At 50.1% G+C, this 133,960-nt stretch overlaps 4 protein-coding genes across 5 annotated transcripts; 2 read left to right on the top strand and 2 right to left on the bottom strand.

The window, feature by feature from the left end:
• Nucleotides 1-12,483: 12,483 nt before the first annotated feature.
• On the top strand, nucleotides 12,484-15,112 carry CCR9 (C-C motif chemokine receptor 9; the record flags this gene model as incomplete). The annotated part of the gene is made up of 2 exons (XM_081106505.1): nucleotides 12,484-12,504; nucleotides 14,024-15,112. The coding sequence occupies 2 exons, from the start codon at nucleotides 12,484-12,486 to the stop codon at nucleotides 15,110-15,112; spliced, it is 1,110 nt and encodes a 369-aa protein (XP_080962631.1).
• Nucleotides 15,113-25,345: 10,233 nt separating this feature from the next.
• On the bottom strand, nucleotides 25,346-76,473 carry FYCO1 (FYVE and coiled-coil domain autophagy adaptor 1; the record flags this gene model as incomplete). Of its 2 annotated transcripts, XM_081106406.1 has the most annotated exons (17): nucleotides 25,346-26,427; nucleotides 27,649-27,758; nucleotides 33,027-33,237; nucleotides 39,609-39,704; nucleotides 53,116-53,260; nucleotides 55,805-56,010; nucleotides 56,732-56,878; nucleotides 58,931-59,098; nucleotides 61,157-61,275; nucleotides 61,982-62,074; nucleotides 63,274-65,655; nucleotides 66,614-66,704; nucleotides 67,884-68,027; nucleotides 69,356-69,462; nucleotides 72,987-73,112; nucleotides 75,052-75,158; nucleotides 76,419-76,473. In XM_081106406.1, the coding sequence occupies 17 exons, from the start codon at nucleotides 76,471-76,473 to the stop codon at nucleotides 26,352-26,354; spliced, it is 4,383 nt and encodes a 1,460-aa protein (XP_080962532.1). In that variant the 3' UTR covers nucleotides 25,346-26,351. The 2 variants fall into 2 exon arrangements, with proteins under 2 accessions (XP_080962532.1, XP_080962531.1); XM_081106405.1 differs by lacking the exons at nucleotides 75,052-75,158; nucleotides 76,419-76,473 and having other exon boundaries at nucleotides 72,987-73,106.
• On the top strand, nucleotides 43,864-48,338 carry CXCR6 (C-X-C motif chemokine receptor 6). Its single transcript, XM_081106407.1, has 2 exons — nucleotides 43,864-43,936; nucleotides 46,433-48,338. The coding sequence occupies exon 2, from the start codon at nucleotides 46,454-46,456 to the stop codon at nucleotides 47,471-47,473; it is 1,020 nt and encodes a 339-aa protein (XP_080962533.1). The 5' UTR covers nucleotides 43,864-43,936; nucleotides 46,433-46,453; the 3' UTR covers nucleotides 47,474-48,338.
• Nucleotides 76,474-91,180: 14,707 nt separating the features above from the next.
• Nucleotides 91,181-92,874, bottom strand: XCR1 (X-C motif chemokine receptor 1). Its single transcript, XM_081106242.1, has one exon. It carries the CDS (start codon nucleotides 92,466-92,468, stop codon nucleotides 91,443-91,445), a length of 1,026 nt encoding a protein of 341 aa, XP_080962368.1. The 5' UTR covers nucleotides 92,469-92,874; the 3' UTR covers nucleotides 91,181-91,442.
• Between the last annotated feature and the right edge of the window lie 41,086 nt (nucleotides 92,875-133,960).

Below are 133,960 nucleotides of genomic sequence, written 5' to 3'. Positions count from 1 at the left end.
TTCTTTTCTTTTCTTTTCTTTTCTTTTCTTTTCTTTTCTTTTCTTTTCTTTTCTTTTCTTTTCTTTTCTCTTCCCCTGGAGAAAGCTGGGAATCCAGTCAAGAGGAAGCCTGCACTGTTCTTCCCCAGGAGCAGGAGCGGAAACCCTGGGAAATCTCCGAGTGGCTTTGGAAGCATTAAGAAAAAAGGTTTTTATGCAGCCGAAGAAAGGAAGCATCTCTCACCCTTTGAGACAGCATGGAGGGACCTGGAGAGTATTATGCTAAGCGAAATAAGCCAGTCAGAGAAAGACAAGTATCATGTGATCTCACTTATATGTGGAATCTAATGAACAAAATAAACTGCAGAACAAAACAGATCCAGAGACATTGAAACATGCAACAGACGGACACATTTCAGAAGGGGAAGAACGGGAAGAGACTAAACAAGGAATTATATGCATCGCCCATGGACAAACATTAGTGGGGGAAGGCCTGGGGAAGGGCTGGGAGTGCGGTAGAAGGGGTCAACGGGGGAAAGGGGACATTTGTAATACTTGGAACAATAAAGTTTTAAAACAATCAAATTATATTAAATTAAAAAGAAAAAAGGTTGTTAGAAAGGGGAATCCAGGGTGCGACCTCGAGGCAAGCCTGCTAATTGGGTTGCATTTAAGTGCTCTTCCTACCCTGGCCATTTATTGAATTTCTCTGTAGTGCCTAGAAATAAAATCTTTTTAAAAAATATATATTTTATTGATTTTTACAGAGAGGGAGGGAGAGGGATAGAGAGCTAGAAACATTGATGAGAGAGAAACATCGATCAGCTGCCTCCTGAACACCCCCCACTGGGGATGTGCCCGCAACCAAGGTACATGCCCTTGACTGGAATCGAACCCAGGACCCTTCAGTCTGCAAGCCGACACTCCATCCACTGAGCCAAACCGGTCAGGGCTAGAAATAAAATCTTTAAATAACAACAGGATCAGTATGGCTGCTCTGGCACCTCCTGAACATCACTGTCTTAGATAGCAACCCCGACAGCACCCTGGGGCGTAATTACTGACGCCCTGCTTTACAGAAGAGGAACGAGGCTCTGGGACAAGGCCATCCTGCAAGCACGTGCAGACTGGGCAGGCCCCAGGTGTAACCATGACAGCGCGATGACACCTTCCAGAGAGAGTACCGCTCACTGGGCCTGTGCTGAGGTCCAGGCCTTGACTCAGCTCTTCCCCACTTTAGCCCTGTTGCCCTCACGGCAACCCTTGGAGGGGCACTGACCCCACAGACAGGAAAGGAAGGCTCTTGCCTAGGGTCCCACAGTACGTGGCAGTCATCCCAGCACTGTTCGCCCGAGTATGGACCTTTCGACTCTCTTCTTTGGCCATTCCCGGGGGTGGGTGGGATGGGGGGAAGTTCAGGAAATCGGGTAGATAGCAGGGGCCTTAAAACAGAAAGAGAAATGAGCTAAGTCTTGGAGGCCAACAGAAAGCAAGGGCGGGTCATTTCTGTGGTGCTGGCAAGAATGGGGAGAGGAAGGGGAACTGTCCCCCACCCTTGCTCAGAGGCTCCCCTCCTCCCCAGCCCCCCAATACCAGACACCGCAGGTGGGAGCCGAGACGGCAGGTGACCCTCCTACATGATCGCGGACGTAGGGGGAGAAGCTTCATCAGGGCTTGTCAGAGCGAGAAACTACCGGCGTCCATCTCCTACAGCTGCAGACATATTGACTCTGTCTGGGCCGTAGGACTGTCTGGGAAGGCTGCTGCATGGCCTTTGTCGGTGTATTTTTTTTTAAACGTGGTTAATATTGAAAAATGAGCAGTCGCTTCTCAGGTGGAGCCCTGTGAGGACTCTGAGGCCTGGGCTGGGGTCTGAATTCGGGTTCCCCGTCCAGCAGGTAGCAGCTCAGGTGTGTGGCGAGAGGAGGAAGCAGAGTCCTGGGCCAGCTGCTGCCGGTCAGGAAGGCTCCTCTGAGCTCCACGTAGAGCCTGACCTTTGATGTGGTGGTTCTGATGTGGCCATTTTGAAACAGGACGTTTTGACACGGCTATATTAATGCCATGGAAAATTTCTGACTTTTAAACAACACCAGCCATTGAACTTTCAGCGTTTGAAAAAAGTTATCAACTATCAGTGTCGCTGGGGGTCAGAGACAGGGCGAGGGTCAAAATCCCGGGCGCAACTGGGGGCGGGATGAGGCTCTGGGATGGGGGTCCATTTGTAATTTGTGTTTCTTCTAGGAAAAGAAGAGTTAAAAATGGAATGGTCTGATTTTTAGGTTCACAAAACTCCCCCTAGTTAAACACCCTTCTGGCAATCAAGACAGTGTGGTGTTGGTGAAAAAAACAGGCAACTAGATCAATGACACAGAATAGAGAGCCCAGAAATAGACCCCCATGAATATAGTCAGCTAATCTCTGACAAAGGAGCAAAGGCAATTCAGTGGAGCACCGACAGTCTCTTCAACAAATGGTGCTGGAACCACTGGCCATCCACATGCGGAGAGTGAATCTCCACACAGGCCTCACACCTCCTCCGAAAATCAACTCAAGTGGATCACAGATCCCAATGTAAAGTGCAAAACTAGGAAACTTTTAGAAGATAGCATGGGGATAAACCTGAGTAGCTCTGGTGTGGTGATGGCTTTTGAGATACAACTCAAAAGGCACAATCCATCAGAAAGAATTGAGAAGCTGGACTTCATTAAAGTGAAAAACATCTGCTCTGTCAGGAGGACGAGAAAATAAGCCACAGGCTGGGCGAAAATATTTGCAGACGATACATCTGATGAAGGACTGTTCTCCAAGATATACAAAGAACTCTTAAAACTCATCAATAAGAAAATAAACAACCTGAATTTAAAATGGGCCAAAGATCTGAACAGACGCCTCACCAGAAAAGATACACAGATGGCACATAAGTATATGAACGTATGCTCCATGTCATATGTCATCAGGGAAATGCAAGTTAAAATAATGAGATGCCACTACGCACCTATTAGAATGGCCAACATCCAGGACACGACAGCATCAAACACCCCCATTCATTGCTGGTGGGGATTCTAAATGGTACGGCCATCGTGGAAGACAGTTGGGTAGTTTCTTACAAAACAAACTTCCTCTTACCCTATGATCCAGCAAGCATGCTCCTTGGAATTCTCCCGAACGTGTTCAAACTGTATGCCCGCACAAAAACCTGCCCATAGATGTTTACAGCAGCTGTAGTCACAATTGCCCAAACTTGGACGCAACCAAGATGTCCTTCAGTAGGTGAATGGATACGTAGGAAGTGGTCCATCCAGACAATGGACTATTACTCAGTGATAAAGAGAAACGAGCTATCAAGTCATGAAAAGACGTGGAGGAACCTTAAGTGCATATTACTAAGTGAAAGGGGCCAAGCTGAAAAGTCTACTACATACTGCATGATTCCAGCTGTAAGACATTCTGGAAAAGGCAAAATGATGGAGGCGGTAAAAAGATCAGTGGTTGCGGGGGGCTGGGGGAGAGGAATGAAGAAGCAGAGGATTTCTAAGGCCGTGGGACTACTCCGTGCGATACTCTCAGGGTGGACACGTCATCAGACCTTTGTCCAAACCCCAAGCACCTACACACCAAGCGTGAGCCCTCGGTTGAACTGTGGACGCTGGGTGGTTATGACGACAGTGGAGGTTCATCAGTGGGAACAGATGAATCACTCTGGTGGGGATGCCTGCGTGTGGGAACGCTCTGTATCTTCTGCTCAAATTTGCTGTGAGCCCAAAACTGCTTTTAAAAAAAACGCAAAACTTATTTTTTAAAAAGCCATCAGCACATCTCATGGTCTGGTTGTCACCAGCGCTGCAAAAGTTACCTGCCGTCAGCGGGGTGCCCTCCCTCCGCCGGGGTGTCAGAGAGGGAGGGACATGGGTGTTCGGACTCACACCCACGCCTCCCTACAGTCAGAGAGGGAGCAGGGACAGTGGCCGGCAGACGCGGGGTCTGGCTCCTGCCGGGTGAGCTCAGGGACACGCCCATCCGCCAGCTGCTCTGGCAGGTGGGCCTCACGCCGAGAGCCTGCGGAGAAACCACGCGAGCTCTTGCTGTTTTCCTTGAAGTCTCCCACGCAGCAGCCCGTGAGCTGTGAGACGTGGAGGTCGGGTCATGTCACTGTCTGTGTAAACCTCTCACGTTTACGTAAACCTCACGCCTGGCATCAGATCAGAACGACGACCCTGGCCTCTAGTCCCCGCACGAGGGGGCCCACCGTTTCTCTGGCTGCCCCCCAGGCCTCTCTGTCCCCAGCATATGGTCTTGACATCCCGGGGCATGGCCAGCTCTTCCTGCCACCGGTCCCCTCTGCTGGGAACGGTCTCCCCAGTCTTCCCCTTTATGGGGACTTCTTCTTCAATGTCACCTCTTTAGCGAGCCCTCCCGAAGCCACACTGTCATCTCTCTGCTCCAGTTCTGTCATTTAGTTTAATATGATCTGTCTCGTTTACTGCTTCACCCCTGTCTCTTAGATCAGAGCAGCACAGAGTAGGAATGTGACATGGAGATGCTGAGTGAAGGACTCAGCTGAGCTCTTCCAGTGAGCAAGTGTGTCCAGGCAGAAGGGCTGAGCTTTATCGCTAAGAGTTGGGGCACATGAGGTAAATCCTGCAACTGGTCTCACGTTTCACCTGCTGCTGCAGGCACAGACCACGGAGGAAGTGGGGAGGACATTCATCTCCCTTATAAATAGTTCAGGTTCTGCAAGAGCTTGGAGGCTGCAAGATGAACTCTTGACCTCCCTCTGAGCTCCAGATACGTCCACTCCAATCCCTGGACCACATCACATCCAATGCTAAGTGCGTCACTGTCGGCTCAAACCAACTTTTCCTCCCACGTCCCCTCTCTGCGAAGGCACCCAAGTCTCTCCGGAGCCTCCAAGCGACCTTGCGCTCCCCTTCCCTGTCGTATGTCAGCTCTGGTGGCCCCCAGCCCTTTCATTCCCGCTGCTGCAGGGTGGGGACCGCCACTCATCCATTCATTCTCTCTCTCTCTCTGCCTCTGACAACTGCCTCCTATCCGGCCTCCTCACTTTCAATGGCCAGTCATGGCCACCGAATCTGGCAAAAGATAAGGGAGGGGCTCCCCTTCAAGCCCCTCTGCCCCTGGCAAGAGGAGAGTGGCCCCCAAGCCCCAGAGGCCCTTGGCTTGTATCACAGACGGAGTCCCAAGGTGCCGGCTTAGGGAGAGATATCAGCTGCTGGAAGGTGGCCCGTCCAGACCTGAACTGTCCACCATGGTGGCCACTAGCCATAGGTAGCTGTTCACATTTAAGTTCAAGCCAATTTCAATTTGTTAAAAATTTAAAAATATTTTTATTGATTTCAGAGGGGAAGGCGGAGAAAGGGAGGGAGAGGGAGAGAGAGAGAGAAAGAGAGACATCAATCGCTGCTGGGCTGCAACCATGGCCAAGCCCCCAGGGTCCCCGGCCTCATGGGGCCAGTGGGCAGAAGGAGAGTCCTTACAGATTTATCCCTCGGACGTTTGCCATTGGGGCCCCTGGCCACTGCCCCCGTCAGACTCTCCCCACCGGGCTCCTGTGAACCCCTTGCAGACACTCTGGACTCCCCAGGTTCAGGTAGGGCCTTAGTCCATGAAGAATAGACACCTCACATCATCACTCTCCCAGGATGTGTGGGAGCCTTGGAAGGAGGACAGACCCCGAGCCTGGCTTAAACGTGGAGGCCCTGGAAACGGAGGGTGGCAGGCAAACCGTGTTAGATGCTCAGAACGTGGGAATGCCGAGCGTGAGCCCCGCACCCGGCCCCGCTACCCAGAGGGGACGCGCCCGGCCCTGCCCTCGGGAACTCCCCTTCGCGGGGTGAGAATGCAGAGTAATGCCCACTGCACAGGGGAACCTGCAACCTCTCAGAACCGCCCAGCTCTGGATTCTACCTGCGAAGAGAGAAACGCAGCCAAGAAAACAAAAGAATGGGGCTTTCCCTCCGGGGAACGAACCTAAACCCACGACAGCTACCACAACCACATGGGTCCCAGGCTCCGAGAAATGAGTGGGTCCTCTCTCCCGCTTCCCGGCAGCCTCGTGCCCCCCCCCCCTCCCCCAACCAGGCTCCTCTCTGCACCCGCCTTCCCGGGGAGGGGACCTGGGAGTTCTAAGGCAGCTCTTCCAGGCCCGGAGGCTACCGGGACCCCAGGGTTCCCTATAGTGCCTTTAATCCTTTTCTCCCCCACTGCCTGCCCCACTTCCCTTCCTCCCACCCTCTCCCCCAGGCAGCAGGTGGGCGAGTAGTGGGATGCCCTTACCTGGGGAAGAAACAGCCTGGGCCCCCAGAAGGTGGAAAGCCCAGCATCTTCCTGCACCACAGGGGCAGGGCGTGCCAGCCCAGCCTCCAGAAAGCCATCCCGCCCCCGTCAGATCCAGGGAGAAGCCGGTTCACGGCTCTCCGCGCAAAGACAGCGGGAGAGGCAGTTAGCAGCGCATTGTCCTCCCTCTGCTGCCCCTTCCTTCTCTGTCACGGTGGCCAGTGAAGAGGGAGGCGCGAGGGGCTGCTTCCCAGCCATGCAGCCTTTCGACAGGACGCTCAGGGAACCCAGGGCTCCGTGGAGGCGGCGGCTGCATCAACCGCTGCTTTCATTCTTACTGCGCCCGTCCGAGGGCTGAGTGTTGGCCCTTCCTACGTAGGTAATCAATCCAACTGCATCTCGCCTTTTGTTTTCTTTTCTGTTCAGGTGGATGGTGACTGAGGGGCCCTGTGTCTGGGAGGCCTGCTCTGCTGGAGGGCACCGCCGGGTCCACAGGGTCGGGGGGCACTGACCAGGGGAGCTGTCTCCACGGGACTGTGGTTGTGATTGTCCTCAGAGCAAGTATGAAGACTCTGTCATCATCACAGCAGAGGACCCTCTTGGGGCTTTCCTCTGAGCCCAGCGGGGGTGCAATTGTGTCGCGATCCAAGGCCCACCATCGAGGAGGCTGGGGAGACTCCCGGTGCGAGCCTCGTTAGAAACATAACATGTTGGCCCGGCTGGCGTGGCTCAGTGGTTGAGCATCAACTTACGAACCAGGAGGTCACAGTTCGATTCCCGGTCAGGGCACATGCCTGGGTTGCAGGCTCCATCCCCAATGTAGGCGGCAGCCGATCAATGATTCTCTCTCATCATGGATGTGTCTATCTCTCTCCCCCTCTCCTTTCCTCTCTGAAATCAATAAAAATATATTTTAAAAAACACATTTTGTAAGTTTAGGCTTTTTCCAAAATTTCATCTAAACACCCATAATGAATAAAATGAAACATATTATCAGTGTTAATGTATCTGATATATAGTGGCCACGTCCAAATAAAATCTTGCTCTATGTGACCCTGAGTTTAAGGTGCTTGCGGTCCCCCAGCATTCCCTGTGTTCCTAGGTCTGTGTCACATGTTGGCTAACGTAGTGCCATTCGATAGGATGCCAGAGAGGACGGGCACGCTGTCCCTGGCTCCGTGCAGCTATCTCACACCTGCCGTGTGGCTCGCGTGACTAAGGAACTAGTTACATTTGAATTAATTTTAAATCAAAGAGGCACATGGGGCTACCAGTCACTGTGTCGGACTGCACGGCTCGATGGGTTTCGGTCAAGGCCAAAGGGTCGCAAGGTGATGGACAGCTCTGGGGCGACGATCCCCCAGGCCTGCTCAGACACCAGCACCTGAAGAGACCTGACAGATGCACCTTCACCAGCTGACGGTCCGGCCCTCACTGGGACTCTCCACTTCCCTTTTCCTGTCAGCAGCCGCACCGTCCAGGAAAAAAAACTCTATTCTTGCATGATCAGCCTGTACATGCATGTTCAGAGATGGTTTTAGCTTAGCCCAGCTTCCCCTGGCTTTTCATTTCTGGTTGCAAACCATCGACGCTGCGAATGGCTGAAAGCTGCAGCTGGTGACACCCCACTCCCCACCCTCTGGGCCCACCCCACCAGTGACAGCACCGACAGGGGTGGCCTGGCTTCCTCTGCGCTGTTTTCAGCGGGTCGCCGCCTGCTCAGAAGGCTTGCCTCTCGCCCCGGGCAGACAGCAAGCCAGCCCCTCCCAGGCACAGCTGGCGGCCCCTTCTCCCCGAGCCTCTCTCGCGTGCTGCCCTTCAAGGTGAGTACCCCGCTACCTCCGCCTCCCCGTCCCTGGGCCACCTGTGCCCTCAGCTGTGTGCAGTCACAATAGCTTCTAAGACCCAGGCTTTTGTGTACGTGTTCAGTGGTCATGAGTACCAGGCTTCCAGGGTGAGCGATCACGTGCCCAGGAGGTGATGGGTCGAATAGATTGTAGCCCATCCAGACAACGAAATACTCAGCGGCCACCCAATCGGATGTTGTGGCTCCATGTTAAATTGGCATTAAAAGTGGCCCATGAGGGACTGTTCACTAGAAAGCAAGATAGAGCATTGTGTGTGCAGTCGGATTTCCTCACCATTAAGAGTGTGTGTGTGTGTGTGTGTGTGTGTGTGTGTGTGTACAGGGAATCATCTAACAGGAGGTGTCTGGGAAAGTTAACAGCGGCTAAACTAGACAAGAGGCGTTTGTGTTTTCATTTCTTTCATGATGCGTGCTTGCGTTGGGGGGATTTTCCTGGTACGGTGTGAAAAGACTCCTTTATAATCAGAAATCAGCCAAGCTGCTTTCTTTTAAATGACTCATCAATGAATACTGTTTTGCCTTTCAAACATACCCCTCTTGAGTTCTTAATCAGCTGCTGCTCCCACCACTGGCAGGGCAGGTGAGCTGTGCTGAGTGCCGGCCTGGGGTGGGGTGAGCCAGCAGTCCCCACGCCCATCTCCTGCAGATGGAACAAACCAGAGCTCATGGAAGCCTCTTTCTTCCATGATTTGCCTGTCTACTCAGGAGCCCCATTCACAGGCTCCCACTGGGAGCCCTTGGGGGCCAGGTCAGTGCCTATGGGGACCTGGGGGGTGGGCCTGACCCTGTAGCAAACTGGACAAAGATCAAAGGAAGGGCCCACATTCCTGACTCACATCATTGTCCAATTTGCTGGGTTACTACTGTGAGCCAAGAAGTCTATGGATGGGGGGCGTTACTGCGCCCACAGCTGCTCCCTGCTCACTTTAATCTTGGTTACGTGAGGACAGTAGAGAACAGAAAGAAAAACTGATTCCAGGCTAACTTGTCTAAGAGGCATGTTCCACTTTTGGAGACTCAGCAGGTCTCTCGCTTTCCTCTGCCTCCAAGGAAGATGCGAGGGGCACACATCTCATGCTTTCTGGCTTTCATGCCTTTGTTGATATGCTTCTTTGCCCTGGAGCACTGTTCTCTTCCTCCATTGTATGTGTCTCTGTGATCTCCAGGCTCCAAGGGCCAGCAAAAATACCACCTCCTCAGTGAAGCCCTCCTGGATTTCTCCCAGCGTTGGAGAATGTGACTTCTTTCTCCTAATTCCCAAAAGCATTTCATAGCATTCACCATTGTTGGTATTTGTGGCCATGAGCTGTGAGGACACAGGTCATGTCTGATACACTGTTTAAGCTAAGCAAGTGGATCAGGCATCAAGGCACACTTGGTAAGTGAGCTGTGGGATGAAGACCGTCCCCTTGTTCTCACAGAGCTCTCTGCATTCTGCAAAAAGCATTCATGCATGGCATTGCTCTTGACCCTCCCAACAAGCCCTCGGAGAAGGTTGGCTATCATCTCCCTTTTTATAAATACATGTTTTTATTGATTTCAGAGAGGAAGGGAGAGGGAGAGATAGAGCGAGAAACATCCATCATGAGAGAGAATCATTGATTGACTGCCTCCTGCATGCCCCCTCCTGGGGATTGAGCCTGTAGCCCGGGCATGTGCCCTGACCAGGAATCGAACCCTGACCTCCTGGTTCATAGGTTGACGCTCAACCACTGAGCCACACTGGCCGGGCTCACCTCTCTTTTACAGACGAGGAAACCCAGGCTCAGTGAGGATCTGTCACCCCTTGCCAGGGTCCACAGGCAGAAAGGGATGCCAGGGCCAGATGGGGTCTTTCACTTCTGGCCCATGGTGCTCCCCCCCACCCCCCGCCTCAGCTCACTGTGCTGCAAAACACAGGCGGACTTTCCAGTTTAGGCGCAGAGCCCGGGACGGGGCGACTCTGAGCAGCAGGGGCAGAGATGTGGGGCATCACTGAGTCAGGCACCAGGGCACTCCCAACAGTCTCTGTACCTTTTGTCACATGTGGGGTTTCCCCGCTCTGCTTTTCCCTCCTTCTCAGGGGCAAGAAGAAAATGACAGCGCGCCCTGAGGCTTCGCAGTTTACGAATAAAATACTCAACAAGTATTCTGACTAAGATAGAGGGGAATGGAGAGCCAGGCCGCCGGGGGTGTCTTTAGGTCTGGGGAGGAAAATGGTTCATTTTTGCTCTTTGGCTCGCTCCAAATTTTCTATGAGCCAGAAACACCCTTGTCACGGAAGAGAGGTAACCCTTATAAAAAGCCAGCGCAGGGTTTCAAAGACGCAGAGCAGCTCGGGGAACTGAATGGGAGACGTGCGCTCGGCGAGCCGCCCCGGCCAGCTGGGCGGCTCGAGTTCCTCCTCTGGACGAGCTTTGCAAACAGGTCCAGGGAGCGGAAGAGCAACGGGGCCTCTTTTTTAAATTTTTTTAAAGTAAAGCTGACAGGTTATTTTATTTTATTTTTTTTTAAGTACAGCTGACAGGTTATTTTTATGCTAGCTCTTCAAACTTCATGCACAAAGTAAAGGAAAAAATGAAAGTCTCACTTTGCCCTGGCCCTCACTGTTCAAGCTCCTGCCAGACAATGTTTCAGTGCGAATCAGCCGTGAGGTGTGTCACCTTTTATGTAGATTTTAAAAGATCGCACAACGCAGCCTTCTACACCAGACATTTTCACCTAATAATCTTGCTGAGCTCTTTGTATGACTGTGAGGTCTACTTTATTCTATTTATTGGCTCCGGGTGGTTTATTGAACAGATGCATTGGAATATGACCAGTTTCTGAATAGTTAGGTTTTTTCTAGTTGTTTTGTTTTGTTTTGTTTTGTTTTTTGTCCTGGGGGGAAATGCTGGCACACGGCCCTGTGCATGGTTCTGTGTTCTTTTGAGATAATACCAGTAGGTGTGTTCCCAGCAGATGAGCTGCTGAGTCAGAGCCGTTGCGCTTTGTAATTTCGACAGATACGGCTTCACCCTCCAAAAAGATCACCTAAACTTACACTCCCCACAGCCACTCGGAGGCCCGTCCCCGAACTCTCACCAACTCCATTCTCAGCGATCCCTGTGTGCACCCCGAATCCAGCGGTAACCAACCATCACCAAGGTCCAACGACAATCAAAGACAGATAGCTATTCACCCAGCCGGTGTACCAGCCATTCCCCTCCACTCTGTAGCAAGGGTTCATATTTTACTCATCCTTCCACTACGCTTGAGGGGCGTCGGGGCTGTTACGAGTAAAGCTGCTACGAACACTGGCACTTTAGTGTTTGTGTGGACAGTCTTGCTTGCGCTTTTCTTAGGCAAACACTCAGGAGTGGGATGGCGAAGCGCACGGAGAGTGTAGGCATGTTTTTAAGAAACGGACAAATGCTTTTCCAAAGCGGTTGTCTCACACGGTATGCACTGAAAACCACTGGCTTTCAGAAAAGCAGGACGAGTCACGGTGCTGTGTTATGAAAAGGAAACCAGCCGCTTAGGGTGGGATCGATGACGATGACGGAGAAGGGTTCCTTCTAGAGCTTGGGTGTGGCGCTGGACACCACAGAGTGAGAGGACCCGCCCGCTCAGGCACAGGCCCTGCCCTGAGGGAGTCCAGCTGTGGGTCCCTCGGTCCTACAGACGTGTGGCTTTCACAGAGATGCAAATACCTGGAAACACCAGCGGAGCCGGCCTGCGGTCAGCCGAGGCCTGTACAGGAGGCCACGACCTCTTCTTTGGTAAACAAACTTAGGATTTGCTTTTCGGGCAGGAGTCAGGATCCAGGGAAAACAGGGCCCGTTACCCTTCTCGGAGCTGGTAAGCCAGCGTGCAGGCAGGTGCTGGGGCGCTGGGCCCTCTGGGAGAGGGACTCCGATGCGGGCAGATGCCACCCACCTTTCATGTTCTTGCCACCTGGTTACCCAGCGGCCCTGCCCCTGCCCCTGCGGAGTCTGGGCCCAAGCATTCCCAAGTCACCCGCGGTCCTGCGGTCGTCAGGCTGATAACATGGGAAAGAGGGGGATTCAGGTAAACAGACTCCGACGGAGAAGCTGAGCCAAGAGAAGCCGGGCTGACGGACAGGACGCTGGAATGGGAAGGCGCCAGGGCCCTCAGAGGAAGGCTTCGCTCACGTCTACGTGAACAACCAAGATGATTCTGGAATGTAGACTATCTGACTGACATCGGCACGGTGTGCACCCCAACCTTGTTTGCGATCTGTTTCATGAGGAAACAGATTTAACATTGAACCTCCACCGGTAGGTGTGTATCACTGCTCCTTGACAAGCCTCTTCTTTATCTGTGCCCTCTCTTTCTAGAAGCGAGCTTGCCTCTGACGCACCATGACACCCCTAGAATTCACAGTGAGTATAGCTCCTGAAATGCACTCCTGTCTTGCCCTTTTTGGGGGTGTGGGAAAGAATCCAGGGTGGGGGAGGGATTTCTCTGGGAGGTTTCCCTGGGTAAGATCCCCGCTGAGCAGCGCCCCATAGAGGCAGTCGATGCACAGTGCAGAGGGCTTTACAAATGTGGAGAACCAGAAGCCCTTTGGGGTATGTTGTGAAGACAGAGGAAAACGCAGTTTTAGATTTTTGCTCCCTCCCACCCTCCATCCCTTCCTCAAGGGCTCATGGCTCAGGGTTCTGATCACCAGCCCAATCTCCACTTCCTCTAGCAGGGGTTCTGGACTGGCTCTGGGCCAGGAACCCACCCAAACTGTAAGGAGGGGTGTTATGTGGGCATGCATGAGTGTACATGTGTCTGAACAGTGTGTGCAATATGTGTATATGTGCATGTGTGCAAGAGGGCAGGCATGTTTGTGCATATGTGAGTGTGCATGTGCAAATCTATGCATGAATTGCATGTGTTTGCATGTGTATGTGTGCTTGTGAGGGCCTGCATCATGGGAGTCTGCCCTGTACACTGCACAGGGCCCTGTACTTAGAGGTGCCACTTGTGTGATTTAATGCTCTACTGTTTTGAAATTTTTTTTTTAAATGTATTTTATTGATTTTTTTACAGAGAGCAAGGGAGAGGAAGAGGGATACAGAGTTAGAAACATCGATGAGAGAGAAACATTGATTCAGCTGCCTCTTGCACGCCCCCCACTGGGGATGTGCCTGCAATCCAGGTACATGCCCTTGACCAGAATCGAACCTGGGACCCTTCAGTCCGCAGGCCGACGCTCTATTCGCTGAGCCAAACTGGTTAGGGCCTGAAATTCTTAACAAATTTTGAATAAGGGACCCTAAAAATGGTACAACCTGTCTTGGGGCTTGTGTATGTGCATGTGTGTCAGAGTGTGTGAATGTGTGTGCATGCACGTGTGTACATGTGTGCTCATATGTGTGGGTACGGTTGGTGCTGCTGGAGCAGAGGACCCATAGCTCTCAGAAGTCTCAGAGGGATCTGGACCCAGAAAAGTTGAAGAGCCTCTGAGGACCTTTTTGGGGAGGACAGAACAGAGAGAAGCGGCAGTCAGCATCATTCGCAGAGTGTGATAACAGTTTGTGCCCATCAGTGGTCCCGAGGGGCATTAACCCATGAGAGACCTGTCACGTGTCCTGCAATTGCTCACCCCTTGTGTGTGCTCTCCATGAGCGGTGAGTTCCAGGAGAGCAGGAACCATGCTGACTTATCCACCTCTGTATCTTCAGCACATACAGAGTATCTGACATACCATAGGTGCTCAACAAACATTTGTTGAATAAATAAATGTTATGATCCAAGCAGATGCTCTCAGAATCCCTGTTTTCTGCATGTATATTTCTTTTGTCTTATCAAAGGCTTTGGGGCTTGGAAGGGTCAAGTGGTCCATGCCTCTGCCATCAGAGCCTCCAAAAGAGTGTCCTTGACCTAATGCCGTCTTGCGTCCTCTTGCAGAGTCCTGTCCCTAATCTGTCTGATGACTTCAGCTATGACTCCACGTCTTCCATGGATGACTATGAGAACTTAAACTGGTTGGACTTCTTCTGTAAGAAAAACAACGTCAGGGAGTTTGCGAGCCACTTCCTCCCACCCTTGTACTGGCTGGTGTTCATCGTGGGCACCGTGGGCAACAGTCTGGTCATCCTCGTCTACTGGTACTGCACCAGGGTGAAGACCATGACGGACATGTTCCTGCTGAATCTGGCCATCGCCGACCTTCTCTTTCTGGCCACTCTTCCCTTCTGGGCCATCGCCGCTGCCGACCAGTGGAAATTCCAGACCTTCATGTGCAAAGCGGTCAACAGCATGTACAAGATGAACTTCTACAGCTGTGGGCTGCTGATCATGTGCATCAGCGTGGACAGGTATATCGCCATTGCCCAGGCCACGCGAGCGCAGACCTGGAGGCAGAAAAGGCTTCTCTACAGCAAAATGGTTTGCATTGTCGTCTGGGTAATGGCGGCTGCTCTCTGCATCCCAGAAATCCTGTACAGCCAACTCAAGAGGGATTCTAACATCACCGTCTGCACCATGGTGTACCCTCGTGATGAGAGTACCAAGTCGAAGTCGGTCGTCTTGACCCTGAAGGTGATCCTGGGGTTCTTCCTTCCCTTTGTGGTCATGGCTTGCTGCTACACCATCATCATTCACACTCTGACCCAAGCCAAGAAGTCTTCCAAGCACAAGGCCCTGAAGGTGACCATCACTGTCCTTACTGTCTTTGTCTTATCTCAGTTCCCCTACAACTGCATCCTGTTGGTGCAGACCATCGACGCCTACGCCCGGTTCATCTCGAGCTGTGCCGTTTCCATCAACCTTGACATCTGCTTCCAGGTCACGCAAACCATTGCCTTCTTCCACAGCTGCCTGAACCCCGTCCTCTACGTGTTTGTGGGCGAGAGGTTCCGCCGGGATCTTGTGAAGACCCTGAAGAACCTGGGCTGCATCAGCCAGGCTCAGTGGGCCTCCTTTGCCAGAAGAGAGGGTAGCTTGAAGATGTCCTCAGTGCTGCTGGAGACAACCTCAGGGGCTCTCTCCTTGTGAGGGACCGTCTCGCAGGGGTGGATGGTCCCTTTGGAAGTGACAATAAATACAGATACATCTTCCCCACTGATGGGACCAGAGGGACACCCCAGAAGAAAGAGGAAGTGAGAGAGAGACAACTCAGAAAGGAATAATTGGAACATTATTAGTTTGAGTCAGAATTCGCCAAGCCAGATTTTTTCCAAACTGCCTAGCCATTCTGGGGCAGCACCCGGGGCTGCTGGCTCCTGGCTGCCATGCTGCGATTTTCAGAGAACTGATGGACAGCATGCAGGCTTCCCTGGTTCCCCCTGGCCCGAGCATTCATGCATCTGACCTCGGGAGGCACCTGAGATTCTCAGAGCACCGCGAGTTGCCGTGGTTTCAGTTCTGCAGTCACCCCTTCCAAAGCAGACACCGAAGCGTTGGCCACTGCACAAGATTTCACGGAAACTTCCATCTTTGAGGAGTTTCTGCCCTGGTTTTGAGGCTGATGCCTATGCCTAGGTCTTAATCTAGAATCTTTCCAGACAACCTCAGATCCAGTCCCCCTGGGTCTCCTTGATCTGCTCTGGGCCAGGGAGGGTCCTTGGGCCTGTTTGGAAACGATCTGCAGGACTGGCCACTGGGCCCCTGGGTGACTGACCATCCCAGCAAGTCATCTGGGTTCGGTTGGCTTCCAACCCATTTCTGTGTCCTGCTGGAGGCCCTGCGATTCCACACCTGCCTCAGGGCTGATGTGGTGAAGAGTCGGCTTGCCCACCGGGGTCATGGAAACGATCTCCTCAGCCTGTGCAGGGAGGACCAGCCCCGGGTCTCCCATGGGCTCGCTCAGCTCAGTGGCTTTTGTGAGGGTCCACTTGGCTCCCTGTAAATGGGCTGGTCCACCGGCCCTCTCGTTGCTGAGGCTGCTGGGAGGGCATCGGCCTCCATGCTTCTCCTTGCTTAGTGTATAGAGCTATCACGTTTAAAGCTTTCAACTTAGACATTCGACTGGAAAAAAAGTAATATCTTTTTTTTTTTTGCGTCTTTCTTGTAGCTGTTTGGCAATTTGATCACATTTGAAAATATTTCATATATTAGAAAAATGCTTTAAAAATTTTTTTAAATTTAGTTTTCAATTACAGTTGATATACAATGTTATGTTAGTTTTAGGTAAACTAGAAATAGTTTTTGATGTACATTTTAAAATATCTATTACTGGTCATTTTCTTCACTCTGTCCCGATATTTTAAATATGTACAATTACAGAGAAAAGAGCCATATGAAGAGTGTGATGAGGAAGAGACTGGGAGAAGGAAAAAGAATCTCCGAAAGACCTGGAAACCATGTTGGCCGACCCGTTTCTCTCTCCTCTGGTCAAACTTACTTCCCAGGTTTGCCCAGTTAGTCCAGGGAACTGCCAAGGACTGTCAGAGCAGCTTTGCCTGACCCGGCAGCTTCGCAGGTGTCTAGAGGAAGCACCTGAGTCTCCGTGTGCCGGGACTTACTGTGGTTTCAAGGCCAGGCCATCCCTCCCAAAGGGGACACAGAAGCCTGGACCCTGCCACATCCTCCTTCACCTCCTGCCGCTTCTAAACGACGGGTCAGTGGGAAAGTGCGCAGAAAACAGGCAGCAACGAGGGAGCACAGGGCGTCCTACAAAGGCCTCGCTAACCCATCCCATGAGGGGCAGTTGATGGAATAACCATTGGCCTCAGACCAGCACATCAACAAGGGCTCCAGTCCCACAAGCTCTGCTCACAGTCAAGGGGAGGGTGACTGCTGCAAGGTCAGTCTATGGGCAGAGCCATCGGCATGGCCACCATTCCCAGGAGACCCAGATGTCGCTGGAAGAACTTGGAAGAATAAGGAACAAGCATGGGCCGAACCTAAATAACAGCGCGCAGGTGGGCGAGAACACCACGCTTCCGTCCTGGGTCCTCTCGATACCGTGGTTCTGGTGTGACGTGTCATGGGCCCTGTGGAGCTGAGGGTGGGGGATGGAGGATGGGAGGAGGGTGAGCCAGGATGGAGGTCACTGAATCGCCTCTCAGTCTAGAGCAGCGGTTCTCAACCTGTGGGTCGTGACCCCTTTGGCTGTCCAACAACCCTTTCACAGGGGTGGCCTAAGACCATCCTGCATATCAGATATTTACATTACGATTCATAACAGTAGCAACATGACAGTTATGAAGTAGCAACGAAAATAATTTTATGGTTGGGTCACAACATGAGAAACTGTATTTAAGGAGCCAGAAGGTTGAGAACCACTGGTCTAGAGTCTATAGTGTGATGGTGACTCGGTAGGAGTCTAGAGGTAAGTAGGACGTTGGCCAGTGTAGGCTGGCTGGCAAAACAGTGCCAGGAGGCCCACCGTCCCCTCTGATTTTGAAGAAAAGAGATGTGGGAACAGCACAAGGACCACGAACTCTGCGTTGCGCCCTAACACACGTCATCACGCCCAGTTCCAAGGGCTTCCTTTGGGATCCCACTGTCCCCATGGACTGTCCGGACCGAACAGCTACACTGCAGGATGAGGACATGCTGTGACTCTTACGCTTTAAGATTCGTTGTTGGCAAATTGCCTTCATTTTTAAGTGATTGCATAAGTAGGACCATTTCGCACTCAAATTAAATGAGGTTTCAAGAACAGACTCATCTTAAGATAAAAAGTTGGAAGAGTCCACACGGGGAAATCCAGGGGGAAGTTGTGATCATCCAACATTTCCAGAAAACACGCTGTGTGAGTGCTTTTTGAAATAAAGGGGGATTATAGTATATCATTACATTTTACTAGAACTCTGTGCATCAGAAAAATGAATAAAGTGAATAAAGTGTGATGTTTCCATTGCCAAACATGGCTTTTCAACCACAAAGTTTAAAAAAAAAACACCTAATTTTAAGCTGATACATCACAACATGTATATTCAAGTGGGAGTCATTGTTTTGAAGTAGTCAGTTTGAAATCTGGTCTTTTGAAATGGTCGTTCAGGCCTACAGAATACTCATGCATTCACTCAACAAGCATTCATCTATGTACCATGAACCTTTCTACTCACTGAGGTTATAGTGGGAATACAAGATCCTTGCATCCCAGCAATAGGGACAGGCCACGTGCCACGTGGACTCTGCTTTGGGAGAATGCTCTGGAAGGCTCTGTCAGGTGAGAGCCCGTGGCTGAGAATCACGAGGCTGGCCTTAGTATGGCTTACCAACTGGTTTGCAGACAGTTCCTGGGACAGGCAACTCACATGGCAGCCTCCTTGGGTGAGCCCTTGGACAAGCAGCTTTGTGTGTGTTTCTGATCGCGTGTATGTGCCTTGTATGTAGTAGACACAATATGTTGAACTAATAAATTGGTTAAAATGTAAAATTAGTCATTTGTCCAATTTGTACTGCAGGTACCGGAAATCAGCTGCCAGGAAACTTTGGAAAAGTAAAGTTGGACACCCTGGAGCAATGGCATATTGTGTCCTTTGGGTAGTAACGCCATCCCCTTCCCTACAGGCAGCGAGAGGAGTGGGGGGGTCCAGGGAGGGTTGGCTAGAGTGGGCTGGAGTGGCTCAGACTGCCGCCGGCCCACTCCTGAGAAGGGTGTGTGTGTATGATCTCTTGCATTGGCCCACAGTGGCTGATACAAACAGTCCTGCGTGAGGAAGCAAGCAGCCCCGTGAGCGCCTGCCACTCTGACCTGGTCACCCTTCCCAGGAGGCCTTTGCCATGGCAGGGTGGTGCTGACACGTGGTCTTCCCATGATGGGCTTACGTACACAGCGATGGTGGCCATGGAGGACGAGACCTTTGGACACTTCCGGTAATTGATTCAATAAATGAAAAGCTGTCACGTGTTGTGTGTCTGCAATCTTTGAGTGGGTGTGCTTGCTTTCCCAAATCTGAGTTGGCCTCAGATGTTGGAGCTTAACATGGGAAGTAGGTCAGAGTCTGGGCAAAGGCATCTTCTGCCCCACCCTGGCCTTGTAATTCCTGGTTTATAGAGGACTTTTAAAAAATCATCTCATAATCTATGCTCCAGTGAAATGAGAACGGTTTAGAGCAGTGGTCGGCAAACTCATTCGTCAACAGAGCCAAATATCAACAGTACAACGATTGAAATTTCTTTTGAGAGCCAAATTTTTTAAACTTAAACTATATAGGTAGGTACATTGTTATTAACTTAATTAGGGTACTCCTAAGCTGGGCTTTGCTAAAAACGTCCTCAATCTGATTGAGGTACGTTCGCTGAGGTCGACCCCTTCCAACTCTCCCATCCACACTCGTCTTGTAGCCAGTCTCACTCAACTCGTGCACGAATCGTGCGCACCTCCCCCGTGCTGTGTATCCTGAGGCCCCCGCCTGCGCTGACCAACACCCCCCACTTCTTCTAACGCCACTTCTTCAAAATAGACTCGCCCAGGCTGAAAACCGACTTCTGCGCATGGGCCACGAAGTTTCAATCACACTGTACATGTGCGCCCGCACGTGGTATTTTGTGGAAGAGCCACACTCAAGGGGCCAAAGAGCCGCATGTGGCTCTCGAGCCGCAGTTTGCCGACCACTGGTTTAGAGAAACCACGCCCACAGCCATCTCAGCATGAGCAGTGGGAATAGCATCTTCTCTAAATAGCTCAGACATTCCCATCAACTCATACCCTTTGGTACCAAACTCACATCTCTTCCTCTGATTCTTAAATTTTGGACATGAAGGGAACTAGTTTGGATTTGGGGAAGGGATTTGTTTCCATTTACAAGCGATCTGCCAGTGAGCAACATGCCCGTTGAATATAAATACAAGCCATAAAAAAAATGTGGGTGTAAAAAGATTTACCTGTAGAATATTTTCATACAAGGGGATTCGTTTAGAAATGCCTTCCTCTCCGAGAATGAACTTTCCATCACTGCATCTGGCTGGGCCACCGCATTGAGGGAGAAGTCCCGGTTCCAAGATTTAAGGGTCGCTGTTGGAGTTAAATTAAGAAATAGATCCATTAGCTCATCTTACCCCCTTTCCTCAAGTCTTAACCAAAGTGGTGACACAGCGGCATCCTCAAGGACCTTCTCGAAGTGGCTCCCAGATCAGCTCCGCCTCCATCACCGGGCAGACTTGTGAATGAGCCAGCTCAGATGGACCAGAGTTGACTGGGTGGTGCCCATGAATCTGCATTTTAACAGGCCACCAGGGAACCCAAAAAAGAAAGTCTTTGATACTTGCTTTACATTTACTGACGCTAAATGAACAGCTTGACTCTGGAGCAAAGCGGAGCCCTGGGTCACCCTTGGGCTTTTTCTGATGTCTGAACCCTTGGCGACCCAGGCGGCTCTGGGCCTGATCCGAGATGGGTCCTGGTTCCCCATCCTCCCTCTTCCACAGCCAGGGCAAGAGAACACCCAACCGTTCGGTGGGCGTCCTTGCCGGTGGCCAGGGCTGTCTTTACAAAGGCTTCTGGTTCCACGCGTGGACCCCGTCTCCTGTGCCAAGGCCTCTTGGGAAGCAGGACGGGGCCTGCACCCCCCAGTGCCTTTCTGTGGATGCACGCAAGGCCTCGAAGGCAGCCGGAGTCAGAGGAACAGGCCGATTGCCTCTTCCCCGCCTGCTGTCACTGCCTTTGGTGTCTGTTTGGTAAACGGTCCAGGTCTCCATTCCACTAACACGCTGCCTCCACTGGACGGGGTAGCTGGCTCTGGCCACACCAACGCTGCCCCTTCCCCACCGCTCTTTTCCTCCGATGAGCAAGGCGACTTCTGCTAACCTGCCTGCAGTCCAGCCCTGCCGGAGGCCTCGGGGAAGGCCCTTCCTGCTTTTCCCTCTCCTCACCCCTTCTGTGCTCGCTCATCCTTAGAGCCTCCCCCCCGCCCCCCAACACACACACACCCTCCAGGGAGAAGACAGTGCGGCCCCACTGACCTGGCAGACAGCTTTAGGCTCCCAGGAAAGGGCTCCTTCTTTCGTGGCTCGGTTGGGCTCCTTGGGAGCAGAAAGCTGGGGAGGGCCTCCTGGACCCACCTTTTCTCGGGTGAGTCCACGGAGCCACGGGCCCAAAGCCAGACGTGGTCAGGACACGCACGCATCTCAGGTCTCGTGAGGCCTGTCTTACGTCGCTCCCTTTTTAGCCAAGAAAACCATTCATTCCAGCCTCCAGTTGGGGCTGCGAGCTCGGAGATAACCTCAGTGCACACGGGCCAGAAGGTGTGAGGAAACCGCACCGGTTTCGGTCCTCCCACGGGCTCGGCGGCGGGGAGGGAGGAGACATGCATCAGAGGCCGAGGTTGGCCATCGCGCTTCTGCCGGCTTTACCGTCTCCCCCCAGGAGCCCGGGGCGTGGGAAAAGCAAAAGGCTGACCTTTCTTTCAACCCTCACCGACTTTGAACGGCTTTCAGAACAGCTGTGCCCTCCCCCTGCCTTTTCATGGCTTCAGCTTCAACTGCTCCCTCAAAAAAAGTCCATTTTCTCCTCTGGGGCCACCGGTTTCACTATCTATTTGGCTTTTCAGATGTGTGTGGGTGGCGAGCTCTTCTCGCCAGATTTTTCCCACGCATCTTCAAACCGAGAGGGCTGACCCTGCTGAGTGTCCTTCTGAGTCACCTGGGGTCGCCACATCCCCCAGCACCAAGGGGCGCACGTGGCCTGAGGAGGCGTGGTCCCTCCACGTGCCACGGAGCTGGTGGCACTGAGCTGGCCAGGAGCCTGGGAGCAAGCATGGGCCTTGGAAAACCTGGGGCAGACTTAGGTCGTCCTGGGCTGCTTGGTGCTTTAGCGGGTGGGGGGGGGGGGTGCGATGGGGATTCTGACATGAAGGCCCTCAGATCCCAGCCCCAGATGCAGCACGTACATCTGTGTCTCGGCTCTCATTCCAGCCCCCACCCCGCAAAGCCACCAAGGCTCTGGAGGGACTGTTCCATCTACAGAGACCCCTCCTCTGTGCTGTTTCGGGTGCTAGGATGAACCAATCTTCCATTACTTCAGGCTGGTCGCTGGACAGAGTGAGGCTTGGATTGAGGACATAACAAGAGGGAGGACAGGGGGAGGAGCCACTGATTGCTCACCTCACCTGCACTCTCTCCAAACCTCTCATAGGCCAAGGGAGTTCCAGGAGCTTCTGTCCCTCACCAAGTTTGCCAATGGCATTGCTGAGGGCTTACAGCTGACCAAGGCATAGGGACTGACCAGTGTCCCTAAGGATTCAGTAACTGGATCACCCTGGCAGTGCTCAATGCTGTGAGAGTGAGGGAAAGGAGGGAGGTGGGGATGAACGGAGCCAGGGAGCACACAGATGCAGAAAGTTCCTCCGAAATAGCTGAATAAAGGGAAGGCCACGGGAGAATGGGGAGGGTTGCAGGGAAGGGGGCTGGGAGGTGTTCTATGAGGCACAGGGAGACCAAGGGAAGGCGCTCTAGCATCCCCAGGTGTGGAGTGTAAGGTGTGGACAGCCCAGCCTGACCTCAATCTGACTGGTCCAGGAGTGACAGGGGCACCGCCCCGGGCCTGACCCACTAGAGCCGTGTAAGCTGGGAGCCCACACTCCTCCCTCTGCCAGCTGCCCGGCCTGTACCACTGGTGGACCAATTGTGGTTTTAAGCCATCCATGACCTCCCCACCCCACTCTTCTGGTAAATCAGACGTTCGCCCTTTGCTCACAGCGCTGTACCCTGGAAGGGCTGGGACATGTGAGCCGAAGGCAGCTTGCCTGGTAGAGGGTGCTGGGCTGGAGTGGGGATTGGCTCAGGCAGGTCTCAACACCCACCCGAGTGGGCTGGGAAGTATCCAGAGATCAGGCCATGCTGGACTTCTCAGAACCAATCTTCCAGCAAGGCAGCTTAACCTGACTCTGGTCTGGGTAACTTCACTGTGTGCCTTACGTCCCAATGGAATTAAAGATGACACCATCCTAAATGTCATAGTGTTTATTTAAATCCTGAGGTTAAAAATACACTTCCAAACGGTGCAGCAGAAGCTGTAAAGAAATGTTTGGGGGTACAAAAGGTTCTCACCCCCACTGTGCAGGTGGGGTGCTGGCATTTGATGTGCTTCTGGATAATTCTTTGGCAGGTAAGAATGAACCGGGTGCCCAGGCCCACTATCCCATAAGGCCACGAGGACGGAGGGTTAGTCGATGAAAGTGCAATTCGCTCAGAAGCCGTGCACCTGAGGCCCGGGTGTTGCTCTGGCCACCAGGCAAGAGCGTCTCTGGATAACCAGGTTCTATGGAAGCCTTTTTATCAAAATGCTTCCCGATATTTAAAGATATGGTTCATTATTTCTAAAGTGATTAAGAGGGAAAGGGCTTTATTCAGTCTTTCCCATTTCCTTGAAAGAATCACAATGAAATGAGAAAAACTTACCCAAAGTTCCACTAAAAAGCGCCTTTTGGGAGTTTTGTAAGATGGACAGCTGACAGCAGCGGCTGTGAAGGGCGATCTTCGGCTCTGAGCACAATGGGCTTCTCTGCTATAATTCTCAACCCCCGCCCAAGGATGGGGCTCTCACAGGGAGTTATCAACACAGACTTAAGAAATGACAGTCCTGAGAGTAGCAGTGGACATCTAATCGGTACCATAAGCCACAGACTGAGGTTTCATCCTCAGCCGGGGGACTTCCTTTCATGAGTGAAATGGCTTCACCGCGTTACGTTGGTGACAACGAACATGTTTGGAGAAACCATCCCCTTCGTTTTTGAGTTACAGTATGAGGCTTCTTTCCACTTCAACCCCATGGGGTTTTCCCGTTCCAGGTTCCTGCTGGAGAATTTGTCTGCTCCTGGTCCGGTGGACCTGAGTGTGGTGATCTCTGTAGAGGCCACACTTTACCCAAACCCGCTTCCCGACAGAGGCCCTGTGCTCAGGGTGCTGGATTAGTGGTGGCTTCTGAGGCCGTAGTGAACAAGCCAACCAGCATCAATGTTAAAAAATACGTGACTTACTCAGAGCTGGGCCAGCTGTTTATCCTTTTTAATTACCTGGGACCCCAAAGTGTTTCCTCCTTGTTGATTTCCAGTGCCATTCTGTCTACTGGCTGGGCTACCACCTTCGCTAGGTCTTCATTGTCATTTGCATTTTAAAAGTACCCCAACCCCAAAGCCTCAGTAAAGCTGTGACCCTGCTTAGAATAATAAAGCTGTTGCCACACCTCAGGGGGCCAAGGTGGTCTCCGGCTGCAGAGTGCAAGCAAACCTGAACTCACACGCAAACGGACAGGAATGCATCCAACACAAAAAATACGCTACAGGGGCCGGCCATGACCAGGGGATTGGACAGTCCTCCCACCACCAAAGGCCCTTTTGCAACTGTAGTCAACGCTCCAGGGGTGCTCACCATTAAGGGTCCCTGCTCCCCAGGAGGAGTGGCTCTGGGTTGACAGGCCAAGTGGTCTTAAAACTGCAGCAGGACCTCCTGAATAGAATGTCCCAGGCCTTTCACAGGAACCCCGTCAGCTACTCACTAGATGCTGGTTCCCGGGATCCTGCGAAAGCTAAGCTCTCACCAGATCCCAGACTGCCCTGCGTTCTCCATTAACTGTTAGTTTCTTTCACGTGAGCAGCTACTTTCTATTATGCTTTCCTGGAAGGGGGGGAGGGGATGGATTCACAGGCAGAACAACGAGCTCTGAAACCTTCAGTCTCGGCTGTGGCGCGCCTGAGGACAAGCACATGCTGTGAGGTCTCCAGCCCTTCCATGTGGTTCTGGTGCAGGGCGCCATCAGGCCCTTGGCCGCAGATGCTAGAGCTCTGGTGGCTCCAAGGAGAGCACAGGACCAGCTTTTCTCCTGAAGGTTGTTCACCATTCCCCACGCCCCACTTAAACGAACCCAAGTGCCCGGTCTCCTGCTTGAACGAGGGGTCTGAGCCCATTGCAGAAGCAATTTCCTCCAACCCCTGCCCCAGGAATGCTCTGCTGGGGCACAGTGGGATCGGTGCTGCTCTTAGTGGGGGGCCCTGACCCAGCCTCAAGCTCTCAGAACCGATCAGGCCAGGCTAATGGATGACAGAGGGCTGCCGGGGCCCAGCGCGCTCTCCCTCAGCCCCGGTCAGCGCGGGCTGCCTCGTCAGATGTTCTGTTCAGCAGGAAGGACCGAGGCCCTGGCTACAGGTGGCTGGCTCCCCTGAACAGGCACAGAGGCCATCAAAGGTGAGCTTCTGTGGTGGGCGAAGCAAAGGGCCAGAGACCAGGAAAAGGAAACATCTGCCCCAGGGGAGGTGGCTCCTGGGCATCAGGTTCCGGCTGAGCAGCAGGAAGTGGGCAAGTGGTGCCAGGGAATCGGGACCAAATGGTGAACAGAGAAGATTCATGAGTCGTGCATGTTTACACGTGAGTTACCTAAGACTTAAGGAGCCCCCGTTTTTGAAAGTGGTTCTCATCCTGATTATGATCATTAGTAAATGTATCTGCATGCGAGGCAGCTCCTATTTGTATAAATGAAGGCCGGCAGCCGAGAAGTGGGACCTGCAGGCCAAGCACGAGCCTGCTTTCTCATCACACATTGGTGTTAATCGGTGTTGGGCTTTCACCGTCTGTATGGGGTGACTTCCGCCGTCTGTATGGGGTGACTTCCGCCGTCTGTATGGGGTGGCTTCCGCAGGCCCCTGTGTGTGTTGGGTTCTGTTCCCTGGATTACTTTCAGTTCTGATTCTTAGGGGAGATCTGAGAGGCCTGGGTGATGAAGGGCTTTGCTCGCGGACAGAATTGCCCAGCAGAAGGCCCAGGAGGAAGGGGCAGCTGGAGGGGCCTCTGGAATTGCTGAGTGTGGGAGCAACGCCAAGCTTACTGGAGCGGAAGGGACAGGAACATGACCGGAGGTGGCTGGTTGAGGTCTCGTGAGGGCCCCTGGCACCCTGACTCTCATGATGACCCTGGGGCCCAAGGCCTCACCGGGTCCGGCAAGGGCATCTGGCTCATGGTCTCTCAGGATGCCGGGCCAGGCTGGCAGAGCAGGGCAACTCTTCCCATGGGCAGAGGTAGGCACCACCTCTGGCCTGTGAAACTCCCCAGGAGGCTTGGAACCAACTGTGCTCAGGAGTGGTGAGCCTTCCGGCAGTGCCCCTTCGGGGGCGAGGCAGCGAGGGAAAGGCTGTGTGAGCCCACGGGAGCTGAGCTGCGGGCTGAGCGCATGCTGCCCGGACCATGCAGCCAGGAGAGCAGCCAGGAGAGCAGCCAGGGTGTTGTCGAATTGCATAGTTGATCAGCTTTGGAGTGGCTGGGCTGTTTTTGTTGTAGTGTTTTATGTGGCAGGTGAGAGAGTAGTGTTTCCTGTGGGTGAAGTGAAACTGCTGAAATCCAGGTGCGGAGGCTACAGGAAATCACTCCCATCGTAGATCACGGGCCGGTCGACCGTCAAGTGGTAAAATACTTTTTTGGAGACAAACCTGAGGAAACAGAGATGGACATGGAGGGTGTTACCCTGAGAGCCGAGAGGCCGAGGCTGCAGAGGCCTGGAGGGTGAGGGTGCCGGTTGGCACAGAGAGCCCTTTGAGGGGACCTCTGCTCAGAGGCCTGGGCTGCACCCAATTTCCTGTCTGGCCAGCTGAGCTCTGTTTCTGCAAAGAATCAGAGGCCCTGGGACATCACCATGGACTTTCAGAGTGCTCTACCCAGTTATTCTGCTGAAAACCCAAGTGGATTGGGAAGGGGGCCCAGGTGGGGGGATGTGGCCACCAGCTTGGGCACCACACAGAAGAGACGTGGCTGTGTGCTGATCAGGCAGGTCTCCTAAGAGGCAGCCCCAATTAAGGGGTTATGCTGGAGCCAGAAGACATCAAAGGGATAAGTGGCCATAACCGTAGCTCCCCTGTCTCATGTCTCCACGAGCCCTGGCTTATGGGCGATGCTCATCCAATGCTGGTCCTCTCCCACGTCCTTCCTTGGCTGCCCTTCAAGCCGTATCTCCCTACATTGCCATCTCACCCCCCAACCCCTCCACTCCTGGACCTGGACCTGCTGCTTTGATACAGGGCTTCCCAGAGGCAGCACACGAAGCCCCTGCTCCCTGACAAGCAGGCCAGGGACTTCGCCTCACAGTTCTATCCTATTTATCCCTAGTTTTAGCCATCATTCTTTTATTCCTCTTTCTTTCAACAATCTGTCACTTCACCCACCCACCCACTGAATCCTTCCACTGTATTTACTGAGCCTTTCTGTGCCTGGACATGGGGAACCTGGACATCGGAGAGGCAGGAGAGCAAGCCGGTTGAGTCCGGAGTCTGGAGCTGGCCAGCTGTATTCAAGTCTGGCTCCATCACTATCTGTGTGACTTGGGAATGTCACTCGTTTACCCCTGGTCCTCAGCCCTTAGCAGTAACATTAAGGAGAGAGATGGTCCCTATTACCTGGGGATGCTGTGGGGCAGAAGTGAGTCCGTAAGTGTGGGGGGGCTGAGAACATACCCGACATGTAGTATGGCTGTAAGTATCAGCTTGTGTGTTTATAAAACTGGCAACACATTGGAACACTGTAGTATAGGGGTCTAAAATCAAAGAACTCTTAATAATAAAAGAATGATAATTAATCTGTTTTCAATGTCCACCTCTGTTCTTGAGACCAGGTGGCAGGTCGGTGGTCCGGATGCTGATGCATGAGGAGGCCCCTACCTGGAGAAGGAGTTGTCGAAGATGAGCATGTAGATGCCTGGTGTGCGGACCTTGAGCTGGCCCTGGATGTTCTCCTTGTGGGAATTGCATCGGGTGATGGGAATGAGGACCTGGGAGAAAAAGCAGGTAAGGAAAACCATCAGAGGCTGAAAGGGCCCCATAGACCCTCTGGGAAGACCCTTTATTTGGGGCAGGAAACTGAGTGCCCTATCTGAGGTCAGAGCTGAGCTGGGCTGGGATCAGCCCCTAGGAGTAGTGGGGTGCCTTCCACACGCCATGGTTTGGTGATAACTTGTCGCAGGGGTAGGTATGAGTTTCATCCAGATCATGAACTGGTCAACACCCCAAAGGAGTAGACCCCAGCCCCCTCTGACCATGGCCAGTGCCGGAACGCCCACCATCTGCAGAAGCAGCCCCTTTCTGGCTTTAGGAAGCTGGGGCTCATTCTAGGTGATATCCGTCTGCCTGGCTGTTTCCTGTTGGCCCCAGTTTCACACAAAGCAGCGGTTTTCAAGAGACTGGACATAGGCAATGAAGGTCAGGGATCTCTGAGAGAACAAGACAAGCCTTAGCTCACTGCTAAGGAAACAACCACCAGACAGGACAAACAGAAAACAAACAGGAAGAGGTATACGCAAACCTAATCTCATCAATAATCACATTAAATGTAAATAGTCTAAACATCCAAATTAAAAGGCAGAGATGATCAGGTTGGATAAAAGCAAGACCCAACCCCATCACACCTATAAGAAATGCTATTTAAATGTAAATATACAAATAAGTTAAAAGTACAAGGATGTAAAAAGATGTACCATGCTACACTAGTCAAAAGAAAGCTGGATTGACTATATTAATATCAAAGTGAATATTATATCAAAGAATAAGACCAGGACATAATCCTACACATTTATGCTCCTGATGACAGAGCTTCAAAACACATGAAGCAAAAAAAAAAAAAAAAGGTATAATTACAAGGAGAAATAAAATAAATTCACAATTATAGTTGGATATTTCAATATCTCTCAATAATGGAGGGGATAAGTAGACAGGAACTCAATAAGAAAATAGGCCCTGGCCAGTGTGGCTCAGTGGGTTGGAGCAACGTCCTGAACACTGAAAGGTTGAGGGTTCGATTCCTGGTCGGGGCCTGTATGGAAGGCAACCGATCAATGTTTCTCTCTCTCAATGATGTCTCTCCTTTCCCCTCTCTCTAAAAATTAATAAAAAATGCAAACTTAAAAAAAAGAAAGGAAATAGAAGACTTGCACAACACTATCAACAATTTGACCTAATTGGTAATTATAGAACACGCCACCCAACAGCAGAATACACATTCTTTCCAAGTGCACTTGGAACATTCACCAGGTATTCTATTAGGCTGTAAAAAACAACTTACATCTAAACAGATTCAAGTTATACAAAGTGTGTTTTCTGACAATGGGATTAAATAAAAAAATGAATAGATCTCTGCAAAATCCCCAAATACTTGGAAACTACATCACACACTTCTAAATAACACGAGTAAAAGAGAAATCAAAAGGGAGACCCCGAAGACATGGGAGAGAGTGCCTGGGTGTGTTCCTGACACCACAGTACATTCGCTCTGGCTGGAGGCTGCTGGTGGTGAGGGAGTAGGATGGGCCCAAGGAAGCCTGGAGGGGACAGAGATACATGAGGACCTACTATGTGTGGGCTCTGAGGCAGCTACTTCTGCACATTATCTCGTTAAGTTTCATTCATGTTCGATAATATTCTAATTCCACTGGGGTCTGAGGTCCCCGGGGAGCTGAGTGGTTGGGGTGGTTAGGTCATGGATGGGGTCCATGACTTAAAACTTCTGAGCCTGGCCTGAGACCTCCTGCAAGCACAGGTAGGAAGGAGCTGCTGGGCAGAAAGCCTGCCCTTTCTACAGGGTCACCTGTGCGCCCTGCATCTCCTACCTACAGTCACAGCCTTGACGACAAAGCAACAACCAAGGGCTCGTTAAGGCAGGTCCTCTAAAGAGGATACATTTAAAATAAGACTCTTCATTACTTTAAATAAATACACCAAGACGTCTAGGGGAGAGTCATAACTGCTCTGGTGTCAGAGCTCATGCAGTTGAGGTGACGGGACGACAATGGCATAAACCGGAGACAGGGCTCCGCGGTGATGTCTGCGGACACCTCCTTGGCCTCCATGCCTGAGTGGCCATGCCCTGACGTAGGTGATGTGTCTGTAAAACAGTCCACGTTGGTTTAACTGATCTTTCTATGGGCTCCGGTGTCATGGGGTCCTGGTTTAAAGCGAGGTTCTATGCTAAATGGAAAAAGCCAGTTAAAAAGGCCACCTCCTGTCTGATTCCATTCACATGAAATGTCCAGCACAGGCAAGTCCATAGTGAGAGTGAGCTGGTGGCTGCTGGGTAGAGGTCAGAGGGGACTGCTAGTGGGTCCATATTTTGGGGGGATGTGATGAAAATGATATCAGAGTAGACAGTGGTGGTAGTTGCAAAACTCGGTGAATAAACTTAAAAACAAAACAAAACCCCAATGACTTGTACATATTAAATGGTGAGTGATATCTCCATAAAGCTATTTGAAAAGTAAGACGTTAGCCTGACTGGCATGGCTCAGTGGTTGAGCATCGACCTATGAACCAGGAGATCACGGTTCGATTCCGTCAGGACACAGGCCCGGATTGCAGGCTCAATCCCCAGTGTGTGTGTGTGTGGTGGTGTAGGAAGCAGGCAATCTATGTTTCTCTCATCATTGATGTTTCTATCTCTCCTTCTCCCTTCCTCTCTGAAATCAATAAAAATATATATATTTTTAAAAAGTAAGAATTTAAAGGTCCTGTTCCCAGTCCCGGTTCCTCCCCTGACTCCCTCTGTGGCCCTAGGTGGCCATCGAGCTTCTCTGGCCAAGCCTGGGTCCTCACAAGGGTAGCCTCGAGTTCCTGGTGTACTGTTTCTTTAACAAGTGCCTTCCCAAATTCAGACTCTAAGCTCGGTGTCCAGGCATGGAGGAAGTCACCCTGGAGAGGGTGTGGCAAGGTGGGGGGGTGTCTCTGACCGGTGCCACCAGAGACAGGGCCGGCCGTCTGCTGTGCTGCTCCTGCCTGGACACTTCTTCTCTAACCCATGGCCCCATATGCTTCCTTGGTTTGGCCCAGGGTCTCCTGCCCCAATCCCTGGCCCCCAGGCTGGGTTAGGTGACCACAGTGCCCACTCCCTCTGATTATGACACTCACCCCGTGAATCATGGCTGTCTTTTCACTAGGGGCTCTGGTTCTATTGTGAGCTCTTCAAGGGCAGTTCCCATGGGCCCCACAAAGCCCAATACAGAGCAGAAGCTCAATAAATGGTTGTGAACAGATTGCAAGCATGAGCATACTTCCTGTGTCTGCACCTCCACAATCACACTGCACCCGTTGTTTCTTGTAAGACCCAGGCTGTCAGGGGGCCACACAGGGGGGCCCCCAGGACAGATGCTGAGGACGTGTGCCGGACCTTCCTCAGGGTGACATCTGTTTGTTTGGGGACCTCAGGCAGAAATAATCACCTCCACCTACAGCTGACTGGGGACAGTGGGCCTGTGAAGGCAGAGGAGCAACAGAGCACCCAGCTCACTCCCCCCGTAGATGGGCTTCTTCTGCCCCCTGGCGTCCACTGTGGGAAAGACAATGGTGGTCATAACCCAGAAAGGCACCTGGAAGCCAGAGAGGAGGCGTGATTCCTGGTACGAACCACACAGGTGTGGCAGGTGAGTGACTGGGAAGGGGAGAGACCCAGGGCTAAGGCACATGTGGGCAGATGGAATGGCAAAGGTCTGGACATCTGATTTAGTCACCTCCTCCCTCCTGGCCACAAACACCCACAGTGTTAATCTGGGTGGTTGCAGTGCTAGGCGCATGGTGGGCCTGGGGACCGGGAGGGTGAACAGCAAAGGTGCTGGTATAAGCTCTTGGCTGTGCAGCAGGGTCAGGGCAGAGCTGGTAAGCGCATTGGTATCACTGCTGCTCAAACAACCACACAGGCAAGTCACTACACACCTCAGCTTGCTTATCTGCAAACCGGACGAAGACCTGCCCCACAGAGCGAGACTCCACCCTCCGGGTGCCCAGTCGGCAGGTGACCCTGGGTTCACTCTCAGACCACAGGCTCCAGGACCTCCGGGCTGGGGCATCACCACCTCTCAGGAAGGAAGTGCCCCAAAGCCAGGTAGGTGGCATGGCTGTCAGCCCCCAAAATGATGAGAGGGCAGAGCAGTGTTCAGATAAGAATGAACGAGGCTGCCTTCAGCTCAGGGGCCTTCCCACCCCTACCCCGAGCCCCCCAGGGCACCCCAAATTGCTCTTCTCTATCCTGTTTCTTGCAATTTTGGAAAATGGAGATTTGGCAACCATATTAAGGCCTGGGATTCACCCACAGCTCCCGTTCAGCGTGGCTGACTGTCCTCACCATTCCCTCCACTCAGTGATTCGAACGGAACTGGGGTTTTTACCCAAACCAGCTCTCATCCATTGTCCCCTGCACCCTGTCCCCACAGAGGTACAGGCATGGATTCTGACCCTCTTCCTCACTCCACATTCAATCACCACCACGGGTCCTGTTCACCTGCTTGTGTTCCAAATTCCACCCCACCCTCTGCACTCTGACTTCCTCCCCTTGATCCAGCCCCGTGGCCCTCAACCTGGCCGCTCACTGCAATCACTAGGGATGTCTGTGCCCCTGCCACACGAGGACCTCACTTCGTGGTCTGGGGAGTGGCATTGGCGGAGGGTTTAAAGACGCTCCCCAGGTGTTTCTAACGTGAGGCCCAGACCACCGTCAATATTGCAAGCTTAGGCTGTCTCAGGAGCGTATGAACTGGTATCTGGCGTGAAGATTTCAAGCCCAACCAACCCAAGTGACAGTGGCTGTTTTTGTGGTGAGATGTTGAACACCCAAAGCTAATGACCAGAAGCAGGGATCTCGGGAGATGGTGATCTCTCACAGTGATACTTCTTGCTCTGCACGACTCTGTTAAAAAATAATCCTTACATTGAGCCCTCCGTCTGCATTCCTCAATGTTTCACCTACTGATCTATCTGAAGGTCAGACTGAAGCTATCTGACAAAGGAGTGACCTTCAGACATTTGAAGACCGCTCTCCTGAGCTTCAGGTCTCTCCTTCCCCAAGCTGGACAAACCCAGGTGCCGTGCCTGCTCTGTGATGCAGCCAGAGGGCTCTCCCACCCTGCTTTCTCTCCGTGTCCCTCTCACAGCTGGGGCCCGGAACATTTCAAGAAAGGCCTGCCCAGCAGAAGGCAGGACGGCCGTGGCCCTGCTGTAGGGAGGGCCTGGCCAGGCGTCCTGATGTGAGCCCGCACCCGCTGACAGGGAGCTGGCCTCCTTACCTTGCACTGATCCAGCGGAGTGTCCTCTGCCTCCCTGAAGACCACGCTGAAGGAGATACTCTTGGGGTCGGAGGAGAAGACCCAGCTGATGGTGAGGCCGGTCTCGGCCACGGTGATGGAGATGAAGCTGTAGGTACTGGACCTCACAAACAGCTCCCTGTTACCCTCCCCAAAGCTGGCAATCTCATCCACTGTGAAGGGCAATTTTACCCTAAAAAAACAAAGGCAGAGAGGGACCTGATCAACATGGGTAAACTGATTTAATGGTAATAAACTCCTTCAGCATTTTCTTGTCTGGGAAGCTATTTATTTTTCCTTCAATGTTAAATGATAACCTTGCTGGGTAACATAGTCTTGGTTGAAGATCCTTGATTTTTATCACTTTGACTATTTCATACCAATTCCTTCTGGCTTGAAATGTTTCTGTTGAGAAATCAACTGACAATCCTGTGGGAGCTCCCTTGTAGGTAACTAACTGCCCTTCTCTTGCAGCTTTTAATATTCTCTCTTTGTCTCTAATCTTTGCCATTTTAATTATGATGTGTCTTGGTGTGGGCCTCTTTGGATTCATCTTGTTTGGGACTCTCTACGCTTCCTGGACTTATGTTTCGTTTACCTTCTCCAGATTAGGGAAGTTTTCACTTATTATTTTTTCAAATAGGTTTCTCAAACCCTCGTTCTTTCACTTTTCCTTCAGGTACCCCTATGATGCAGATGTTATTATTTAAATTCTTTTCTTTTTGCTGCACTGATTGGATATTTTCTGCTACCTTGTCTTCCAAATTGCTGATTCAAATCTTTACTTCATCTAACTGACTGATTCTTTCTTTCTTTTTAAAAAATATATTTTATTGATTTTTTAGAGAGGAAGGGAGAGGGATAGAGAGAAACATCGATGGGAGAGAAACATCGATCAGCTGCCTCCTGCACACCTCCCACTGGGGATGTGCCTGCAACCAAGATACATGCCCTTACTGGAATCGAACCTGGGACCCATCAGTCTGCAGGCCGATGCTCTATCCACTGAGCCAAACTGGTTAGGGCTGACTGTTTATTTCTTATACTATATTCCTCATTTCACATTTTTGTATTAATCATTTCTCACTGGTCCTTTTTTATGGTTTCTATGTCCTTTCTCATGCTGTTGAAGTTCTCACTAAGTTTCTTGAACACCTTTTTTTAAAAAAAACAAATTCACATTTTATTTACATCGAAATAAACTGTACAAAATTGACTGTCTTCACCAAAAATAATAGCAATATTTTCTGTGTTATTCCTAGATAAACGACAAAACACATTTTTTGTAGGTTTTCTAGGTTTTGCTTATAAATCAAGACAAGGCAGTAGATACAGTCATGGAAAAAGACAGGATAAAACAGACCAATCTGTTGTCAGTACCCATGGCCTCTGATCCTGCCTTGACCATGAAACATAAGTGTTTGACATATACTTGCTAAAAAGCTTATGAAGATATAGGCTCAACAAAGGAATGTATACAGCAACACCCAGATGTAGAACAATGGCAGGTTCTTCCTTCAATGTTTAACAGTAACTTGTTCCTTTAAGATCATTGAATAAAGACAAAATCTACAGTGAAATCCTTGTTTGGCAAGCTCACGTTTCTTTCACTATCTGGCAATTCCCTTAACTGTCCATTACAGATTTCTAATAGCATTCTTAAAACTCCTGCTATTCAAATATTAGTCATGCGCTTCATCGTAAAGTTTTATGAAACACATTCCTCCCACACCTCCTCAAAATTTATTTCTTCGAAGAACTGATAATAAATGTTACGTCTAAAATGACATTAGCAGAGATCACGTAGAAGTGCAGCGTGGCCCTTTCAACGCCACCCTCTGGACGACAGTTAGTTCTCCAAGCATGAGCGTTCACACGGGCCATTTAAACCGTCAGATCACCAATGGCTAATGCACTCAAGATATCCAGTGATTAAGTGGCCTACATATACCTTATAGCTTTTCTATGTTTTCAAATTTCTTAGATTTTTTCCAATATCTAATATAAGAGAAAACCTATTTCAATAGCCCCTCAGGTATTTTTGATAGTTTTGGAATTATCTGTAGGAAGCTCTGACTTAGTTGTATAGAATTTGATATATGTGTCCACCATTAAATCCAAATCCTGTTTTATATCAAAGTTTATGTTAAGCAAAGCTAAGTAACTGGACCTTTGGTCTGTCAAAGGGTTCCTCAGGTGCGCTTTGGGACGCTTTCGCCCATTTTCATAGCATTCATTCTCAACCTTCATCATAGGGAGAATACACGGGACCTTCAGCAGTGCATAAACACTAGGGAAAACCTTGATGTCTGGCAGGTGAAGGGCTTCATAAATGGTGGGTGGAGACTATCTTCTCCTCTGTGTTTTCACTTGATTCTCCCACAATGCAGCTCAGCTGAGAGTGTATCAGGACTGGGTAAGTTGTGTCTGGACACGTCAGCATGGTGCTCCTCCGATGTATTGAATTTGAGCTGTCCCATGACAGAGGGGATCAGAGATGAGCATTTAAGAGCTTTGAGGTGCTGTTCTGAGAATGTATCTTTCAGTTCCTGGATAATGTGCTCCACTGTTGCAACACTTAGAGCTTCTTTCTAGTAACCCTCAGAGGTCAGCTGAGACTCCGGGTTCCCTTGCTGAGCTCCGTGGAATTTCCCAGGGAGCTTCATCTGGATATCAGGTTTGGTTGCCAAGTTGGTGGCTTCCTCAAACCAAAATTCACGATAAACTTCAATATTTCCCATCACTTCATTTAGCGAATGCAGCACCGCAGTCAAGCTACTGGCTGCAAAGAAGACATCAGAAGTCTGCCCCTGGAGATTTTCCCCAAAGGCTCTTATAAAAGATAGAACATTTTTAAGAACGACAATGGTAACAACGAAATCAAAATCTGTTACTGCACTACAGAGTACAAATGCTCAGCCCGCTATAGTTACTCCATCTAATATTTGTATCATGATTTATACCATCTAAACATAAAACAAGTGCTTGTAGGAGGTCCACTAAAATTGCAAAAGCATCGTGCCTGCCTGTCCACTGAGAATGGCAATTTCTTTCAGTTCTTTACCCTTTCTTCATTGTTCTGAAAGAGGAGAGAAATTACACTGTCAAGCTCTAAAAGCAGCTGTGGTGATCGATGGAAAAAGAACTTTCTCAGTTGTTCCTAACAGACACTCCCATAACGGGCACCATTTTGCCAACCACATATTTAAGGCACAGGAAGAGCGGAGTGTGTAGACAGCCCGGGGATATTTCTCCAAAGGTCTAGAAGCAACAACTTTCATCTTGGCAAGAAAATCCACTGGACACAATGTAAGCCTGGCCACGACGACATTCCATGTTGAACCCCCACTTCTCAGTTATCGTGGTGTGAAATTTCATAGCCAAAATTTCAGTATCAGCTTCATAAGGCAGGAAACCCACAAATTCCTCTCTCAGGATATGAGTTTCATCAACAAACCTCACCAACACGGGCAAGGGCACTTCCCCTGCTATGTCCACTACGTCATCAATGATAATCGAAAAGAAGTGCGAGTCTCTCCCTTCCCCGAGTGTTTCTTCCCGCACGCAGCTCTCACAGATCTCTAGCACCTGCTGCTGCTGCGCTTTTGAACAGAACAGCGTGTGGACTGCTGTTGTCTCAAAGCGCTTTCTCAGAACCTCTTCCCCAGAACTTATCCGGCACTCCAACAGTGCCTGGAAGTTATCAGGAGTAAAGAGACCTTCTGGGATTTCATCAGCTTCATGTCCATAGAGGTATGTTTTGTTTTCCCGTAAGAATCAAAATCTCAAATAAAGATTTTAAGTATTCTTAGTTTTCCTTCTCTTCAAGGGTTAAAAGGTAAAATGTCTTCATCCTGTTCTCCACCCTCTTCTGCACTGGAGTTCTGAGCATTGCTGTTGTAGATTTCTTTATGTTTTTGTTCCTGTTCAGAAGTTTTGTCAACATCATGGGTTTTAAAAGCTCCAACAACAAAATGAATGTAATTCCTCAAACCTGGCACCCTGTTTCAAGCCACTCTACTTCTACACACAATATCCTTCCCTCTTTTTTTGCCAGAGTCCATGCCTCCTCATTATTTTTCTGTTTCAGTGTCCTGATTTCATCTTCACTCAATTCTTTTATTTGTTTTCTGTGTCTACTATGTGGATTGTTCAAATAACTGGTAAGATCAAATGTTGTTGGTATTGCATTGTCTTGAAGAACTGTCCTGTAAGGACTAGTTCCACAGATCACAGAAGTCTCAAAGTGTCTGGCACATAATCAATAATGTTTATTTAGTTGATGAGGTGTTTTATCTTCTAAGTCTGCTCTCCTACAATTTTCCACCCACTTCTGGCATCTGGCCGGATCCCTCGGGAACCTGAAGAAGGCCAAATCCGACCGCGTGCTCTTCAGTGTGCAGTTGGGGGCCGTGCAGAAGCTCGGCATTATCGCCCGCCCACGGGCCGGCCCAGTGTTCCCCTCTCTGCCTCCTCCGGGAAGGGGAGCCTGGCCAGCTGGCTGGGCAAGACAGGTGCCTCTTGAGCATCTTTATAACCGTTGTTTTGTACTCTGTATCTGGTAGGTTGTTTGCTTCCATTTCATTTGGGGTTTTTTTCTGGATATTTCTCCTGTCCTTTCATTTGGGGCCTGTTTCTATGTCTCCCCATTTTGGCTACCTCTTAGTGTTCGTCTCCGTGTATTAGGTAGATCTGCGATGTCTCCCAGTCTTCATAGGGTGTCTTACGTAGTAGGTGTGACCCAGTGGCACCGTCTCCTTGACCACTGGAGCTGGGTGCTCCAGGAAATGTCCCTGTGTGAGTTATAGGAGCCCTCCTATTGTAACTGAGTCTTAATTCTGATTTGCCTGTTCAAGTGTGGGGCTGACCCTCAGGCTGGCTAACTGAGGGCTGACCCCGACCACAGTGTATGAGCTGCTGTCCAGGAGTTGACCACACGAAGCAGAATTTGCCTCAGCAGGGTCTGGTGCCCCTTGGGAAGGTAACTGGATCCTGCTCTGGAGTTGTTTGATGCTTGCCACTAGCTGGTTCTGGTGGCTCATGGGAGGGACTCTGGTGCCGGTCAATGTCAGATGCTGCCTGTGACTGGCCCTAGGCAACCTGTTTGGAGTTTTAAAACAACCCACAGCTTGTGGCTGCTTCCACAGTCCCTGCGAGTGTGTAGGACCAAGTTGTGCACCAAGGCTGGCATTCAGTAGCACTGAGCCTGGGGGCAGGTCAGTAAAAGGTACAAGGCACTCTGAGATTTGCCTCTGCCTTCTGGCTGCCTATTAGGCTCAGTCACTGAGAGAGCCTCTGGCAGTACTTGGGTTGAATGATGTAGGTTCTTAGTGAGTCACCAGGGAGGAGGGGTGAGTGGTGTTTATCACCGATACAGGCTCAAACTCAGGGTCAGTGCTGGATCTGAGGCCACTCACTAAAGTCCCGGGGTATACTAAGGCTAGCCGCCAGCTGCTGGGTGCCTGCAGACCTTCGTGGTGGAGCAGGGTTTCAGGGAGTCGTCAGGGGGAGGCAGCAGAGTTTATCAGGCACAAACAGACTAAGACTTGGCTGTGTGAAGGGCTCTGCACTGCTTGGGCGTGTGAGGGGAAAAACTGACACCATCTTAGAGCCACATAACCCTGTCTGTCCCAGATTCTGCCTCTCCTGTGAGAGGGAGGCAATGGTCAGTCTTGGGGGAAGGTAAGGGGTGTGGCCCCCACCCCAGAGCCACACAACTCAGTCACTAACACCCCCTGAACCTGTCTGGACCTCTATACTCGGGGCCCAAGCAGCTGACTCCTCTGCAGGACGTGATCTGTGCTGTGTCGGACAACAGGGAGCCTGGAGGGTGGGGCTCTTGGCATTTCCCCCAGGCTGATGCTGGACAGAGCAGAGTGCTCCACCCAAGAAAGATAGCATCTACAATATAGGAGAGAAACTTAGGGCAAGGACCCTGGTGGCCATTCCTTCAGCTCTCTCCCTGGAGCCACAAACCCCAGTCTCTCCTCACAGAACTCTAGTCCCTACGCCCTCCCTCCTTTGGAGCCCTGGGTGAGTATTTGCCAACGAGATTTTGTGCTGGATCTTAAAGGGGGCACCTAGTTTCCAGCAGGAAACCAAGGAGGACAGAATCCCGATTTTCACAGCCAGATGCTATGTGGTGCCTCCTTCCCGGCTCTGGTCCTCTGGGTTGGGGAGCCGGGGGTAGGGTTGAGACTGCTCGCCTCAGGGGTGGAAACGAAAACTAAAGCTCAGAGAGGTTAGGTAACTTGTCCAAGACGGAGCAGCAAGTGGGGAGCAGAGCTGGGTGGGCTTTGAGGTCCCTGAGATCGTATGAGCTGCTGGCTGAGCTGAGTGTGGGCTGGGCAGGATGACTGGTGACTATTACACTGTATTATTTGTCAAAGGCCAAGCATTACACACTCTAAAGGGGGTCTTACTGTATATGAATTATACCTAAAAAAGCACAACCTCCGGTGCCCAGTCAGCCTGCGGGTGCTTTCCAGCTCCGGCACTGGGAAGTCAGTTCCTCTGCCCTGAACCCACTGCTGTGGGAGGCCCCGCTTGGGGATGGGCACTTACATCAGCTCCCCGGACTTCAGCAAGCAGATTTCCGTGTCCTGCCCCAGGGCCATGTCTTCAGGGTCCTCAGGGGTTAGTGAGCTCGATGCAGTGTCCCTGAAATGTGATGAGAGTACAGCCATTTAGCTATCAGCACACAGGGGCCCACAGCCTGAGGCCCACAGCTGGAGTCATGTAGCCAATATCAGACCCCATGGAAACCCTTCAATCCGGAGGTCGTGAGACAGGCCCGCATACCCTGTGGGCAGAGGGCACTGGGTGGGAGAGGACAACAGGGCTGCAGTGCTCTCCCTAATGTCTTCCCCGCGGGTGTGGGGACGGGATGACCATACACACATGGACCACCCCCCATCCCACACCAGCTGAATTACAGAGAGGCCCTGACCTCTTGACTTCCTTTGGGCAGCCTGGATATCGTGCCTGCTCGCCACCAGGGCTCCCACTGCCCGACCTTGCTCCTGTCTGCCTACTGCTGGAGTGCTGAGGCCGTGGGATGAGGGAATCTGCTCTCGGGGTACAACTACGTGGGGGTGTGTGAAGGCTGGCACTGGGGGCTCCCAGGGGTGTCTAGATCACCAGACACCCATGAGCGCCCAGGTGCCTGGCTGGGGCTGTCTCTGCACTGCTCACACCAGCCCATGACCAGTGGGACAGTCAGCCTCCCACTGGAGCCCACTGTGGCTCAGGCAGAAGTAGCATAGCTCGGGGTGGGGTGTTGGGAATCACTTCAAGGCAGTTCCGGTCTTGGCTTTGCGACTAACTGCGTGACTCTGGCTAAGCCCTTTCGCCCACTGCCACCAAAGCAAGCCTTGTCATTCGCCATTCCGCTTCCCCCAGGCCCTGCCCCACCTCTGCCCTCCTCCCTTCTTGTTGCTCATCTAACCATGGCTTCCAGATCCCCCACCTCTGACCCTGGGACAAACAGAATCACAGAACGTCCCTGCAAGAAGCAGCTCAAGAGACAGGGGTCCAGGGGAGAAGAGATGGGCCCAAGGCCGACCTCATTTCATTTGCTTTTATCCTTGTCCAAAGTGGAAACACCGTAAACGAGAAAGATCTATAACATATGATGAAACAAACCCTGAAAACTGCAGCGGGTCCTCTCCATCTTCCTGCATTTAGGACAAAAGATGTCCTTACCTATTGTTCCCTCTCTTTCTGCGTCTCCCCTCTCTCTGACCATCATGACGACAGACACCCCCCAGCAACCCGCAAGGAGATGATTCCCAGAGTAGGTGCCTCAGACCCTCACTGGTCCTGCCTGAGGCCCCGCGAGAGGGAGCTGGGGGTGGGGGGTGAGGGGTGGGGGGTGGGGGAGAGAATGCCTGGGTGGGCGATGAAGTTGTGAAGGTAGTGAGTAGTTTTCAATAGATTTTCAAACTGTGGGTCATGACCCACATAATAGGTTGTAAGTTATGGCCAACATTAGGAAAACAGACTGGAAATGACCAATGCATGTGGGGAGGGTTCAGTATCGTTTTATGAGGCTCTTGTTCTGATTTGGAGTCTACACATGTCCACACCCAGGTGGTCAGGTAACATGTACTCTCACTGTGGGATGTAGTAGAAAATGTCCAAGCAGCTGTGTTAGAAGATGCCCAAGGATTAAAAAGTGAGAATGACAGGGAACAAAAGCACAGCCACTAGGGGGCAGCCTATTCCCTCCCAGACCCATTTCTTTCTGTTGTCATTGACGTGCTTTTCTAAGAAAAGGAGCGAGACAAACTCACTGCCCACAAGCGACCTTCCTCCTGCCAGGCTGCAGCCCTGGGAGCCTAACGCTAGCCACAGCAGCCTCGTGGGGAAGACGGCATGCCACACTTCCCTGAGCCTACGGCCAGTCCAGCTGGACCTGTCTTCACGCACAGGCATCTACGTCAACTTGCTCCACCCCGAGGCGCTCATCTCGACATCCCTGGGCACGTGCCCTGCACACAGCCTGTGCCCAGTAAGTGTCCAGGTTAGGTGCCTCGGGCTAAGGCAGTTTTCTGTCTCAAATGCCCCCAAGGGAGGACACGACCAATTTACTTATTTATTTTTAAATATATTTTTATTAATTTCAGAGGAAGGGAGGGAGAGATAGAAACATCAATGATCAGAATCATTGGTTGGCTGCCTCCTACATGCCCCACACTAGGATCAAGCCTGCAACCTGGGAATATGCCTTGATCGGGAATCGAAGTATGACCTCCTGGTTCATAGATCAACACTCAACCCCTGAGCCATGCCAGCCGGGCAAGGCTCCAAGTTAGAACCAAGTAAGAAGAAAGTGGCGATCACAGACGAGGTGGATGCTGAAAAGTCCCCGGCAATGCAGTTCAGGGGTTCATGCGGCCTGGAGGAGGGATCCTGGGTGGGGTCCTCCAGCTTGGTTTCTGCAGCTGCAGTCTCTAGTATTTTCCTCCCACAGATCAAAATGCCTTGGCTGTTTTTTACTGAATTGCTGTATGTCAATTTTGCAGACCGCTGGATAGCAGATGGCCCGCTCGTTTGGATGGGCTGGGCAGGAAAGGATTCCTGCAAGGCCCCTATGGCCTGAGGGTCTGGCTGACCATCTTCCTCAGGGGCTCCATCTACCGCTCTGGCCGAGCCCAGCAGTTAGGAGTGGTGCTCTGACCGATGAGAGGCCTGCAGTGCCCCAGGGCAGCCTGCATCTGTGAGCAGGGCCCTGTGAGCGGCAGAGGTCTTTGGTTTACAATCGCACTGTCCAACAGATAGCCACTGGCTATGGCTATGGAAACTCAAATTCACCAAATTATTTTAAAGCTACAAAATGTGACTCTTTAGTTGCACTAGCCACACAGCAGGTGCTGAGCAGCCACACGGGCTAGCGGCCACTGTGCGGGACAGCACAGACCCAGGACGCGCCCGTCACTGCAGGAGACTCTAGTGAACAGCCCGGTTTGCAAGGTTGGGGTGAGTCATTTTGTGGATTGGGGTGTTTTATTTTACGATTAAAGTAAATTCCTAGTAGTTGTTGTTTTAGTCACTGATTTCCTTTTGCCTAAAAACCAAGCGAAGAAGAACAGTTCTGGTATTTTGATTTCTGCTTACTTGGTAACTATGGTCTGACACAAGAGACAGACCTGCAGGCCCAGTCTCACAACCAACACCTGGGGGCGATGCTGCGCAGGCCACACCCAACTCCCTCCCACGCCTCCCTAGCCCTTTGGTGCCCTTTGGTTAGGCTACCGTTGTTAGGATCTTTAAACTTACCCTCCACAGCCCTGTCACCCACCAAAGTCTTGCAGGCAGCCTCTTCTGCCAGCAGCTGTGACAGCCTCAGCCCGGGTCACGACATCCTAACTAGAGTTCTGGCTCGAGAGTGCCAGGTGCTGAGGAAGGGCGAGCAGGTCAGCGCAGCATGACTTCCCCAATGAGTGTGCGGCAGGCGGCTGCCAGGCCCCTCCGGTTCTCCCCTCACCTGCTTAGAAAATGTTGCAGTACGCCAGTGGGAAGCCAAGGCATATGACTGGTTACTTCCCCTTAAGCAGCTTAGTTTTGTTTCCAAGAAAAGGAATGCCCTTGAAACAAGCAACACTGCAAACAGGCAGATCACAAAAGGCACGTGTGGAGGGCAGCAGGCCAAGACCTGGTTTGCCCCATGGGGCACAAGTGATTACTAAGCGAGAAGAGCACGGCCGAGTGTGTGCGAGACAAGGCTCAGGCCCTTCCAACTCCAGCTGTTGAACTCGTCCTAAATGACATGGCTGGCTTATCCCATGTCAGACCCACATTCACCTAGAAGCCATCTGGTTCATTGGCCTGGCAGTGACGGAGCTGGGTTTGTAGCCTGGAAATGCCAGTTACTCGCTGTGTGCACATGGGACTAATTCAACTACGGCCCTGGGTGTTCTCGTCTATTAAATGGGGTAGCAGTTCTGCAGGGTTGAGAATCCGTGGCTATCACGTTGGAGCTGCACGCATACACAGAAGGAGACCAGGGCATGCACTCTGCATTGGTCCAGACCCAAACCATTCCAAAGAGATGCATGACTAGTGAATGAAAGAATTTTAAGATTCGAATGCCATCGGTTTACAAAGAAAAGCCCTCTCAGGTCCCAGCGGGCGAGTCGGTCACCAGCCCGGGGGCAGAGGGGTCTCAGTGACGGAGCCACAGCTTCCTATCTTTGACCCCAAATTACATGGGTGCAGACTGGTCATGTGGATTCTGATCTGCTAGATGGGTTGGGCCTCTTCCAATCAGCAACCGAGGGTTCTTCAAAACTACTCAGCGGAAACATGGGCCACATCACAGAGAGGCAGAGGTAGAGCCTGCTGCTGAGCACAGCTCATCTCTGGAACAAACTGAAAAGGCATCTTGGTGGGTGAGTCATTTCTCTTCCTCTCTATAGGTAAGAGCCAGGGCTCTCAGATTCCTGCCTGGAGCAGCCGCCCTGAAATGCCCAGGCTTTAGCGCGCAGCTGCTCCAGGTTCCGATCCCATCTGCTGCTTGCTGCCGAGGGTTAGAGAAATGACTTTGGGTCCTGGGCACTGGACGTGCTTGGAAGCGAATGGTCGTGGGGAGCAAGGGCAGAGTCTGACCCTCCCGGGAGATGAGGAGACGCACTGTCTATGTCTGTTCACTGAACAGCCTTTGTTTTTGTTTCCTTTGCATTTAGTAAGCCAGGCTCCTCTCTCGGAATATGGTTCACCACTATAGAACTTTTGGAAAATATAAGGGAAATAAGTCTGCACCAACCAGAGCGAACTGCTGATAAAATCTGGTCATTTTTCTGTTCTTAAAAAAATATAGTCAAAACCCTATAGCTTATCGTCGATTCTTAGGCCAGGGTGGTCGGGTATGTGGCAGAGTGTCAAAGGGCTCACGGACCCCAGGAGTGCAAGTGTGTGTACATATTTCTGAGGAAAAGGTCTGCGGCCTCGATGAGATTCTCAAAGGGGTTTATGATCAAAGGTTAAGAACCATGATCAACTCTATAACCCTGTCACCTACTCACTGCAATAGTAACAGCTAATACTAAGTCTGTGCTTATACTCTTCTGAGCAATTCAAATGCGTTACCGTTTTAAAAATATTAAAAGCACTAAACATTAGTTATATTCTATTTTGTCTGAATTATAATTAGCTATTTTTTTATTATTAGACATTTACACTATTTCCAAAGTTGCATATATTACCTTTTTTATTTTCAGAAATAAACATATTACTTTGGTTATGGAAGTAAATGGTTTTCACATTTCTAGAAGGGAAAGTAATTTTTTAAGGTTTTGAGAAAATCCGATTTATTGATTTCAGAGAGGGAATTAGAAACATCAACGATGAGAGAGCATCACTGGTTGGTTGCCTACTGCACACCCCCCACCGGGGATTGAGGACGCAACCCAGGCATGTGCCCTGACCGGGAATCGAACCATGACCTCCTGGTTCATAGGTCAGTGCTCAACCACCGAGACACCGCGGCCGGACGAGGAGCAGGGACTTTTTGTTGCGTAGTCTCACCCAAAGGCAAGGCCCTTCCTTGCAGTGAAGGGTGCTTTGTTCCCAGAAAAGACTGAGGGGTCAGCACCAGGGCTGATGCCACTTCCAGCCAGAAGTCTTCGAGGAGATAAGAAAGGAGAGATGAGGCCTCCTTGTGTATGCCCTTGTCTGGCCGGCTGATGTATTTTTTTTTTTGACGGTGGTTATTTTGACTTTGCTAATCCAAATACCTGCCTCCTTCCAACTCTGAAATTGCAATAAAGAGTGCCTGTGTTTTCGTTTAAAAAACAGCAACACAAAAAACCCATCTTCTTGAGGAACTGGCAAGGTATAGCCCCGGGTCCCTGGAAATGAGCCACTGTGTGTGGAGAATCTGCAGGCCAGTGGCCTGGCACTCCAAACTCGAAGCTGCTGCAGGCAGGTGCAGGTGCCCGTGCCCACGCCACGGGTCACATCACCTCTGTGATGTCCTGCCTGTGGTCCTCGGCAGCGTCACAGGGCAAAGAGAAGGGTCAAAGGGAAGTGTGGGCCTTGAAGGGCAGGGAGCCCCAGGCAAAAGAGGCAGCTATTTGCACTTAGCTACAAGCCTACTGCAAGGCTTGCCACCGTCCTCTGGCCACCCACCCAGCTGGCCATTTCAACCAGGGCTCCCATTTGTTAAAGGAGACCCCTCAGCCTAAACTGCTAGTCATAAAAGCTAAAGCCATGCTCTCTTCTAAGGAAACCTACCTCTTCAGAGATGCCTAAAGGTCAAAGTATCTTCAGGAAATGAGGCTCTGACGGGCACACTGTTACTGGGACAGGCGATAAAGGGGAAAGATGAGGCTGGGGTGTGAGAACTCCCAAATCCCTGGTCAGGGGCCGGCTCAGCCCAAGTGCTGGGCAGCCATGTGCATTTCTCTGCCTGGTTTTTCTATCAGTCGTCCTTTAAAATCTATGTAGTTGAGAGCAAAAGGCAGGAGGGATGGGCCATCCCCCAGACACCTCCTGAGGGACACGTGCCTTGGCTTTCACGAGTAGTTCAGGGGTCCAATGTAACAGCAGGTGGGGCACAGGATGGGCGGGCACATGCTGTGAGGCCTGGGCAGGTGTAGCAGGCCCTGCTGTGCTGCTCTACCAAAGAGCACCAACCCCATGTCACCACAGGTGCCCTTTGAGGCCGAAGTGAGCACAGGTTTTCTGGGATGCGCATGGTCTCCCAGGCAGGTGAGTCCTGAGAACTGTAAGGCTCATGAAGAATTCCCTGTCCCACTGGAGCATTTTCCCCACTGAACTGGCCATCTCGTGTACTAGACTGTGCAGGGCGGAGCTGGGCAAGGGGGCAGTGGGAAGACGGGTGTGGGCCCTCAGCCCAAACATGACTCCTGTGTTTTGACTCACAGGTGTTCATCAGAACAGACACTATGGAGGATGACGACTATTTTGCAAGCATGTTCAACGTGTCCAACACCAACAAGCAGGAGCACAATAACTTCCTGGAGTTCAAGAAGCTCTTTCTGCCCTGCATGTACGTGGCCGTGTTCCTCTGTGGCCTGGTGGGGAACTCGCTGGTGCTGGTCATCTACATCTTCTACCAGAAGCTGAAGAGCCTGACGGACATGTTCCTGGTGAACCTGCCCCTGGCTGATCTGGTGTTTGTCTGCACCCTGCCCTTCTGGGCCTACGCAGGCATGCACGAATGGGTCTTCGGCAAGGTGATGTGCCAAATCCTGCTAGGCGTCTATACTTTCAACTTCTACACGTCCATGCTCATCCTCGTCTGCATCACCGTGGACCGCTTCATGGCGGTGGTCCGGGCCACAAAGGCCTATAACCAGAAGGCGAAGCGGATGAGCTGGGGCAAGGCCATCTGCGGGTCCACCTGGGTGGTCTCCCTGCTGTTGGCCTTGCCACAGATCATCTATGGTGATGTCCATAAGTACGACAAGTGGGTCTGTGATCACAACGAGACGATTTCCACTGTGGTTCTCGCCACCCAGATGACTCTGGGGTTCTTCCTGCCACTGCTCACCATGATTGTCTGCTACTCGGTCATAATCAAGACGCTGCTTCATGCCCGAGGCTTCCAGAACCACAAGTCTCTCAAGATCATCTTCCTGGTGGTAGCTGTGTTCCTGCTGACCCAGACGCCCTTCACTCTTGTGAAGCTCATAGGCAGCACGAGCTGGGTGTACCACACCATGACCAGCTACCACTACGCCATCGTCGTGACGGAGGCCATTGCCTACCTGCGGGCCTGCCTCAACCCTGTGCTCTACGCTTTTGTTGGCCTGAAGTTTCGGAAGAACTTCTGGAAACTTGTGAAAGACATTGGCTGCCTCCCTTACGTGGGAGCCTGGAGCCAGCCGAAGTCTTCGGAGGATACTTCCAAGACGTGCTCCGCCTCCCAGCAAGTGGAGGGCACCAGCATGTTCCAGCTGTAGGCCGTGGGGCTCAGAGAAGCTGCCCAGGAACTTGCAGGAGCACAGAATGCCGTGTCCTCCGGCGGCGACGGGGAAGGCTTTGTTTATAGCTTGTGCATTTTTGCGGAGAAGTGACCCAACGCTGCAGCTGGTGTGCAATGCTTCTTCTCAGGCGTGAACACACCTGTTCTCTCCTTTAACACCAGGCCTAAAGCTCACCGGGGAAGCCAGAAACTGTAAGGGGTTTCCTTCCTCCAACTCTGAGAATTCTGACACCAGGGGGAATGGCGTGACTCTAAAACCCCAGAGCTGCTGACAGCAGGTGATGGTGAGCTCCCAAGTTCAGGAGATTCTTCCGGTTTCTGGGAGGCAGGGATGCGAGTAGCCACGAGAACATGTGCTGACCCTTTCCTTTGGGCTCCCCACCAAGGAGGTCAGGTTCTGCTTCACTTTTGGGTTAACTTTTATGCTCTTGTTCTGTGATTAATCCTGGAAGGACTTGTACCAGGGAATATGAACAGGCCAAAACAACTGAGTCGGCTGAGAATCCCAGAGGTCCACAGAATGCTAGAAACTGTGCATAGCCAAGTTTAAGATCACCGTGAATCTAAGAAGTGTTCTGAAAAGGAGTCTATGCTGAGTCTGCTCATTTTAAAATTGAATTATCTGCCTGGCCGATGTGGTTCAGTGGTTAAGCATTGACCCATGAACCAGGAGGTCTCGGTTCGATTCCAGGTTGGGGCATATGTCTGGGTTGTGGGCTTGGTCCCCAGTAGGAGGTGTGCGGGAGGCAGCCAATCAATGATTCTATCTCATCATTGATGTTTCCACCTCTTTCCCCCTCTCCCTTCCTCTCTGAAGTCAATAAAATTTTTTTTTAAAAACCAACAACACAAATATCCTATGCCTTTCACACACATGCGCTCAAATCCCTTATGTATATGTAATTCTCTCTTCCACACATATGTCAAACAGCATATGATTTTCATGACTAAGAAACAAAACTTTTAAAAGTCTCCAAACTACTTTTACCCCTCGGGCACTTTCCACTTTAATGTGGCATGCCTGGGATAGGTCAAGAGCTTATTTGTGGGCCCAGGACACAAGAAAGAAGTTAATATTACAAACTCTCAGGGCACTGCTCTACCAAGGATGTGGAATATACCAGTGAAAACCACCCAGCTCCTGGGCTGTGGTTTCCAACCTCCTGCCCACCATGTGAGGCGTATTTGTTTAACCTCCATAATGTGGTCACGGAATGAGGCAGAGTTTTAAATGTCAGCTACTGTGCGTGTTGTGTCTACTAGATCCTAACTCTCTGCTCAATAGGCTTAAAGTTGCCTCTTTGGTTCATGAGTCACAAGTCACTCGCCGAAATGAGGAGGACAGCTGACATCAGCTGTTATGCAGGCAGAATTATGGGCTGAATAGTGTGGTTTTGAGGTTTAGATAGACCAGACCTGGATGCAGCTCTGCCCGTCACAACGTGGTAATCTCTTCACCTTTGTTTTGGTGAGACATGGACTGTACCACGGCCGACCTCCCAGGGCTGGCTGCGGACTGGAGACCTGCGTACAGAACACTGGGCACAGTTCGCATTCACGGGCAGGAGGGCTCCCAAATGGCAGAAGTGACTGCTCTCTGTCCCGAGAACCAGCAATACTACTGAGCCGCAAGGAAGGATGAAACACTGCCATTTGCGACAGCGTGGATGGATCTTGAGAGTCACATGCTAAGCAAAATCAATCAGATGGAAAAGGGCAAGAATCATGTTCTCACTCACTGTGAAGGACATGACACAGAAGGCAGCAAATGAACAAACAAAAAGAAACAAATAAAAAGTTCACTGGCCGAAACCGGTTTGGCTCAGTGGATAGAGCATCGGCCTGCGGACTGAAAGGTCCCAGGTTCGATTCCGGTCAAGGGCATGTACCTGGGTTGCGGGCATGTCCCCAGTAGGAGATGTGCAGGAGACAGCTGATCGATGTTTCTCTCTCATCGATGTTTCTAACTCTCTATCTCTCTCCCTTCCTCTCTGTAAAAAATCAATAAAAAATATATTAAAAAAAAAAAAAAAGTTCACTGACACAGACAACAGTATGGTGGTTGCCAGAGGGAAGAGGGGTGGGGGGAGGTTGAAGAGGGTCAGGGGGGTCAAATATATGGTGACAGAGGAGGGTAGACTTAGGGTGATGAGCACACAATACAATATACAGATGATGTTTCAGGTGTACACTTGAAACCTATGTAATCCCACTAACAATGTCACCCGGTAAATTGAAAAGAAAAAAACTAGCAACACAAGATGGAAGCTGCTGTGTTGGCGAGGCTCGGGAGGGTTTGCTTCGTGCCTTCAGAGAGGCGTGGCATGCCACACGCACTGCCAGTGGCACAGGGCCCGCGTGACCCCACCTGCTGTTTCATCACCGTGCCCACTGCATCCATGAGTGACTTTCCTATACTTGGGCCTCACGACCACTGCGTCCGTCCCAAACAACACGATCTGCTCTTTTCCTGGGGACAAGGCCGACGTTTACCTTCTTTAAATGGGCTTCAATGGGGCATTGCCGTCATCTCCCTGGGTGCCCCCACCTTGTGTTGAGCACCTCTGACAGCGGGGCCACTAGCCCCCGACTTTCCTGACAGTGTCCCCGCACAAGCGGCGAGGCCCTGCAGCATCTCCACAGGCTTCTGGGGGGGGAAGCGGTGGTGAGGGGACAGCGGGGCCCTGGGTCACTCAGACACCGGCTCAGTGGCAGCCCCACCTCTTGTGTCCCTGGGAAAGTCACTCAGACCCCCAGGCCCACGTCACCACCCACACCCCTGGCTAGCGACAGCGAGGCCTGGTCAGTGCACTCCGAGGGCCAAGCTGGGGGCTGCCTGGCCACAGCAGCACAAGGGCCGCTGTTGGGACCACTGGCTTCTCCCCGACCAGGCACCGCCAGTCCGTACCCCACCCCTGGCCCTTCCACAGCTTAGCAAAACCACCCACCTGTCCCCAGGAACCGCACAGCAGCTGAGTCCTTCACCTTCCTGCCTCGTCACTCCCTGGTCCTACACTCTCTGGGCCCTTATCTGAGACACCTGGGAGTAGGGATGACTTTCCACGTCCTCCCCTGGGTACACGCCATTCGTGACTGGCCACAGACACTGGCACAGCCCACGGAGGCCACAGGGCTTTTGCGTCTTGATTTCATTCCATCCACACAACAGCCTGGAAGTCGAAGTTCCCACCTTCAGACCTGCTCTTTTCCGCCCCTTACGCTCACGCACACCAGCACGTCATAAAGGCCTTGGAGATGAGGGAGGGTGTGTGTGGGGGAGGGGTTAGTGAAGGGGCAGGGAAAGGAAGGGAGACAGAGGGAGACAGAGGGAGGACAGGGAGCAGGGGAGCAGGCTGGGTGTGGGCACTCTGCCTGGGGTGTGGCCTCAGGGTCTGAAGGTAAAGAAGTGCTCCTCACCGACCATGTTTGCAACGCTTGGTAGAGACCACAGATGGCGGCCTGTCCTGTGTGAACACAGGGTGACCTGATGCAGGAGAATCTGGGAGCAGCCCGGGTGACCTCCGTGAGCGCGCTGGCTGGGGAAAGGGTGCTGCGGGAGGGAAACCTGAAGCTGCCCCCACTAGAGGGGTGGAGGCAGAGCAAAGGACACGCGGCCCAGGAGTGGTCAGGACGTGCACTCCAGCCTTCTCCTCCAGGGGCTCCAAAGGCAGCACCCCTTCCATGGGCCCGGTCTGTGGTTCCTGGGAACTGCCAACACCGTTTGCAGGCGAGGAAACTAATTCAGAGACTAATACCCCCCAAGGCTCACACAGCAGAACGAGGGCTAGGATCCCAGTGAGGAGCCTTTCTCCTCCCCCCAAAGCTGGTGAGGTTTTATGCAGCTCCACTTACCCGAAGGCAGAGCTGTTGGTTAACCCAAGCACACTGTGGCGTTCTAACCTTAATCAGCATCACCATATCCTGTCCTCATTTTGTTGCTGAGATACCAGGCATCAAGTCTCCCGGTTGGTGACAAACCCACCACAGCTCCCCAAAGCACATGCCCACAAAGCATCAGCTCTACAGCGTTACCAGCCATGATGCTGTGTGGGTGAGCCTGAGCTCAGTATCATCTGGGCATCTGGAGTGGTTTACGTTGGAGAAGACAAGGGGGCCGCTAGGTGCCAGGAAATGGGCACACAGCAGATATGCCAGCTCAGCCCTACACATCACAACGCAGGCCAGCCTCCTAGAAGCGCTGGCAGCTTCCTTCCCTGGGACACTTCCTGATTCCCGAGACTGACACGCACATATCTGTCAGCACTCAGAACACCTTCTGTTTTTGTTCCTGCTGAAAAAGGGGAAGGTGAGGGGCCAGGGAGAGAAGGCTGCAGGGGGCTCACTTTCTCATGCAGCTGCAGCTGAGGCTGCCCTCCCAGGCCCGAAGCTCTGTCCTGCTCATCTGACCATCACCTGGCTGGGAGGCGAGGCGCCGTCAGTGAAGAGGGGCCAGGTGAGGACGGCAGACAGCGACTTAGCGCTAATGGGACGGAGCACGCCCTGGGGACTACTGGGCTGTGAGGGTGGGGGAGAACGCGCAGGCTGCTGCAGTCCGGGAAGAATTCTGGGGTTCCAGGAGGAAAAGGCCCAAAGCCACAGAAGCGACATGAGCAGGGGCTCTCTTGGTTGGGTGATCAGGATGGCTTTAACCATGAGGCCACACCATGGTATGTGCAGTCACTCTTTAGTAAAAGGACACTGGATACGGAGGTACCCTGACGCCTAAAATCTCCTGTCCAGAGTCCCATGATGATTAAATGCACCCCCTCCCGTGCAGCAGAAATCCTGGGTGACAGCCACCTCTCAAGTCGGGGAGGAAGAGAGGAACAGAGAGATCAATACAAGTTGGCAAGACCAAGACCCATGCTGTGGTCCTAAACCGCCGGACTTCAGGAAGTGACTGCATTTGGACCAGGGGACCTCATCCAACCTGAGTGGTGTCCTGTGCAAGGAGGAGGCAGGACACACCAAGGCGATGTGCAGACGCCACGCAAGGAGGCACGGTCATGGTCTGCAAGCCAAGGAGAAAGGCCCCAGAAGAAACCAAACTGCCACCTCCTTGACCTGGACTTCCAGTCTACAGAACAGTGAGAAACCCATCTCTGGTGTGTCAGCACCGAGTCTGGCTGTTTTGTTACGGCAGCTGAGCAGGCTGCTGTAGCTGCCCATACCCTGGAAGGCCTTAACGCTGAAATCCGGGACCACTGACCTTCCCGGGACGTCTCTGACAAGGTCAACAGTGACCATCCCGAGCCCTGAACTCCCTGAGGGCCACTGCTCCCCGGCACTGTGCCGAGGCCCCTTCCCTTCAGCAAGGACAGCGATCCTCCCTCCAGAGTCCAGTGGTTCTCAACCTTCCTGATGCCGCGACCCTTTAATACAGTTCCTCATGTTGTGGTGACCCCCAACCATAAAATTATTTTTGTTGCTACTTCATAACTGTAATGTTGCTACTGTTATGAACTGTAATGTAAATATCTGATACGCAGGATTTATTTTTATTGTTCGCGACCCAGAGGTTGAGAACCGCTGCTCCAGACTTTCCTGGTCCTTTGATAAGCAAGAGCAAGGGCCAGGCATTGAACGAGCACTCGGGAAATGGCGGTGACCTCTACTCACTGTTCGGCCACGCTGGGGTCAAGAGAGTCGGCTTCGGTGGGCGTTTCAGGCAGGGAGGAGCCCGACTCCTGTATCTGGCACAGCTCCTCGTCCGTGATGATGTCGAACACAGTGTCGTCTGGTGACCTGAAGTCTGGGTTTGTGCCTGGACCGCAGAGGCAGACCAGGAGAGAGGAGAAACACACACGGTCATGCACAGGATGGGAGGGAGCCTCGGGGATGTGAGGGGTGCAGCCACGCAGGACAGGCCACCGGGACACACAGTGAGGAATCACCCAACGACAGCCCCTCTGCCCAGATGTGCGAGGAATGGCTGTCGGGACGTGGCTACTGGGAAGAGCCAGAAAAGCAGAGTGGGGACTACAGAGGAAACTAGACGCACAACTTAATTTCTCTCCAGCCCTTCAGTCAGGGGCTTGGAGAGGTTTCACGCTCTTACACGGCCTCTGAAGCCCCTTGTTTAGAAGGGAAACCATGTAGCAAAACCTTATCAGAAAAGACCCGAATGGAAAAGTAAAGGCACTTCTGTGCTGCCGAGTCCTCGCTCTGTGAGATAGGGCCTTCCCACGCCTCTTTGAATTCTGTCTGGCCTGCATTTTCATCCCAATCCATGGCGGGGGGGGGGGGGGGGGGGGGGGGGAGCCTCCCTCTGCTCAAGGACTTGTAGCGGCCACTGTGGTCCTGACCAGGGGACTGGTGCTGGGCTTTGCGGGCCACTTGGCAGCAAGGATGCCCTGTGCGTGCTCCTGTGCCCATCCCCACCCACAAGCACCCTCTTGCATATGTCATGGAAAATGTGACGGCAGATCTGAGGTGAAAGAAAGAAGAAATGAGAATGACAGGGAGGGAGGGAGGCAGAGAGATGAGAGGAGACAGGAAATATCAGAAATCAAAACAAGTGACCTCAGTGCCCTGGCACAGGGCCACCCTCTGTGGTCGCCAGAACACTCACCACTGAGTCAGAGCAAAAAGAGGGCTCCTCTTCCTACGAGCAACCAGTTTCCCATCTGGCCCTCCACATGGCTCCTGGGACGGGCCCTCCACATGGCTCCTGGGACGGGCCTTCCACATGGCTACCGGGACGGGCCCTCCACATGGCTACCGGGACGGGCCCGCCACATGGCTACCGGGACGGGCCCTCCACATGGCTCCTGGGACGGGCCCTCCACATGGCTACCGGGACGGGCCCTCCACATGGCTACCGGGACGGGCCCTCCGCATGGCTACCGGGACGGGCCGTGCTTTAGAAGGAACGTTCTGTTCTTCCTCTTGCCCGAAGTCTACATAATAAAAGGGCTGAGGAGCGGCTGAAAAGGGGGCCAGGGATTGGTTTCTTTGTACAGACCCAGACACAAAGGAGCATCAGGGACCCAAAGTGATGTCCACTGAGAGAAATAAAACAAGACAGTAATGAACGGAGAGCTGTACTATGTTCACGGATTGGAAGACTAGACTGATTTCTGACAAAGATGCAAAGGCAGTTCTACAGGAAGAGAATGCACTTTCCAACCAATGGTAGTGAACCAATGAGACAACCATGTGCAAAAAAAATGAATCTCTACCGAGAGTTTGCACCATATCCATAAATGAGCTCCAAACAGGTCAGAGACCCACACGTGCCACCTCAAACTGTACAACTTCTAGGAAAACTTGAAAAAATCTTTGAGTCTTTGGGTTAACCAAAGATACATATGATACACAAAATAAAAAAATTTGATCCATGAGAAAAAAAAATGGATAGACTGGCCATCAAAATTATAAACTTGTGCTGTTTGAAAGAAAGTGAAAAGACAGGTGCAGACTGGGAGAAAATACTTGTAAAACACATATCTGTAAATAACTTGTATCCAGAACATATAAAGGACTCTCAAAATTCAAGAATTTAAAGGTTTCAAATGAGCAAAAGATGCGAAGAAATACTAAAGCTGTGCCAAGCAACCCCTCGCCCCCCGAGCGGTTCTTTGTACCCACTGTGGGTGATGAGGCTGCCAACCTTCTCGAGGATCCAGTTAAACAAAAGACACTGGAGGCCCTGGATCCAGGCAGAGGCCAAGGAGTCCACAGGGAGCAGCCCAGCGGGCAGCGCTGCCTGAGCAGAGATGAGACTCCTTCGGTCCTGGCCATGCCGGCTCTGCCTCCCGGGACACCCGCAGGCCAGCCCCCGAGAGCAGCCTGAGCTGGCCAGGTGGGCCGTGCTGGGAGCAGGAGCAGCAAATCCCGCTTCCTTTTATTGCACCGAGTGAAAGGACACGAAGGAGAACACCTCCTCCCTGGCCGCTGAGAGACCATGAGCCCCAGGAAGGCGTGCAGGAGGCGGTCATTTCCAGACACAGCTCCTGGCCTTCAGTCACTCTGGGGAAGAGGGTGGGACATCGGGGCCCAGGCAGGAGACAGCAGCGTCGCTCATGTGTGGGGTACGGTTACTGGTAGCATGTGAGCTAACAGGGACACAGGCCTCACGTTCACGATGCTGAATCACACCGGCAGAAAGGTATTCCCTTTTCAAATCTTGTTCAATCCCAAGTGCATCATAAAGAAAGTCTCAAATTGGTGGACTACACTTTTCTACCTCTCTAGTGCCCAGGTTTGGAACACACTGAACTGAGCTGTGGCAGCTACCTAGCCAAGACGGGGCAGCGGTGCGGGGATGGCACCTGGGAAACACCGAGGGCGGCAGCAGGTGTCTGACCTTGGCCTCCGGCGGCCTGCAGCCCAGCCGGGGCCGGCGACAGAGTGGGACTGGGCTGGCTCTGGCTGGTGCCGGAGCTGGTGCTGTCCGGGGAGCCGGGGCTGAACTTCTGGAAGCAGGCTCGGCAGCAGCGCTCCTTTCGGCCCCCGGGCTTTGTCGCCACGTAGTTGTTGCAGCAGTAGTAACAGAAGATGCGACCGCATATCCTGGGGACCAAGCAAGCAGGGGCTGTGAGGACGGTGCTGTGGGCCTCGTGCCGTCTGCTCAGCACCAGAGAGGGGCTCTAGACGCCACATGGCTCTCCTCACACCTGGCTCTGCCCCCCACTTTAGAATGTGGCCGTAAGGCCCATCTGATAAGATTCCAAAAAAGCCATCCTGGTAGGATTAGTGGGAGAATGTTTTGTTTCCTGAGGTTGTGGGAGGCTGGGGGATAAAGTGTGCGGTCAAGACCACCTTCCCTGACACCGGATCCGGGTGTAGCCGAGGCCCTGAGAGAAAGACCCCAGGCCTGTGTGATGTCCCCTCTGCCACCACTGGAGACCCGCTTTTGTCTGCCCTTCTTTGGGCCCCAGGGGTCTTTGCTCTGTGCTCCTCCAGGGAAGCTTTAGCCCCACGGGCCTGGGTTCCAGTAATACCCTTCCCCTCTGGTCCCTCAGGCTGAGGGAGGGTCAGGGCTGCTGGTCTGGGTGCTCCACATCCCCTCGGGTCCCCTAACTCCACTCACACATCTGTATGCAAGGCTCTTTCCCTTCAGGGTCCCTGGGGGTCCTGCGGTTACCCTGCCTAAGACACCCTCCTCGCCCAGGTCCCTTAAAACCAAAAGCACTGTGGTCCTGGTGGGCACAGCCTCAGGCCGGCCCATCGGCTGCCTGCCCTGTTCCGGGCCCTGCCAGGGGCGGTGCTGGCCAGCGTGCGGCCTGCTAACCTGCAGCGGTGCCGCCGCACCATCCAGCTGAACTCGCGCTTGCAGTCAAAGCAGTGGTTCACCTCCGAGTCCCCGAATCGCTCCTCAGCGCTGAGCTTCTGCTGGAATTCCAGGGCATCGGACTTCTGCCAGAGCGCATCCTTGTCCCTGGGACAGAGCCACATCAGGAAAAAGAAGGAATCCATGAAAACAATAGAATTATCCCGGATTCATTTTTAAAAACTGACTCCAAATTCCCCAGAAGGAAAATTCACCTGTACCCTGGAAGCACACCCTCTCTAGGTCTCCTGTCACCCCAGACTCCACAGGCCCCTCCAATGTGCAGGCCCTTCACCGGCACCACACACGTCAAGGCACAGAGGTGACCTGGGACGTGCAGAAAAGGCTCTGGCACCTGCAGAGCGGCCGGCACGGGCAAGGGTGACACAGCTCAGGCGTCTAGATGACAGTGCACGAGTCCACCGAGAGCTGAAGCTACAGCGTGCTGTCGTGGTTGCCCGACAGTGTGCTGTGAGCCAAGAACCACAAGCACACTGCCCTCTCACACCTCCAATGTGCTTGGGGCCTTTATGCGTTTATGGCTCATGGTTCAAGTAGCATCTAATCCAGCTAATCCAGCCGTGGGCAAACTACGGCCCGGCCCGTTTGAAATGAATAAAACTAAAAAAAAAAAGACCGTACCCTTTTATGTAATGAGGTTTACTTTGAATTTATATTAGTTCACACAAACACTCCATCCATGCTTTTGTTCCGGCCCTCCGGTCCAATTTAAGAACCCATTGTGGCCCTCGAGTCAAAAAGTTTGCCCACCCCTGAATCACTGCAGGGGATCAAAGCTTTCCCAGCCTGAATGGTGTCCATCACCCCGTGTTCCCCCGAGGGACAGCAGTCACCCCAGGAAGTAAGTCTGAAAGAAGCGGGGGCTTTTGAGAAAGGCCTGGCAGTATCTGAATGTGCCCAACACACCAGGGAAGACGTGTACAGAGACATCCTTGCTGCTGCCATTGGTCACTTTCGGGGCTCCCGGATTCTGACATGGGACAGTTTAATTCTTTCCCGGATGGAACCCCAGTCACCATCCTAAGGCCTAACATGGCCCAATAGCACCTCAGCCCTGATGACCAACACCAGAGCCACCTCAGCCCTGAGGGAAACAGGCTCCACCCAGCCAGGGCCTCACAGCAACCCCAGACCAACCCCCTAACCCCAAAGCCAGAACATGGAATCGATTGGCTTTCCCAGCACACAGACATTGTCAGGACCAGCATTTCTCCCGGCTGCTCCACAACTTGTCCTCTCTGTCCCAGGAGGCCAGGCAGCCACACCCTGGGAATGTGGGAATGCCGCGGACCTGGGCTTCCTCCTCACCCATCGGGGGAAGCTTTCTGTGCTCAGAGGTCTCAGGTCTGCTCACTGATGACATGTGGGTGACGTTTTTAAACGTCCACCTTAGTTATAATTTAATATCACCATTTTGCAAGCCCAAATAAATGATTAGGTCTAGCATTGCTTATCAATGGCCGCTAACGTTCAAAGAAAGGGCTATCAGATTGATGTGGCCCTTGAACGCCTCAGAACTCTAAGCCAATTCCATGCAGCGTCCTGGCCACAAGTGTGAACCTGAGTCTGAGCAAGCCTCTAGCGGAGCAGAGATTCTGGCTCTGGCTCTGGCTCGCTGATGCCTGGAACCCACTCCCACTGGGTCTGGGTGAGGCCTGGACGTAAGTATTTTATTTTTTTTAATGGCTCTCCAGTGATGCTAATGGGCAGTCAGAGCCGAGAAGCACTGCTCTGACCACCAATTTATAGGAAATACAAAGGCTGGGGGAACACATTAGATGACCTCATGGGGATGCAATGACCAGATAAATGACCTGGCTTTCTCAAAAATAAATTGCAAAGAAAAAAAAAGTTAAGAGAGATGGTGGGGATACCCACAGACTAAAGAGATCTAAGAAAATATCGCTATGCAATGCATGGATCTAATTTAGAAAAATTATAAGGCAGTTGAAAAAAATTGTGAAACCGAAATCCACTCTCACTAGGTTGCCATGGGCCTGAGCAGAACCTGTACGTGAGTGTCTGTGTGTGTGTGTGTGTGTGTGTGTGTGTGTGTGTGGCAGATGGGGAGGGGGCGCAGTTCCACGAAGAGTTCCGTTACGAACAGTTGCATGTCTTTAAAGAAACACCAACACTCACCTGAGCAGCTCTATCAGCCGTTCCTCCAGGTTCTTCTTGGTCCTAGTCAGGTCATCCAGGTCCGCCAGCATCTTCTGGTCATTCTTCTCCCGGATTCTCGCCTCCTGGCAGAGTTTGCCGCAATACTCCTGGATTTTTGCCGTGGCTCTTTCAAGTTCCTTCTGGGTCCTGGTGGAGGAGTGGTATGTTCCCTGACTCCCCACTCCTTCCTGCTTCCCCTGGGCCTCTAATAGGGTCCCGCGGCCCTCCCAGCCACCCCCCACAGTGAAGGAGCCCCTCGGCACTGCCTGCTCACAGGTGGGGCACCCTCTGGCCTTGAGGACTCCCCTCACACACCCAAACTCTTCACACCAAACACAAGGGGCATTCTGGAAGAGCAGGTAACCTCAGGCACTCGAGCACCCCAGGATGAGTTGAAATGAGGTTTTAAGAGGAGCCCTAGGACAAGACTCAGGGATTAGTGCTGGGGAGGGGGAGTATTTGCAAGAGGAAAAGGAATCAGGACAGAAAGGACAGAGGGGCACAGCTGCCTAGAGGTGACCACATGGAGGAGGACAGTCTTCATGTGTCTTTGCGACTCTACACAGACATGGCGCCGGGCACACAGCAGGTGCTCCACGGGCACGGCCCGATGTGCTACCTGACAGCCCAGCAGGGCATGCTGGCTGAGCCGCTGTCGGCCAGCCCTTGCCCACCCCACCTTCAGCCTAGCTATCCCCTAAGGCAGTGGTTTGCCAAGGATGCTCTCTAAACCCCAAGGCCCCCAAGATGTTTGTACAAGCTCCAGTAGACAGAGGGCTCTGCAGAGACGAACTAATTTGCATCTCATCCAGCCTTTTCACCTCCAGCACAATGTCGTCAGGGGGCTGTTCACTAGACCCTGTCCTCCTAAATGGGTACACACAGACCAGCACAGCCTGCTCGCACAGTGGATAACAAAAAATCCTCTCCTGTCACATGGAAAGTGCAACTTGGAGCAGCTAAAACAATGGTGTGAGATCTCACAACCAACCACTATTACTGCGTTAAAAACAACAACCCATCACCAACGCGGGAGTTCTATTTACACGGCCAGGTGAGCGTGACCTAGCGGAGCCACCAGTCAGGTGGGAAGGAATGCATGTCCAGCCACTGAACATCCAACATGCGCTGTGTCTCCCGCTGGTGGGCCCAGCCTCCGAGGAGGAGAGGAGGAAGGTGAGTAGAAAAGTAAAACCCTCGGCACAATTCAGGTGCCTGCCTTGGGGGGTGGAGCAGGGCACATGTGCAATTCGGTCCCTGCATCTCCTCCTGCTACACCTGTTTTCATCAGCCCCTAGCAGGATGAGCTGGGCCCCATCGCCAGGCGGTGGGCTTGTGCTCTAGGTGGTCCCTAAGCCTGAAGACGAGGAGGCTCGGGGAGGCACAGGGGGCAGGCGCAGGGGCTGGCCACACACAGGCCCCAACTGTAAGGTTAAAAAACCACGAGGAAAGGGTGAGAGCGTGATGTGCTCTGCACAGACACAGCACCAGAGCGGCTGTGGGAACACAAGCCGGCCAGGGTCCCTGGCACACTCGCTCACTGTCGGGACGAGCTTGGGAAATGAGGGAGAGCTCGAGGCACCTCCATAGTGGGGGAAACACACACACGTGCACAAACACCAGTGCCTCCCAGTAAAACAGAACATGTGTCTGTCCGGATATTGCTGAGAAAACAGACCTCTGGAGCCCAAAGTGTCTGGGTTCCAATCCTACCATCGCTTACACCCTGCCTGACCTGGGAGGGCAAATGAACTCTTCTGAGCCTCATTTTTCCCATCTATAAAATGGGAATAAATAATACCACCCTCATTGGACTGTTGGGAGGATTAAGTGGGCAACTAGATGCGAAGTATTTAAGGCGGTGCCTGTTCTATTTCAGGCATTATTTAAGCGTCTGCTGCTTTTATTGCCATTATTACATCCCAACTTTTACTTCCTGTTAGTTTTTCCAAAACACGACGCTACCGGACTGAAACACGCCTGCCAGGGGTAAGGAAGTGGAATTGGAAGGGCCTGCCATCCACAGGGCTGTGAGGGGCGACGCAGGCTCTCGGTGGCATGCTTCCGGCACAAGCACTTTCTGCGCTGTGGCTTTTCTTGAAAAAGGACTTCAGTTTTACGAAGTCCTGACTTTCTAAATGACTGCAGCCAACACCTCTTCCCTGAAGACTGCCACTGGGCGCGTGGGAGGGCCGCGTCACTAACCTGTCCAAGTTCTCGCGCAGGGCGGCCCCCTCCTTGTCCTTCTTCAGCACGGCGGCCTGGCACTCCGAGAGGCGGCTGCTGGTGCGGCTCAGCTTCTCTCCCAGGTCTGCCTGGGTGGCCTGGCACAGGACGGCAGGGCGGAGACTCAGGCGCAGAAGGACGTGTCAGGCGCCATGCGGCGACGGCTGTGCCCTCACCACCTGGCTGGTCCCTTCCAACTGGAGGGACTTTTGTTCGTTTGTTTTAACGTGGGGCCAAGAACCTTTGTTTTACGTCTGTGGCGTGTGACACACTCCGATTTGTAATGAGTCCCTTAAGCGTCAACGGTAACTGGTTGTGGTGGTTGGAGGGGAGGCAGGGGTCAGGGTCTCCAGGGTGGGGCTGGGGGTGGGCGGCAGGGAGCGGGATTCAGTGAAATAGGTCACTGCCCTGAAGACTGTGGTTTTAGTGCCACCCCTGTCCCTGCTCAGTTCAGACTGACTCAGGGCACATCTGCAGGGATGACTAGAGGACGTTTTCCTTGCCAGAGGCTGCGTGAAAAACACATCTGGCAGCTCCAGCCAGGTGTCCGGGGAGTGGAAGGGACCATGATACAAACTCGGGGTGTCTGCAAAAGTGGACTGATGACCCCTTCACCTTGGGAATGGGAAGTCCTAAGGGGAGCCCCTCAATGGTCCAGTGAGAACCAAACCAGATCCCCTCGCCCCTGATGGGTCCTCATTCTGAGAGAGGAAATGACCAGGTGGAGGCCACCACATCGGTCTCCCTTCCCAGGTGCCAGCCTCTGATCAGGGCTCCCAGAGGGGCACTCCCAGCCAGGCCTACCTCCAGCTTGTCCACAGCCTCCTTGGCGGCCCGCAGCTGCTGGCCCCGTACCTCAAGCTGGCCCCGGAGGCTCCTGCACTCTTCGCTGGCAGTCTGGAGAGGACGAGAAAGGGATCGCAGACGTGGGGTCTTTGCTCTGAGACTCCTCAGCCACATTCCCCAAATGGGTAAAAACAAGCTACCTCCCTCTTTTCCCCCAAACTCAATAGGCGTCAGGCTTCATTGGTAATAAAACTCTTTTAAGTTTACTGAGAGACTTGGCTTGGTCCCCCAACTTGGAATTTCATTTCTGCAAGGGAAAATGTGGCCTCTGAGCCCCATGGAGCTGCATGGGATGGGGCAATAGGAGGCACATCTGTGCAAACAAATGCCATTTATCACGGGGCCCTTGGAATAGATGAGAACAGTCATCCCTGTCCTCACTTTTAACTCCTTTTCTTTGTGCAGCATCAAAGGCACGTGGTTAACTGCTGTTCTCATCTATTCCAAGGCCCTGTGATAACTGAGTCAGTTCCCTCCGACTGCACCTGCTGGCAGAATGGCACCTGAGGGGACAGACACAGGCCTCGAGGCAGCCAGGACTACTCACAGAGGCTACAGCAGGGGTCTCAAACTCACATCCCCGAATGGGCTGGGTAACTGCATAAAGGACTGCAAGGAAAATACCAGAGGATGCAGGCCCCCTTTAATGTGGGCAGTGCCCACCCAGCTCCTGCTGACCGCTGCCACACCGAGGAGGAGGGCATAGGCTTTAAGATTGCTCAAGATTCCAGCCCAGCCAGCATGGCTCGGTGGTTGAGCGTCGACTTATGAATCAGGAGGTCACATGCCAGGGTTGCAGGCTCGATTCCCAGTAGGGGGCGTGCAGAAGGCTGTGGATCAATGATTCTCTCTCATCATTGATGTTTCTCTCTCTCTCCTCTCCCTTCCTCTCTAAAATCAATATATATATATAAATAAAGGAATCTCTCAAGATTTTGAAAGAAGTGCCCAAACTGAATGTGTAAACATCCCGCTCTCTGGATGTTGACTATTAATTTAAAAAAAATTCTCTGGGCCCAACTTGTGAGCCATGGCCTTGAGTTTAGATTTCTGGGCTAAGGCATCATTCCCCAATGTTGGGCCCCTAGCACGTTCCTACAGAGAGGATGCTGTGAGCTAGGATGCGGGACGGGACTATGTACACCTGGGCCCTCATGTGCCCGTGGCTGAAGGTGCGTCCTATCCCCTCATGAACCCACCAGGTCCTGCCGCAGGAGACAGGTGCAGCCCCTGGCCAAGGCTAGGATTACCTTCAGTTTACTCTGATAGTCCATGATCTCGGTGCTCAGCTGGAACTTGAGGGTGTCAAGCTCCTGGTGTGCAGTCTCCTGAAGGCCCTGGGCCCGCTGCTCGGCCTGGGTCAGCTGGGCCTGCAGGCCAGGCAGTGAGTTAGCTGCCTCCTCGGCCGCCTTCAGCTTCTCCTTCAAGCTCTCCTTCTCTCGCTGCAGCCCCGCCACCTGGTGTTCCAAGCCCTCGCGCTCCTTGGCGGCTGCCTCTTTGGCGTCCCGGAGCTCCTGCACGGTGCAGGCCAACACGCCCTCCATCCGCTTCCTCTCCGCGGTCAGTGCGCAGACCTGGATGCCGAGCTCGGCGGTGTCCGTGTTGGCCCGGTGCAGCTGCTCCTGCAGCTCGGCATGCTCCAGCTGGGCTTCCTGGGAGCTGCACTTGGCCTGGGACAGCTCCTCCTGCAGGGCCTGGAGTTCCTCCATCCTCAGATGGGCCTCCTGGGCCCGCTCCTCCTGCAGGGTCCCTTCCTGCTCTGAGCACTGCAGCAGCTCCTGGACATGGGCCCTGTTGAGGGCCTCGTTCTGCTCCTTCAGTTGCTGCACAAGGGCCTTGTGCTCCTGCAGAGCCGCCTCAGTCACGCTCAGCTGGCTCTGCACCCTCTCTCGGTCACCCAGGGCTGCCTGGAGCTTGGCCTTGAGGTCCACCACCTCAGCCTGCACTCGCTGAGCCTCCCCCTGATGGACCTCCAGCTGCGCCTGAGATAGGGCCAGCTGGGCAGCTAGCTCCTGGGATGCATTTTCTTGAGGTGGGCTGAGCCCCTGGTGGCCTTTTTCTGCTCTGAGGGTCTCGATCAGCTGGGTCTGCTGCTGGCACTGGCTCTCTAAAGCCCTGAGCTCCCCTTCCCGGGCCTCTGCCAGCTCTCGGCACTGCTCCACCTGCTCCCGCAGCTGCTGGCACTTGGCTTCCTTGCTCTGCAGGGCAGCCTCCTTCTCGGCCATGCGGGCCCTCATGGTCTCCTTGGCCTTCACAACAGCCAGGAGGCTGGCCTCCATCTGGTCACCCATGTGCCGGATGCTGGCTTGCTTGGACTCCAGGGAGGCCAGGGAGCCCTGGATGGCTGCCTCCCGCTGCTGCAGGGCCTGGTAATCCGCCTGCAGGGCACGCAGCTTGTCCTCCAGGCGCTGGTTACGGGCCATCACGCTCTGCAGCTCCTTCTCCAGCTCCATGTTGGCCTGCCGCAGCTCCTCCTCCCGGCTGCTCCCCTGAACTGTAGTACCATCCATCGGTCCCTCCTGCGGGGCGGAATCCTGGGGGGCCAGCACCTCACTGCTCTCCGCTGCCACAGGCTGGCCGGGGGCTGGCTGCGCAGCCAGCCGCTCCAGCGTCCCCACCTTCTCGCTGAGGCGGTCTCTGTCCTGGATGAGCTCCTTCCTCTGCTCCTCCAGGTCGCTCACACGCTGGCTCACCTGTGCCAGCTGGGTCTCCAGGAGCCGCAGCTGCCGTGTCAGGGACCTGGCCTCGCGCTGCAGCAGCTCCTTCTCCTCGCGCTGCTGCCGCTCGACCTGTCTCACCTCTGCCAGCTCTTCCTCCATGGTGCTCATGTGGGCCAGCGACTCCTGCAGCCGGCGCCGGAGCTGGGAGGCCTCCTTCCTCTTCGCGGACAGCTCTTCCTGCAGCGAGGCCATCTCCCTGACGACGCGCTCCAGGCCGGCACGGGACTCCTCCTTCAGCTGCAGCTCCCTGGCCAGCTGCTCCAGCTGCGTGCTCTGCTGCCTGTTGAGCTCCTGGACTTTGGTGCTCTCCTGTTCTAGGGCGTGAAGCTTCTCCCCCAGCTGCTGGATCGTCAGGGCCGAGGCACTGGGGTCGAGCCCTGGCTGCCCCTTTGTGTCCAGTGCCACATCTGCCTTCTGCTCAGCCATGCCCGGACCTGGGACATTAGCCGAAAGCTCATCCTTCCTGCCCAGCGCGTCCCGTGTGGCCTCGAGCTCCTGCGCCAGGCGCTGCAGCATGGGCTCCAGCCGCTGCAGGGCCAAGTGGGAATCCCCCTCCTTCTCCGCGGGGCCTGGCTCCAGGGCCTGCAGGCACTTCTGCAGCTCCTGCACGGTGCTCTGTGTGGCCTGGGTGACCTCCCACTGCTTCTGCAGCTCAGCCGTCATGCGCGTTAGGCGGACGTTGTCCTCGGCTGCAGAGCGGGCCCGCTCCCTCTCCACCTGGAGCTGCTCCCCCTGTGAGGTGACGGCTGCTCGCAGCTCCTGGTTCTCTCGGTCCAGCTGCTGAATGCGCTCCTGCAGCTGCTTCTCCCGCACCTCCAGCTGGTCCAGCTCCACCCGCATCTCATCGAAGCCCTCCACGGCCTCGTTGTTCAAGGGGCTGTTCAGGTCAAGGCTGGAGGCCATTTCCTGAGTCTGGGGGTGGGGGGAGGGGAAAAGGGGGAGGAAAACAACAAAAACATGGCTTTGGGATGAAGCTACATGGCTATTTGGAAAAGCTTTAGAGTTTAATGAGAACAGAAGTAACAATATAGCAATTACATAACCTAAGCTTAGTCCATCGAGCTATTCGAAGGATGAGAACCCTTAGCTCTCAGCACCTGCCAGCAGCACACCCTGAACATCCAGGGCCACACACGTGAGAGCCCCGAGACTCAGAACTTGCTTCCCACTCAGCCTCCTGTGCATCAGTAACATAAAAATGTTACTGACTTAACTTACATAACTTAAACTACTGTCCACCACGCACTATGCCCACAACTCCTGGGTGATTAGACCACAAAACAGGGTGAAGTCCATTTTCTACTCTTAATGCTGCTTATGTTGCGTCCCTTTATTTTGTTTTGTTGATTACTTTCAGCAGCCTTTCCCACAAAACTATATACAACTCTGACACATTCACATTTCTACCAAAACTAACCCTATCCACCAGCACTTATTTAGCACTTGCTGTGTCAAGCCCTTATGCACAGTCCACGTGCTCCCGCACCCACCCCCACAACCATCCACTCAGCTACGGTGATTTTTCGATCCCCTTCGTATGGGTGAGAGAGCTGACGCTTCCAGAGGGTCAGGCATCTTCCTGGGACACAGCTGGTAGGTGACAGGCGGGATTTGACTCAGCCGCTTTTAACCAGAATGTTAACTTGCTTCTTTTCAAATACCTTAAAACTTTTAAAAGAATTTACTTTTTAAGAGGCCTAAGCTCTATTTGGTCATAAAAACCTGGACTCTAGAAAATATTGGGTGTAACTGAGGGTTCGTTGCTCTGGCCGGAACAAAGGTGTCTGAGAACATCGCCCTGCGGTGCGAGGGGCAAGGACACACCCTGGCTGACACTACGGCGGGGAAACCCCAGCCTCTCCAGCATTACCTGCAGGTAGCTGCTCACCAAGCTGCTCATGCTGGAGCTCCGGCTGGGGGGTTTCCACAGGTAGGCAGAGGAGCCGGGGGCCAGTGTCCTCCTGCGGGGCATAGAACAGACACACCTGTATCACAGCAGGAAGCACGCACGCACTCACACATGCACACACGCACGCACACGTGGAAACCAGGTGTGTTGGGGGGACTCCGCTGTTAAAGTTTAAACATGATGGCTTTCCTCCCTGTGCCAAACAACACCTAAGTGAGCGTAGTATTTCCCAATTTTTGGTTAAACTTTCCTTGACTGTTGGTGCCTGCCTCAGTCTGTCTGCTAGTGAGGAACAAGGAGCAGTCAACGTGGTCCCTAAGGTCGCACTGTGCTTCGGGGCTCATGGTCACGGCTCACAGACCTGCTTCGAGTCAGGTGGCTGTCCTGGGGAGTTAGGTGCAAGGCCCTGCCTCTGCAGCCCACCAGCCATGTGACTTTGGGCAAGTCCCCCCACTTTAAGCCCATGTCCTCAGCCTCACCCTCCTGGTGCGTTGTCAGGATTCAGCGGGATGACGTGTTGAGCACCATCTTGGTGTAAAAAGTGAAAACATGGCAACCTTCCCAGCAACCCTTCCATGGATGGGCTGTAGCTTCCACTCCCTCTTCCTGCCTGGAAGGCCTCCTTAACCCCCAAGGACACGAACAGGAAAAAGCCCACCTGCTCCTCCCCAGACTGGCACACATCCCTTAACATTAAAAAACCCTGGCTTTGCCGAAACCGGTTTGGCTCAGTGGATAGAGCGTCGGCCTGCGGACTGAAAGGTCCCGGGTTCGATTCCGGTCAAGGGCATGTACCTGGGTTGCGGGCACATCCCCAGTGGGAGATGTGCAGGAGGCAGCTGATCGATGTTTCTCTCTCATTGGTGTTTCTAACTCTCTATCTCTCTCCCTTCCTCTCTGTAAAAAATCAATAAAAATATATTTAAAAAAAAAAAAAAACCACAAAAAAAACCCCCTGGCTTTTGTATATGCATTTCCTCTCATGCCACCTGGCAAATTAGGTCAGCTTAAGGTTGGAGCCTTCAGATGTTTAGTGAGTCACAGTTCAACAAAGTCTGTACAATTAACAGGCATTAAGAGTGGTGAAGCTTTGTGTATTTACTGAGCACACAAAAGTCCTTTGAGTAGACTGGTGGCAATTTTCAAAATTTCAAACATCCCTGCCCTCCCCCCCCCCCGCCCCCCCCCCCCCCCCCCCCCGTCTTTTAAACCAAGCAATTCTTTACAATACCTGGCAAACGTCGGCCAGGCGGCGTCCAGGTCATAGCCCCTGGACACCAAGTCAAACTGAACGTCGGTGAGCTCATAGAGCTGGCCCACAATGTCAGAGCTCAGCCTCGGCTTCAGGAAGGGGCTTCGGGCGTAGTACCAGTCGCTGCAGGGAAACAGACAAGGTGTGCTTACAAGAAATGCAGGAAAGGAAAGAGTGGATTGAGTCCTCTCAGCATGGCGCTGCCCCATCCAATTCTAACACAGGCTACTAAAGCGAACAGACAGACACACGCCGCTGCCCCCCCCCCCCCCCCGCACCCCATGTGATTTTCACTGCAGCTCCTAACTCCCCTATAAGCCTGCTCTTCACAGAAATTTGAGATGAACTAGATATTTATACAGTTATTATTTCTGTTATATCTATTTCCCAAAAAGGATATGAGAAACCTTAAATCTCAATTACTTGCCCAGAAAGGGTAGTTGTAGGGGACAGAACACTTTCTTTTTGTCTCATCTGCGATTCCTCCTGGAGAATTCATTACAGGACTTTGACCTCACCGCTAATTTCTGTCCTGACACCAATTTAAAAGACAAAGAACAAAAGATCTGCACTGTGTGGTGTCCGCTGTTCACTTCCTGGAGCAGGAAGAATTTAAAAGGACACACTGCTGAGTTTAAAGAGCTACTTGGCTGATGCCCGTGAACTTGGCTTGCTAAACACTGGAAGCCAAGCTGTTCTCACCAAAGACTAGAACTAAACAGCCTGCAAATCAAATGTGTGAAGATTCTCTCACCTCACATGCATTCACAAAGCCCCTCACATGTCACTGTGTGAGAAATACACCTTTAGGCAAATCCATCTTAAAGGTGACAAAATGAAACAAAGTATGTTCCCCCAACAGTTCTATTTTTTTTTTTAAATTCAGCAATGATTTCTTTGATTACCTGGGGGCATGCTCCCTAGGGAGAGGGAGGCAGAGCTGAAAGAGGGGTCCTGGTCTGACACACTCACTCCACTTGCTTTACACACTCAACCCCTCCCCCACCCCAGGGGTCATCACTAGTGGCACAAAGGTTCCGACACCGGCGCCCATCATGACCTCCAGGGTGCCCAGACATGCTTGGCAGGTGGTTACCTCAGTGAGGCCCAGGCTCAGTGGGGCTCAAAACCCCGCAGGTGATTCTGCAGACAGGCCACGGAGACCAGTGGGGTGTGTCCTCTCATTAGTGCCTGCCAAGGCCATGCCACCCCCAGGGAAAACTGCTTGTCAATCTGGACCCAGGCTCCTGCTCTAGGACTCAGACTCAGCACGGGGAGCCCGGGGGCGGCGGCACTTAGTGCTCCTTGCCCCCCACGTGAGGATGAGATGCGGGAGGGCTCTGCTTGTGCCACAAGGGCAGACACTGCAGCCGCAGGTGTCATTACATTCACCGGGCACTTGGGTTCACCTGTGAATGGACCAGGGTCAACCCAGAGCTGTCGGCATTTACCTGGTCACTTTGGTGTTCATGAAGCACTGCTGCAGGGTGTCTGCCAGCCTCTGGTGCACCAATGAGTAGCGGATAAATGCTCTTCCTTTCCCCAGAGATGTTCGGAGCTGGAAAAACATGATATGGGGATGCAGAGCTGTTAGCCTAAGTCATAATGGCGCATGTCTGTGAGCACCCATAGATGGCCTGCATAAAACAGAAACAGCACAGACAACGCCACCCAGTTCTACCCTGTGCACTGGCTTCACTCATGTTCCTCAAAGGACACAAACATCTGATAACATCACCCCCCAGAGCGAGGCCTGAAGTGGGTCACCTTCTTCTGGGCCTCCATCCAAGAATAACCTGTGGAATAACCTATAGGCAGGTTCAGAAAGATGTGTTCACGAGGCTCCGAACACCTGTGGGTTCCACTGGGGTGCCACTGCCCCTCCTCTACTCCATCAGAGTCTCTGGCTTTGGAGTCAGAAAAGCACTGGATGATTTAATTTGGAATATTCAGAATGAAACCTGGAGGCCGAAAACGGACTTCTCACACCAGAAGTGAGCCTGAGCGAGAGCTGGTCAGCGTGGCTAGTCTGGGCTGTTTGGCGGAAGAGGCCTACAGGGCTTGGCTGGAGCCCTTGTGGAGGGGGAGAGAGGAGGACAAAGGGCAGGGTTGGGTAAGGGGACTTTTAAGAAGTTCTAATGACTGTGTAACTGCCTCCTCTGCACCCTCATGAAACCAGAGGTGAAGTGCACGCATCGTCGACACTTTCCTGGTGGGTTTCTTTGCAGCTACACCAACTCACTGCATTTAGTCAGCAGGTGTTGGGGGGGGGGGGTGCGGACAGCAGGGGTGCGTCTAGGTGGCCCAGCTACGCGGGGGTCATGAAAAAGGAGCGCAGTTCTATTTCAGGGTGGAGGAGCTGGATGGAGGGCCTGGGTACGGGACTGTCTTCGAAACTTCTCCCCACCATAACAAAACATGGTTTCTAAAGGTTTCTGGAAGCTTGCTGTGGAGAGGGAGAGTGCTGGTCAGACTCTGCCAGCTGGGGACACACAGCAGCCAAGATGGACGAGACCTAGGGGACAGCCACAGAAGACATGTGAGACCAGTTGCAAATCAGGATTCATACCGCCGATGGTTCGGCTCCAGAAGACCAGGCACCGTTTAGCTCAGAGCTATCTGACTTCTCATGGTTCACTTAAGGAGATGATACCACAACATGAATTCGTTTTAAAAAATAAAAAGGTGTGAAACCTCAATAATCACAAAGGCTGCAAGACATTTTTCCATGTCAGCTTTGTGGGTTTGGGGTAAAGTCAGGATGCCTGGAGGGAGGTGGGTGGCGGCGTGGCCCTGGCTTTATAAAACCGCCGTGGCCTGTCTACAGTCGGTTGGCCGTGATAGATGCCCAGGGGGAGTCTTGATGACATCACTATGTCCCAGCGCTTCTGCCACTGATGAGTGAAGTGAGAACCAAGTGTCCAGTGGTGACGGCTAGGGAACTCGGGCAGCGAGAACAGCTGAGCCGGGTGCGGCGAAGCGAAGCGTGTCTGTCACATAAACACCGCCCCCACCAGCCCCATGGAACCGAGCCCACCTCACAGGACAGCCGTGTCTGTGAGCTCCCAGGGAGCGGCTGGTCTTTAGGAGCAAAACAGCCACTGTCACAGCATTTGGGACATTTACCTTTTTAATGGAAAACACGTGAGTCTTGTTTTTAACCAGGCCCATTAATGGAATGTATTTTATATACAGAAAGGGAGCTATTTATTTTAAGGTCTTTTTAAACATCCCTTAGGGAAGAGAACAGTGATTCCCTTGTATTACAAATGAAAATACTGTCCAGCCATTTTATTTTCTATGTTTTAAGATCCTGGGTCCGCTTTTATGGCCTAATTCCTGAAATTTATTAGCAATCAATCAGACCATATGCAGTCTATCAGGAAGCGATACAGCAGCAGCGAGGACAGGAAGTCTGCAAGGTACATGAGAGCTGATTCCGCTTTACGCGGGCCATGTGCCAGGAGCCTGACAACCAAACCGAAGGCAGGTTCTGCTTCTGCCCTTCGTGAGGAGATGCACAGAGCCCAGCGTGAGCCCATCCTGAACCTCTAGAAGTGGCGGGTCAGAGCCCTCGACTGCTTTAGTCCACATGGCTGCCGCCGCCCAAAGGGGCCAGAGGGGCCCAGACAATGCTCTTGCCCATGAACTTTTACCTTCTGGCTTACTGGCACTTGATTATTGATTAAAGTTAACCCAAGTACCAGCAGCCCATCCTGCCAGTGACATCCCAAGCTCAGTGGTGCCCAGAGAGCAGAGTCCTCAACAGATGAGAGGACTGCACCCTCTGGGCGGGGGGGCCTATGTCAGCCACCAGAAACCCAACAATGTTTGTGCAAGCAGGGAAGGCTCCTGCTTCTAGAAGACAGTTTCCTGGCCTCGAAAGGTTGGACTGCAGTTGTGAGTAAAGAATAAGAACCAGCTAAAGAGCAGATGGAGGCGTTTCATAACCTTGGGCCGTGAGGACTAAACTAAACGTACTTCCAGACTTGAGCTGTTGGAGGTCAGCGGTCGCAGGCTGCAGTTGCTGTGAGGAGCGGGAGATGGAGTGCAAGGGAACTCCTCAGCGCATGGAGAGGAGGGCAACACTGAGCACCCCCTCCAGATTTGGGGTGCAGCAAGCATGCTCTACATCACAGACCCCAGTGGCCCACCAGGCAAGATCTCACAAGACCCGTCTGCGCTACACGGACATGAAAGACACTGGCAGAACAAACTCCTCAAGTCGGGATCTTTCATGATCTCAGATGTCAGAGGTGCAGCTGGTGGAAAACGCCCAGCCCTCATGCCAGCGTATCTGTCATTCTCTATAAGAAGAAACCAGCTGGCTCCAGCGCTGGAAAGGAGTTCTCCCGGGAGCACCTGACTCTGCGGTCTCTGCAGGAGGCCAGCCAAGGAGCACGGTGCTGCCTTTAAAGTATCCTTAAACTTACAGACAAGACACTGAAAAGATGAAATGTCCAAATCCTCTAGGCCTCCTGCTCTAAATCCAGGGGGTCACTTGCTCCCTAATATGTAAAGTTCTTACTCTCAGATGGACTAGGCATTTGAGAGAAAAAGAGATTCCTCAGGAGTGGGATACTTGGGAGAGACAGAGAGGTTGTTCTGGAGTTTTGCAAAACGGAGGAGCCACGGCATTCTGCTCTCGGGGCTCAGTACTTAACGTGGGAAGCTGCTTAGCACACCGGCATTTAATGTCTCTTAAGATCCCACATCACTCTCATTTCAAATCTAAGGTTTCTGGAAAACCTGCAGGCAACAGCCCAGCAAACATGAAGCATTTATCTAAGAAACTGACACTTTCGGCAGGTGCTGTACCCCTCCGGGGGCCCATGGGCGACCACAGTGTGAACAGCCCGCTGGGAGTGTGGGCTGCGGCCTAGTAACAGGCCCGCTGGGTGAAGGCTCATGTGGGCGGCTTCCCTGCATCGACAGTGGGCACTGAGTGTACCTGGGCTAATGTGTTAACTTCGCCACCCGTGACACCACTTCCTCACTTGACTGTCTGCAGCAGAGTTCTCTGTAAAGAGACGCTGAAGACCGGTGACAGGAAGACGTGGGGTCCTTGGCTGCTCTGCTTACCTCCGAAATAGACTTGACGAATCGGATCCCATCATTGGCGCCCTTCACCTTGGCCAGGCAGGCACAGAAGTAATCCCAGTAGTCCTTCTTGTTGCCCAGGAGGGTGGCCTTCTCCTTCTGATCGAACTGGGTAGGGAAAGGGACAGAGAGAGGCGGTCCAGACCCACTGCTGTTCATCTCATTAAATGATCACTAACAAGAGCTTCTTGGTTGCCTGGCACCGGGCAAGGCCCTTTACGGGCATTATATCTATTTATTGTCAAATGAAGGTGCTTTAATCCAATTTACAGATCTGAGGCTGGGAGAGGTTAAGTAACTAGTTCAAGGTCATACAACTATTAAGATTCAGGAATAGAACCCCCGCCCCCCCCCCAAAAAAAGAAATTATCTCTTGAAGAGATCTCTATGCATAGAGTTGGGTGGGAGACCACCAAAGTTTGCTAGTAATAACCTTGATAAAGATATATAACAACTTATGACAAAGGAATACAAGTGAAAAGTCTTAAGGGCAACATGAAGTGTGCTAACTATGTCTCAATTTAGGAAAATGAGTTAGTGGGATTTAACCCGTTACATCAATGTTTAATACATATAGAATAAATTCAAGTAAGTGTCAGCTATGAATCATTTCAAATCCAAAACCAAAACTGGCTACATGAGAAAAAGAAGTCCATAAATATCTTCACAAAGTAAAACAGAGAACAGGTTGAAAGGGCACGGGGCAGGAGTCTTCAACAGGCTGGGGCACCCCTCCAGCGGGCTCTCATCCTGTATACCTTGGTGGGATGTGAAGTTGAAAACTAATGGTGCTCAAAATGTATAGGCGTATCTTCCTATAACACAACACTTTACAGCATTTTTTTCTGACTATAGGAGACATGCAGATATGTTAGGAAATCTGGATTTTAAAAAATAGAAAAGATGTGCTAGCTGGTTTGGCTCAGTAGATAGAGTGTTGGCCTGCAGACTGACAGGTCCCGGGTTCGATTCTGGTCAAGGGCACATGCCTGGGTTTGGGCTAGAGCCCCGGTAGTGGGCGTGCAGGAGGCAGCCAATCAATGATTCTCTCTCATCATTGATGTTTTTGTCTCTCTCCCTCTCCCTTTCTCTCTGAAATCAATAAAAATAAAAAATATTTTTTAAAAATAGAAAAGATTATAATGCCTAAGATTAACTTCTATTAACATATCAGTCCATTTCCTTCCTGTTGTAGTTGACGTACTTTTCTGCATCTGCAGAGTTCTCTGGTCTGTGCACTTGAACCAGCGGACACAAGCATTAGGCTGCAAGTGTATGAAAGAAAACTCCCTGGGCTGACTCAGAGTGGGGACCAAGCGTCCATTTCCAGCCTGCTCCTGGGTGAGCTGGTGCTGCTGGCCTACGGACCACAACACTTTGGGCAGGAAGGCTCTAGCACAGGCCTCTGGACAACCTTCAGAGGCCCACATGCTCCTGCAAAATGTGACTGGTGTGTGCACATGTGCATGTCTGTTTGGGAAGAGATTCCATAGCTTTCACCTGATTTTCAAAAGGGGACGTGACTCCCCCAAATTAAGATCCCGCTATACAGAAACCTTCTTACCTGCCTTAAGTTGACCTAAGTCTCTAAAGAATGTTCTGGATTCCCAAATCCTCCTAAGGTAGTGGTTCTCAACCTGTGGGTCACGACCCCTTTGGGGGTCGAACGACCCTTTCACAGGGGTCGCCTAAGACCATCGGAAAACACATATATAATTACATATTTTTTTTGTGATTAATCACTATGCTTTAATTATGTTCCATTTGTAACAATGAAATTGGGGGTCACCACAACAGGAGGAACTGTATTAAAGGGTCGCGGCATTAGGAAGGTTGAGAACCACTGTCCTAAGGGGCAACTTGCCGAATGCCCAGAGGATGGCATTTGGAGGCCGAGTCATGGTGGGGACTGCTCTGACCTTCGGTCTAACCAGGACGGCCTAATGGCTCCACTGAGCTTCCTGGACCACATCCTTAAAGCTGACAAGTCACCCATCAGGGAAACAAGACAACAGAGCAGAAATCAACATGTTACAGAGTCACTTACTTGAAGGAGGTACTCAAGTTTGTAAGAAAACTTATGCAAGCTGGTGCTGTCATCGGTGATGGGTTCCCCTCCTTCCTTAAATTCTTTGCTTAGTTCTGCCACAGCATCTTTAAGACAACAAACAGGAACATGTAACCAGGTGGAGGCCAACCACTAGGAGACAAGCAGGATAACGGGAAGCAGGAGGCGGCAGTGGTTGATGATGGCAAAGCACCTCGCAATGGTGAAGTGCTGTGTCCACCCCCAGGGACGTAAGGCCAAGTCAGAAGGCGCTAAGGTGTCCCGAGAGCCCACAGGCACTTTGCAACAGCTCCCTGGGTGGGCATTTTCCCAGGCCATCCCTGCAGGCCCACCATGCAGGCCTCATACTGCTTGGTCAACAAATGTTTGCTGTGTGGATGGATCATTGAGCAGTCCCCTAACACTGGCTGCCAGAAAGCTTTATCCTTCGTTCTGGTCATGTTTCTTCACTCTCCCTTCACTATCACCTCACCGCTCAGTACAGGGAAGTCCAGGCTTCAAGAAGACCCAGAATGTACAAATAGTCATGTCTCAATCGCAAGAATGACAACAGTACCTGCTTCTGTTAACGGGGCCCAGCTAGGGGCCAGGCCTTTGCAAGTCTTTCTCCTTTAATGTAGCCGTGTGAGGCAGGAAGTGCCTTACTTCAACAAATCTAAGATGCAATTAATTTTAAGATGATCCCAACATCAGAGCTGTTTAAACATGAAAAAGAGTAAGGACAATGTAGAATTTTACAGACGAGGAGCTGGCAGAGAGGTCAGATCACTGCTGTGCACTGAGCGCTTGGGGGGGTGGGGGGCGGGATGGCAGGGGCCTTCCTCTGCACCCTCAGGCTGAGTTCCTGCGCCTGGCGAGCTAGCTCGGAGTTCCGGAGTTCGTCCAGGATAGGCTACCTGCCCACTGCCAGCAGGCGAGACAGCAAAACAAGAAAGACTGGTATCTGGTCTTCCTGCTCAGAGAGGAGAATATTCTTTCCCGTCCCCATCAGAGAGAGCCCAGAGACGCGTGCTTCAGCCAGGAAAACAGACAGACACACACACACACACACACACACACACACACACACACAGAAACCAGACTCGGACCTGGAAAGGAGTATTTGATTTTGTTTACAAAGTGCCCTGACAGTGCCCAGAGAGGAGGGCCCTTGGCGTCTCCCAGCCATACAGGATGGACAGCTGAGCCCCGAATATTTCAATATAATGTGTCCTGAGGGCTCCAATCAACGTCCCCCACCCCTCCCCGTGTGAACACAGATGAAAGGGCTGAACTTCAACCGCAAAAGCAAAAGCAGTCACAGCTCCCTCCACACCAAACCCGCATGCCTGGCGGCCTGACCGTACCTTGCAAATCACGGATGATCCTCTGGAGCTGGCCATCCGTGCTGGGGGAAGCCATGGCGACTGGCTACAGGCCGCGGTCTCGGCTGTGCCCTCCTGCCTGGGTCCCGTCAGCAGAAGTCAGACTCCATGGTGGCCCCTGCAGGGGGAGGAAGCACCAGTCAGACAAAATGTACAAACAGCAGAGGGATGCTGCTCTGAGCACCAAGTTGCCCCGTCTGGGCATCTTCCTGCAATGGGGAGGGCTTGACCTTTCTGTGTGGGCCTTGCTCTGTGGGCATCCCCTAGTTGGCTTCTGACACACTTATATTCAGACACAATGACCTGTTTGGGGCCTTAAAAAACACACACACACTAAATACAAGACGTAGCCAGTTTGGCTCAGTGGATAGAGCGTCGGCCTGCAGACCAAAGGGTCCCGAGTTCAATTCCGGTCAAGGGCACGTGCCTTGGTTGCAGGCTCCTCCCTGGCCTGCCCTAGTCAGTGCTCCTGTGGGAGTCAACCATCGATGTAGTTCTCTCACAGCGATGTTTCTCTCTGTCTTTCTATCTGCCACTCTCCCATAAAAAAAAAAAATCAATGGGAAAAAACAAAAAAACAAACAAAACAAAAAACATCAGCCAAATAGCCTGGCCTAGCCTCTCCTAATCTGCCCTCTTAGACAGCACGGCTTCACTTTCCACCTTTAAAAATGCCTCCCAGTGGCTCCCTCACACCCCGAAACCAAGGCCAGAACTAGTCCAACCCACCCAGCTCACTGGCCTGCCAGGCCTCTGGTGTCGGCTACCCCCAGACCCTTAGCTCCCAACATCCTCCCCGGCTTGCTTTCTCGGAGGGTGGCTCTGCAACCAGTGGGCGACAGGACACGTACCCTCAGGGCTTCTGAACCAAGGAAGCCTGGCTTGCCTCACAGGGAGAGGTCTGCAGCCCCAATGCCCAGAGTCCGGCTCTGCCTGGATGGGCAGACACTGCCGGGCCTTTCCCCAGGGGCCTGCGCAGCCCTCAAGGGACACTTCTATTTTAAGCTCAGTTACTGTCCTCTTGCGGCTGGTGAGTCCTGAGTTACCAGCCCTACTGGGCAGCTGCTGAAGTGATTTAAGGACACTGTAGTGGCTGAACCCAACAATGATGAGATCTGAGCAGCACTGGAAAGAGGCCTGGGCATGCATGTGGACACTCCTGTGTCCTTCCTTCAGAACCTCTAGCTCTTTCCTTAATGTCCCATGCAAAGGTGGAGTGTTTGCTGGCACAGCAGTTGGCAAGATTAGAGGTGCCCGTAGTAGCAGTCACGCTAAACGATGCAGGGCCCTGTCAGGCGCTTTACACACGTGATCATTTTAATTCCCACAACCGCCCGAGCAGGGTAGATAATGCACAACGGAGAAACTGGCATTCAGGGAAGTCATGGAACTTGTCTAAGACCACGGGCCAGCAAGGAGTGGAAATGGGGTTTGAACAACCCTGGTCAGTCTGATTGCAAACTGGACTTTCAGCTGAGCCACTGTCACTACAGCGAATGACCAACCAGTCGCACTGGCTTCGAGGAACCACCCTGAACTCCAGCCACTTCCCAAATAATGTGCTGCTACCCCGAGTGTTTCTAACACGTGCTGGCCCTCACTCTCCCGCCATCACCGTCCCCTCATGGCTCCAGGAGTCAAGGCAAGAAGATCCTGGAATAGAAATGATCCCAACCTGCACTCCTACAAATATTTACGTAAGCATGCCAGTGTCAGCCTGAGAGGGGAGGGCCTGTCACAGGGCGGGTATGCCAGGCCTATTTTTAACTAACAAGCTAGGGCAGCTGTGACTCAGGGAAAACAAGGCCCAGAGAGGGCTTCTCTGGCCGAGGAGGAACGAGACAGGCGCATACTTACACACTCCCAGTAACTCATGACACGGAGCCCCAGAGAGTCGGGGGAAACAGAGAGAACCTGCCAAAGCCCCCCAGCAAGTGCTGGCACCCTGCCCATCGCAGACGCCAAACTGAGGGTGGGAGCGGTTACAAAAGGCCAGACCACCCAGCCCCATCTGTCCAGGTCGCCTGCTGAACAGAGCCTGAGCAGAGAGCAGCCAGGGCCTGAAGAGAGCTGGCGCCCAGGCTGGGCCACACCTCTGCAGGGGCCCTGCTGCCCAGGCAGACACTTCGGACCCCTTGGCGAGGCAGTGCCCAGCTGCCCTGGCCCCACGCTCTGTCACGGGCCTACTATGTGTGGGCTGGGGACACAGAGGCAGGCAAGGCACAGGCCAGCCCTGGACGGGCTTGGCTGGGCACCGAGGAGACAGACAGAAAAACATCCAGATATCAGGAGAGGACAGAAGAGGTCCATGCAGACATCTGGGTAAAATGTTATGCGTACTCGGCAGTGAAAAGGCATGAACCACAGATACACATAACAAGTGCTTCATGCTGAGTGAACGAAGCCAGACTGAAAAGGCTATATGCTTTCCGATCCACGTGCATGCTCTTGCAAAGGCAAAACACTGGGGAGACACCAGGTCAGTGGTTGCCAGGGGCTGGGGTGAAGGGAGGCTGTGACTATGAGAGCATGCAGAAATTTTGGGGGCAATTCTGTTCTATCTCGACTGTGGCGGTGGTCACCTGACTGTAAATACCCGACAAGCACGAGCTGCGGTGGGACCCGGGGAAGGGAAGGTTCCTTCTGCTTGGGGGAGGGGGAGGGGGACACTGTGATGGCACCCGCGTCGGGCCAGGCCTGAAAATGAACAGGTCTTCAGAGAGACACAAGGTGGCAAGGGCGCCAGGGAGGCGGGTCCGGGAAGCCTGTTTCTCTACCGACGTCCCTCTTTTGTGAATGCTGTCAACACAGAGAGCCTTGCAGCTTCTGGGAGGACTAATCTCGGAGGAAGATGACTAATACCCCAAGAGTCCTCAAAGGAAGCCTCCTGGGCCTGTGTGTTTATTCAAAGTTGAGGCAAGACTGGCACACCTGGGAGAGGGCGGAGCTTGGAAGGGCATGAAAACAGTAGGTGGAGTAAAGCTGGCAGGCTCAGGCCAGGACAATGCAGGAACCATACAACCAGCTGCATATCCTAGAAACCAGCCCTCTCTGGAGTCTGGCATGAGGGAAACAACGTCTGCAGACCAAGCTGGCACCTTGGCATGACGAGCCTGAACACAGACAGAGAGAGACTTGCTCCTTCAAGACCTCTTGGCGCTTTGGGGAAGCTGCCCTTGTGTGGGCCCGAGCCCAGGAGGCCTTCCCTGCCTGACCCAGCCGTGTGCTCAGCGGAAGCCAAGTTCCCGGGTCACGGGGTGAGCTGTGCCAGCTGCCAACAACCTGAGCTGCTTTTCCAAATAGCCTGCGTCACCACCAAGCTGGTGAGCCCTAAGAACCGGCTGCTGGGCCTGTAGGTCGCGGCGGGCTTCCCACCAAGGCTGCGGGTCACCACCTCACACGGTTTCGGGAAGTCAGAGCTTCCTTGGAAGACATGACATGGTCACCATAGGGATGCTGGCTCCATGGACTTCGCATTTTGCCCTCCCTCTTCCTTAGTCTGAGGTCATTAACCAATGAAAGACACAGAAAGGGGCAAGGGCACTGCCTCTCTCCAAACCACGGTCAACTTCCTGTGTCTCTAGATAACTTCGGCTTTTGGTTGAGGGATGAAGCTTTTTATCTTTTTTTTTTTTAACTCACACCACTTCTGACACCAAATGTGTAGCTTTTTCCCACAGCAGGAACCAGTTCCGACAACAACTGCGTGTCCCACAATTCAATTCACTTCTGACACTAACTACTTAGGAAGACATTGGATTCTCTTGCCAACAACTGAAAATTATGTTTAAGCTTAGCCAGAATGCCTGAAAACATCCAATCTTCTGAAAGAGGAAAGGGGACTATATGCACTTTAAAAAATTATTTTAGAGGTAAATGACCTTCCCCCACCTTGAAAATTCCTTCTATTCCTGCCCAGAAGTCCTAAATGCTTAAACAACAGACACAGCCCTTTAGTCCCAAATCAAGATACAAAGACTGACTCACATAAACTTATTTATTCTATGGTGCAAATGACTAATATTCACGTTGCCCAGAAGTGGGTTCTGGAAGGGGCAATACAGTGTGTGAGTAGCTACATCAGGAAAGAAGAATCGGAAGGGTCCGAGGAGGACAAAAAAAAAAAAAAAAAAAAAGGAGGGGAGGACGGGGTTTGGGGCATGAAAGGCAACCATGCCTTGCTCTCAAAATCTGTCCTACCTGTTCAATAACCAGTACTGATAATAACACAGTAACTAAGAACTGACCCTGAGAGGACACCGTCCAGTGGGGCTCCTCCCACTCTCAAACACGGTGGAACACACCAGTTGTAAATTCCACCCAGACCAAGAAAGGATGTTAACCTGTTCAGATCAGCCAAAGCAGCAAGCCTTTCTGGAAGAGCCCACTGCCTTGGCCTGGCTCAGCCGCCTACGGAAAGGGGGGCACTAGGCAGGTACCTGCGGCTGGGAAGGCCCACGGCGCTGCTGGCTCGGCGCTGAATCGGCTGTCGGCAGTCAGGCTGCCCTCACCAGCTTCAAGGTGCCTGGGCGAGTGCTCAGCAGTTTGTCAGAGGCCAGCTCAGAGCAGACATTTCAGCTCACGTGAGCAAAGGCTCCTGAGGCAACCCCACCCCTTCGACTATAATTAAAATGTTGAGCCACTTGTATGCCTGGGTCATCTTTCCCAAGCACACCTTCTGGCTTGCAATCTTCTCCTTTTCTTAAAGGGAATGAAGACTTCAGACTTTGTCATCCCTTCTTGAACCTTCTCTTGCCCACCCACCCACCAACAATTTCAGGTTTCTTGGTCACTTGTCCTGGAAGACACACAAATCTGGCCGCAATTCCTGCCCACTGACCCAGGAGAGCAGGGTGAAGAGGGACCTGTGGATGGGGGTGTGCTTCTGGGCCTGGGGGAAGCTGTCTTTTTTTTTTTCCAGGAAGGTGGGCAGCTGCTCCCAGGAAGGGCTACCCATCAGTACCACCCATCAGTACTGGTATTTGGGGCTGCAGTGCCATCGAAAGCCAGAGAAAGCAGGGAGGCCACAATGGCATGTGCGTGTGAAAATGTGGGCAGTTTCTGGGACAGCTGCACAAACAAGCGAGAACAAGCGGGCACACCTACCCCTAACAGCACAAACCCCAAGCAGGTGGGAACACAGCAGTGCCCCAAATTGTACCCTGGGAGCCAGGCTGGCCAATGTTGAATTGCGGACCGAATCTCTGGCAGGATGTGCTGTACCACTAAACATGGCCTTGAGGAAGACAGCAGGTGACCCATATGTGCTAACAAACCTCCTGCCAGCCAACGGGGTTTGCTGGGCACCACTTCTAAGAGGCAGGCCTGGTCCAGGAGATGGGGCTACAGCTGTGAACAGGCTGGTGGAGTCCCAGACCTTCAAGGAACTCATGCTCCAGGGGGGAGAAGCAGATAGCATGACCACGCCTCCTGCACAAGCTTATAGAATAAGAGATCACTTGAGGCCTGAGAAGCACTGTGATGAAAACAGGTGAACCCATTGGCAAACTCTACTTTGCTCGCGATTCTAAGCCCCCACTGCATGGGGACTCGCCTGCAGTACCCGTTCAGTACTTTCTTGTTTAATCGGTCTTTCCCACTTGTCTGTGAGCTCCATCGCTATTCATTATTTATTCATCATTTCCCAGGCACATAGCACAGTTCTGACTATGCTGGTGGGCCCTCAATAAATTACTTGTTGAATGAATGAATGAATGAATACAAACCAAACCACTGGCTCTTGCTCCACAAACCAAATTAAACTTTAGGCATAGAAATGTCCTAGAAATGTAGCAACATGTAAATAATGATAATTATCCTGCAATGGTGAGTAACATAGGTAAATCTGCCCCCAAAAAACTATTTCTCTGATTTTTTCAATTTGCCTTTATTGAGCATAAAAATACTTTTATGTTCACTAAAATAATGCATTTCAAAAGTCAAGTTGTAAATGCAGACATTATATCATCATTATTGTGGCAATACTATAGTTATTACTCTGAGAATGAATGGAATTATGTAATTTAGGGATTGGATGGATTAAGTGTGTCTACAGGAGAGTGTGTACCACAGCTCTGACCTGGAGGCAGCCTTACCCAGAAGCCTCCTTTCCCTCACCCAGGACAATAATAACCACGGCCACTACCACCACTTCCCCATTCACCCAGCCTTCCCCAAGGCCCTCTGCTTCCTCCACTCCTGGAAGTTTAGATCTGGAACCATCAACAGGAACACTACAGGGGTGGGTGTGGGAAGTATTGATGGATCTGAGTTAGGTTGTGCTCCTTGGGTGACAAGAGCAGCAATGTGGTTACGGAGGTGGGGTATGGGGTGGGGCTATGCTGGCACATAAGAGGGGCAAGCAAGAACTAGGATTGTGGGAGTTGTGGCAATGGGCAAGAAAACGGTCTTCTCTTTTATCAGTTGTAGCCAAGTATTGCCAATCTGGATGCTCTTTGAATTTGGAATCAGACTGGTCATGTGAAATTTCCGTTATCTATCATGCGATGAATAATGCAATCAAGATCACACCACGATTGGGTGAGAACCATGGTATGTTTCGCTCACCAAACTATTTTCAGGCAATTTTAGCAAATCTGTTTGTTCTAGGGACATTATTTGACCTCCTCCTACCTTGTGTGTGGTGGTTTTTAAATTTGTTTTCTTGGTACAATGTGGGGAGGTGATCCTTTACCTTCCTTCAAGAGTTGGGGAAAGAGAAGAACAAATACTTTCAGTGGCTAACTTTGGCTGAGGCTCCTACTAAGAGCTGCACCTCCCTGACCAAGGCTGCAGGTTCAGCTTGGGGAAATTCCTTCCAGCTCTATGTTAAATGGACACCACCTATGGTTCAGTTGTCCATCCATCCTGGACCTCTTACAGGGGCTCTCTTGCCCTACCCTTCTGCATACTAGTGACTTGCTTAGAATGCTTTTTCTGCTTCCGTTGTGGTTTTTTTTGTTTTTTTTTTTAAATTGCAAGTTTGTCCCTACGAGTTTTCTGCCTCAGGCTGAAGGTGCACTACCTACATCCTCCCATGGTTTGATCAAACCTGCCCCTTGGTCCCTGAACCAGCCGCAGGGCCACAGTGCTGTAACCAGACCTCAGGTTGTCCTTAAGTCAGTCCTCAGAACTACACTGATGTACACACCTGGTCCCTGAAAACAGGATCTGGCCCAGCGATAAACAGCCGCTCGGTGTCTTTCTAATGCCACCCAGAACTGCATGAACAGGAAGGACCACTGGTGGTCACTACAACCACCAGGCCGAGTGGCTTCAACGCGAGGAAGAGGGGAGCATGCCTCCTGCACAACTCGGCACATCTCTGCCATCTTCATCTTCTAAAGCCACGGAGCCCACGTGCTCTGAGGGTGAACCTCTTACTATGAGGACAGCACAGTGACACATCTAAAAACAGCAAGGAGATAAACCCAGAGCCGTGGAAACATTTCAACAGCCACTCTACTCCTCGTGTATTTAGTTCCTCAAACAGAGGCTCTTATGCCAATCAAGAGCTTAAAAACAAAACAAAACAAAACAAACCTGGCACTGAGATTACAAATAGAGAACACTGTTTATCTTTTGAGCAAGACAATGACATTCAGCCACTAGGTGAGCAGATGTTGACAAGGCCAAACTCCACTCATCTCTGCTCACAGGCGGCTTCTGCCTAGTTAGTCTCCACTCATCTCTGCTCACAGGCAGCGTCTGCCTAGTTATGATACCAGTTCATGAGCCTTACCTGCTCTGCTGACTGGGGCTGCTCCGGTGAATGAGGCACCAAACTCTGAGTTCCTAGCAGTGATTTTCACCAGGAGACCACAGCTAGACAACACCCTTCCTCTGCCTCCAGTTTAAAGGCATTCTGGTCTTGACTCACCCAAGTTGTCCTTGGATTCACCAGAAAACCCATCAGCCGAGAGGGAAGAGGAGGACCGCCAGGAGTGGAGGGCAGCTGTGCGTTCTGGTGGCAGCAGCCCACGGCCTCGGTGACCAACACGGGTCAACGTCACCAGCTGCCCCGGCCTGACTGTTGAAGGTTAAGCAGTTAACCGCTCCACGTGGGCCTCTTTGGGATACAGATCACGTCAGGCCAGTTAATTTTAAGAAACAGCAGAGGTGCCAGAAGCCCAAAATACCTAGAAGCTACCCTTTGTAAAGGGCCATTTACATTTGTAAGGGCAATCTCCATTTGTAAGGGTGTTTCCCCCTCAGGGGACCAGGCCTGCTTTTGCCTGCGCTGGAGAAGGCAGGAGCTTAAATCTGCATAACAGTCTCACCCTGGACCCTCCCAGAAAGGACCCTCCACCCGCAACATCTGCTTTTGTCTTTAGCAGCAGGTGGTACTGAAGGTGTTGGCTTCCACCATTTTGGTGCGTTACACAGTTCTCCCTGGGTCTCTCCCTTGGATACGTGTGATTAACCCTTAATTTGTTTTTCTCCTGCTAATTTGCCTCGTGTCAATTTGACTACTAGTCCCATCAGAAGAACCCTGAAGGGCAGAGGATAATTTTTCCTCCCCGATATCTGCTCATAAGTGGCTCCTCTCATCACAAACATCTGTGGGTGCCAACCCTGCCCCCAAAGGACCAGGCTAACAGCGTGGCTCCGGTGCCCACACCGGTGCCCTGAAACCAGCCACAAGGAGCAAAGACCATCCAAGGAGCCGCTGGAGGACTGACTCCAACGCACAAAAATCACCGACGTCGAATATTGGTCCTAGAATCGAACAGGTGGGTGTCTGCGTTCACCAGACAAGTCTTTCAATGAGTCTGTGCGTTGAACTATTTTCCTAACCAAATCCTGGAAACAATTAAAAAACGAACCGTGGCAGAAAACCCGGTTCCGAAAACAGGAATCATTTAATCAAAGAAGGCCACACAGCCCAGCCCGGAGACAATGAACTCTGCTTTCCGGGGTGAAGATAGTAACGGCCCACAACCGGTACGGGGCATTCAATCCTTTCTTAGCAGTTCTTGTCACCGAAGGGGGAGAAGGCGGCCCACTCCACCCGGGCCCACTTCAGTGGGAGCCCCCGAAAGCAGGAAACCTCAGCCGGCAGCGCTCCCCCGGCTGCGCCCCAGCACCCGCACGAGGCAGATGGCAGGGAAGTTGAGCTTGCGGCGGCGGCAGGAGGGCAGTGAGCGGATTAAGGCCCGGTCCTCTGCCCTCGGGGCCCCTGACCCATTTCTCTGTCGGAACAGGAAGCGGCTGCGGTCAGACGCGGGCGCAGCGGGGCAGAGAGGCCGTGGCCCACGCCGGCGGTTTCACTACGTGCTCTAATTTTTTTTATTTTTCCCCTGGGGAGGGCAGCCAATGGCAACGGTGAAGTGACAAAAGGCATCAGAAGAGGCACGAACAGGGAGCCACGTGGTGAATGTGTCAACCACACATGATTTCTGATAACAACAACATTCAGCACCCCCTCTACGTCCCCCAGCCGAGGTTCTGCTCAAGTGCGGAGCAGCCACACGGGAGCCAACGCACAAACCCACAGGTGTTTCAGCAAGGAGGGCCGGGGGCCAACCTGTCTGGGCACAAGGGGCAGTGGGTAGAGGGCCAAGGGCCGTGATCTGAGGATGGATGTCTCGGGATGAACAAACCAACCTCTTACGGGAGGAGGGGAGAGACCAGAGCATCCGTGGAGCAGCGGAAAGTGAAGGGTCTGGGCAGTCCTGGCCCAGCTGAGCCAGGAACTGGCTTCTTCAGGTCAGTGCCTTGGACCATGCGAGCAGAAGGCTGGGGACCTCTCCCCGCTGCGCCGAAAACACCCCAGGCTTGTTCTGAGACCCCACCGGGGGGTTCCTCTGCGGCCTCTCGGCCGTTGGAGGTCCTGGAGCTGGCGTTGGGGGGGTCTTCCTCACTGGTCACCAGGGGTAGCCTGGGCTCCCTCGCCAGTTTCACCCGCTGTGGACACTTCCCAGGCCCGCTGGGCAAGGGCTCGGTGTCTGCGGGACACCCTGGAGGGGTGGGAACGGAAAGGGCAACAGGTGCCTTGAAGTTTTCCGCTCCGGGACTGAGAGCAACCTGGGCGCCCCCAGGGTCCGGCCGGCCCCCCGGTGGCACTTACGCGCTAGTGGGTCCACCGCTGGACAGAACCGAAACTTTCTGGGGCCAAGCGGAAGACTGCGGGTGCGCGGCGGAGACGGCCATGATACGCAGAGCCCGCCACAAGCGGGTGCGGACTACAACTCCCGGCATGCACCACAAGCCCGAGGCCTACAACGCCCATCGGACCCCAGCGGCAGATGGGCTCAGACTACAACTCCCGGCATACTCCGCAGAGCCGAGGTTGACAACGCCTACTGGTTCTCCCTTGCATCTGGCTGTGGGTTAACCTTTCAATCTCCGAGGACACACACACCATGGTTTGGGGAAAGCAGCCCCGTCCGTGTGTGGCTTTTGAGAGTTTGAAATGTGGCTAGTTTGAGTTATTGTACATGTGTTGTTGTAAGTGCAGAATACACTTGAGTTCCAAAGGCTTAGTGTGAAAAAGAAATTCCGAGCAGAAAGCAGTATCATTCCTTCTGGTTGGTCCTTGTTCAGACACAGTTAGATTAAGAGATACGAAAAAGCCCTGGACTTGGAGACAGAGACGTGGATGTTAGGCCAGAGGAGAGACAGGGACAAAAAACTGAGCCAGGGAACACTCAAGACAGACTTGGCCTCGGGCAATTTTGCCCAAGGCCTAAATGGAGCCAATTTTCCACCATCCTGATTCACACAGGACTTGTTTCACACTTTATCTCCAACCCTTCTTCTGTGTCCCTCCCTTCACCCCAAATCCTAACCCAGTTCCCCCCATAAGCAGAGAACTTTTAGGAATCTCATGTAATGATCTTGGGTAGAGATTTATTTGTGCATAGGATACAATGATTCTGTTTTTATTAGATGATTACAATAGTAACTCATATTAGTCTGGGCTGAATGATTTACAAAGCAAGTACTTACACACATAACCTCATGTCATGAGGGATCCAAGGTCACAGTGAGTAAAGAGCTTGGATTTGGGGTTTGAGTCCAGGGCTCAAATCCCAAGAGACTTCTCAGCTAGTTTACTTTGGGGGTCTTTTCTACTGGGCTTTCCATGCTTGTGGGTTTCTTTGTCCCACCAGAGGCAGCTTTCACAAATGAAAGCCACAGGAATTCAACAAACCAGGTGATGCCTGGGCTGGTGGGCTCTGGAGAAGAAGCCATGGGAAGCCTATGAATGGTACCTGGAGTTGACTGGAAGGTGGATGTAATATAAGCAAGTGTCAGAAGAGGAAATGGAAGTAGAAAAAAAAAACACAAAAAAACAACAAAAAGAGAGTCTCCTTATCCACTTGGTCAACCAACCACAAATATTGTGGGGCACCAAGGCAGGTTCTAGTTATGCAACACAGATTGTGCTGTTGAGGAAGTTCCACTCTGGCTGGGGTTATCTGAGGTCTGGGGCTGCCCTGGGCTTGGAGGTACGTTCCTATTTGGAGATCAGCAAGGTTCCTCTCCTCTTGATTTTGTTTGAGGGAGTGTGGAGGTGGAAATGCTGTGAAGAAGATCTTCCTTGGCTACCGCTGGGGATTTTATATGTTTCTGGTGTGGCAGTTCTGCAGCCCTGTGACCAGGGCATCATATTTCAACTATTAGGGGAGGGATAGGCTCACAAGAGCCCGGATGAGGTTGAACAGTAGTTTTAGTGGGTGGAGGGCGAAGAAAGCAGGAGGTTGTAGCTGATGAAGGGTGTGGTCAGAGAATGTAGAGTACAGTCCCTGGCCTTACCCACACACCCTTTCTGATAGGGTGTCCCTCTACCTTCCAGTTTTTACCTTTCTGTCTCTATGCCTCTTTCCTTGCATTCCCAAGGAACTGGACTAGGAGAAGACTCTTGGTTAAAGATCACTTTCAGAGCTAGTCTATTGGGAGTGCCAAAACATCACTAGAAATGTAGAGATGGACGTGATTGTATTTCATGAACTCTCCTAGGGATATGGCTGTATGTGTTGAAAGAAATTCTTAGGTATGCATCTTGGGATTTGAAGGAATGGGATGGGGTAAGGAGACAGTGGATCAAGCCTCTTAAAGGCCATGCTCTCTGGTGATACAATACCCCCTAAGCCTGCCTTCTAAGAAGAGTGGGCTCAAAACCCATGGAGCTTTGGTTTGGCCAAGTGGGTGTGTAATCTGGAATCCTCTGTTTTTCTTCTCCCTGGCCTCAGCCTGCCATCTAAATAAAAGTTGGACAAAAGTTAAGTAATCCCAGTTTAAGGGGGTGCCAAATTGTCCTGATAGAAGCCCACAGGCTTAGCTCAGCCCCCCAAACCATCTCATCATCTCCTTCCTTAGGTGGTGGGCTATTTCTTCCACAGATGGTGGGTGATGGCCCACCTATTGGTTAGCTAGTCCCTTCACTGGTGCACCACTCAACCTTCTCCAGCAGGTGTTACTGACCAATTCTTAAAATTAGACCTTCACTCTTCCCTAGCAAGGTCAATGTCCTCCAAGGCTGGCCACCCAATGGCAACTAGAGTATTGAAATTATAGCTGAAACTGAAGGGGAAAATGCTTTATAAGCTCTCCAGGCTCCAGCCGAGGGCTGTATTAGTAGCTACTTTATTCAATAAACATATATTGAGTGCCACAGTGACTCTGCAAAGTCCTCCTTAATGAACTGTGAAAGATTCTGGAATTCCCATTTTCAAGGAGTTGCACCCAATGTTTCTAAGTAGGGTACATGTCAGAATCAACTGGGGAGCTTTTCTAAAGGCCCCAGTCCAGAGCTGAATCAGGTTCACAGACTGGGACCAGGTCTGGATGGTATGGGAAAATTTAGAGGGTGGTCCTTGGATGTGAAGCTACGGGACCATGGAAGAGGCAAGCATGCGTACCATGAACTAAAAGGCAGGGAACTGAACCAGGGAACACTCAAGACAGACTTGGCCTTGGACAATTTTGCCTAAGGCCTAAATGGAGCCAATTTTCCACCATCCTGATTCACACAGGACTTGTTTCACACTTTATCTCCAACCCTGAGATAAAGGTACCAACAAGGTACCTAGAAGATTAAGCATATAGTCATTGCCACCTAGAAGATTAAGCAATGTACTCTGAGTGTAGACTAGGAAAGAAAGGTTAATATCTATAAGGAAGTAGCTTGGGGCAAGGAAGGTAGAAAGTGCCCCATGGCACACATCCCACAAAAGCAATTAGAAGAATAATGACAGCTGTCATTCTTTGCTCCCACTTCGTACACAATGACAGAGCACCAGGGTCCATGCTTGGCAGGGTGCAGGACCAGGTGCTTGCCTTCAGCCAGTTTGCCATCTGATGGGGCAGGGAGGTAAGACATGCATGTGTGACCCTAACCAGTTTAGCTCAGTGGATAAAGCAACAGCCTGCAGACTCAAGGGTCCCAGGTTCGATCCTGGTCAAGGGCATGTACCTTGGTTGCAGGCACATCCCCAGTGGGGAGTGTGCAGGAGGCAGCTGATCGATGTTTCTAACTCTCTATCTCTCTCCCTTCTTCTCTATAAAAAGTCAATGAAATATATTTTTTTAAAAAAGACATGCATGTGCGTAACTATGACACGTGGTGGAAAGTGAAAAATAGTATCTTTCAGGGACAAGCAAAGTGCCACAACAACCAGAGAGTGCTCTCCTGGTTTAAAGATGGGGAGAGCTTCCTGAAGAAAATGGCCTTTCAGCTGGGGCTTGTAGATTAGGGAGCAGAAGGACAAGTGTCCCTGGCCCAGCATGGGACAGCATGGCAGAGGCCAAGAGGAAACTGGGTCTTTTGTGGTTGGATGCCACGCTGGTGGCATGGGGGCTTAGGATGGAATAGAATGCACAAGTTAGCTAGCAGTGGATTTCAGGGGCCTTGAAGGACTTGCTAAGGTGTGTGGGCTTTATTTGTAGGTAATAAAGAGCCGCCTAAGGGTTTTGCGCAGCTCGGTTTCAATGCAGAGGATGCTGGTGGGGAAAGAGATGAGCAGCAGGAAGATGCTGAGGAAGTGAGGCCATTGGGGATGAATCCATGAGCATGCAATGGCGAGAACAACTCTGAGAGGCACTGGGAAGGCAGAGTCAATAGAACTTGGCCGTGGGAGTGGAGGGAAAGGAAACGCATGGCTTGAAGATCACTCAGGTTTGGAGGGTGAGCAACTGGGGGGAAGCTGGTGACGTCAACCAAGCAGGAGAACATTCCAGGTGGAACATGATGAATCTGAAGTGTCAGCTCAGTAGCTACTGGGAGAGAATGAGATATTGGAGGAATCTTCACCTTGGCTGCCTTCACCAAGATGGATGCAAGCCTGGGCCTTCAGAGCTGGACGTTGGTACCTTGTTCATCTTTATATCCTCCAAGTACTTGCTTCATGCAGACGGCAGCACTTATTGCATTCATTCTTTTTTTTTCAATAAAAGATCTATGGACTACATATGCTAGAAATTGGAATTATGATACAGAACACATCTCCAGTCCAGTTGTAGGTTTTTAGGATCCAGATTTCGTCTGACTATGCTTATTTGAGGATGTGGGTACTTTTGTCCTCATCCAGTCGTCACTGAGGAATGCTCTCTAAAATTAGCTGGGACAACCGTACAGTCAGGAATGGGAGAGACTGTCTTGCCAGCAGCCTACATTTGCACAATTATCATCACACATGAGTTTTAGCCCCTCCTCAAGTCTTGAAGGAGGCTCCTTTCTGGGAATCCTTTTATGTTTTAGAACCTTCTGAACTAAGTAATAATAACAAACCCATGTCTAAATGAATGAATAAGTGAAGGAATGAATAACAAACTCAGAATCCAAGAAGTGTTTTTCTTGATGGCAACATAAAATTTCCAGGCAGGGAGCCCCTTTTCTGCAGTAGGACCCCCTCCTGGTATAACGTATTTCTTTCACCTCCCACCCCTGCAGCCGTAGCGTCCCCAGTGTTGTGCCTTCTGCAATGCTCTTTCTTGTACCACTTCTCTTTGCTCCCCCTCCATCTCTTCTGTCCATCTCAACCTGCAACGCCAAACTCCCTTTCAATAGAAGGAGGCGCCCTCAGAGTGGAAAGCACCTGGGGAGTGAGGTACCGGGGAAAGGCTGGGCGCCTGTGACGGGCAGAGCCCGGAGTGCCGGAGCAGACTTTTGAGGTGTCTGCGGAACTTGACCCCGACAAAGACATAGAGCACTGGGTTGAAGCAGCAGTGGGAGAAGGCAAAATCACGGCAGATGAGCAAGGCATAATCCAGCTGCCAGTAGGCCTTGCAGCTCTGAATGATCTTAAGTTTCAACAGTGTTTGCAGGAACAGGATGAGGTTGTAGGGAGCCCAGCTGATGAAGTGTGCCAGCACAATGGTGAGGATGAGCCTGACTGTCCGGTGGTGCCGTTTGGACCGCGAGCGGAACAGGGTCCTGAGAATCTCCACGTAGCAGAACAGGATAATCGTCATGGAGAGCAGGAAGAAGACAATGTGCTGGTAGACCGAGGCCAGGTACCACTTGAGTTCTGAATAATCACATTTCGAAGGTTCTGATGAATATTCTGGAGGATCAAACACTCTGTGGAAGACGGCATCGGGGATGGAGGACAGGATGCTGACGGCCCACACAGCTGTGGTCATCAACACGCGGCACTGGAGGGTGTAGACCCTCAGGGACGAGAGGGGGCTCACCACAGACAGGTAGCGATGGATGGTCATGATGGTCAGGAAGAAGATGCTGCTGGAGAGGCTGATGGAGAAGATCATGTTGGAGAGCTTGCAGAAGAAGTCTCCCAGCACCCAGCCCCAGTGGTACACCAAGGCCCACAGAGGCAACAGGAAGGAGAACACCAGGTCTGAGAGGCACAGGTTGAGGATGAAGACATTGGTGAGGGACTCCAGGCTCTCATACTTCACCAGGACCCACAACACCAGACTGTTGCCCACCAGGCTGAGGAAGAACACCAGGCAGTACAGGATGGTGGTGTTGAAGGTCGCAAAGGTGAAGGTCTGAGTCTCACACAAAAGGCTCTGCGAATCATAATCATAAGGGGTGGTGGACTCTGGGATGCCTGAGGGCTCCATCTAGACACTGAGAATATCTGAAACAAATAACAATAAGATACCTAGAAAAACCTCAGTAACTTGGAAGTACAACCTACTTCTAAAGACTCTATGAGTCAAAGAACAAATCACAAGGCAAATTGTAAAATATTTTGAACTGAATAATAATTAATGATGGAAATAGCACATATCAAAATTCACGAGATGTAACTAAAGCAGTGCTTAGAGAAAATTTTATAGCTTTAAATGCTTTAATTAGAAAAAAGAAAGGTTTAAAAATCAATGATCTAAAATCGGTGGCTCAGAAACTGGAAAGAAAACAAATTAAACACAAAGTAAGTAGAAGGAAGGAAATAATAAAGATAAAGAAAGAAATAAAGAAATAGAAAATAAAAGAGAGAAAATGTACAAAACAAAATCTGGTTGTTTGAAAAATATTTGTAAGGTAATAAAACTCTAGCTAGATTGAGTGAAAACAGAGAACGGAAACTGTCAACAGCAGGTATGAAAGAATGGTGATTGGTACAGATCTTACAGATTTTAAATGAATAACAAAGAACTGTATTAATTTTAACTTAAATTCAACAACTTAAATGAAATGGGAAAAAAACTTTAAAAAATTCAACTTACTAAAACAGACATGAAATGATATGGCAAATTGAAATGTCCTGCATTTATTATAGAAATTTAGTTAACTGTGTAAAAAAATTTTCCCACAAAGAAAACTCTAGATGACTTTTCTAGTGAATTCTGTGAAACTTTATGGAAGAAACGATATGAATCTTATAAAAACTATCTGAAATATAAGATGGAATACTTCCCAAGCCATTTTATGAGGCCAGCACAATCCTGATACCAAAACCAGACAAAAATATTGCAACACCCCCACACCCAAAATGACAAACCAAACTTCCTCATGAACATAGAAGCAAAACCCTTGACCTAATATTAGCAAAGCAAATCCAACAATATATTTAAAAGGGATAATATACCATGACCAGGTGGTTCTTTATCCAAGAAATATAAGATTGGTTCAATATTTGAAAAATTAATCTGCCCGACTGTCATGGCTCAGGGTTGAGTATCGACCTATGAACCAGGAGGTCACTGTTCAATTCTGAAGGTCAGGGCACATGCCCAGGTTGTGGACTCGATCCCCATTGTGGGGCGTGCAGGAGGCAGCCGGTCAATGATTCTCTCTCATTATTGATTTTTTTTTTCTCTCTCTCTGCCTCTCTCTCTTCCTCTCTGAAATCAATAATGATCGATTTAAAAAAGAATTGTTCTTTTAAAATATAATCTATATAATTCACCATATTTACCAGAATAATGACAAAGCTCCATGATCCTTTTTGATAAATGCAGAAAAGCATCTGACACAACTCAATACCCATTCATGACATAAACTCTCAGCAAATTAAAAATAAAGGGGATATTGGGCATCTACAAAAACCACTCCACTTTTCTGTTGGTTATTCATTCACTTACTCAAAAATTGAGAGGTACTCAGTCTGGGCCCGGAAGGCCTTAGGAATATGAAGGAGAATGTTGCCAGACCCTAAACCACTCTGAGTTACATTCTAGTTTGGTTCCCCTTTGCCTGTCATTGCTCTCCCTCCCCATCTCCTTGGCCTCCTCAACCCTAGTAAACTTATCTTTCTGGTCCGCAATATATTTAGGATTGAGAAACACAGTTCTAAATTATCTAACTACCAATAACAACCATACCTTACATAAAAACTTATAACAAATTAATCCCCTCTACTTTCTTTAGCATAAGGAAAAGAAAAGTGTTATATATGACAGTTCTACTCCAAGCACCATGCACTGACCCATGGAATCAGCCTCTGGAGGGAGGGCTCAGGAATCTGCACATTTATCAGCTCATCAGGTGGTTCTGCTGGCCACCAAAGTCTAAGAATTCCTGTTAAAATTAGAGGAGAACATAAGTTTAAAAGGAACTCACCTATATCTACACCTCTTTCCATGCGTCTCAGGCAGAAATGGTGCTTCTCATGAGAAACCAAAAGTAGGTTGGAGGAAGGTGGGAGATGGAGTCTTCACTAATCCCTCCTCCTCCCACCACCAGGCTTCCTACCTGGAATCTATCAAGGGTAGGTTCAGGTAATTTTGGAGTTAGAAGGGATATTAAAGGATAATGTACTTTTTAAGTTGTATTTTTATTTTATCAAAAATTGTATTTGATTAATGTACTGGTTATAAATAATTATGATTATTTGAAATTAAGATAAAATTCATGTAACGTAAAATTCACTATTTTATTTATTTATTTTAAATGTATTTTTATTGATTTCAGAGAGGAAGTGAGAGAGAGAGGAATATAGAAACAAGTGATGAGAGAATCATTGTTTGGCTGCTTCCTGCAGGCCCCCTACTGGGGATCGAGCCTGTAACCCAGGCATGTGCCCTGACCGGGAATGGAACCATGACCTCCTGGTTCATAGGCTAATGCTCAACCGCTGAGCAACACTGACCAGGCAAAAATTTATGATTTTAAATTGTGGAATTCAGAAGTTTTTAGAATATTCACAATGTACAATCACCATTACTATCCAATTTCAGAACATCTCCATCACCACCCCCCACGAAAGAAATGCCATGCTTGTTAGTAATCAATCCCACTCCCCACCTCTCTCCATCCCCTGGCAACCACTAATTTACTTTCTGTCTCCATGGTTTTGTCAATTCTGGACATTTCATGTAAATGGAATCATACAATATGTGATCTCTTGTGTCTGGCTTCTTTCACTTAGCACATTTTGAAGATTCATCCATGTTGTGGCATGTCAGTACTTCCTTTTTAAGGTTAAATAACTGATTAAGTAATGGTTGCATAATCCTATTGTATGGTTAAACCACATTTCATTTATCCATTCATCAGTTGATGGACAGTTGGGTTGTTTGATTTTTTGGCTATTATGAATAATGGTGCTCTGAACATTCATGTACACATTTTATTTGGACACATATTTTTAATTCTCTTGGGTTGTGAACTTTCCGGATTGTATGGTAACTTTATGTTTAACTCTTTGAGGAATTGCCAAACTGTTTTTCACAAAGCTGCACCATTTTACTTTCCTGCCAATGTTGTATGAGTGTTTAAATTTCTCCACATCTTTACCGACACTTGTTATTTTCCTTCCTTTAAAAAATTGATAGGGTATGAAATGATGACTCATTATGATTTATGTTTACATTTCTTTGATGAATAACAATGTTGAGTATCTTTTCATGTCATTTGGAAATTTACTTTATTGGGTATTTTTTGGGGGAAGTATCTATTCAGAATATTTGCCTTTCTAAAATTTGGGTTATTTGGCTTTTTATTCTTAAAAGCGTTATTTATATACTAGAAGCCCAGTGCACAAAGTTCATGCACAGCTAGGGTCCCTAGCGGCTGCTGGTCGGGGCCTCCCTTCATTCCATGCCACCCCCTGTTGGTCAGCGCACGTCATAGTGAGTGATCAAACTCATGGGTAGTCAAACTCCCAAGGGGACACATTGTATATTAGGCTTTTATATATATAGAGATTCTGGACACCGGTCTCTTATCAGATATGTGATATGCAAATAACTTTATCCATCCTGTGGTTTCCTTTTTAATTATTTGCTGGTGTCCTTTCACACACAAAAGTTTTTAACTTTGATAAAGGTACATTTATAAGTTGTTTTTGTTTCTTGTGGCTTTGGTGTCATAGTTAAAAAACCACTGTCTAATCCAAAGTCACAAAGATTTGTACCTGTTTCCTGCCCAAAGTTTTTTAGTTTTAGCTCTGAACTCTTAATTATATTCCATTATTGTCTTAGGCCAGCATTCCACTGTTTTGATGACTGTAACTTTGTAATAAGTTTTGAAATCAGGAAGTATGCGGTCTCCAACTATATTCTTCTGTTTAAGATTGTAAATAGATAAATGGAGTGTGATTGCAAGTGGTTTCAACAAGGGTGCCATGACTACTCCGTGGGAGAATATTAGCCTCTTTAGCAAATGTTGCAGAGACAACCAGATACAAAAGAATAAATTTGGACTCCTACTTCATGGGAGATACAAAAATTAACTCAAAATGGATTAAGGGCCCAATTGTTAAGCACTAAAACTATGAAACTATTGTGGGTCAAAGGACACTATCAATAAATGGAAAATTAATTTTAATAGGGATTGCATTGAACCTGTAGATCAATTTGGGGAGTATTGCTATCTTAGCAATATTGAGTTTTTCAATCCATGAACACTGCATTTACTTAGGTATTCTTTAACTTTTTCCCATGGTGTTTTGTGGTTTTTGATATACAGATTTCATGCATTCTTGCTTAAATTTATTCTTAAGTATTTAATTCTATGTTGTTGGAAATGAAATTGTGTCCTTACTTTTATTTTCAGATTGTTCATTAGTAGAGTATGAAGATACAACTGATTGTTATATATTGATCTTATATTCTTCATCTTTTACTAGCTTTAATAGTGTGTGTGTTTTTTAGTTTTTTGTTTGTTTTGTTTTTATAAATCTAGGCTTTCCTGTAAAATCATGCCATTATCATAGTGAGAGGGTTTTACTTCTTCCTTTCCAGAGTCAGTATATACATTTTAAAACAGAAAGTTCTAAAACATTGGTCAGGCTGCACAGAGGTGGGGCTGAGTTCCAGCCTCATGTGGACTCAACATGCAAAAGGAGAAGTCCAGCCAGAACCGGTTTGGCTCAGTGGATAGAGCGTCGGCCTGAGGACTGAAAGGTCCCAGGTTCGATTCCGGTCAAGGGCATGTACCTGTGTTGCGGGCACATCCCCAGTGGGGGATGTGCAGGAGGCAGCTGATCGATGTTTCTCTCTCATCGATGTTTCTAACTCTCTATCTCTCTCCCTTCCTCTCTGTAAAAAATCAATAAAATATATATATATATAAAAAGGAGAAGTCCAGTCCTGGGTATAGCACAGTGTGGACAGCGACCTGGTTACCACTGTTAAGGTCTGGACCTGTCTGTGGGAAAGTAGGATCCAGGGCAGAGAACAGCGTCAGAGGTCTTTGGCATCAGCATCAGAGTGGAGTCCTTGGCAGGAATGAATTGCTATTAATACATGAACTTCTGACTGTAGGTCTCCACGGTCTCATGATCTAATGGGACCAAGCCCAGCAATACGGATGGCTCTGTTTGAGCCTCAGCCCCATGGACATGAGACCAGGCATAGGCCTATTCACATCAAAGGTCTTGCAGCGTTGGGAGCCCTTGGGGAGAGCATCCTGGCTTCAGTGAGCAGTACGTTCACAGGGAACATATGCAACCATGGCAGTGATAAGGGGCAGCCTTGGGTAGCCGTGCAGGCCAAGGATACCATGAAGGGATGGAAAGGAAGAATACTGCAGCCTTGTTGATGACAACACATGAGACCATGTCAGGTACCTCATCATGCACTGAATAGGCTTTAGGAGATGAGGGTCAGGAAGACTAGTGCTGAGGTCCTGTCATGGGGGGTATGTATTTGCGAGGGCCAATGTAATCTGGATTTTGAAGTCAGTGCGACCTATTTGAGTGTTAGGCTGGAGAGCGTGGGGCCTTCTATTAATGTCAGAGTCTAAGGCAGAGTTAGATCTACAGGAGGACATGAAATAGCATTAGCTTCAAGAGTTACAGAAATTTGTGACCCTATGAAGGTCACTGCAGGTCACTGCACATTATTCTTATTGCATCAGTAATACAGTCACAGGAGTCAATGTGAATCATTGATCAAAATCAAAGATACATATTGAGAAACAACTCCATAGTGATAGTAAGTAAGAAAGCAAGTAAGACAATAGACAGGTTAGAGGGGAGGGCTCTGCATACAGGAGAGGACTGGAGGCCAGCAGGTCAAAGTGGAGGCAGAGCTGGAGTTGGAAAATCACTGTGCAGCCATCATAGTGAAGGTTGGTTCAAGCAAGAGCCATCAATGGACACTAAGTCTAAGGTTGAGGAATTTTACTGACAAGCAGGATATTTTCATGATCTTAAAGTGTCTCCACACAGGCTACTTCTTAAACAATAGTAATTATATAGCAGAGAAATTGGACAACACCTTGACAAAATGATCAAAATTAACATCCTCAACGAGGGTGCAGGTGGACATCACGTGCCTCCAGATGTGATGTCCTGAGAAGGACACAATATCACTATTCTAGCCAGGGAGGCATAACCCAAATCCAAAGATGACAACGCATCAAACTCAACATGTGGAATGCTCTATTAAGAAAGGGGGCCGAAACCGGTTTGGCTCAGTGGATAGAGCGTCGGCCTGCGGACTGAAAGGTCCCAGGTTCGATTCCGGTCAAGGGCATGTACCTGGGTTGCGGGCACATCCCCAGTGGGGAGTGTGCAGGAGGCAGCTGGTCGATGTTTCTCTCTCATCGATGTTTCTAACTCTCTATCTCTCTCCTTTCCTCTCTGTAAAAACTCAATAAAATATATTTAAAAAAAAAAAAAAAAAAAGAAAGGGGGAAGCTTGCCTGCCTGGTGTTGCTCGGTGGTTGAGCGCCAACCTATGAACCAGAGGTCACCGTTCAATTCCCGGTCAGGGCACATGCCCGGTTGCAGGCTCAATCCCTAGTGGGGGGTGTGGAGGAGCCAGAGGCTAGATGATTCTGTCCCATCATCGATGTTTCTAACTCTCTCTCCCTCTTCCTTCCTCTCAGAAATTAATATAAAAAGAAAAAGAAAGAGGGGAGCTCTATTCCTCAAAAATGTCCCTGTGAGGAAGGCTGAGAAATGATTCCAGATTAAAGGAGGTAAAGAGACATGACAGCCAGATGCAGGATATGACCCCAGGTTGGATCTTGCCTGGAGGGGAAAACTTGTTATAAAGAACATGATGGGATAAACTGACTGAGCTGAATACCCAGAAGTAGATTAGACACAAATGTTAATGTCAACACAGAATTTACTGACATTGATAGCTGCACTGTGGTTATGTAATGCGTCATCCCTATTCTCAGGAAGTACACACTGAAATATTTAGGGATGAAGAGCCATGGGCTATGCAATTTATTTTTAAGTAATTTAGAGAGAGAGAGAGAGAGAGAGAGAGAGAGAGAGGGAGAATATGCCTGCAAGCACACAGGAAAATGCTGCTGTGGGGCAAAATGTTAGCAACAGTCAGTGACAGTGGCAATAGCGTGAGTTCTGTATGTGCTGTTCTTAGTCTTTCTCTGTTTGAAATTCTTTTCAAATCGATAGTTTAAAAGCTAAAAACAAACAAAAAGTAGATGGTGCAAAACCTTACTCTCCTGTCCTCCTTCAAACCACTTTGATTAATTTCTTGTATTTCCTTCCCAAGTTCCTCTTTGCAAATACAGTGGGGTTATTTTTGCATGAAGTCATGATCTAGAGCAGTGGTTCTCAACCTTCCTAATGCCGCGACCCTTTAATACAGTTCCTCATGTTGTGGTGACCCCCAATTTCATTGTTACAAATTGAACATAATTAAAGCATAGTGATTAATCACAAAAACAATATGTAATTGTATTTGTGTTTTCGATGGTCTTAGGCGACCCCTGTGAAAGGGTCGTTCGACCCCCAAAGGGGTCGCGACCCACATGTTGAGAACCGCTGATCTAGAGTCTCCGCCTCCTCAAAGGGTCACCCAAATGGCCTTGCTTTTTCATCTGTTTCCTGCAGAAGTCTTTATTGTTAGTATAATACTCCGAACTTCCCCCTCTGGCCAAGTAGTCCATTCGTTCATTGGCGGAATCTGTAGCAGGTAAGACATCTGGACCTTGGAGTGGGAGCCAGAGAGCTTCTCCAAAGTTGTATCCCTAGGTGCCCTCTGAAGTGGGTTCAGGCTGGGAAGGAGTGAACAGAGGTCACTCCTAGAAGCCCCTCTGGAGGCCCTGATTCCATAACTTCAAAAGCCCAAGGCTGTTGGGATCCTTGCCTGTCTAGCAGGAGGATCTGCACAGACAAGCATGGCTTTCAGGAGCCTCCATCTCTCTGCCAACCTCTGACTTGATTAGACCTCATAGCAACACTTCAGTAAGGAGGGCACTACCCATATTTGAACTTTATGGATGAGCCAGCAGAGCTGCCAGAGGTAAGTCACTGGGCCACAGTCAAATAGCAAGAAAGTGCAGTTATCAACATCAGTAAATTCTGTGTGAATGTTAACACTGGTGTCTAATCTACTCATGGGTATTCCCGCTCAGTCAGTTGATTCAATCATGTTCTTTATCATAGCATTTCCCCCCCAGTCAAGATCCAATCTAGGATCAAATTCTGCATCTTGTTGTGATGTGGCCAAGTGGGATTCAGCTCAGCTTGCCTGACTCCGAGGACTCAGGTTTCTTGGGGATGGCTTGGTTCAAGCTGTTTTCCAAGATTGGGTGTAGGGTTGGGGTTGGGGTGTTAAACAGTATCTGACCCCTTAGGCTGGGGTGGAAGGTCCCCCTCCATCTGTCTTCTTACCGCTCTTAGAAACGCCTGGAGGAGGTTCAGTCCTCATTATATGTGTCAGACTAGCATTTCAAGATTTCATTTCAACACTGATTTCTTCTCACACAAAGATTTTGACCCACATGATCAATGAAGGGCTATTTGGTGACAGCTTTAACTTGAAGAGACGATATAACCATTCTGGAAAACAATTTGACCGAGTCTTCAAAATTTAAACACACACCTATGTGATCCAGCCATCCCACTCCTATCTATTTACTCAAGAATACAAAAACCAGCTCCAGCCGGTATGGCTCAGTGGTTGCACGTCAACCCATGAACCAAGAGGTCACTGGTTCAATTCCTGGTCAGGGCACATGCCTGGGTTGGGGGTTCAGTCCCCAGTAGTGGGTGTGCAGAAGGCAGCTGATCGATGTTTCTCTCTCTGTGTCCCTCTCCCTTCCTCTCTCTCATATCAATAAAGACATATTTTTTAAAAAGGAAATAAAATTAATGTCCATACAAAATTTTATTCATAATAGCAGCTATTTCTGCTATTCATAGCAGCTATATCTATAATAGTGCAAATACTTGAAGCAGTCCAGGGGTCCATCATCAGGTGAATGGGTACATAAACTGTGGAATTCCCATACAGTGGCGTACTCTTAGCAATAAAAAGGAACCGACTATTAACACGTGCTATAACATAGATGAATTTCAAAATGATGCTGAGTGAAGGAAGTGAGAAAGAGGATACACTGGGTGATTGCATTTATAGAACGTTGTAAAAAATGCAAACTAATCTGCAGTGACAGAAATCAGATCCATGGTTGCCTGGGTTGAGGGTGGAGAGAGGGTTTGAATACAACGGGGCATGATGAAACTTCTGTGGGTGATAAAAAAGTCATCTTGTTGTGATGGGCAATAGAGATAGGGAAAATATTGCCAATGTGTGCTCTTAATCAAATACCTACAAAGGCAAGGTTCTGGGTGACCATCCATGTCACCCAGAAAAGTATCAAGCATTTGATACTTTAAGATGCTTTAGTCAATCTAAGGTGTGTAATGACATTGGCTGGTGGCTCTCCATTGTCCTAGAGAAAGTGAGCAAAGAAGAAGATTAGCTCAGGGTTTCAGATTGTCAGCTCAAGTTTTGCATGAGTGACATGAAAACTTCTAGATCTGTCCTTAAAGAAATCTATCTCCTGTGGCCAGCAGACTGAGATTTCTGAAAACCAAACCACCTCTCAACCTGCAGTGGCCAAATCATAATGCAAACCAAATCCACAGCCTTGCAGGGTATCTTCTGTTAAAGTGAGGGCATTGACTGGGGAAAAAGAGATCCTGAAAATTGGGATGAGGACATATGGGAAGATCCAAGGAAGCTGGGGATATAGAACCCCTTCGTTGCCAGGAGAAGCAGCCCTTCCACCTCTGTGTGACCCACCAAGCCATCACCGAATGGAGGTGTTATAAAGGGTGTCCCAAAATTCACGCAAGAAGTAATTTTGATAGAAAACACAGGTTTATAATTAAAAATTGTAAATTTTTTATTGATTCATAAAGCATATAGTATAGGGTTATGTATGGAATAGCATATTGGGTAAATGGCCTCCACTGCTTTGCTGGCACATACGCACTCTTTTTTTTTTTATTGTTTTATTGCTTAAAGTATTACAAAGAGTATTACATATGTCTCCTTTTTTTTCCCGCCCTTGACAATCCCCTGGCCTCCCCTACCCCCCAATGTCTTATGTCCATTGGTTATGCTTATATGCATGCATAGATACGCACTCTTTTGTTGAAATTTTCCATGACCGTTTTTCATAAATGTGGCTGAATTTCGATGAGGCTCATTTTCATCTTGATGGCTTTGTTAATCGACAAAATTGTCACATTTGGGGTTCATAAAATCCACGAGTGATTGTTGAGAAACAAATGCATCCACAATGTGTCACTGTTTGGTGTGGATTTTGGGCTGGAAGCATCATCGGACCATTCTTCTTCGAAAATGCGGCTGCTCAGGCAATAACAAAAGAGTGTGTATGTGCCAGCAAAGCCGTGGAGGCCATTTACCCAATATGCTATTCCATACATAACCCTATACTGTATACTTTATGAATCAATAAAAATTTACAATTTTTAATTATAAATCTGTTTTCTACCAAAATTACTTCTCGCATGAATTTTGGGACACGCTTTACATGAGACAGGACCAAGCAGGCCCTGAAAGCACAAGTAAGTTACGTGAGGAAGTGACCCAAATGCCCACGGCCCCTACTCTTGCTACACTGCCTTCTTACTCCCAGCCACACACCTATGACCTTACGAGGAATTCCCTATGTCCAGTTGAATGAGGAGGAGAAAAACTCATGTCTGGTTTATAGATGGTTCTGCGTGATCTGCAGACACCGCCCAAAGGTGGTCCACTGGAGAGGCACTGCAGCTTCTTGCTGGACATCCCTGAAGGACAGCAGTGAGGGGAAAGCCTCCCAATGGGCAGAACTTGAAGCACTGCCCCTGCTTGTTTATTTGCTTGGGAAGAGCACTGGGTACCCATGCTCTCGGTCATGTTATTTCTAGACGGTGTCTGGGTTCAGTCCCACCGATCTCAGCCTGTGCACATCAAATCTGCTAGTTGATTTCGGAGGGGAAATCTTAGTTCCCTGATTCCCAGTTTTGGGTATAGAGAGGAAAGAGAAAAGGACTCTCACTTTTACTTCTGTATAACAGGCAGCTTGCATTTCCCGTTTCTAGCAAAAAAGAGGAAAGGGTGCCTGGCCACTTTTCACTTTCACTTGACCAAGGTCCAACTACACATGACCACTGTAGCCGCCCAGATTTATTTTTTTGGTTTGACTTTATTGAAGTACTAGAGGCCCGGTGCACAAAAATTTGTGCACTCGGTTGGGGGGGGGGGGTCCCCTCCGCCCGGCCTGTGCCCTCTCGCAGTCTGGGACCCCTCGGAGGATGTCCACCTGCTGGCTTAAGCCCGCTCCCTGGGGGATCAGGCCCAAGATGGCAGTCAGACATCCCTCTGGCAGCCGGCAGCCCTCGGGGGATGCCCACTTACCAGCAGGGAGCAGGCCTAAGCTGCAGTTGGACATCCTTAGTGCTGCTGAGGAGGTGGGAGAGGCTCCTGCCACCACTGCTGTGCTGGCAGCCATCAGCCTGGCTTGTGGCTGAGCACAGTTACCCCTGTGGGACACACTGACCACCAGGGGACAGCTCCTGCATTGAGCATCTGCCCCCTGGTGGTCAGTGTGTGTCATAGTGACCAGTCATTCCCAGTCGTTCTGCTGTTAGGGTCAGTTTGCATATTTACCCTTTGATTATATAGGATAGAGGCCTGGTGCATGGGTGGGGGCCGGCTGGTTTGCCCTGAAGGGTGTCCTGGATCAGGGTGGGGGTCCAGCTGGGGTGCCTGGCCAGCCTGGGTGAGGGGCTCATGGCTTTTTGCAGGCTGGTCACACCTCCTTCAGAGTGGGGGTCCCCACTGGGGTGCCTGGCCAGTCTGGGTGAGGGGCTGAGGGCCGTTTTCAGGCTGGCCAAGCCTCCCAGCGATGGAAGCTCCCAGCCTCTCCTTTTTTTCTTTTTTCTTATTCTGGGATTTATTTACCTTCTATAATTGAAACTTTGTTGCCTTTTGCGGAGGCTACAGCTGGCTGCGGGAAGCTTGGCTTCTTCCATCATTGGGGCAACCAAGCCTCCTGCTCGCTCCAGCTTCGTGGCTGCCATCTTGGTTGGGTTAATTTGCATATAGTCACTCTGGCTGATGGGCGTGGCTTAAGGTGTAGCAAAGGTACAGTCAATTTGCATGTTTGTCTTTTATTAGTGTAGATGTATTAGGCAGGGTTGTACCAGAAAAAGAGTATCAGTAGGATGAAAAAGCAATCTTTCTCTCTCTCTCTCTCTCTCTCTCTCTCTCTCTCTCTATATATATATATATATATATATATATATATATATATATATATAATAAAAGAGGGTAATACGCTAATTAGACTGGACGACCTTCTGGATGAAGCCCAGGTCCTGGGTGCCAGAGGGAAGCTGGTGCCGGCAGCCGGGGGAAGGCAGGCCTACTCTTGCAGAAATTTTGTGCATTGGGCCTCTAGTACACACACACACACACACACACACACACACACACACACACACACATATATATATCCCAAAAAATGTATACACGCTTTACAGCTGATAGCTCAATTGATGTTTCTTTCTTTTCAGATTTTACCCATTTGAATTAATAATTATTCAAAGTGTGTATATATTTTTTGGGACACCCTGTATATATACCCCTACATACATATATATGGTATTTAGATATATTTATAAATATGTGTATATATATACACACTATCAAATCATATATTTATATGTAATATAAATTATAAATATATACAGTTACTATATACATATATATTTATAGATACATTTATAATAACAAGTATACACACAGTTACAATAACAAAGTCATACTTGTTCCTACATGATACCACTATCTTGGGTACAATGTGCTAAGCCTTTCCCTAGACAGGTTTCAAAGTTCTTGGGTGATATTCTTTTCCTGGATATCTGGTAACTTGAATACATAATGTACAGTTATTTGTTATTACTATATCTTATGTTAGAGCAGTGATGGCGAACCTATGACACGCGTGTCAGAGGTGACACACAAACTCATTTTTTTGGTTGATTTTTCTTTGTTAAATGGCATTTAAATATATAAAATAAATATCAAAAATATAAATCTTTGTTTTACTATGGTTGCAAATATCAAAAAATTTCTATATGTGACACGGCACCAGAGTTAAGTTAGGGTTTTTCAAAATGCTGACACGCTGAGCTCAAAAGGTTCGCCATCACTGTGTTAGAGGGTAAGAGAAGGAAGACAAATTTATTTGCTTTAATACATACGTATATAGACATATTCATGACAAAATAAGGAAGAGATACTTATAACAGTTCTGGTTTGCATTTCTGCATCTGGCCACATAGTCATAGCTGGTATTGACGGCTACCTTCTTTCACTACCCATTCCATACTCTCGTTGCCCTCCGTAAGTACCTTAGGAAGTCATGGTTCTTTGACTGATCCAACCCTTCATTACTAAAACCTGGACCATTGGCATTTCAGCACGTAGGACTAAGAGACACCCCAAGGGTCACCCATGTTCCAGACATATTCCTTCTTATGTCTACTGTGTAGTGGCAGGTCAGTTTCATGCCAGCCTGCACAGCGAATCCTTCCTTTGCCTGTTGATTCAGAGGTAAGAGGACCCAAAGTGTCTGGATGGCAGCCTCAACTTCTAGTTCAGTGGAATCTTTGTTGTTTCTCCTGGTGGAAGCATCCCTCCCTTTGGAACCAGACCTCCAGACCAGCCGAGCAGGAATTCTGGTTCGGGAAGGAATGAAAGGGATCTACTACCTGCCAAACGCAGTCACTGGCTAGAGCAGCAGAGAGTGTGGGGGGAGTGGCATGCAGCCTCAGAGTGCACTGGAGGCAGCTGGGGCCATGGGTCAGGGTGTGGGGAAGGCAAGGAGCACTGGTGAAGCGCCTCTGACCTAGCAGAGTGGGCAGGGGAAAGCCACTGCAGGGGCTGGTGAGACCTACAGCTCGAAGAAGGCTGCTTGACCTGGGACCTGGCCTTTGGCTGAGGAACAAGTCACTTCCAACCCTAGCCCAGCGGAAAGGGACCCAGAGGAATACATGCTCCAACCTCTTTCTCCTCCCTACTCAACTCCATCCAACTCTTACTGGTACCTTCCCCTGGTCCAGCAAGGAAGTGAGGGAGCCTGTTGATACAGCCCATTCATGGGAGCGCGGTGCAGGGTGGAGAAGGTAAGACACCAGTTCCGAGCTATGGGTGATCCATCCCCATTCTGCCCCATTCAGTGCATGCTCCCCTTGCTGACCGCATTCCGCCACCCACACTGTCCCCTCTGCCTGAAGGCTCTCCTGGCCACCCTCCCCTAGTTCATTCCTCCTCCTCCGGGGCTTAAATTTCCTCCTCCTGAACAGGTCAGGCTCTTGTGCTGGTTGTGTTCTTTTGCACCCTGTCATTCTTCAAAGCATGGCTCTGCTTATGACAACATTTTCATTCAATAATGATGTATGGAGCAATCATAATGCCAGTGGCCAACATGTGCTGAGCACTGATGCCAGACACTGTGACTATTTGTTAGACGGTTGTCTAGAGCACCGTCTCCGTGAGGGCAGGGACCACGTTGTGTCTTGTTCTTTGCTCTCGCTCTTTCCAGTGTTAGGGACAGTGCCTGGCACACAGTAGGAGCTCAGCAAATGTGGGGTTAAAAAGCCCCCACAATGAGCCTAGCAAGTATTTTCTAGCTCTCTACTCGCATGGGAGAATAAATATGAGGGTGAAGCCGAAACCGGTTTGGCTCAGTGGATAGAGCGTCGGCCTGCGGACTGAAAGGTCCCAGGTTCGATTCCGGTCAAGGGCATGTACCTGGGTTGCGGGCACATCCCCAGTGGGAGATGTGCAGGAGGCAGCTGATCGATGTTTCTCTCTCATCGATGTTTCTAACTCTCTATCTCTCTCCCTTCCTCTCTGTAAAAAATCAATAAAATATATTAAAAAAATATGAGGGTGAAGTTTTAACTGTTAATCCCACTCTTCTTGAATGTGAGCTGGTCTTAGCGACTAGCTTGACCAATAGAACCCAGTGCAGGGACATTCTGGGACTTCTAGGTCATGAGAAGTCCGCAGCCTTCGGCTGGACCTCTTGGGACATTCTGGTTGGGAGCCCTGAACCACCAGGTTGTTTTTTTGTTTGTTTGTTTTGTTTTTGTATTTTGTTGTTGTTGTTAATACTCATTCGAGGATATTTTTTCATTGATTTTTAAAGGGGTGGAAGGGAGGGGGAGACAGAGAGAGATACATTGATTGGTTGCCTCCTGAACTGCCCCTACCTGGCTAGGGGTGGGCGTGCCCTTGACCCGAATCGAACCTATGACCCTTCACTGTAGGCTGATGCTCTACCTACTGAGCCAAACCGGCTGAGGCTGAACCACCACTTTTGAAGTCCACTGTCATGTGGCCGCTGTGCTGGTAAGACCACATGGGAGCGTCTGGGCCAGCTCACCAGTCTCCTCTGCCAAAAGCTATCCACCAGCTCAGTAGCACCAAGGGACCTCCGTTGATACAACACACACACACACACACACACACACACACACACACACACACACACACTCACCAGCTGAGTCCCGCTCAAGTTCTTGAGTCACAAAATTATGAGAAATAATGAAATGGTGCTCATTTTAAGCTGCTATTTGGGGCTTTATTAGACAACAGAAAGTGTAAGATTGCTTAGGGGGAAATCCCAGCCTATTTTCCATCCTGCCTGCTGCCATCCCACACTCTCAGATAAACATCACCACCCAGAGTTTTGTGAACTCTCCAGCAACTTGCCTTTGATGTGGCTTGAAGGCAGGTGCCCCCTCTATTCAGCTTCCATTTGCCGCACAGCCGGGAAATCCCCCAAGTGACAGCTGAGTCGCTCTGGGCCACCTGCCAAGTCTTCACATGGCACCCCTTCGACCTAAGTGGCAGCAAACTCACTGACTCGGGTAGAGGCCCTTTCCTTAGAAGCATGCTCTGGCCCCTGGACCATGTTGGAGGGTATGCACAGCGGGAGCTGGGGAAACACGGGTGGGCGGCTGGCTGGGGCTGCCCCTGGACACACCACCTCGCTTCCCAGGTTGCACGTAGAGCAAAGCGCCTCTGGAACCATCGGGGTGTCAGAGGGCAACCACGGCTTGCAGTTAGAGGACTGGCCCCTGGTGGGTGTACTCCCAAAGTGTGGAGAATTCTGGATGTTTCTGATAGCACTAATGACTAGACACCTGAGAAGCTTGGGGCCTCTGGGCCTGCCCCGGGGCCTCTGAAAGGGTCCTTGGGGATGTCCCTGGGGCTCGGGGCATGTGCCAGCTCCTCATGAGTAGGGGGAGGAGGTCCTCTTCTCACTCCCCTATTGCTTGGGCGGGTGGCAGGGGGAGGTGACAGCATTCCTGGCAGAACAAGAGTTTGGGGAAGAGGGAGGATGTGTTTGTGATTTAGCGAGACAAGCACAGGAAGGTGGGGTCTTGAAGAGCCTTGGACTCCCCTATGCTCCTGGGCACGGCCATCCTTTCTCAGCAGGAAGCTGGTGTGGACACAGTGCTGTCTGGGGCTCATAATGAACGAGGTTTCCCAGGCCCGACCCGACCCAGGCCGGCCTCTGCCTTTGTAACAAGCGTCTAGGCGGCTCAGGAGGAGGAAGCCAAGCAGTGAACTTAAACATCAGGGGCGCTGGAACTAGGTTGCTAGGGTTTCAACTCGGACTTCAGGATTCAGTGCCCATGTAGTTTTGGTGCCTCAGTTTCCCTAGATGAATTGCAGAGGATTACAGCACCCCCCACACTGACTGTGCCATGTCAGGCCTGGCATTATTTTAGGTGCAGAGGGCTCGAGAAGGACTAAATTGGGTTCCTTGCCTCTAAGATGCTCAAGGCTCACAGGTGTGGAAATGGGCGATCGGGATGCAGGGTGGTAAGTGCGATGTGAGCGGCTGGCTCTGAGCACACCAGCCTTGGAGAGCAAGGAAGGCCTCCTAGAGGAGGTGATGTCAAAGAAAGTTCTGAAGGACGAGTAGGAGTCATCCAGGGCTGAACGCCAGGTGCCGGGGAACACACGCAGTAGTGACATTCTGGGCCGCCCGCTGAGTCAGAGCGGATGAGGTGTGTAGCGTGAGAGGCAGGACTGTCAGGGTTTGAGGCTGGAAAGATGCGCAGCCTCTTTGGGTTGAATTGGGTGCCCGATGCCTTCGGTTCTGGCCAGCTCATCTCACACACGGCACATCCTTACCACGAAGGCCACCTGGTGTGCCGATCAACAGCACTCGCCCTGGACCAGCCAGCCAGCACTCTGTCTTGGTACAAGAAGCCACAGAGGCCCGAATCCCCGCCCACGGAAACACGTGATCACTCATAGTGAGAGGAGTGTTATGTAATTGTGGGTTCATGCTTCCAAAGCATCTCATGGAGATTCAGGGAAATCTTCCAGGGGCCCCAAGCTTTCGGGTGTCTGTTTAGTCATTAGTGGTACTAGAAACGTCCAGAATTCTCCACACTTTGGGAGCACTGGAAGTTTTCACTTCCAGGGAAAACTGGCATGGGCTAACTCTTGGAAGGTGAGTAGAAATGAACAGGAAGACAAAAGGAGGAAGGACGTGAGGTGGAGAAGATCAGCCAATGTGAGAATCAGGGCTGGTTCAAAGGACTCCAATTATGGCTCAAAAGGAGAGGACTGGTGAGACACGAGGAGAGGGAGGCAAAGGCCTTTGGGTTGAACTAAGGAGTTTGAAATTCATGCTGAATGAGACCTAGTAAAGGTCTTAGTAGAGGAATAGGGTGATCAGTGTATTCACTGGGATACTCTTGGCTGTAAGGGACAGAGCACATGGCTACAACAGCTTAGGTAGTAGGAGGCTGCTGATTTCCCTTAGGAAGAAAATGCCAGGGCTGGTGCAGCAACTCGGCAATGTCACCAAGAGCCAGGGTCCTTTCTGTCTCTTACCCCAGCCACAGCCTCTCTGTGGCTTCACTCCTCAGGATGGCAAGAAGGCTGCTATGGCTCCAGCCAACATGGCTTCTACAACATCCAGAATAGGAAGTGAGAAGGCATCCGTTTCAACGAGTGTCTCTCGTCTGGGGGAATTTTTGGTTATTACAACTGGGGAGAAGCTCATGACATCTAGCTGGTAGAGGCCAAGGATGGAGCCAAACAGGACAAACTCGCATGAAAGAAAATTGCCAACGTGGCAATGGCGCTGAGGTTGCAAAGCCCTGGCCTAAACTGATTGGGTGCCCTTAGCTTAAGCGGAGAAGGTGGGGTTCCCTCCCTTACTCTACAATTGGAGCTGAGAGTCCAAAGATCCCCCTCTCTGGCTTGGCTTCTGCGTGACCCTGTCACTGCCAGATATGTAAATAAAGCCCCACTTGGTACGGTTTAAGTGTAAGAAATGAAACCATAAAACCAGGCAGGCAGAAATAGTTACCAGATGGATAGGGAAAGGCCTTATAAAGATACTTGTATGTTTCCATATGCTACCCATAAATAGACTACATCCATGCTCCTCAGCACATGCCATTAGAGAAGGGAATTATCATCTGTCAGACATTGAATTGCTGATAGACCTTTCTTTCTATGTGATACAGGACAACCTGTCTTTCTATGTGATACATCTTTAGTTCCTGAAATTTCCATTCCACTGTTGTGTTAAATGGAGTGCCCTTCATTTTTTCAAATTTTCAAAGCAGAATGGGTGGATTGATTTTGCTATGATGGGGGCAGTGATGAGGGAGGAGGTGAGGACATTGGCTTAGAGGTGAGTGTTGCTAACCTACAAGAAATATAGCTTGTGTATGGTCACCCCCAAATCTGATATTTCCGCCAGAGGTTTCTGGTTTGGCTTAAGTTTTTTAGAGATGCATTGCTGACCTGGTATTTTTATTCTTCCTTTTCCTGTTTCTTGGGTGTTATTTTTTGTTTTGTTTTTTGAAAATGAGAGTTTGAGCTCTGCTGGTTAAGTGTGGTATAAGAATGCCATGTATGTATGTATGTATGTATGTATGTATGTGTGTGTATGTGTGCATGAGTGTATGTGTGGTTTTATATATGTTTCCATGTCAACAAAGTTAGCTCACCAAGTTCCAGGCTCCTTCAATAACAAAAGATGTGGTTCTCTTTGTAGCCCATCATCACTATAAAATTATCAGCTGGAAAAACATAAAATAAAATAAAATAAAATAAAATAAAATAAAATAAAATAGTAAACCAAGTTACTGTGCCTGAAAATCTTCACCAAGTGAGTTACTGGAAACTAGATAGCATACTTTTAAATAATCCAAGGATCAAAGAAGTCTCTAGGGGAGTAAAAAATACATTGAATAAAATAAAAATACAACACATCACACGTTGTGGGAAACTGTTAAAGCAGTGCTGAGAGGGAAATTTATAGCACTAGATGCCTACATTATGTCTCACATAAATATCTACTTTAAAAACATAGAAAATAAAGCAGAATAAATCCAAGTTAAGTAGAAAGAAGGAAAAATAAAGATAAGAGCAGAAATGATAAAATTGAAAACAAAAACCAACAGTGAAATGAGATAAAAAAAAAAAAAGTATGCTGGTTGAAAAGATCAATAAAAGTGATAACCCTCTAGAAGAATGACAAAAAAGAGAAAGACACAAATGACTGATACCAGGAATGAAGGAGAAGATAGCACTACAGACTCTGCAGCCACCAATAAATAATAATCAAATCCTACGAACAGCTCTACAGCTTAGGGAAGTGGACTAATTCTTCAACAAACACAGACTACCACAACTCACCAATTTGAAATAACTTGATTAGCCTGACAACTATTAAGGAAACTGATGTCATAATTTAAAACTCTCAAGAAAGAAGTCTCCAGATTCAGATAATTTGACTAGAGAATTCTTCCAAATGTTTAAAGAAGAGAGAACACTTCCCAACTCATGTTGTGAGACTGGTATCAACCTGATACCAAAACTAGACAAAGAAAGTACAAAAATAAATATAACTACAGACTACTATCCCTCACACATGTACATGAATAAAATCCTTAACAAAACATTAGCAAGTAGCATATGGGGTTTATTCCAGAGATTGACTTCAAGTCGATGTTGTAATCCACTATATTGAAAGGCTAAAGAAGAAAAATCACATGATCATATCAATGGATATAGAAAAAACCCTTGACAAAATTCAACAGCCATTTATGATAAAACTCTCAGAAAAAACAGGGATGGGAAAACTTCCTCAACTTGATAAAGAATATCTATTTAAAAACCTATAGCTAACCTCATATTAAAGGTGAAAGATTGAGTGTTTCCCCATAAGACTGAGAACAAGGCTAGGATGTCAGCTATCAATACTCTTATTCAATCTAGTGCTGGAAGTCCTAGACAGCTTAATAAGGGGGTGGGGGAGGGAGGAATACTTATTTGAAAGGAAGAAATAAAACTGTCCCTGTTCAGAGATGACAAGATGGTCTACATAGAAAATACCAAAGAATATTAAAAAAACAACAAAAACAAAAAACTGAAACGATTCCTAGAATAATAAGCAAAGCTACAGATACAAGAGCAACATGTAAAAAAATCAATTGTATTTCTATGCAGTAGCAATAGAAGTGTGGAAAGCAAAATTAACGTACAATTAATGTATAACATTTAAGAAAGAAACACTTATGCATAAATCACCAAACTGTGTACAAAACAGGTACAGTGGGGCCTTGACTTACGAATGTCCCGACTAACGAGTTTTTTGAGATACCAGCTGTCTCTCCGCAGATTTTTTTGCATTGAGTTAGTGGAGTAATTTGAGTTAACGAGCTCCTTAACGAGTTCCTTAACGAGCTCGGTCTCGGAACTAAGTCAAGGCCCCACTGTATGCTGAAACTACAAAATGCAGATAAAGCAAAGGACATCTACATAAATGGAGAGACATACCATTTTCATGGGTTGGAAGATTCATCAGAGTCAACATACAAGAGACATCCTTGCCTTGCTCTGGGTTGTCCTCTAAAAAAAAACAGAACATACGCTGTATGATCCCACAATTGCACTGTTAGGCATTTATGACCAAGAAATAAAAATTCATGTTTTCACAAAAAACTATACACGTTTGTAGAAAGTTTATTCTTAATAGCCCCAACCTGGAAACAACCAAAATGTCTCTTAATAGATGAATGGCTAAATTCCATATCATGGACTACTACTCAGGGGTTTTATGATTAGTAAAAAAAAAAAAAAAAAAAAAAGGCACTCTCAAAAGGTCACGTACTATGCAATGTCATTTACATAACACTCTTGAAATGACAAAGCCATAGACATGGAAAGCAGGCATGGTTGCCAGGGGTTAGAGATGGTGGGGACAGATGTGACTACAGAGGTAGCGAGAGGCAAGTCATGGAATAGCTGTGAATTCAAGTCTGGAAGGCTCGGGTGTATGCAAATTAAAGCTGTCAGATGTCATTTTTTAACCCATGTGTTGGGCAAAAATTAGAAAGTCAGATTGTTAGGATGAACCGCTCCTAATCTCTCCTACTTGGACATGTTTTCTGAAATATGTTTTGTTAGAAGCCTTTTCCCATAGCTCGGGGCAGACAGCTGGCGCCTGCAGAAGCAAGATAAGATGAATCCCCCTTCGCCTGACTGACCTGTGACCTCTCCTCCCTTAATTCTCTTGCCCCACTCGTGCCCTCCCCTCCATTCCCTCTGCTTGACTGTCTGGCGCTGCCGCAACCTGACCCTATGTTGCATGCTTCCGCCCTAGATAAGAGAACCCAACCATCCCCTCGGGGCTGACACCCACTCACTGGTCTCAGCCTACTGTGAGAGAGCGCAATAACATTTCTTAAAAGTCTCATAACATCTCTTGGCCTGGCTGCTTTCTGGGGACCTACCACAGAGAATGTCAAGGGCTGACAAGGATGGGGAAAGGGAGGCCCTGGGAGGCGAGCCTGTGGGAGTGTGAATTGGTGTAGTGTCCTGAAGACAAGCTGGGACAACCTAAGGCTGCATGTTCCCTCTGATTGGGCAGCTCCACTCTTAGGCTGCGCACCCAGAGGAACGTGGCTAAGGTCCTCAGGAGACAGCGGGAAGATGCTCAGGGCAGCGTAGTTGGTGGCAAAATCTGGAGTGTCTGTTAGTAGGAAACGAACACATAAAATGTTGATACGTGGACACGCAGGAAGACAAAGCAGAAGTCAGAAGTACATTTACTACAGCTGCATGGGCTTAGCTCAAGAAAACATCATGTTGCCCTGGCTGGTTTGGCTCAGTGGCTAGAGCATCGGCCTGCAGACTGAAAGATACCGGGTTTGATTCCGGTCAAGGGCACATGCCTGGTTGCAGGCTCGATTCCCAGTAGGCGGCCGAAAAATGTTTCTCTTTCATCATTGATGTTTCTCTCTCTCTTCTCTCTCTCTCTCTCTCTCTCTCTCTCTCTCTCTCTCTCTCTCTCTCCATCTCTCCCTTCCTCTCTGAAATCAATAAAAATATATTTAAAAACAACATCATGCTGCATTAAAAAAAAGCATCCCAAATGATATTTGATGGCACAGTGTCACTTACATAAACTAAATGCACGCACACTGGAGTTTTCAAGAACATACATACGTATTCCTCTTGGCACAGACCACCAATGATTGCAGCAGGCCATGGTGAGAACATTCCATTCAATTCCGTGCAAAAATGTTCCAGGCATGATACTGGGGATTGATTGGTCAGGTGTGGGAACCAGGCCAACCTCTTCCGAATGGGTGGCTTTCAATCTGGGCTCCACACTAACTCACTCGGGAAGTTTGAAAACACTGATGTCTTGGTCCCACAGCGGGAGGTTTCAGTTTTATTGACCTGGAGGGCAGGCCTGCACTGCCAGGATTTTCCCCTCCTCCCCAACCCCCCCACCTCCTTCTCACCCAATGATTCCAGGTACAGCAAGATTGAGCACCACTGCCCAGGGCTCAGATTTTTATGCTCCAGGGAATCCTGTCATTTAGGCAAATTCTGATGACACTTGAGCCTCAGGGTCCTCAGCTTTGAAATGGGAGACAAAGGCCTTGCTCACTTGAATGGCGGAGATGGGATGTTGGTCATTGACTGCCGCTTAGAGGTGGCTCCACGAACCGCAGCCATTGTTATTATTATTTTTTAAATGAGAAGATCATTGAATTCATCAAAGTTAAAAGAGAGAACTGTGAATCCGGATACACCCACATTTTCCCTGGGGGAAGAGGGAACCCTAACACAAGGGCTGAACCTCCGCGGTCCTGAGTCCCCACCAGGTCAGGAAGCTGGCCGTGTTGGCAGTTTCCATTTGAAGGCGCCGGAGAGATACGCTGTGAGCCACTGCCCTCTATTGGAACAATATTGCCATTTCCAAGTAGAGAACAGACTTGTCATATGATTGCACTTGAATGTCAACTCACTGGGGACGAGGCTGTCTCCTGCGTGGTCCTTCTAAAGAAATCCCTGTAATTATAATAGGCAAGCCATGGCACTTTCTTATCTCCATTCTAAGCATTTGACATACGCTATTAGGAAAGAAAGAATCTATTGTCACAAACACAACTCACCACACTGCAGGCACAAGGGGCAGGAACTATTATTGCCTCCATTGTATAGATGAGGACGCTGAGGCCCGGGAGGTAAGTTATCCGAAGTCACACAGCCAGTAAGCAGCGAACCTGGCTCCAGAGTCTATTCCTAACACCTCCACTATTTTGCCTCTTGAATGCCTCTGGCTTCTTTGCCTTGATGGTTCTGCAGCCTGGATTATTGTCCAAATAGGTTTTCCCTGCTCAACACACCCTTGTCCGTGCCGCATCCCCCGGGACACATTCCCTCTCTTCCCAGCAATGAGTCTGCATCAGTGCTCGCTCCCAAATCCCTCGGGAGTTTGGCCGTGACCTGCGTCTCTGATTGGCCCGTGCTCTCCCCGATGCCCTCACAGGTGCCCGCATTATACTTGATCATTAAATCAAGGAACTGAGACCTTGACTTGATGTCATGAAAACCCATGATGCTGGAGGAAGCCAAATGAGTTCATGGCCTCTCTGATACGCTCCTTCCCCTGCTTTTACTCTCTGGCTGGACTGAGCCACCTGCACCGCCCCCCCTCCCCCCCCCCCCCCCGCCCCCCACACACACACACACATCAGTCTTCTCTGTGCTTTCAGGTGTTTTACTCATTTAAATCCTTTGGTCTCTCCTGCACTTTCCGTTTTGTCCACCAGGGAGAGTCTTCTGCTTTTACTTAAAGCCTTGATTCCTCCTCTGCACAGGTCAGCTATTGAGCACAGGAAGTGTGGCTGGTCAGAATTGAGTTGTGCTTAAGCACAAATTATACACCAAATATTGAAAAATTAGTACAAAGCGTGGAATGTAAAATATCTTAATAAACGTAATAAATTGGTTATATGTTGAAAGATACTATTAATATTAATTCTACCTATTTGTTTTTAGATTTTTAAAAATGTGGCCACTAAAAACTTTTTAAATTGTATATGTGACTCACTTTATATTTCTATTGGACAGCACTGGTTTAGAGGCTCCCGCCCAATGCCAAACTCTAAGGTAGGTCTGCAGAACCCTAGGTATCCCAGGGAACCCAGTCTGAATACCATTTGCTTGACCTGACTCATGAAGAAACCAAGGCCCAGATCAGCCAACAACTTTTCCGAGGTTATCCAAGTGATGGAATCTTGAGTTTAGATTAGAGCCCAGGTGCCCTGTACCTGGTTTTTTCCTCCTCTATTATCGAAGTCCTTAAATGCCACATAAGGTCATAGGCATAAGACCCTCCGCTGGGCTGTCAAGGTCCTTTATCAAGAAATGTCACCGCCTCAGGTCTCTCCCTGTTCCCTTCCACAGGTCTGCACAGCCAAGGGGCTGCTCCCCGCCGCATCCTATACCCATCCCGTGAGCATTTCTCCGCTTCCTGCTGCCAATCCCAACCCCTGCTTTAGGCCTCTATCTGGTGCTCCCTCCACAGTGCCAACAGCTGGACTTGAGACTCTGAAGACAAGCAAGAACTGCTTACCCTTTGTGTTAAACCACCCTCTTGATGTGCCCAAACCCAGGGGGTTGGGGGTGAGGGGAGCATAGTGGCTCTTGCTGGAATAAGTCCCATTTAGCTGGGAGGATGAAGAAACAGCCAGATAGACTTGCCTCAGGCCGACCGCATCACCAACCCGCACTGTCACCACCGAGAGCTCACGTAGGCCACAGGCACAGCCTGCGGCAGGGTGACCGGTGATCATGTGGATAGTGATTCACATGGGAACTGAAAGCACCCCTCACTGGGGTGACTTCTCTAAAGAGGACACAGGAGTCAGCAGTGAGGGCACTGGAGACCAGGCCAGACTCTGAGTTGGGGATCTTAGGCCCTAGCTCTCCGCCTCCCCCCCCCCCCCCCCCACACACACACCTGTGCCACAGCCCAGCAGGATTGCAGCATCGCGGCTCAGCAATTGTGTCCTTAGTGGTCAGGGCCGAGGCCCAGAACACGTGTGTGGGGGTCTGTCCAGGTGAGAAGGTCGGGATGCTGGCTTGTTTCTCCTCGTCATGGAGGCCCCATGCAAATGGCAGCCAAGGGTCTCAGCCGCTCTCCCTAGCCCTTGATTCCTGGGGAGGAGCTGGTGGGTCTGGGGCCTGAGTGTGGCAGGGTTGCTTGGGCCGTCACTGCTCCATGCCTGCAGCCTCATCTCTCCCTCTTCTGGGGCTAAATTAGAGAACTGCTGAGTCATGGACTAACAGAACCTGTCTGTATGAGTCAGCAGTCACAAGATGAGGATGCTCTTCCCAGTTCCAGCTGTGTCACTTTGGGCTAGTCACTGTATGTCTCTGAGCCTCAGCTTCTCACTTGTAATTACTTATTACTCTTTTTAAAATTCCTTTAAAACTAAGTAGTTTAGGCTAGCCGGCTTGGCTCAGAGGTTGAGCATCGACTTATGAACCAGGAGATCACAGTTAGATTCCTGGTCAGGGCACATGCCCGGGTTGTGGGCTCAATCCCCAGTGGGGGGCGTGCAGGAGGCAGCTGAGTAATGATTTTCTCTCATCATTGATGTTTCTAGCTCTCCCTCTCTTTTCCTCTCTGAAATCAAATATATATAAAACTTAGTAGCTTAACTAATAAACATTTATTACCTTAAACAGTTTTCTTGGGTCAGGAATTTAGGAGCAACTCAGTTGTGTGGTTTTGGCTCATGATCTTTCATGAGATGAGGTCAAGGTGTCTGCTGGGGCCCCAGTCATCTGAAGGCTGGACTGGGGCTGGAGGGTCTGCTTCCTGACAGCTCACTCACAAGGCTATTCGCAGGAGTCTCTCCATGGGGCTGCTTGAGGGTCCTCCTGACATGGTAGCTGGCCTTTCCCAGAGTCAGCAATCTGAGAGAGCAAGACAGAAGCCACACTCGATTATGCCATAGCCTCTAAAGTTAAACTATCCCATTTGTTACCCAAGTCAACCTGTTGAAGGATGTGAATACCAGGAGGTACAAACTATTGGGAGCCATCTCGAAGGCTGGCTACCACGATAGTGTTACTAACATCTGCTCTGCCCACCTCACAGAGCCATCGTAAGTTCTGATTGTATAACTTCAAGAAAAACCATTAATCAAAGGTGCAACTGCTAAGAGTCAAGGCAGAAGCTGCTAAAAACAGCTGTACTAGGGGCTGCTGGGGCGGGACCCTGAGACCATCAGAGGAGCACAGGAGGGCCAACAAGCTCAGAGGCCTCCAGTCCTCTTTGCTGTCCCCATGTGAAGGTACAATGTGGAGAGGATTAGGAAGTTGGCCTATTACATACGGGTGCTCACTGAAGGGAGGTTTTGCTCATCCATTAGTGTTCTCTCTCCAAGAAAAACAGGTGGGCAAGGCTCAGGAATTCCAGGAGGAGGACTGAACAAAGATGCAGCTTGAATTGTGCCCTAGCCCTTAGTTCTGACATTCAACTGAGTTCATTCGCCCTTCACAAACTCCAAAGGGCTGCCTAAATGAGGTCATTGCTATGACTGCCTGGCAAGACTCCCCCAGGTCATTCCTCAAAGAATCTCTCCTCCTGATTTCGTAAGTAGCCACACACACACAAAAAAAAGAATCAAAATATTTTCAATGCTTTTCAACTATCAGAAACAACTTCTCAAAGTTATCTAAATCTTTCCTGGTTCACTTATGCCCACTCCACTCTAAGGATAGTCTGGTTACCACTGATGCATAACAAGTCACTCCGAAACATAAGGGTGAAGGATGGCAATCATCTTTTTTTTTTTTTTAAATGTATTTTATTGATTTTTACAGAGAGGAAGGGAGAGGGATAGAGAGTTAGAAACATCGATGAGAGAGAAACGTCGATCAGCTGCCTCCTGCACAACCTCCACTGGGGATCGAGCCTGCAACCAAGGTACATGGCCTTGACCGGAATCAAACCTGGGACCCTTCAGTTGAGGACCAACACTCTCTCCACTGAGCCAAACCGGCTAGGGCAGCAATCATCTTCTTTTGCTCTTGATATTCTGGGTTAGGAATTCTGGACGGGCTTAGCGGGACTATCCACCTGTGGGATGTCTCATGGAGCTGCGATATGATGTCAGCTGAGGGTTCAGTCATCTGGAGGTCAGCCTGGGCTAGAGGTCCAAGGTGGTGCACACTCACTGCGGGCAGCTGATGCTGGTGCTGGGCTGGAAGCTCAGCTGAGCTGTCCACATGAACGCCTTCCCACGGCCTCTCCAGCAAGGCCGTCTCAGAGTAGCTGGGTTTCTTATATGGCGCTGGATTCTCCTGCAGCTGGTGTGCTGAGAGAACCAACTGGAGTCTGCACGGCCTTTTCAGTGTCACTTCTCCCATAGTTTAATAGGTATAAGCTACTGTGGCCCGCTGGGTCCAGGTGAGTCATCAGGCTGGCACAGATGCCAGGGGCTGAGAATCAGACTCTGTCTCCTGACGGCGGAGTGGCAAGGGTCCACTGCCGATGGGCGCGTGGGATGGAGAAGTTGCTGGGGTCATCTCTGGAAAGTACCATTTTCCACAAACAACTAGAATCATTTCCCACACTCGAAGGCCCGCATTGAGTAATCCATGAACATCTCATTGCATAGAGTCCAAGACCCCTTAAAGATTCTCTAGATCAGTGATGGCGAACCTTTTGAGCTCGGCGTGCCAGCATTTTGAAAAACCCTAACTTAACTCTGGTGCCATGTCACATACAGAAATTTTTTGATATTTGCAACCAAAGTAAAACAAAGACTTATATTTTTGATATTTGTTTTATATATTTAAATGACATTTAACAAAGAAAAATCAACCAAAAAAATGAGTTCGCGTGTCACCTGTGACACGCGTGTCATAGGTTCGCCATCACTGCTCTAGATTAATCTTTTTGTTATAAGATGAAAAATAGGCGGCCTCGAGAGCGGAAGTGGCTTCCGCCAACTCACACAGCTGGTCAGAGGATCAGCAGGAAGAACCCAAATCAGCCACCCACCTGCACTTCATCCTGCCCTCGGTATCATTCCCTTCCTTCTTCCTAACAGAAGAATGATTTTGTGCAGGTGTCTACCCTGCCCACATGGTTCATAGCCCCAAAGGGAGCCGATCCTGCAATGTCACTCTGTCTACACCCAAGGCCAGCATGGCAGGATGAAGCCTACAGATGAAGCCACCGTCCCATGATAGGCAGAGTAAAAAAAAAAAGTCAGCAAAAAGTGGAGTTGGAGCCACTGTATTGGTCAGCTGTAGGCCTGTTCTACTGTCTTTTCATTTGTGAGTCAATGATTTCCTTGTTAAAGCCACTTTTAGTTCAGCTTCACTTTTAGTTTAGTTCAGGTTACTTGCAGCTGCATGCCTCCTGATTAAAACACTCCTTCTGCCTGGCCAGCGTGGCTAATGGTTGAGCATCAACCTACAAACCAGGAGGTCTTGGTTCGATTCTTGGTCTGGGCACATGCCTGGGTTTCGGGCTCGATCCCCAGTGTGGGGCGTGCAGGAGGCAGCTGATCAATGATTCTCTCTCACCATTGATGTTTCTATTTCTCTCTCCCTCTCCCTTCCTCTCTGAAATCAATAAAAAAGAAAAAGAAAAAAGAAAAACCTTCTGTTTCTGGCATTAGCCCTGACCTTAGGAAGGAGCCTTCAAAGAGATTTAGCTCAACATGCCAGGCCTAAGCCTCAGGAAGGCCAGTGTGCCCTGACCTGACCTGGTTTTTGGTAACTGGGATTTTCTCTCACTCTCCGTCCCTAACCTCTACCTGTCACGGGCTCAGTCCCTCCAGAACCTGCTCTTTTTTTTTTTTTTTTTTAATTAAATCTTTATTGTTCAGATTATTACATTTGTTCCTCTTTTTTCCCCCCATAACTCCCCTCCTCCCAGTTCCCGCCCCACCATCCGCCCTCACTCCCCACCCACTGTCCTCATCCATAGGTGTACGATTTTTGTCCAGTCTCTTCCCGCATCTCCCACACCCCTTTCCCCCCCAAGAATAGTCAGTCCATTCCCTTTCTATGTCCCTGATTCTATTATAATCAACAGTTCATTCTGTTCATCGGATTATTTATTCACTTGATTCTTAGATTCACTTGTTGATAGATGCATATTTGTTGTTCATAATTTGTATCTTTACCTTTTTCTTCCTCTTCCTCTTCTTAAAGGATACCTTTCAGCATTTCATATAATCCTGGTTTGGTGGTGATGAACTCCTTTAGCTTTTCCTTATCTGTGAAGCTCTTTATCTGACCTTCAATTCTGAATGATAGCTTTGCTGGATAAAGTAATCTTGGTTGTAGGTTCTTGGTATTCATCACTTTGAATATTTCTTGCCACTCCCTTCTGGCCTGCAAAGTTTCTGTTGAGAAATCAGCTGACAGTCGTATGGGTATTCCCTTGTAGGTAACTGAGTTTCTTTCTCTTGCTGTTTTTAAGATTCTCTCTTTATCTTTTGCTCTTGGCATTTTAATTATGATGTGTCTTGGTGTGGTCCTCTTTGGATTCCTTTTGTTTGGGGTTCTCCGCGCTTCTTGGACCTGTAAGTCCATTTCTTTCACCAGGTGAGGGAAGTTTTCTGTCATTATTTCTTCAAATAGGTTTTCAATATCTTGCTCTCTCTCATCTTCTGGCACCCCTATAATTCTGATGTTGGTACGCCTGAAGCTGTCCCAGAGGCTCCTTACACTATCCTCGCATATTTGGATTCTTTTTTCATTTTGCTTTTCCGGTTGGGTGTTTTTTGCTTCCTCGCATTTCAAATCATTGACTTGATTCTTGCGCTCCTCTGTTCTGCTGTCAGGAGTCTGTATAATATTCTTTATTTCAGTCAGTGTATGCTTAATTTCTAGTTGGTTCCCCAATATAACATCGAGGGTCTCATTAGTTTTCTTGTAGATCTCATTAAGTTTATCGGCGGCTTCTAAACAGTTCTTGAGAGACCTTAAAAGTGTGGTTCTGAACTCTATATCTTCCATTGACAATTTTGTCCTGTTTCTTTGTCTCCGCATTTTGTTATTCTTCCTTGGTGCACCCCCTAGTGGTCTTTGTTCGCAGTCTTATAAATCTTGATTGTTGTAGCTAATTCCAGGGAGGGTTTGACCTCCAGGCCAAGTGGCTATGAGAATCAGCTGTGTCAGCAGTGAGAGAACTTCTGTCCTCTAGGGAGGTGCTAATCTGGCGTTTGCCTGAGGCTATCCGGCAAATGCCTGTGTGCAGGGCTTGGGCGGGGCGGGTCACACAGGATCAACAGGGTGGTCCTGAGAGAGCAGTTATGGCGGCTCTCAGTCCTGTCCCCAGGGGCTCTGCCTCTCTGAGTCCCAGCACCCGCTGCAAAGCTCGGAGAGAAAGCTGCACTCGCTCTGACTGAAACCAGACAGTCGCGCTTCTCCCTTTTGAGTCTGGGTCCCTAAAGACTCGCCCGGATCTGGAGCTCAGAGTCTGCGACTCCCTCCCGATTGAAAACGCCAACCGCGCCCTCCGCCGCCAGCCCACTCCGCGCGCACTCCGCACCTCAGAATTTGACTTCAGCACTGCGCCTCCTCTGAGTGTCCGTATGAGTTTCTCTTTCCTCCTAGTTGTAGGACTTCCACTCAGCCAGCTTTCCAGTGGTTTTGGGTGATGTCCGTTCTGTCTTTTAGTTTCACTTTTGAAGTAGTTGTTCAAAGCAGCAAACTCCGGCGTTAACCTATGCCGCCATCTTGGTTCTCCCCAGAACCTGCTCTTATTGCTCCTGTTATCCTCAGTTTCTGCTCAGAGCTGGAGTCCTCTGCTCTTCCCAAATCTCACTCTAGTGGCTGCAGCCTTATAACCAACCTACTGTTGTCCCAGGTGCCCTTCTACCCATATTCGCCATCTTCCTGAATTTGGAAGGCTCTGTTGTTGGGGTCCTCTTTCTTGAGTTCTGAGTTCTGCATCTCTTGGTGTATGGCTGGCCGGACCCCAGCACAGGATGCTCACCTGGTTTCCGTGTGTTTTACCATGCAGATGCCAGACACTCTGCCCCTGCAGCTGGATAGGACCTCCTCCCGCCCCTGCAGCTGGACAGACGAAGCCTGCTCCTCCCTTTGTGTCTTCTCCAGGGCATCTCCTTATAGATCTTCCTGTTGGACACCTTGGGGGGGAAATGCTTGGTTTGGGAGGTACAACATCCCATAGTCACACCTTCAATATCTACACCTTCGCAGAACAGAGTCATTCACGTTTCACAGTGCAGAAGGCTCATTTGTATGCTGTTCACGTTTTATCATATTTCTCCCCTGCTGGTTGGGGAGTGAGGTCACATGCGATTGTGAAAGCAAAATAAGTAGTCCCTGACTCCAATAAGATTTGGGATGAAGTAGTAGGTGTGTATAAATAAATATGCAGAAAGCCATCTACATCAGTTCTCACTAAGATATGTTCATCTTCGCTTGAGGTCTCTGCTTTCATCCTCACCACCTCTCTGTGGCCCCAAACGATTTCCTTGCACTTGAAAGAATTTCCTGGTTGCTAACAAATATCAGTATTTGGGCAGAATTCATTCTGAGACTTGCTCTTCAGGTGACCTGGAGTGAGGTTAAGGGGCATTGGGCAGGGAGGGAGCAGGTGGTAGGTGACTTTCAAGTCCTTTAACTAGTGGCAGTTGTTGGTATTAACCAGCAGGAACTGTGTGGTTACTCATGACTAAATAGGGAGTAGGAGGTACACATGCATTAATGAGCAGTGGGGAATTTGCTAAAGATTTCAGGGGTTTGGGGGGAAGGGCCAGTTAACCTCACACATATGTGTTCAGCAGGTTTGTTGAGATCTTCCTCTGGGCTGTGGGAGCAACTCTCTTCTCTTCCTTGCCTTTTTGACCTCGACACCAGCCCTCCCCCTCCTCCTCCCTCCTTTGCCTTCCAGAAAAGCCCCTTCCTTCTGCAGAAAATGTAGGAGGCACTCAAAGTTGAGGCTGGAAACTCCCTCTCCACCCTTTGAAAAGTAGACTTCTCAAAGAAACGTTCATGCCAGTAGCTACAGAGATGTTTCTCCACAGTCTTTGCAATGATCTTTAACATGGTGGTCAGTGCAGAGAAAGATTCATAACTCAAAGCTGTCGCTAGAGTGAGGCATCAGGAGTTCCAATCTCTTTGCTTTTCCTTGGGATAGTCTGGGTGGCCCTGGATGGGTAGAGAGCTGCCAGCCTTGGCCTGGTTTCAGTTCTGCAGCTCCCTTCCCCCCGCCCCTCCCCCCCCCCATCCAACATTAAGCTCCCCTCAAGCTCCCCTCCGCCAGGTCTCTAAGAGGGCTGTGACACACTCTGAGGCCCACATTCAAGGTCATCCTTGGGTCCCAAGGTCATCCTCCATATCTGGCTACTGGGCCTTTGCCTCATTTCTTGGGTTGCCTCCTCTCTGTCTCATGGACACCTGTTCATTTCTCAGTCTCACTCTGAGTAGGTCCTGCCTTGTACCCAACAGCTTTTCCCCATCTTTGGGGGTTGGACTCCTGCCCCAGTTGGAACCCTAAGACCTAATGCATAACAGATCTTTCTGAGGAAAACTGATGAGCCCCTGGGCTTGCAAAGGCACCTTCTACTCCCCACTTTGGTCACATAGAACCCTGGGGTTCCTTTTGGTTACTATCAGCAGCCACCACTAGTTACAGGAGTAAGGGCCAGCTTCTCCCTGCAGCCTGCTCCAGGTCCCCAGACAAGCAAGTCTCATGCTGAGTTCTTCCCCAAACAGATGTTTATCAGCAAGTAGGCGCAAACCAATCAGTCCGCCTTGTGTGCTTGATAAAGTCCAAACACTCTTCTGTAGGGAGCTTTGTGCATGAAAGAAAGTTTCACTGGGGGCAAATGTGACAAGACTCTCATAGTGGGATTGGCGCACCATCCAATCAGTCGCAGGCTGGCCCATATTCTCTGGAATCAGCAGCTGGATATAGGCCATGGGCAGCATTCCTAAGAGGGAAGGAGGAAGGCTCACTAGAGTCTAACACCCTGTTTCTATGTATTGTGGAGTTTCTCCATGTTTCACCAATGAAAGCCCATTCCTCCATGCATTATGCTAATTAACAGGACTTCTGGTATTGATCAGAGATAAAGACAGCTGAAGCACTTGTGGTAGTACCTCTGGGCTATGGCCTTCTTCTTTGAAAAATTTTATTAAGCCCAGTCAGCGTGGCTCAATGGTTGAGTGTAGACCTATGAACCAGGAGGTGGAGGTTCGATTCCCAGTCAGGGCACATGCCTGGGTTGTGGGCTCAGGCCCACAGGGCTTGCTGATCAATGATTCTCTCTCATCATTGATGTTTCTACCTCTATCTCCCTCTCCCTTCCTCTTTGAAATCAATAAAAATATTAAAAAAATAAAATGTTATTAAATTTATTGGGGTGACAATGGTTAATAAGATTATATAGGTTTCAAATGTACAATTCTATGATACATCATCTGTATATTGCATTGTGTGCCTACCACCTAAAGTCAACTCTCCTTCTGTCACCATATATGTGACCCATTTTCCCTCTTTTACTCTACCCCTCTTACTCTTGGGTAATCACCATACTGTTGTCTGTGTCTGTAAATTTTTGTTTGTTTGTTCATTTGTTGCTTTTATATCCCACATGTGAGTGAGATCATATGGTTCTTGACTTTTTCTGTCTGATTTATTTTGCTTAGCATGATATTCTCAAGATCCATCCATGTTGTTGCAAAAGGCAATATTTTATCTTTCCTATGGCTGAGTAGTATTCTGTTATATATATCCAAACATCTATTGAAGGACACTTTGGTTATTTCCATGTCTTGGCTACTATGAATAATGCTAAAATGAACATAGGGGTACATATATCTCTATGAATAAATGTTTTCAAAATTTGGGGGTGGACATCCAGAAGAGGGATTGCCTCACAAATGGCCTTCTGATTAAATTCTAATGACCACCATTGGAGTCGCCATAGTTAGGGTGACAGGAGTCCTCTAGAGTGTGGATTAAAAGGAGTGACTCACCCTTAGATAGCACTTTCAGTGTTGAAGAATTTCAAAGTCCATGGTACACATCACAGTACCAGAACACCTCAATCTCTATATTAATAGTAATAAATAGCATTTCTTTGGCTTACAAGACATTATTTCATGGTTTTCAGCCCCTTACAAAGTACATACCCTGAATTATTTCTAGGCACCCCAGGCATCTCTCAAAGATTCCCCATTAGTGCCCCTCACTAGCTCAGCACAGCTCCCACTTCATCCTTTTTGCCCTCAGCTCCCTTAGCAATGGGCATTTGTTGCTGGGCAGGCCTCCAGCAGCACTCCTCATTTAGGGGGCAAGCTGCTTCTTCCCAGTCCAACCATCAGTGACCTGCTTGGGCCAATCAGAGTAGCCACATCCTTTTGGTCAAAGTGATTGTCCAGGAATAGGCAAGTGGCTTGCAAAACCAATTAAGAGACTTGCTGGAGGCATTTTTTTTTCAACCCAGAGTTGATGAGGATACTCTCTCTCCTTGCTAGTATTTAGGTCCAAAGCTGCATGCACTCATGGCTTTTGCCATGGGGGGAAAGCTACATTGTGAGAATGAATTCAAAATGCAAAGAAAATCAGAGACATAAGTTGTCATGGACTGAATGGTTATATCCCATACCCCTCCCTCACCAAATTCAGATGTTGAAGTCCTAACCCCAATGTCACTGTATTAGGAGGTGGGGCCTTTGGGAGGTAGTTAGGTTTGGATGAGGTCAAGAGGCTGGGGCCCCCATGATGGGATTAGCACACTTCTAGGAAGAGGAAGAGACACCAGAGCTTACGCTCTCTTCCCATGTGCACTCACACAGAGAAGAGACCAGGAGAGGACACAGCAAGAAGGTGGCCTTCTACAAGCCAGGCAGCTGGCTCTCCCCACACACTAACATGCTAGTTTCTTCATCTTAGGCTTCCTGGCCTCCAGAGCTGTGAGAAAGAAATGCCTGCTGTTTAAGCCACCAAGTCTGTGGTATTTTTTATAGCAGCCCAACCTGGGGAAGAAGTCTGGATAACAGCTGAATCTCTGAATCTGGCCGTCCCTGGGTCCAGCTGTACCGCTGTACTTTGCGCAGTTTGTTTATGCAGCCCACAGATTCCCTTTTTTGCTCATGCTGGTGGGAGTTAAGTATCTGATTAATTTTTTCACCATCAACAGTAGTCAGTAGTTGCTGAACAGGACCAAACTTTCACTCTTTGTGGGAGCCCTGTGCTGCTGGAGCACCCGATGCTTGCTGATATGGACCATGGTCACCCATTGTGTCCTCTCCATGCTGCCCAGTGTGTCTGAATCCAAACCCAAGGACCTTCCAGGCCCAAACAGAGACCTCAGAATTCCAGTGCAGTTGGCCTGTGGCCAGCCTGTCTGGCAGACACCCACGCTTGGGGCTGCGGGTTGCCTATGACCTCTGGACTTGCCCACTGCCAGATCAGGCGTATTGCAAATCAATTAAGGCCTGAGAAGTGATTTGGGTGTCTTATTTTTGAAAGTTATATTGTCAGGCAAGGTATCATACTGGCCATCCTCTTCAGGAACTGTTTCTGCCTTCTGAGAAGGACTTCTGCCCCCAGGACCTGAGACTAATCCTGTCCCCTTGGCGCTAGCTGGGGCCCAGGTCCTGACCGCACTCTCCTTTCCCACCTGTCCTCAGGCCCTAGTGCAGGGGTCCTCAAAATTTTAAACAGGGGGCCAGTTCACTGTCCCTCAGACTGTTGGAGGGCCGGACTATAGTTTAAAAAAAAACACCTATGAACAAATTCCTGTGCACACTGCACATATCTTATTTTGAAGTAAAAAAACAAAACGGGAACAAATACAATATTTGTATTTGCATGTGGCCCGCGGGCCGTAGTTTGAGGGCCCCTGCCCTAGTGTGTGCACTGGGGCTAACTGCTCAGTGGTCTCCACAAAGGCCTCACACATTCGGGGCCTCAGTGAGGCCTGTGTCAGGTGTTCAGTGTCCGTTTATATACCCAGCTTCCCATCTCATTTATTGATGTATTTCTACGCTGACTTACCCGGAACTTGTGGTCTTGGCAAACAGGACCCTCCTGATTTCTATCAGCGCCTTCCACACAGAGGAAGCCAGATAGCATCGTGTACGTGTACCGATGGCTTGTTTTCATCTCTGATCAAGAAGCTGAAGCAGCAGATTCTCATGCAGTTTTCTCCTTTGCCTGAGGACAGATGATGAAGCACCTAGGGTTTACTTATCTCATCTGGAGAATGGGACCATTGTTGAAACACTGTTCGAACCTCACCTACAACAGGACTGTCCTGGACCTGCAGCAAAGACTTCTGAGTGTCTCACGCTCCTTAAGAGAAGGGAGTTTTCCAAGAGGACCCCCTTGTGGGAGAGCAGGGAGCAGGAGTGGGAGCTGCCTGGTGTCACAGGTGGTTTGGGGTGTGTCCACGTTCTTGAATTCTTTCATGAGCCTCATGGCTGTGACTCTTTCGGCCTGTCACCCTCCATCTCCTCTTACTCTCAATAAGTCATCATCTCTAGTTTCTCCGGCCCCAGACTCCAGACGGAGCTGGTCCGACCAGCCAAAACTGGACATGTCACCTCCTATTCATTCTCTTTCAAAATAATAGAACTTCCAATTTTTAGCGAGGCACAGATACAGGGTGGGGCAAAAGTAGTTTTATGGTTGTTTGTATGGAAAATAATACAATAATTAATAAATAATAAACTCTGTGTTTTGTGTACTCACAACTGTAACCCTACTTTATATGAACCCTGATTTTTAACTAGGCACATAGCTGACTAGTATAGGACTAACATTTCCCAGCCTTCCTTGCACCTGGGTGAGGCCATATGCTCATGTTTTGGTCAATGGGATGCGAGTGCAAGTTATCTATGCAACTTCCAGGGTTAAAGGGGAGGGGCATGTCCTTTTTCCTTTCCTACGTACCGGAATGTAGATGCTGCAAGCCATCTTGGACAGTGAAGATGAGGACAAAACTATAGAGTTGGGAGAGCAACAAGACAGAAAGTGCCTGGGTCCCTGACACCTTTGCTGAATCGAGCTGCCATACGAGCAAAGACCTCCCCAAGAGAAAAAAGTAAACATAGATTTGTCTTAACCATGTTATTGGGGTTTGACCGTGGCAGCTGAGCCACTGTTACCTTTAGGAAAACACGAGTCAGCAGCCTCAACTGGAAAGCCTATGGTTGGACTCCTTTGGCCCAATCAGTGACCACCTTAGCACAGAGAATACCTGTGGGAAGGGCAGTTTCAGCCAGGAAGGGGCATATATTACTACGGCAGGGCAGGCATCAAAACCAGAAACTCGCACAGCATTAACTGTATACATCGCAAGATGTCACAGATCGTTTTCACTAGCTGAACAGAAAAGGATGTCAACTGTGTTTGTCTGAATCTGTGTGGAGTTCCTAGATAACAAGCAGAATAAATAACACCAGGTTGGAAATTCCAAGCTCAGTGGTGTTGAGAGGTGGGGTCATCATCAATGGGAGTTTGAGGCATCCTTAATCTGACTCAGTGGCAACCATGACTATCCTGTAACTTCATGTTAAATTCCCTGGTGAGGGACTCTGATTGGCTCAATTAATGTTACCATCTTCGTTTTCTCAGTTCCCTTTGCATCAGACGATGTCATAAGCCACTAGCAATTTATAGTAGGGTGTCCACTCCTGGTCCCCTCTGTGGTCACCCCTGTCCAAAAGTTATCCCAGAACTGCTTTCCCTAGGTAGGTGGATAGGTGGGTTGGGGGCTGCATGCTAGGCAGTTGCAGTCAAGGGGGCATTGGACATAGAAAAAAATACCTAAAGCGTTAAGGAATTGGCTGCAGCCACTTCTGATGATTCTGGCAGGTTTTAGCACCGGAGGTATCTAGTCAAAGCATGAGAAGGGACCCCAGGATGGGTAAGATCAGGTGCTAGTGGCATGAGCCAAAAGCGAGGCTCCAGGCTTTGGCTGGAGCACTTCCGGGTATGGAGGGAGAGTGGGAAGAGTCCAGCTGGAACATGGCAGAAAGGACTTGTGGTCCAAGGAGACTAAAAGAGGCTGTCAGGCCCATGGGGGTACAAAGTAGAACTTAAGTGTCAGAAGCAAGACCAAAGACAGTTTTCAAATGTGGGGCACAAGGTCTGCCCATGGTCTTTTACTTTTCTGCCTGACTCTAGCAGAATTCAGACCACTCCGCTCGATTCATCTTCCCTGTTGCCCTGCTGTCAGCATGTTTTCATTTATTCTCACTGGCTCCTACCCATGGCTCATAGTCACCCAGACAATGAACAGTGGGGCCCAGCTTCTTCTTCCCCAGAGTAATTTCTGGAAAAGAGGGGCTGCCAAGGTCGTATTCCTCTAAAGTTTCAAAATGATGGAAAGATGGGTGGGATGAAGAGATGGGCAGACATCCTAATTGCCCATCAGCCCCCATTCTCCCCTCCTATGGTTAGGAGTGGCCAAAGGGACAAAGCAGAAGGCCCGCATACCTTCTTTCAGAGGAGCTGGTTTGGTTAGTAGAAACTCTTCTGCAGGTTTGCAGCATGGCTGGGTGGGCTGGGTCTCCAGGATCCTTCTTGGACTCCTAGGTGAGCTTAAGGGTGGAAGCCACGTGCTGAAGAGGGAAGAACAGAGAGCTCAGAGCTGGAGCCTCTGATGCTGCTATGGTGCCCTAGAGCTGGAGGGTCAGCCTCCAGGGGCTCTGTACCTAAGTGAGGAATGAGCTTGTGCCTTGTGGAAGCCCTCACTTCTCTGTGCTTTGCGGTCCAGCAACACAGGCACCCCTAGGAGCTTGTGAGGAATGCTGAACTTCAGGGCCTGCCCCGGACCTTTTGAATCAGAATCTGTACTTCAACAAGGTTCACAGATGATTCACGAGCACATGATGATTTGAAGAGCATTGATTTAAGCCATCATCACAATCATCATGATCATCATTTCTATTGTTTGCAGCCGAATCTAGTTCTTGCCAATAGAGAAGATGAACCCCATTTGGTGTCATCAAGGAAGTGGGGCTGAAGAATGGACTGCTGAGAAGGTCGCTGTTGGGCCCTCCCACTTCTCTCACCCCCCACTCCCAGGAAAAGCATGCATGACTTTCTAGAAAACCCGCATGTCCCCAAGTCATACCATGAGGGGCTCGGGGAACCTTGACCTAGGTTCTTGAAAATTAAGGTGCCTGCCAGCTGCAATTGCCTCTACTCCTTCCCCTTCTGTCTCTAGACCCAAGAGTGTCAAAGGGTAGATGATGGTGTTTAGCCCACAGGAGGTAGGTGAAGGGGCCCACAGTCATTCTGAAACCGTAAGGTATCATAAAATAGGCCATCCTTCCCGGAAGCTTTGCCTTCTGTTTTTAAACACAGGCATTTCTTAGGCTTTGTTTCTAGGGCTGGCTAACTCAGACTCAGTTGCCTAGAAGGGTCACACTCTCTAGTACAAAACTCTGGGTAGGATCCCTTCCAGAACATCCATATCTGCCCCTGATGGTCAGGGGAGGGGTGAGAAAGAAGTTTACTGAGGATGTCTCCTAAGGATGATCTTCTGGAAAACAGTTCTTGACATGCTACCAACTGAATTCATTGGTGGCAGCCTGTATATCAGCCTGCTGGAGTCCCTTGAAAACAGTCAACTCTAGCGAGGCAACGGAAAGTAATGGCTAAGAATACGAGTCTGGGCTTCAAAGGGATCTTGTTTCAAATCCCAATTCTGCCCTTTGCTACCTATGACCTTGAGCAAGTTTCTAACTTCTCTAAGCCTCCTCTGCAAGCTCCTGGTAGCCCAGTCCTGCGGAAGTGCCCTGAGTTTCCTCATCTGTACATGGGAGGAATAATAAGAATAACAACAACAACAACCATCTTTCTTGTGGACTTAGGCACTTGACCTTGTGTACAGTTAAATCCTCAGTTTTTGATGTGGGGAGGTGTGTGGACATCACAGGTCTTGTAGACCAGCATCTCTCAAACTTTATTGCCCAAACGTGTCACCTGGAGATTTTGGTAAAAAGCCATGTCTGATTAGGCAGGTCTGTTTGGGGCCTAAACTTCTGTACATGTGAAAGCTTCCCGGGATGCCGCTGCTCTGGAGACCACTTCCTATGGCACGAGTACAGAATCTACCACCGACCTGCGGATATTCCTTAGATACTGCCCTTCAGTGTTCAAAACATGACCCGACAATTTCAGACACTGTATTACAACAAGCAAATGAATTGCCATCTGTTACTTGATCTCACCACAAACTTTCTGTTTTCATTTCTGTTTTGTTGCTGTTGTAAATAACCTCCTAGAGGCAGAACTTCAATGTGGATGAAATGCCAAGACTTAGAGAGATGGTGAACCCCGCAGGCAGCGGGATCTGGTTCTAGCCGGGTCTTGGTGGTGTGTGATTTCCTGTGTTTATTAGTAAAAAAATACCTCCCGGATTGATGTGGCAGTTTTAGTGTGGTTATGGCTTTCAACACACTTACTGCTTTTTTTTTTTTTTTTTTTTTTTTTTTTTTTTTTTTTTTTTGTAAAACAGCAACAGCCCCAATGATGACAGGTTTCTTCGAGGGCTTGGGGCAGACCTGGGGTACATCCTTGGTCCTCCCTGGGGCATATCCTTTGGCCTTTTTCTGAGCGCACACCAGGGCAAATAATCTATGTGGACCTTGTACTTGTTGTTGGAGCAAACAACTGCAATTCTGTTAGAAAAACATGAGGTTTGCAGCCCCTCCCAGCTTCAACTTCCAAGAGGAAATAACCCCTCAACAACAGAAAAGAGGACCCAGTTGTTTCGTAGCCAAGATTGCCTGGGTCACTGATCTCAATGGCAATGCTCACAGTTGCTGGAAATTCAGAGATTCATACGTTCTTGGAGCTGAACTTGGCCTGAGAAATTCTAAAGGCAACTCCTCAGTGTTTCAGGGGTGGAAACCGAGACCAGAGGAGCTGAGTGACTTAGCCAAGATCACACAGCTAGCCTGGCCTTCATGGCCGTTGTCGAATCCTCCCACAGATATTTTAGATGCATTTCTTTGCCTTCTCATCCCCATTTTCTACAACTTCTATGATGTGATAA

The sequence above is a fragment of the Myotis nattereri genome (genome assembly GCF_964212035.1).
Source record: "Myotis nattereri genome assembly, chromosome: 14".
In the NCBI taxonomy this organism is placed as follows: Eukaryota; Metazoa; Chordata; class Mammalia; order Chiroptera; family Vespertilionidae; genus Myotis; species Myotis nattereri.
The sequence above is the reverse complement of the archived record's forward strand: the minus strand, read 5'-3'. Positions and strand labels throughout refer to the sequence as shown.

What these genes read in the sequence shown, in the direction of transcription:
- CXCR6 (XM_081106407.1), top strand. Translation starts at nt 46,454, where the DNA reads ATGGAGGATGACGACTATTTTGCAAGCATGTTCAACGTGTCCAACACC.
- XCR1 (XM_081106242.1), bottom strand. Translation starts at nt 92,468, where the DNA reads ATGGAGCCCTCAGGCATCCCAGAGTCCACCACCCCTTATGATTATGAT.